This window comes from Anas platyrhynchos, chromosome 6 (assembly GCF_047663525.1).
Source record: "Anas platyrhynchos isolate ZD024472 breed Pekin duck chromosome 6, IASCAAS_PekinDuck_T2T, whole genome shotgun sequence".
NCBI lineage: Eukaryota > Metazoa > Chordata > Aves > Anseriformes > Anatidae > Anas > Anas platyrhynchos.
The window spans coordinates 32,497,419-32,621,257 of record NC_092592.1 but is presented as its reverse complement, the minus strand read 5'-3'; the positions used below and the strand labels follow the sequence as shown (position 1 = coordinate 32,621,257).

General features: G+C 40.5%; 2 protein-coding genes and 1 long non-coding RNA gene across 6 annotated transcripts; 1 reads left to right on the top strand and 2 right to left on the bottom strand.

Moving 5' to 3' along the window:
• The first annotated feature begins 3,000 nt into the window (after window positions 1-3,000).
• Window positions 3,001-52,245, top strand: NRAP (nebulin related anchoring protein). 3 transcript variants are annotated; one of them, XM_005014451.6, is made up of 42 exons: window positions 3,002-3,272; window positions 3,534-3,628; window positions 4,332-4,419; window positions 7,561-7,665; window positions 8,206-8,310; window positions 8,960-9,067; window positions 9,864-9,968; window positions 10,588-10,695; window positions 11,761-11,865; window positions 14,205-14,309; window positions 15,344-15,460; window positions 17,198-17,302; window positions 18,309-18,416; window positions 19,121-19,225; window positions 21,107-21,205; window positions 21,706-21,810; window positions 23,264-23,371; window positions 24,298-24,399; window positions 24,902-25,099; window positions 25,306-25,410; window positions 27,639-27,737; window positions 29,300-29,404; window positions 29,554-29,661; window positions 30,304-30,615; window positions 31,811-31,915; window positions 34,063-34,161; window positions 35,962-36,066; window positions 36,441-36,548; window positions 37,354-37,467; window positions 38,338-38,535; window positions 39,862-39,966; window positions 41,025-41,123; window positions 41,913-42,017; window positions 42,364-42,471; window positions 44,110-44,421; window positions 46,771-46,875; window positions 47,560-47,658; window positions 47,769-47,873; window positions 49,143-49,250; window positions 49,911-50,222; window positions 50,469-50,621; window positions 51,827-52,245. In XM_005014451.6, the coding sequence occupies exons 1-42, from the start codon at window positions 3,201-3,203 to the stop codon at window positions 51,923-51,925; spliced, it is 5,211 nt and encodes a 1,736-aa protein (XP_005014508.1). In that variant the 5' UTR covers window positions 3,002-3,200; the 3' UTR covers window positions 51,926-52,245. The 3 variants fall into 3 exon arrangements, with proteins under 3 accessions (XP_012950143.1, XP_021124488.1, XP_005014508.1); XM_013094689.5 differs by lacking the exon at window positions 34,063-34,161 and having other exon boundaries at window positions 3,001-3,272; XM_021268813.4 differs by lacking the exon at window positions 49,911-50,222 and having other exon boundaries at window positions 3,001-3,272.
• HABP2 (hyaluronan binding protein 2) lies at window positions 51,309-72,032 on the bottom strand. 2 transcript variants are annotated; one of them, XR_003497902.3, is made up of 15 exons: window positions 71,871-72,032; window positions 64,804-64,837; window positions 60,836-60,967; window positions 59,727-59,837; window positions 59,136-59,252; window positions 58,708-58,827; window positions 57,908-58,079; window positions 57,389-57,483; window positions 57,009-57,255; window positions 55,921-56,063; window positions 55,413-55,547; window positions 53,893-54,038; window positions 52,801-52,989; window positions 52,278-52,319; window positions 51,309-51,886 (listed from the first exon to the last, which is right to left on the bottom strand). XR_003497902.3 is itself a non-coding variant. In XM_005014450.6 (14 exons), the coding sequence occupies exons 1-13, from the start codon at window positions 71,937-71,939 to the stop codon at window positions 52,813-52,815; spliced, it is 1,698 nt and encodes a 565-aa protein (XP_005014507.4). In that variant the 5' UTR covers window positions 71,940-72,032; the 3' UTR covers window positions 51,309-51,886; window positions 52,801-52,812. The 2 variants fall into 2 exon arrangements, 1 of the variants encoding a protein (XP_005014507.4); XM_005014450.6 differs by lacking the exon at window positions 52,278-52,319.
• Window positions 72,033-98,038: 26,006 nt separating this feature from the next.
• Window positions 98,039-123,309, bottom strand: LOC106015377 (uncharacterized). Its single transcript, XR_011810381.1, has 3 exons — window positions 123,199-123,309; window positions 103,292-103,481; window positions 98,039-100,731 (listed from the first exon to the last, which is right to left on the bottom strand). It is a non-coding gene; the product is annotated as an uncharacterized lncRNA (long non-coding RNA).
• Between the last annotated feature and the right edge of the window lie 530 nt (window positions 123,310-123,839).

Here is a 123,839-nt window from a genome sequence, read left to right as displayed (position 1 = left end):
AGTAGTTTTTCTTCAAGTCTTGGGAGGTCCTGGCACTGATAAATATTTGCCAACTTTCTTATGATGTGTTTGCAAGCTGGGTTTGCTACTATGCTAAATTTGATTAGCATGAACAGACTGTATGAGCCCACGTACCTAATTAGCTGCATGGTTCAGAGAAGGTTACGATGAGGTTGGGCTGGTGTTTGAACTTCTTCAGGCAGCTTTTTAACGGGATAACACCACCCCCAGTTTGTGTGGTGAAGCACAACCTTTTTTTATATATGAATATATATATATATATTATTTTTTTTATGGTTGCCATGAATTCATGGATTGTGGTGCCTGGCTTCCTGCTATTCATGTGGCTGGAAGGGCACAGCTGCTGTTCAGGAATGACAGAGAAGGCGGCCCTGACTTGAATGTCTGTTAAGAGGTTACTTTGTGTAACTGGAGTATGCTTTTAGATTCAGATTCATGATTCAGACATGCTCTAAGTTTTCTATGCAGTTAATTCAATGAGAGTAAGGTGGTTGGAGAGGTAACAATGTTTCTTCCTACTAATTTGCACTTTCAAGGTACTGTCTCCTTGTACTTTATACATAACTGCAGTACTTTTAAATTGCATTGATTAAGGTTCTACTGTTAAGTAAAGCCTTTTATGATTTTCATTGATATCAAAAAGCCTTTATGGGGCCTTACTAAAGGAGGAAAAAAGCCACAATGAGCTTTTAACTGAAGAGAAAATGTCTTGCTAAGATTTGTCAAGATAACAAACTTGCACTGGTTTTGTGATTTAATTCCTTGCATGATCAAAATGGAGTGTATGCTTTGTAATGACACCAGACAATGCTTGTTTTTTTCAATAAACTCTTTTATTCTGTTAGCAACTCTGATTTTATTCCAGAGTGGTGAAGAACAGACCATGCAACAGGACAGTTTTGAGGTGCTCAGAAATAAGAAAAACCTTCAATAGACTCCAGCAGAACTGGTGCACAATGGATGCAAGGGAAATAGTGAGGCTTGGAAAGAAAGTAACTGTATGGGATGTTGTTGCCTACCATGCTTGTTTTTTGGAACATGCTGTAACCTCGGAGAAGCAGGAGAACCTGGAAAATCTTTGCTGACTTTCAGCCAAGATGGTAATCTGTGTTTCTGCGAAAAGAAACAAACATGCTCTGTGTATCTTGAATAGGTTCTCTCTGTGCAATAAAGAACTTTTAGTTGTCTGACAAGGCTCTTGGAAGGAACACATGGTGCACCGCACATCCTAGAGTCCTGTCCAGATCTTCAGCCTTCAAGGGGCTCCTGGATCAATGATTTGTTTCATGGTTATCAAGCCTGTTGAGGGATCTATTATTTTCAGTACCTCCCAGTACTTGTTTCAGGAGTGCCTTAAGCAATGTATTTTCCATGCTGGGACAAAAGCCTTTTTTCTTGCCACAGTGTTAGAAGAGGGCTGTAACATGGATGCAGAAAGGATCAAGACAACTTGGACTACTTAGAAAATAAATGATATGTTGACGCTTGGCGTAGATGAACACAAAGAGGCTGCAGCTGGTAGTATGCCCGACGCTAAGTAAGGAGAGGACAGCCTGGCAACCCTGACCATGGGTCACTTGTATAAACATAATGGCTGTTTGGGACAACATGAAAAGCTATGTGAGAAGGGAACTGGAAGAACACCAAATTATTTTGGTTCACAGGTGTAAGCATGATAAATATCATTGTGATGTAACTTAGTCAACATAAACTTGCTCCAGATCCCAAAAGGAACAGCATGAGGTAACTCCACAGTAATTTTAATACAAGATTTTGTGTTCTGTGACTGTATTTTTTAAAGATAATACAACTGTTTGTATATTCCTACTAATCACCTATTTTAAATCGCTGTAAACATTTGCAGGGTTTTGTGCTGAACCCAATGCTCTTCAGATTAGAGACGCTATTTTCAGCACACCAGTTGCTGATGGTGCGTTGTGCCAGTACATTGTCAGCATTCAGTAAAAGGAGTTAGAAGGGAAGCAGAACTGTGTCTCTCCATCTCTTGAATAGGAGGCTCTCTAAACACACTGAAGGTTTGGGTAGAAGTGATTGTGATAATTCTTTGTAGTCTACGCAGAAGGAAGGTCCTTAGCAATATGCTGTGGATACGGGAAGTGCTGTGGATGCATGGACAACTGAGTAAACTTTTATTTAGGTAGGGAGCACTCTTAGCTATGTCCCAGGTTTGTTGAGCCCTGTAGCTGGAGGTGTTATGATTAGGTGAGATGTAAATCTCAAATCCTGACCATTTGTAGTGAGTAAAATTCAATAACTTCTTTTGTTTGGAGCGGACTTGACAACTGTAATAATTTGGTTGAGCCCTAACATCAAGAAGAATGATTCTCGAATAGTGTTATTTGGCTAAGGAACTTTCGTATTCTAATCCGTGCCAGCCTACTCCTTGCAAACACTCTTGAATAGCTGCTTTGTTCATTCTTTAAAACAAAAAAGTAGTTCATTTCTGATGACTTTTCTATGGGGGATAAATGTTTGGATTTGAACCCCCCAAATTTAGAACTCTTTGAGATGCCCATGTCACTGCGTGTCCTACGGCTGGACACGGAGCGGCAGGTTGATGAGATGGAGAACTGAGGAATGGGCGCATCTCTGCTGGGTGTAGCAAAGGGCCAGGATGCTCCAAACCCATCCCTGGCCTGCTCCTGTGGTGGTACCTCCTTCTCACCCAACGCTGTTCCTAAACACAGAGCAGTCCTACGTGGAGCCATTTGCTGTGTATCAGGTGAGGAGCTACTGATGCGTTGCTGCTGTGTATGCTTTGATCTTCACCCTGGACTACTGAGAGCTGGCTTTACAGCAAAACTGAAATACTAAATGACCAGATTCTGATGTTCACATGGACATGATTTGTTTCTGTGAGTTCATTCTTCTATTTCGAGAACGATATTGCTACCCTCCCTTACGCGCTGACACAGTTGCCAAAATAACCCTCTTACTAACTGGCAGCTTTAAAAGCCAGCCTGCAGCTGACTTTGAAACAGAAGGTCAGGAAACGGAGCAACAGACTTCAATTCAGAGCTTTAATGGGAGCCATTGACCACAGCAAAAGGCCCTGACTGGAGCGTCTAGAGTGTGCTTTGCACAGGCCAAAAAGTCACTTTCACACTCTTTGAACCCTTTGTATAAACCTATATATTTTTCACTCTGTGGATTTCAAGATGAATGTGCAGCCGTGTGCTAGATGTGGCTATGGGGTTTACCCTGCTGAGAAGATTAACTGTATAGATCAGGTCAGTTCTCTTTCTTTATTATTTTGGACTATAATAAATGTATAGATTTGCACTTTTAACACAGTGCAAATCTCTTGGTTCCAGAAGTTCTTTGCTCAGAACTGGGATCAGAACTGAAATGAGTTAATAATAGGCACGTATTTGAAGAAGAATTCTTCAGATTTGTGAAATGGATGGAAGGGGTCAATGCTGAATTTTAAAACTCGATAATAATGCAATACAAATAATGCGTGCTTGGTTTCTCTTTTGTGGTGTTTCCAGACATGGCATAAAGCCTGTTTTCACTGTGAAGTGTGCAAGATGATGTTAACAGTAAACAACTTTGTTAGCCACGAGAAAAAGCCTTACTGTCAAGTGTAAGTCTGTTTCCTTTTTTCTTTTTCCTTTTTCTTTTTAAATACTGTTTAAAACATCAAGTAATCCTAATAGAACAAAAGATCACAATTTGGACTCAGCCTGGTCCTGTGTGATGACATTATGTATTGTTAGTGCCTGAGTGCATAGCTTTGCACATACGTGAATCAACAATGATGGGAAACTCTTACTGCCATAGATAAAGCTTCCTTGTTTGTCTGGTATGTTAAAAGTTACCAAATTAACTTCCATTTCGGTATTTTGGGAAGAAAATAAACCCAACCATAAAATTCAGTGCTTTCAAAATCAGCAGTTAAGAGTTAACAAGAGTTAATCATCAGGAAAATGCATAAAATGCAGATTTTGGAGTTGGTTTCTTCTAGGAAGTTTTTATTCTATAATGATCAGTTCCTGTCAAATTTGTCAGCAGTAAAAGGAGAGATGACAGTTGTTTTTTATTCTATTATTCTCTTTTGTTATTAGAAACACAGCATTGATATGATGATCATTAAAATTAATTTTGCTCTAGGCACCCTACTCCATGCAATTATAACTGGAATGTAATCTGAGACCTGTGTCTGAGTGGGGGGGAAAGTTACGTATAGAGAGGTGGAGGCTGATCTTGTGTTTTCGAGGGCTCAAAGAGAACCTTTCTCGTGGGCTGTCTGGCACATTCCTAATATCCTTTTATGCTTCCTTTTTTAGGCATAATCCCAAAAACAATGCATTCACAAGCGTATTTGAGACACCAATAAACATAAATGCAAAAAAACTATCGGAAGTAGTAAGTGAGGTAAGAAGTTTGGCGGCCAAATATGTTTGTCTCTGATTTAAATTGTTATACAATATTGGGGTCTTGTTTTAAAAATATAAATACCTTTTCTTTATTTACACTTGTGCATACTTTTAGAGCAGTAAAATCTCAGCCCAGGTTTGAGTCATAATTTTTAAAATTGTTTCCTAAGACACCAAACAGGAAGGTTAGGTCTGAAATTGTTTACACTTTCAAAAAGAGAAATGGCTAGCAGATTTTTATCTGGCAATCAACACGGAAGAATTGTTCAGGTAAACTGCAAGAGATACTGCCCAGAGCTATGGAAAATTAGTAACTAAATCAGGTGGGGTTACATAGCCTTTTGAAAGAGGAATGACCTCCTTGCTTTATGATCTCATCTGAAACCGATACTAAATGCTATGACACAAAACAAACAAAATTATCTTTTTATTAGATCTAGTAAGACCTAGGAAAAAGTTCACATAAACGCTTTGTCAAGCGTTTCTGAAAAACCTGAGCCGATATTTCCCTTCTGTGAGCAAGCACCAAGTCCAGGGAACTTCGCATGGTGCTGCTGAAAATGTTTCGCTGGGACGTTAGGGATGGGGCAGCTTCCTATGGCCATTGAACTGCATCCGCACTCCAAAAGGCTGCTGTGCACCGCTACACCTCTAGGGGTGCTCAAAGTCTTCTTTCTTGCCGAATGCCATTCTGTTCTGCCTTGCATTGTTTTCCTCCAGATACATTTGTTTCAAACTTGCATGTCTGAACTTTCAGACAATGAGAAACACAAACCCAGCCCATAGCTGACTGCGAGCTCACTTCTGTGTGTAGCACTGCTTTCTTGAGTGTCCTGTCTTTCCGTGCTCTAAAATAGCACTGTTCATTGCATAGCTATATTTAGTAAACAAACGAGTGTGTTTAAACATGAGTAGACATTATTAAGATTTAAAAAAGTGAATTGTATTACTTAGACTATAGCATACTGCATCAGTCTTTTTTTTTTTCTATATTAGCTGTACAAAGTTGATGTACATTTAATAACCCTTATCAGGCATGGAATCTTTATCATTCTCATACGTTACTACTATGCATCAGGTCTTGCAATATCAGAGGCAGTAACTATTTCAGCAGTGACCATCACACTTACTTTAAGCTGTGTCTGACAGAAGTGGTCAGGAATGAGTTTGGGATTACTGCAGGTTCTATTTCGGGGTTTAGGCAGTGATATGACACCGATACTTCCAGTGCATATGAATATAAACACCAGACAAATTATAGCTCAAAGATCACTTTCCCTTGTGTTTTTTTCTTTTTTCTTTTTCTTTCTTTTTTTTTTCTTTCTTTTTTTTTTTTTTTTTTCTTCACCTCAAGCACCTTCTGTCCTTTTCAATCACATAATGAGGTTCTGCTCCAGAGAGAAAATTGCTAAGGGTACTAAAGAAGCTGATTCTGCAGTACTTACTTAAAGGGAGTACTTCTATAGAAATTTTGGGTGTAGGAAAACTCTTTCATTGGTAGATGTATAAAGTGGTGCTAACTTGTTCCAATTGCTACTGTAATTTGTTCTTTTTTTTTAGTTAATAATATTTCCTGAGCAGAAAACATTTCTTCGAGCCTAACGTAATGTTCTCACATAAGTTTTATGTTGAGACACCAAGTAGAATGCAGAGATAAAATTCAGCTCCCTCATCTACACAGAATTTCTGTGTGGACAAATCATTCAACTCTGTGTACCTCTGTACTTAAATTATACAATGAGGATAACGGTAATCATGCTCGGTGACTTTTTGACCAGTTTAGATTTTGCACTCTTCAGTACAGTGACTGTTTTTTTTTGTTTGTTTGTTTTTGCATCTGTAGAATATGTTATAGAGTAGAGGTATGATTTCAGTTTAATTTCTGGTATGCTGTCATGCTAAAGGCAGCAGGAGGAAAACAATGATTCAGAACTAAATATAGTACCCACTTGCACTTACACAGTTATGAAACTTTATGGACACTGTGTAGGGAAATAGGAGAGCAGAATATTGCCCAGCAGGTATTAGTTCGTTCATCTAATTCTGCATTGGAATGTTCTGCTTAATATTTCTTCAGGATTTCAGTCTTCATAGATATTTCCCCAATTAGTATTATCTAAAGACCAAAGTATTCCTGCAGAACTTCATGTTAGATTTCAGGTCTAATATGCTGTTCCTTGTGCAGCTCTAGAAATAGAGCCCGTGAATAGAAGCTGGCTGTGTGGATTAGAGAGTAGAGCTTTGACCTTAAGGCTAAACCCAATCTTCTCTTCCACAGAGATTCCTTTGCCAAGAATGGGTGGCAAGGAGGAAGTAGTTATGTAGTCTTTGCATGGCATAGAGCTGAAGGCCATGTTGCTTTTTTGGACTTAAGCTGGCTGTAAATGGTGTTGGTCAAAAGCATGAGAAGGAGGAAAAGACGGAGAGTTTTGCAGACTGTCAGGTATTTTCTTGTGGACTGCAGAGATTTGGTGGATCGAGTTTTCTTGTCCTAGTCCCTAGGTTTCTGCATTTGTATCATATAGAGATGGGTCTTCAGGGTGAAATTGTGAGTTGGCACTGAAAACTAGGCAGGTCTGTAGCATTTGGAGACACGGATAAACAGTGACCAGAGTAAATTGTCTTAAACTGAGTCAGGTTGATGCTGTCACCCAGAGAATTTGTTCTGTGCAGTCACACTGTTCCTCTGCCTCTCTTGTGTTGGCACTGATGATTCTTACAGTGAGACAGGTGAAGGAACAGGCATGGTTGAAAACTAAAACAGCAAAAACCTGCAGACCAGTTCCCTCATCCAGTTTGGCCTGATGGATGTCTGTCTGATGGTGTCAATGTGTAACAGAGCACAAAAAAAGGTTGCCCAATATGGCCAAGGGTGATTTTAGGCTTCCTTTAGACTGGTGTAAGGTGCAGCCCAAACTAGTAGGCTCTGAAGTGGATTTGTTATGGTGGGAATTGCACTGTTTTTGTTGTAATTTACATTATTCTTCTTTGGTTGCTACAGTTCACGCAGACTCCATATCGCTGTGGACTCTGTTCACCTTGTTTGTCTTCCTTCTTGCTTTCCTCCTGAGAGTGGTGTGCTTTAGTTTGTGCCAACAAGCTACTAATACCGAGTCATTTTTTTATTTCTTTTTTGTAGATAAAATATCGAGAACAGGGTGAACAGTTCAGGTCTGCCTTTCAATGGGATATGAGGTCTACAGACATTGAAGCTGCATATAAAGCCCAACAACTGGCCAGCCAGGTAAGAAATATCCCTGAAATCTCCAAGCCTTTAGCCTGCAGGAGAGCAAGGACTTGGCTGTTGTGTTTGTTAGGGTTCACAGGATTCCAATGATAACAAAGACATTACTTCTCATTTGGCTAAACTATTTATGGCAATGTAGCTTGGTTGTAGCTTAGGGCACCAGAATCAGAAGATGGGAAAGGAATAGCATACCTATACAGCTAGCAATTTAGACTGCTGCATGTACAGACATACTCAACATGTCTCCTCTCTGCTGACACTGAAGCTTCACAACAAGTGGTCTGATTCCCAGGGAGAATTATTTGAGTCTTACTCCAGGATCCCAGATCCTGACGTCTTTATGTCAGTTCTTGGAATACAAGCTCAGCCCTGGCATTCTGAAAGTATGTGGAGTGTAGGCCTTGTGCTGTATGTCATCAGAGGGTAAATTTATTCTTCCACGACACTGTGTGTGTTTCCATTTCTTTGTGTCAGACCAGCTGTTTGCTTTTTGAAGCAAGGATACAGATTGGTAGTTATTTAATTTTTGTTTTGTAGAATGCCTACTATGCTGCCTATGAGGGGGGAACTTCATGGTACTCAGGAAGCATCCCAGATCCTCAGATGGTGAGGGTAACTCAAGCACAGAAGACGATGAATGATGTAAGTGCATGTTTGAAATACCTTTATTTTCATGGGATATCATAATCTGAAGATTTAAGAGTGCATCAAACCCAAATCTTTAGTAAAATGTTACCAAAGCAGATACTGATATATCTACTTCCATCATTAACACTACTTAACCATGTGTGCAGTTAGTCACATAACAAAGCTATTGCCTACCCTGGAGATCCTACATTTCTGTGTGAATGTAATTGAGATGCACTTCAGCTATTGACCAATGGTATCAGAGCTGACCTTGATTATGTCCCTATCTAGCATGCAGTGCTGTTTCCTTCAGTAGTGCAGAACTCATGATGAAAACATGTCTTATTTTCCACAGTCTAGACCTTTCATTGACTGTCTTTCCCTTACCAGTGAAAATCAATTCTGAATTATGACTGTCTCTGTCCATACAATAAGTTAGTGACCTAATCAACATAGCAAATTAACACTGAATAATAAATATAAATGGGGAATATTTTCTTTTTTATGTAGGAAATATTTCTACCTAACAAACTTATATGGTATATGCTCTTTAATTCATCTCCTTTTAAAAAAAGTGATGCATATCTTTGGGAAACAGAGGAATCACATTAAACTACAGTGGGTTCTTTTGTAACAACAAAACCCAGAAATGTTATTTTTCCAGTTCCAATATACAGAAGAATATGAGCCACGGAGAGGCAAAGGCAGCTTTCCTGCTATGATCACTCCAGGTTACCAGGTTGCTAAGAGAGCTACTCAACTAAGCAGTAATGTAAGTGTTATATTTTTTAATTGTATATTAGACATCCTGAAGGTGGAGAATTCTGGGTTTAGGCAATTCCCTTTAGACAGTAGGTACTATGATGAACCTCCAAAGTGAGAAAACTGGAACATGATGCAAGAAGCACAATTAGCAAACTACTTGTTTTGAAACACAATCATATAGGATAAATGACAATAGTCATTTTCTGAAAGATGAAACAACTATATTACAACCTGAATAAGATCATGAACCACTCTATAGTGTTTACTTCGTTACTTTAATTTTCATTTGATGGCTTAATTAGTCTTTTTTTAATTTATATATATATATATATATATATTATTTTTTACATCTTCTGATCTCTCCCACTCTCTTGATTATATGAAATTAAATAGCAGTAACATTAAACTTAATTAATTTGCAAGCTACTTTAAACCATATATGCACACAAAATTGTCTCTCTATAAAAATAACAGTTCAACTGAACAAGATCAAGTAAAAATTAGTCCTGTACAAATGGCTTTAAAATATCACCTTTTTTTTTCTACAACACTGTCTGCATTGTTGCTTCAGTATGATCTTAGTACTTTGGGCTGTTGGAATATTTTAATCAAATGCATGGCTCACATAAATCTCCTGCATTCACTTTAAGGAAATTGAGACTTAAGTATGCCAATAGCTTCAGCCAACAGTGGGGAATGTCATGTCTGCTGTTGCTCATTTTTTCTTGAAGCTTTCTTAGAAAAAACAGATATTTGCTACTTATTGTTTGTAATATGTATTTTACATATGTTTTCTCCCCCAGGTAGAATATAAGCGGGGACATGAAGAGAGAGTTTCAAAGTTCACGTCTGTTGTAGATACTCCAGATATACTTCATGCAAAAGTTGCAGGACAGCTTTCAAGTGATGTAAGTGAAACAACAGAAAATAGGTTGACCCTTTTTTTGTCTGTGAAAGTGAAATTTTGGACATCTATACATCACTGGCAAATATAAACATAAGCAAAATTTAGTACTAGAAATGTACTTATCTTAAAATATGCTCGATACATTTCACCATTAAGTGTTTAGTGAAGATATAGAAGATGTAAAGACCATGTTCATTTCTAGGCTGTTACAGGACTAGCTGGCTGTCAGAGCTGACGGCAGAGAACCAGTCTGCTCTATATCCAGCAACTGGGTGCCATGCAAGTTGAAGAAGGAAACTGTCTGACTAATATAAATAGAGCAGGCATCTCGCAGACAATTTTAGTGTTTTCCTTAAACAACTGTGATCCGTCCTACACACTGAATGAGACACAGAGGTTCTGCAGAAGATATATGATCACATAGTTAAAGACTACCTTGTAAAACATGCACACAAAGGGGTTAGATCCAGATTGTGTGGTTCATCTTCCTTTTGGCAGATGACAGACATTGAATGCCTGACTTTGCAACTTTAAGGATTGATTATGTGTGCAATCAAGATACATTTGTCTGATCTAATTGCTTCTGAGCTGTCTTGTTTCTTTTCTTGTTCTTTTTACAGCTGAAATACACTGAAGACTTTGAAGAACGGAGAGGGAAAGGCAGCTTTCCTGCTATGATCACTCCAGCTTATCAAATTGCCAAGAGAGCAAATGAATTAGCCAGTGATGTAAGTGTCCAAAGCAAAGTCTCTTTTTGGAAAGAAGAAAATAAATTCTCTCACAAATTTTGGATTAGAATGTTTACTGGCAGAATTTTCATTATCCCGGTGGAGTTACAGCAGCAGTGCATGTTATAAACAGATTTTCAAGTGATTTTCCATTGAAGGAAGACAGTTGATTTTTGGGCAGAAAGAGATAACTTGGCATTCTATTTGTGAATAAACACTGTGGATTTTTGTGACTAAAATTAATTGTGTTTTCTTACTGGAGAGTGAAAGTAAAGCTCTTTTAACTGGAGAAAATAACATATTGTGATAACTCAGTGGAAGTGAATTTAAAACATTATTAAGAGTCACCAAGGAGAATCAGAAGAGATCTACAATTTTGAAGGCAAAAGCAATTTAATTTACTAAGGAACTTATTTTAAAATATTTAAATGCTTTTGTTTGCTTTTGATCTGTGCAAGACCCTTTTTTTTTTTTTTTTTTTTTTTTTTTTCAAAGACATACATTGATTAAAATATGATATCAGATTATAGGTAGTACTTCAGCAATAGTGCTGCAACTCTTGGTCCAAATTTTGAGATTGATTTCGTTCAATTTCCTTGATCACTGGTGAGATCACTATATATCAGAAACATGTCACTTTATTAATGGCATGCATACCATGAATTTATATTACGATGATTTCTTTTTTTTTTTTTTTTAACCTGCTGCAACATCAGGGATTAGCCACTGACAATCAGAGGTTACTGAATACACTGAACTAATGGTATGGGTTAAAATGGCAATTTCCACTTTGCTAGCATATTAAAAGTATACCACTATTTTTGTTTTTATATCTTCAAATAGCATATTTGACTTCTGTAGATTGGTGGCAATGGGACTTTTAACAATATTTTATCAACATGTGTGTGCCATTTGTTTGTTTGTTTGTTTGTTTGTTTGTTTTTGGCTTGTTGTTGTTGTCTGCATTTACTGTTGTTTTTTTATCTGCATTTTTGTTGTTGTTGTTATCAGCATCTGTGTACCAGACTAAACTCATCCAGATGATTCTTTTCATTTTCTTTTTAGGTGAAGTATCATCAACAATATGAAAATGAGATCAAGGGAAAAGCAAGCCATACAGCTGGAACAGATGTTAATTTAGCAAGAGAAAACGTAGATCAATATAGCCAGGTATGCATCATCCAGGAGATTCCATGCTGATGTTGATCATTACTATGGCCGATTGCTCAAGACTTTAGAAATGGCAGTGGGACCCTTTTTCCCTTTGCTTTCCTGTATAAGAAAGCAAGGTCTCAAAGGAAAAGATGATTTCAGTAACATCATGCTATGAATGTGCAATATATTTGGCAATGACTTAAAATATGGGACTGCAAGGTGCATGGTCCGTAAGGTATTGGGTTATGGTAGGGTAAGGTAAGACTTGCTGTGGCAAATTTTATCTGTGTCCATGTATGCACTGGACATTTCTATCATGATGTTTTTATGTATCACACTGAAATATGTTTACATGTGGAAACATTCCCATGCTGTTAGAAAGTAAATGAAAGAAAATGTAAAATCATCTAGGAGAAAATGTGAAAGTGTCATGAAGTGATAGAAGATTAGGAGGTAGTTAAGCATGTTTTCCCTGCCAGTATTTTGAGAAATCTTTGAGATAAGCTTTGCAGTTCTGAATATGCGCAAGTGGCACCAAAGGTCATACAAGTGCTTAGTTTTTGGCTCTTCCACAAAAGTGGTACTGTAAGCCTGACAAATTGTAGTTCTGTATATGTGGAATTAAATAGGCTTTATTTCTGTTTTGGTCTGTGGCATTCTTCTTGGTTTTGTTTCATTTTTTAAGGGAATATAATTATTTTTGTGGTCTCCCAAAAATCATCCAAAGTTCTATCCCAGTTAAGTTAGGCTTGTTCCAGGGAAATGGTACAGCTAAAATAGAAATGAATAGGAAAAGGAATTTGAAAAGAATTGAATAGTGTTTTTGTATAAACAAAACAATGTGGTTAGTTTAGGTTTGTCACCATAATTCCTCATGAAACCCATATCCTTTGGAGAAATTAAGGAACAAGAAATGTATTGTTCTAAGACATTTGGGAGTTTATTCACTGCCTCTATCCAAACCTACATCTTGTGTGAAAAGCAAACCATACTTAAAGAATACGAGTTTAGAATATGTAGCAATCGAGCCTTCAATTAGTTTCTATCTTTTGAGCTACTACAAGTTTTAGCAAGAATAAACAAATAAAATGAGTTTGAAAAAGTGCTAATTGCATCTTCAAGCATTGGAATGCTTCTATCTTTAGAATTAATTTAAGTCTTTTTTCTTTGAAAGTATCTTTGAAACTTCAGTCACAGACTTCAAATTTAATTTGAGTTTTAATCTTCGTAGGTTGGATTCTGATATTTTTATTCAAATAAAAGAGAGCCACTGAAATTAATGGATCTTTCCGAATGAAGTGTGATTTAATATGGGTACAGGGATTAGAATTCTAGCTTTCAAGATCATGAGAGTATATTTTATATATATATATATATATGTATGTTTTTATCTGTATATATTTTGTATTATTTTGTATTGGGAAATCACAAGAGAGATCCCTAAATACTTATAGTAATTTCTATCTATGCTGTACTCTCCATGACATTTTTGACATATCACACTGTATTTTTCACTTAAGTTGGCTATTTGCTACAAAAGAATTGCAAAATATTACAGAGAAGATACAGTACATTATACCTTACTTGTTGTATATTTGCCATATTCTTCCCAGATCTGAAAAACTTTGGGGTCGTTATTGTGTATTACCATACTAAAAAAGCTCCAGTATTTCGTTATTAAATCTTCAAAAGGCTTTTCAAATGGGCAAACTTATTTATAGTTTTAATAGTATTCAGTCCAGAATATACATATTTTAACAATTTGAATTTTGTTAGTAGCTTGTTTCCTAAGGAATTTACCACCATAATATCAAGGTGTTTGTGCTTCGTTAATGAATCCCTCTTGAAAATATATTACTACATTAGAAATACATTATGTTTTGGTCAGTTATGATGTGAGGAATGGCCATGATGCGGTCAAGAGACATCTATCAGATCCCCACCCTAAATTTGAAAAGCTTAAGCAAATCTTCTGGCTACCCAAGCCATTTGATATTCTTTTAGTTTTTTAGGCAAGCATATATTTACAAAGACAGGGGCTAGCAGATATCATCTCTATAAGAGTTAGGGTAAAATTAGAAGAATGCGTGTCATTGTACACTTGAATGCCGTATTGAACCTTAGATAATTGCTACTTTTTTTTTTTTTTTTAGTACACCACAGTTAATTTTACAGGCACAGTTGATTTAAAAGGTGATTTTATTCTTAAAGTTGGTCATTTTATTCTCTTTTTTGTCTAAAAGAAAAAAAAAAGTAATGAACTTTTCTGCTAACAAGGACTATCATGTTTTGTCAAATAACTCATGACCCCACCTGCTCATGCATGATGAGTAAACACCTTGAATTTTCTTCAGGATTATATGGATGAATATGAAGAACGCAGAGGGAAAGGAAGCTTTCCTGCTATGATCACTCCAGCTTATCAAAATGCCAAGAAAGCAAATGAATTGGCAAGTGATGTAAGTGTGAAACCTGAATCAATACAATTCATAAACAATTAAAAACATCAGTTTGTTAGAGCAGTGCCTAGAAGGAAAATGCTAAAATTACACTTGAGAAGTAAACAACAATGACATTTCACTGCATTGCTGGGAACTGGGTGGCTCGGGGGATTAATAATATCCATTAATAGAAGGGGACACAGCTCCAGCTTGCATGAGGGAGGAGGTGGATGTAGCAACTAATGGGGATCCCTACTGTTAGGTTAACCCTCCTGGCAAATCTGCACCTGTATTATTAATGAAACCTTCAACTGCCTTAATCATCCTCTGGACTACTGTGGTATTCCCAGTAGTGAATAAATGGGGGATGAATGAGCTGAACTGGTTTTGATATTTTGATGTGTATCATGCCTCTAGCGCAAAGCAAGTCATACGGAGGGAAAGAAACTTTAGAGTGTGACATTGTCACCTCATAAGACTGAGCTGATTTCTAGGCTGGTGATTTTTAGTTTTGGGTGGTGGTAAGCTGAAGAGTTGGCAAAAAAGGTGGTGATGTGTGATTCTTGCCATGCAGGCCATTGATTAAAGAGCTTCAGTCCTGCTTAAGGAGGCTATTTGTAGCAGTGACAAAAATGAGGTCACTACCCTGTGGCTGATGTGAAAAGTTCCTGTTAGTGACAAACTTTGTAGTGTGGACACCTGTCCCCTCTGGGTCTATCTGAGCTGATGGGCTCAATCTGTTTTTTGAGGAGTTAACTGGCAGTTGAGTCTTTCAGCTTGCGCTAGAATGGACCAGACACTAGCAGTAAACTAAAGTGAAAGAATGTTACTTGAGTTTATGATTGAGAGAATATAAAAACCCTGATACCTTCTGTGACCAGATCCCCTATGAAGATACCCAGATACCCTATGTTAATTTTCATAACTTCATAAATTCTATTTTATTATCAGAGCAGAAATAAGACAAGTGTTATCCCAGATAATAAAGTCTGTCTAAGTAGCAATGGTGAAAATGTAGACATCTATTTTATCATTTTTCTTACTTTTTTCAGATAAAATACAAGAAAGATCTTTCCAAGATGAAAGGTGCAGCACACTTCCACTCTTTAACAGCTGAAGACAACCTAGTCCTTAAACAAGCCCAAAGTGCTAACAAGCTTGTCAGTGAGGTAAGGAGTTGAATTGATCTATGAACTGGTGTGAGACATAGCTCACAGCATACAAACACTTGTGTCTGATGGATAAGGACTACAAGTGTAAAAAGCTGCTGGTTTTATTGTCTCTTATTTAACAAAAATGGTCTGTGTTTAGCACAGTAGCTGCAGAATAAGGTGCAAGAACAGATCTCCAAGTGCTGTTACCTGGCCCTGCCCACGATGGTGAATTATACCAGGAGATCACTTCTAATTCTGCTCACGTGGAGAATAGAAATCTAAGAAAACTCTGGACAGTGCTCTTAATGTGCTGTGAGGTTATAGACATAAATGCTTAAGGATCACTTGGCAGTATATATTACAGTATTTCAAAGAAGGTTCTAATGATAATTAAAAAATAATACCAACAGAGCCAAAATTTGTACCCTTCTGTTAATGCAGATTTCTGTTTTCTTCCATGATGTAAAAGACTGACTTACTCATAATACATTCTTCTTCTACTTGGCAAAGGAAGATTGCTAGGGAACTCTCAGTAGATCCTGAATTGTTAATTTATTTATATTGTCATATCAGCTATAAAGCTATTAATAAATGTGAGTTTCTAGAGCTTCCCCATGGCAGTTTAAAAACTTATACTCTTGAGATGTCAAAGAATAAAACCTTCAATAATGAAAAACCCCTGGAAGTAGAACTGGAAGGGGCCTCCTGGGCCAGTGATTCCTGACTTCTGCTGTTTTGGCACAGTATTGTATAATCCTCTTCTTTTAATTTCTAGTCTGCCTTTCTATTCCTGTCCGTTTTATTACTGTTGTGTTTTGTGCCAACATTGCCCTTTAGTTCAAAAAGTTCATCCCCCTGCATGATTACCTTGCTGAGATGTTTACAGACAGATATTTTCTTTCTGCCTTTCTCTTCCCAGACTAAGCACAACAAATTCTTCTCTCATAGTCTTTCACTGCAGCTGTTACAGGCTGAGCGCACGTTCCTTAAACAGGAATGACTGTAAGAGTACGTAAGTTCCTGATGAGGTCTTGCTGGAACATGGTACATAGCACACGCACATCCCAGTGCCTGCTGAAAAATCTCTCCTTGCTCCTGCCTTGGGCTTTTTAATGGCTGAATTACTTTGGCATCTTGCCATTTTCCTGTGATCAGCCTACATTTGAACAGTTTTCTCATTCTCAGCCTTTCCAGGTGATGAGTTCTTATAGTTGATTTCTTTTCTGTGGCTAGTCCATATGTATGTTAACCACTGCACTGCTGAATTTAGTCCCATTTCTATTGCTCCAGTTTTTAAGTCCTTTTAATATGCTGCTGAACATCCCTACTTTGGAGCAAATTAACTTAATGAAAATATTAATCCAGTTATCTTTAAAATCACTGAAGTAAATGCTAGTAAATTTCCTCTTGTTCAGTCCTTCCTGTTGAAAACCACACACTGGTTTTTTTTGCTTTCATTTGGTTCACACCCATCTTAAAATCCCATCAGATACCTGTTTTTGCTGATGTTTTTCCACATGGCACAGTCTCATAAGCTTTGCTGAGGTTCAAGTGAATAAAAGTGTTTGCTTTTCTTTTGCCTATAGAATGAGAACTGAGTTACATGAAATTCATCTTCAGAATAATTTTCATTGTATGTCATCTGATAAGAGACGTATCAAAATGTCTGAACAGTGGGCCTGGCTAATAAAGGGTGTGGAGGAACTTGATAGAGCAAGTTAACATGTTAACTTGTGTGTTTTTGTCACCAAGGTGGAGTATAAGAAGGGTCTTGGAAACAACAGTGGCTACAGCATTAACTACTGTGATACTCCCCAATTCAAGAGTGTGAGCAAGATCTCAAAATACACCAGTGATGTAAGTTTTCAGTGCCTCTTGTGGTCTGTTTAAAGCTTACCCTGGTAGCTGCTAGAATTGCAAGTCATCTATGTATGTGTTTCAGATAAGTGTGCTCTAGGAATGATTATAGCTGATTTGTCTCTTAGGCTAAATAATGCCAGCTTCCTCAGCCTCTCTTCAATGGGGAGGTGTTACCTCTGATCATCTTCATGGCTCTCCCCTGGACCTGATCTAACAGGTCCATGTCCTGCTTGCACTGGGAGCCCCAGAGGTGAACGCAGCACTCCAGGCTCACAGGAGCAGAGTAGAGGGGGAGAATCTCCCCCCTCAGTCTGCTGGCCAGGCATCCTTTTAATGCAGCCCAGGATATTTTCCAGGCTCCAAGCGCACGTTGCTGGCTCATGTTGAGTTTTTCATTTTCCATTTCTTGACAGGAAAGGTAGGCAGAAGTTATTTTACCAGAGTTAACGTCAGAGAGGAACACGTTTCATGTGTGAAAGTAATCAATATCAATAGTAATACTGCTTGTATCTCATTATACTGAAATATAACTTTGCTTTAAACTGCTTACTCCCATTGTCTGAAATCCTGGGGAAGTAAATCTTATGTCGTACAGATGAGATGGTAAAGTAGTTAATTTATCTTGTGGAATTCCCAGCTTTGGACTTGGTGAAAGCTGCACCCAAACAGACCACTTTTGGTAGATGATTCATTTGTTAATGTGCAAGCCATGCTTCCTTGCAACTTTATTCTATTTCTGATGAAATAACATGCAGCAATGGAGTGTTAAAATATCCCTTTTATGTGTCATCAAGGTGGTCTGAAGAATATATGAATAACATCTTTTAAATTAGGAAATTCACAGTGTTCTAAGCTTTATTTTTTTAAAGTACTGATGTTGTTTGTGAACTTGTGGGTTTTTGTAGTAGTTCAACACTAGTATACTACAGCTGTAATAATTTGTTTTTGAGTATTTATGGTTTTTTTTTTTTTTTTTTTTTTTTTTGTGTGTGTGTGTGTACAGCTTAAATACAGAGAAACCTACCAGAACCAAGTGAAAGGTCATTATATAGGTATTGGTATGGACAAGCGAATGTTACACGCCATGAAAGTTGGCAACTTGGCAAGCAACGTAAGTCTTTTTTAATCATACTTGTAGAGTTGTTACTTTATTAGTATTTTTTCCATAATTAAACTGACAGAAAACTTTAGATCATATTGTACTGAGGATCTGAAGCCTAGATATGCTGGGAAGAGAGGAAATTCTGGAAACCCTTTTACACTGATTTGTACCTCACTGTGTGGGAGAGGCTAAAATAAGCAAATTCAGTGATGTGGCAACATACTGAGCTCCTTCAGTTTTCTTTGACATCAGTAGGATGCTGAAGGTTGCTTGCTACCCTCCCTCAGGGTCAGACCTTTGGTGGAAAAAAAAGCAGTCTTTAATGAAGATTTCTGGATTCCAATTTAATTTACTGGGTTAGTCAAGAAGCTATTTCATTACATACTATTCCTTCAAGTACATTATTTACAAATCTGTAAGAAGCTTGAGAACTAAGTAGAAAGATAAAAGAGATGTGTCATAGGTGGAAGTTAAGTTAATGCTCCCACTGTTGGCACTGGATTAATTGAGGAGCTGAAAAAGAATCAATTAGTGGTTAAACTATGCAAATAATTTCATTTTCTTTGTCACTCACGACATTGAAATTACTTTGTTTCCTGCATTTAATATTAATATTATTGTTTCTCCTTTCCTCTTGACTGATAATTATTCAAACAAATGACAGCCTAAAAAAAAAAGAATGATTTTTTTTTTTTGTTCTCCCTGTGTTTCAGATAGCCTATAAATCTGATTACAAACATGACGGCGTTGACTACAATTACCCAGCTACTCTCACTCCTTCATATCAGACAACAAGGAAGTTGGTCCCTTTGAAAGATGTAAATAATTTTATGTTTTTCTTTTTCCATGCCTTGCATGGCTCATCGTCTCTCTGTAGGAGAGATTGTGATGGATTACATGTGTCAAATGATGATTTAATCATGGAAGTAAACAGCTAGTGATTAAAAAAAAAAAAAAAGTTAAAGCAAAAAGTGCAAGGGGTTAATAGGGCTTGGAGGAATAGAAAGTGCTGCCACCTCCTGCCATTGGAATCAGTTGAGCACAGTAGGGTAAAATGAATTAGTGCTCCCCATCCCTAGTCTGTTAACTTCTCACCATCCTGGACAGTGTCAACAGCAGCATCAAACACTGAAAGGACGGGGAGACTTAACTAGACTTCTCCCCTTTTTGTGAATTTCCCCAAGACAGGTGTTTGTCTCTGAAGGGGAACTAACTGGCCACAAAACCTTCATTATGCCTCTGAGAGAGGTACGCACTGTGCTTGGGTTTGAGATTCTGGTGGAACAATGTGAAGAAATTTGTGTACTGCTGTGGCTCTGCAGATAAATGGAGGAGATCAGACTTTAGAGGATACCATACTTTCACCCCACAAGCAGTAAAGTCTTGATTTGTTTTATATAGCATTAGGAACCTAACCTGTGTCTTACTTAGGACCACAGTCACCAGGCATTACTCATGAAAATTGTCAGGAAGAGAGCAACACCTCTACAGGGCATTTCAGACTGGTTAAGGCATATATAACCATTGAAAACACAAGAAACCAAGGGCAAGATGTCTTACAGATGCCATCAACATTATATGAGATGTATCTGGGCCTCAATATTTCTTCCAAGAAAAGGACGATAGCACGAAGACATAGAATTAAGAGCCCTGACATCTTTGAGGAAGTATTTGATAAACTTCAAATATAAGATGTGAAATTGCCTCTTGAGCAATAATTCCAGCTTTCTCTTTGAAAAGGTTTTAAAAAATTAGAGTTCATTGTTTGATTACTTAGTGTGTGAGAGAGTTGTATTCTTTTAGACTTCAAAGTAAGCATGTTAGTCATCAATAAGCAGAGAAGCCCTGGAACTGTTTCAAATTTGCCCAGAGAAGTTTTGGACGCCTCATCCCTGGAAGTGTACAAGGCCAAGCTAATCGGGCTTTGAGCAGCCTGGTCAGGTGGAAGGTGTCCCTGCACATGGCAGGGGGGTTGGAATTGGATGTTCTTTAAGGTCCCTTCCAACCCAAACCATTCAATGATTTTATGATTCCATGATTCTATAGAATGGTTTAGTGTAGCACTAAAGCCTTAGGCAGCAACAGGCTTGAAAGAAAGCTTCTCCATGATGTGTTATCTTCCATAATTTGGGGCTTCAATATGTTTCTTTTTATAGCCTATTATTGCTGCTACCATGTTAATGTATTAGGAATTTTGTGGGCTCCAATCTACAAACCTCTTACCACATATGGAACTTCTGTGATTACTGAGTTTTAATCTAAAGATTAAATACAATGCATAAGAGAGTTTATTTGCTCTGTACAGAGTTGCACTGGACAGACCTCTTTATAAAGGAAAATTATAACTGTCAATTAGGATAGTCTGATAAAGATAAAAATTGTCTGAATGAGGGTTGGAGATGTCAGTTTTATAGAAATGCTTTGAGGAACCAGCTGAAACTGCACCTTTTTTATGAATTTGTGGTTTTGAGGGAAAGAGCTTATAAGTTAAGTTCATTTTCAAAGTGGAATAAAAATTGTGAAGTTTTCAGATCCTGAAGTACAGATCTCATCCAAGAGATCCTGACATTTGTCCTCGTCTCAACTTATTATGGTTTAAGTTATAAAAACTAGCTAACAAAATTTTGTCTACTTAATCTCTCATTTTCCAGTCTGAAAACTTCTTCCTTTATTAATTTTATTTATTTATTTTAATTTAGGTAAACTACAGGCAAAGCATAGACAAGCTGAAGTACAGCTCTGTTGCCAGTACTCCGCAAATTGCTCAAGCCAAAATAAATGCGCAGCAGCTCAGTGATGTAAGTTCTGTCAATGTTGGCCAAGTTTTTTATTAGAATTATAAGATAACTTTATCTCACAGAGTTTGTAGCACTTAAGTGTTTTATTTTTGACAGACAACCAGCAGATTTACAAATAAAACAAGAATACAAAATGAATGAAATTACTTCAAAAAATGTAGCAAACAATACCAGTAAATACAGTATTGTCTTCCATTTTTAACAATTGTATTAGTGTGCTTTGTTAGGGATTTATCTTATGTGCATTTTTTAAATCAGATATTTGCTGCTTATAAAAAATCAATAATGATTGTATTTATAGAATAACTATTCTAATTCCTACTACCCAGATGAAAGTCATAATTTGCTTTTCATCCCCAATATATTTGTCAGCCATAACTTTCGCTATCCTATGGCACCAATAACCTAAAATTCATCAGTAGTCAATCAGTGTAACAGGCATATCATTTAGTAAGTTGAAAATAACTGAGTTTGGTTTTGATTTTTTCAATTTATGACAGTTGAACTACCGAGCCCAGTATGAGAAGACAAAAACAAATTACACTCTACCTCAGGATGTACCTCAGCTAGTCAAGGCGAAAGCCAATGCTGAGTTATACAGTGAGGTAAGTCAAATGATGTGGAAATACTTGTATTCATGATGTCATTAAAAGGGAGAAACGAACGTAAAGATGATGACACTGTTTCTGGAAACATTTAGCATTTACAGTCTATCTTTACTAAACAGCATGAGATATAGGAAACAGAAGAGAGAGGGATGCAATTTCAAGTACATTGAAACTGACAGACTTTTTTTTTTTTTTTCCAATGATTTGAATTTGTTTAATAAATCGGTGATCACTTCACAAAATTAGCTGCTTCTGGGGTGGTATTCATATGAAAAAAACTATATTTATTTCAGTTCTAATAACTCAAAGGAAGTTTTTACAATGGAAATGAAGTCCATGCAATGAGTCACGGTGACTTCATTGAACTTCAGTCAAGCCCACTGTTGCTACCATTCTTAATTCACTACAATATATAGAGATTTACTTAGTGACCTGGATGTTAAAATAAAACATTTACAGGAAGGTCTTAACCTCTATTTAAATTGTTAACTAATTATCAGACCTGCATTGTAGATAATTTTGTGGGGGAAAAAGCCCAACAGATGACCAAATACAAAAATAGAAAGAAAAAAATAGAAAACAAGAACAACAAAAATCTCCAAATATATTACTGGTGTGACTTATCTTTGAGCCAGCTTAATAATTTTTTGTGGTTTTGAGTTGGCATTGCTGCAAGTTTTTCATGCCATATTCGTATATTTTATTCTACGCCTAAGTTATATTTGAGTTGCATTTGTGCTGTGGAGAAACACTCTTTGTGTCTATAATGTGTTGGGATGGATGCTCAGCATTAGATATGATCAAAAATGTGAAAAACAAACAACCAAACAAAAAAACCAACAACCAAACAAACAGCTACATCCAGAAATCGGGGGTTCATGGATGTAGGTGTATGCATGCAAGCATACTTGATCCTGATCTAATGGAATTTAAAGTGGAACCTTGAAAAAGAGTTTAAACAACTAGTGCTTTAGGTTCCATTAACTTTCAGAAGTTAAACATGATTTTCACATCACTAGCTCTAGTTTGGCAGTATGATGGGGGAAGAAAAATCCTGAAACGTGTAGTGTGATGTCTGAAACCTGTAGTGTGAACAGCACCAGCTGTTCTTCCCTAGAGATCAGCTGCTATTAATCTACAGTATTTGCATATTTAGACAAAACCACGGACACTTTTGGAAACCTTTCCCTCCTCCATGCCAAGAAAAAAAGAGCTATGCATGCAAACCTGTTGCAAGTTCTGGGATTTAAAATGACTCTAAACTGCAAGAATAAAACTCTTGATTCAATCCTAGCCAATTAATTAACAGAAAATGATAACAAACTGTGATTTAATAATGTTCTAGTTCGTGGGCAGAGAGTATTTGTACTTGTGTTTTGCTCTTAGTCATTCTCATGCTCATTTGAAGATTTTGTGTGTTAGTAACATGTTGCTGTCTTTCCTTTCTCAGGTTAAGTACAAAGAAGGCTGGGAGAAGAGTAAGGGCCAGGGCTTTGAAATGAAACTTGATTCTCTGCCTTTACTTGCTGCAAAAGCTTCAAGGGATCTTGCCAGTGATGTAGGTTACATTTAATTACCTAGGAATTATTCTTTACATAAGTTGCTGTAGCACAGGGAAATAAAGCTTAGCTCACTTCATCTGGATGTTTAAGCCCTGCATTCGTCTGTCATGCATTCATCTTTCTTAAAGGCAGATGAACAGCTGGAAACTTTCTCAGACTGCTATGAAAAATCACTCTCTGAAATTATTATTATTTTTTTAAATACGTGTGTGAATGGAAGCAAAGTTTGCAGAAAGACAATGGCTCAATCCTCCCATAGTAAAATTCAGTGTTTTGAATTATTTTTATCTTCAAAATTGCTGTTATCGTCCACTGCAAAGGGACTGTATGTTTCTTTAGTCAGTTTCTTTAACACAAACTCATGCATAGTAAAAATACATATATCCAAACTAACTGTTTTTAAACAACTTATCTCACAATTCTTAACCTCTGGAGAGGTAGAAAAAGAAGAAACTTTGCCTGTAGTTGGAAAGTGTTCAGCAATGAAGATGATTCAGAAATCTCTTAAGAATGGGATAGAATACAAGAGTTCTTTTCTCACTCAGCTGCTCTCCCACCTCATTAAGAAAATCAAGTCTTGGATTTCTTGCTTTTATATGATTGATTTTTTTTTTTTAATTTCTATTTTTTTTACAATTTGGTTGAAGAACCAGATAATTTAGCTATTCAGAAGACTTAGCCTGTAACCATATATATCTCAGAGGAGTAAGCCTTAAAGAATAAGGTTAAAGACAACATAAGTAATACCAATCTTGTGCTTTTGGGGATTTCTGAGAAAGTCTGGGAAATGTGAAGTGACAAGATGCAAATCAGACTAAACTCTTCTAAATTTTGACCACCCAAATTGTCAGTGAAAAACATATTGCTGATCTCTGGGGTAAGTGAAAAATGTTCTTTGACTTAAACTATTTTTTTTTCACAGATTAAGTATAAAGAAGAATATGAAAAAACAAAAGGAAAAGCAATTGGAACCAAAGATTCAAGACTTTTGCACTCTCTGCAGGTGGCCAAGATGAGTAGTGAGGTAAATTATTTATTTTCCTTACTCAAAAGGTGTTTTTCTTAATTATGAATCTTTCAGCAACCAATACCTGACCTACCACTGCTACTGATGTTTAACTATAAGAAATGGAAGCCTTTGACAGAAACTGTTTTTATTCCTCAGTCTGTTAATCTACAATGATTGCACAATATTTTTGTTCCCCTTGGGAGTTTTGCATTGATGATGTCCTAATTTCAGAGCAGGAAAATAACATCATCCTATTAAAACCTCAGTATAACCACTTCTACACAGAACTTTCAAGCAGATAAAAATATAGTGTAAAGTAAGATCTACTGTAATAGAGAGTGTGTCTCTAGAGACTGCAAAATTAATTCTGCCAGCTGTTTTATGGATTCCTCATAGGACCTGATTTTAACTTTTTTTCCCCCCTAATCTGAAAACAAACAAGACTGGGCATTTAAGATAGGCTTGGGTTTTCAATGCAGTGATACAGACAACTTATTTTCATTCCTTCTGTTTCTAGATTGCCTACAAAAAAGATTTTGAGGAGAGTAAGACCCATTTCCATCTGCCTATGGATATGGTAAACTTGAGGCATGCTAAAAAGGCCCAGGCACTTGCTAGTGACTTGGATTATAGGAAGAGACTCCATGAATATACAGTGGTTCCAGAAGATATGAAGACAAAATGGGCCAAGAAGGCCTATGGGCTACAGAGTGATGTAAGTTGATATGCACTCTGCTTATGTATTACAAAACTTTTTTTCAGAATTTGACATTCTTATTTCACATGGACACTCCTTGATTTGCGCTAGATGTTTTAAAATGTCTTCAAAATGTTTTTTGAAACTGGCAAGTGTGCACATGTTCACATGCAAACATTGTACCTGTGTCCCCCATGCTAATAAATGTCCTTTTCCCTCAACAGCTTCAATATAGGTCAGACTTGATGTGGATGAAAGGAGTTGGGTGTATCACAGAAGGAAGTCTTAATATACAACATGCCAAAAATGTAGGAGATTTGGTCAGTGAGGTAAGCAGAATGCTCAGCCTTCTGTCTATTGTTTGTTTAGAGGCTTATGTATGCTTATTCCACTGCATCATGTCGAATAGATAAGGAACTCCTATTTCAAAAGAAGATAATTTAGATATTCTACAGTTTAGGAGATCCTGGAATCAAGGTTAAAAAACAATTTTTCCATTATATGATTATTGATTTCTGTCAAGGTTGTGAAAAAAAAAAAGTCTCCATAATTGTGCTTTCATCTCTTTTCATTCATGTACCCATTTTGCAGAGCAGCATGGAGGGGAATCAGAATTTCCTACATGATGTGCTACATGTAGTGTGTAGAATTCTAAGGAACAGTGCTGAAAAATTAGATATTTGACAGCCGTGTTTGAAAATTTTCTTGCTCTTCAGCAAATAGGGGCTGTGATTTTGCTGACAGTTTCAACTTTTGCTACTTTTCATCACTTTCCCTTGACTAATTCATGGTTCTACACTGCCATTAACCTTATGGAAGTTCACTTCCTCAGCTGCTTAGCTATGGTTGAGTTGTTTCACTAGTGCTGGGGAAACTAGAGGATAGAAGGACGAATAAATTAGGGGAAGTTTGACAAGAAGGTTAAAATCCCACTTAGTGCTGGAGGAAGGAACGGAAGCCAGTTAGTTACTGGAGATCACACTCTGATACCTTGGGTCTCTGACATCTTCTCACTGCTACTGTAAAGGGAAAAAAATACATCTTAGAAACAAAAGAAGAGCAGCAACTCTCAGATCCAGTGTCTTGCTAGAGATAGACTGACATCTGCTGCTGTGGTGTGCTGTAGTAATAATCACTTCCACAAATACTTAATCCATAATGATCTGCTTTTTCATTTCAGTGCTGTGTAAGGCCAAGAGATGGCTGGCAGTCATTTAAACTGGAGACTGGTGGATATTTTTTAGAGATCTCTTACCTGGCATTTTGTCATTTCTTTGCAGAATGTCACTACATTGTGTTCCATGATACATGACAAAACATGCTGGTTTTAATCTGCCTCCCTCCCTTCCAGGTTCCTAAAACAAAGTGATGAACACCTCTTTGAAGTTCTGCATGCTTTTTTAACTTCTGTTTTGTGTTCCCCTAGAAAAGTCACTGCATAAACTGATCTGTTCACCCATCAGTTCAAACAGAAGGATTTCTCTCCTGAAATGCCAGATAATGAAAAAATGCAATTAAACCTCCCCTAGGTGGAAGCCCCACCTCGTTGTGGAATTGTTAGTATAGGAATTTGACTAAAGTATGCCAGAAGTGTTTGTCTGGTCTCCCCTCTTATTCTGTGGTCTTGAAATGACATGCTGAATTTCCATGCACTGTCTCGAAGATAGATAGAAGTGCTTAGCTTGCTCTGAAATGAGTGACGCAGAAGACTTGAGCAGAGGCATGGACAAAAACAGGCCTGATCCAAGGGCTGATGAAGTTAACGGAGGTTTTCCTCTTTCTTTAGTGTGTTTCAGATGTAAAATAAAATTAAATGGGATAGAAGTAAGGGAAGTCTTATTTAGCAAGCTAGAAATATTAGTCTGTATGCAAATTTGTCTATGCAAGTAGATTTCATTTAAGTACTGGTACCAGAGGATGAATGGAGCAGGATGTTTCTTGCCATATCCAAGACCAGAGCCTTGTGGTGGGCTCTCATGGTGGGCTCTCAGCTGATGGTGGGGAAGATTTTGAATTACAATTAATTTCAAGACACTAAAATTTCCCATTCTAATTTAAATAATAAATTACAAATGTATTGATAACTGAAAAATAGCTCATATGTTCTGTGATTTGAACACCGCATGCCTATGTTTGAGAAGTCTCATGTAAGAAAATAAGATAGTAATATTGACTGTGTAGCTCACAGGCTCTCATGGGCCCTGACTTCAGACAGCCAGTTTGTGAAGAGCACTTTTCAGTCTGATTGCAGCCAAGATCTTGTAAGATATGTGGCAAATATCTCTGCCACCAAAGATTATCTATGCTTGTAGTGTCAGCAGCAGTGCATTTGGCATGCTCTCACACTAACCTCCTTGCCACTGTGGTCTTCTTAGCAGGAGATGCTAAAAGAATATGTTTTTTGGAAGCTTTTTTTGATGATACTTATGCTAAAAATGCCTTGGGAATTGACAGCAGACTTCTGGTTCTCTTGGTCATATGCTTTTTGAAAACACCGAATTTTGTGGGAGGTAAATGCTACAGCAACTTTTGTGTAACCTGCTTTAATTTGATCTAGAAAAAATACAGACAGAAGGTTGATGCGCTGAAGTTCACCAGTGTGGCGGACAGTTCTCAGATCAAACATGCCAAGAAAAGCCAGGAACTGCAAAGTGATGTAAGTCCTTGACTGAAATCTTTTCTTTGCAAGTAGTTTTCTCCTAATGTGGTCATTCCTATGTATATACACTGAGATATATACACTATATACACCTTGTCATGAAAGCTTTCAATCTATGAAAGTTCTTGAGATTTATTTTTAAGTGTTTTATTTGTTGATTTCATGAATTCTCTCATTAAATTCTCTGAACTAAAACAACAATAGTCCCCCAAAAAACAAGAGGAAGAGAAATTTGCAAGCCAGGCTTCTCATAAATTTTGTCAGTGGTCAGAGGAAGAGAGGAGATACCTCTACAAGACAGCTTTGTCAACAAAGTTGTGGGTGGTGCAGGCAGGATTCAAGTATGGCTGAAATGTGTTCATGAGTGGTTGCCTTAATATTCCTGGGTTATTAATGTCATCTGCACAGAAATTGGCTATCCATGAGGAAGTAAAAGGCAGGAAGTATTCCCAGTTGATCCTCAGGCAGTGCTTCAAAACTAAGTAGACATCAGCACAGAGACTGAGGTACATCCATCCCACGTTCTGTTGCATTTTAATGTGCTCTTCCTTGAACTGAAGATACAGTCGGCTCCATCTACAGTCAGAACTGAAAATACAGGTGTTACATGAACAAAGCATTATTGCATTATTGCCTCATGATTATTTTTTTTTCCTCTGGCAACAACCTTGTTTCCTTTTTTTGTTCCTTTGCATCAAGAAAAACCTGGTACTTACTTGGGTAAGGGCTGTGTGTCTCAAAGATAACACCAGTGTGAATCAGAGGAGAGTGCTGGTCTCCTGACTGCTATTATTTATCTTCTATGTACTGGATAATGCTACCTTTCTGAATATGTGTTGAAGGTGAAATAGTAATGCTGAATTTAGGACTTTATACTAGGACAATCTTTTTTTTTTTTTTTTTTTTTTTGGTACATCTTTTCATAGCTTTTCAATAGCTCTGCCAACAGCTTTATGGGGTTCTGAGACAGAGTAGCCAACTTCTCTGTTGAAGTTGCTCTGGGATATAAAATAGAGATGTTTGCTACTTGGATCATAAAAAGACCTTTATATTTTCATTTAAATGCTGGAGTATTATGTCAGCAATTATATTTAGGTCACACGTTTTCTCTGCAGATTGAACTGCTTAGAGTTCATCATTTTGTATCTAAAATTCACTATTTTTATGTCCTATTAAACTCTCATTCCACCTAAGAAGTAACTGCAGTTTAATATTGGATGTAATATATTCTTGCAGACATTTTGTATGGGCTGTGAATTAATCTCGGCTTTATGCCAGTTAAGTAACTAACTTTAGGAAGAAGAATTGAAGTATCCTGATATGCATGTTGTTCCGCTGCTTCCCTGAAACTTAACCATAAATAATTAGGTCAACGTGGCTCTGTGGGTTAGCTTTTAAATTCAGATTTGACCAAAAAAAAAAAAAAGCCATGAAGTTGAAGACTAACCAAATAAATTAACCCTAACAAATCCTTGAATATTTGGAGTGTTTCAATCAGTATTTCTTCAAAATTAAACACGGGCCATTGTTTGCTAACCACACCTTCTTTCTGTGGACAGGTTGCCTACAGGTCAGGAAAAGAGCAGTTTCTTCATCAGTACACCATTACAAAAGATGATCCTTTCTTCATCCTCGCCAAAGCAAATGCTGCCAATATCAGTGAGGTATGATCAAGATCAGATCTTTACACATTTGGTCAATCATCATGAAGCATATGATAGTCTGATATTACTTTGCAACTTCCACTCTGACTATAAACCAAATAGAATAGATTGATAGTAATAAAAACACAGTGTTATTGTCATCTCTTCAGAAACTGTACAGAAGTAGCTGGGAGAAGCAGAAGAAAGAAGGATTTGTGCTTCGTCTGGATGCTTTGTCATTCTTGACAGCTAAAGCAAAGAGGGATCTGGCAAGTGATGTGAGTATGGACTCCATCAGGGTTCTTTATCCATAGGACTGCTGACAGTCCAGGCTGCTACCAGAGTGTTAGGGATGTGTCACATTCATCTCAGTGCCCTGAGCTACCCTCCTTGATTCATGCTAAAGAGCAATGGAGGGGTCGTCTGGGTGAATGGTATTCCATAATAATTCAGAAAGCTTGCTCTGAGCAATTCAGAGTTATTCCCTACATGCTGACTATATTTTCCTATTTTCATTTTGACTAGAGGGTGAATTATAGAACTCAAAGTGGGGTTCTCATATGGAACATAGTAACTTAATACATCTATGGGTGGCCAGAAAATTCCTGAAGGATCCTTTGGACATCAATGTTTAAAGAATATTGTTTTTTTGTTTGTTTGTTTTTGTTTTGTTTTCCTAAGATAACCAAAAAGAAAAGATTTCTTAGAGCTTTTTAAGAGCATATAACTATTGAGATAGGGTTTATTCTTGGTAGACAATTACAAATTTCTAATGTGTTCCAGTTCTATTTTTGCAAATGGACTCCTTGTGTTGGGGACCCAGGATACCAAAACAGTGATACACCATTGTTTTACTACTAGCAAAGGTGTCAGTTTCACAACTTAGATCATTTACTCATGGTCTGTTTTCTTTTTCACAGATTAAATATAAGGAAGATTATGAGAAGATGAAGGGTAAGCTGATTGGAGTAAAAGCTGCAGAGGAAGATTCAAAAATGGCTCATTCCCTTCAAATGTCAAAGTTACAGAGTGATTTGGAGTACAAGAGGGCATTTGAGGACACAAAGAATAAGTTCCACGTCTCTATGGATATGGTTAACCTTGTCCATGCCAAAAAGGCTCAGAATTTGGCTACAGACAAAGGATATAAGACAGCCCTCCATCACTACACTGCATTGCCTACTGACATGAAAGTGGCGTGGGCCAAGTGGGCCTATGGATTGCAAAGTGATGTAAGTCCAGAACTTCTTGTATTTCAACACTTTCATGCAACCACTTCAGATCACAGAATCACAGAATTGTCTAGGTTGGAAGAGACCTCAAGATCATCGAGTCCAACCTCTGACCTAACACTAACAAGTCCTCCACTAAACCATACCCCTAAGCTCTACATCTAAACGTCTGATACTTAGGGCTGAGTTTCTTTGTATGTTTATGCTTTTTAATGGCATGACATATTTATGCACTTAATTTTTCAACCATTAAATAGCTAATATTAAGAGCAATTAACAACCACTTCTTTGCTCAAGAGACATATTTAAGGTGTTCAGTGTTTTTGAGAGGAGTTATGATCCTATTTATGATCATAGCTTCTTCAAAGCCTACATTAATAAAACCTTATTAATCACATATGATGTACATTTATTTATTTTACCTAATGTATAGGAAGGTTAAATAACTTTATATAAAATGCTGATAAAAGTCCATGTGGAGCCCATGTGCTCAGCTGTAACCATCAGATACACTGTCTGACAGTGTATGTTGTTAATCTAAGTCAGTCTGCCATCCTGAGGTTTTAACTCAGAACTTCTAAAGGAAACTAAGATGGATATGTGTACAGGTCTTGTTGAGGTGCAGGCGCTGAAATGCTTCTGGCTGCTTTCAGAAACCTAGCTGTTGAGCTTGTATAAGCTTTTGGAATTTAGTAGACTGTTGGTAGGAGAGATTTTGTGAGGAAACAGAAGCACATCTGTACCCTTGCTCTTTAAAGACACATGGAAAACAAACAAACAAACAACAAAATGCTTTCCCTCCAGTGCAGCAAAATGTTGGGGGTTAGGAAATGCTAGTTGCCATTTTCATATCATTGCAAATCATTAATAATCTTCTAAACAGTGCACATCAGATGCTATCTACAGTGAGACTGAATGTTTTTGCGAAATTAGAGTAAAAATTACAAGTGACAGTAAGGTATAGGCCACTTCTACAAATTGCCTTGCAAAGTACATTGCACAAGTGCTGGTGAGTCCTGATACTGCTATCTCATTCTGTAATTTATTTTGCTTTCCGTGCAACTGCTCAATAGCAAATGAAACACAAGCGGGAACTAATTTGACTTGGCTGTTGTTCCTGAGATTTCTGAATCCTTTAATGCCATTTTAAGTGTATGAACACCAACAATAGGATGATTTTTTTTTTCTTTGTCAGAACCGATACAGAGCAGATTTGAACTGGATGAAAGGAGCTGGATGGATAGCCACTGGGTCATTAAATGTGGAGCAGGCTAAGAAGGCAGGAGAACTCATTAGTGAGGTGAGATTTCATGACAGCATGCAACAGAATTTGCTGCATAATGTGTGCAAAATGTCTGTATAAAATTAAAATAATTTCCACTCAAAGGGGAAAGAAAAAGGCATACCACATGAAAGCCCTCAAAACCAGGGATAGAACTGGTAATTAGAGGGAAACCAGATACCAAACACACACCAGTAGGAGTCCATATAGCCTTTGCAAAAACAAAGTAGGTGACAAATGATATTATGAATAATAATGGCAATCAAACAGTGCTCAATTGCTACCCACTAGCCTACCTTTTTAATGAAGCAAAACAGGAGAGATGATGAAAAGATGCAGTCATTGGACCAAGAACCTTCTTTTGTAACAGATACACATTCCTTCTTGCTCCTTTCTTGGATATGCTCACGTTAGTTATTGAAATTCACATAAATATCTCTGTATGCAGCTACATATATATGTCTGAGTAGTTTTCATCCTTATTTCTCCCTGTAGCCAGTGCTACTTACAGGAGAGGCAAACTCTAGAAACATTTGTGCCAGTCCCATGAGGCCTTCAAAGGAGGCACTGGTGGAAATGGTTAAAAGGTTCATCGTATTCTGTCTCTGTTATTTCAGAAGGAGTCCTATTGGCTAAATCTGCAGCACTAGGAGACTGATTTTCGTGATTTTATTTTAGATAACCACTGGTGATATAGGAATCATCTGTCCATTTGCTCAATGAGAATAAAAGTATAACCACTGGTGTAGCGTTGTGGTTATTCTTTCATATCTGCCTGATTCCTAACACTACTTTTTTTTTCCTGTATAGTTATCTGCAATGAAGAAGGATGTTTTTTTTTTCTTAGATACAACAAACTAGATCCTCAGCTGGTATAAAGCAGGGTAGCTTCATAAAAGGTAGTATGGCAATGCCAGCTGGGATAATAACTGTAAGCCTATATAAGTATACCATTTTGATGTACAGTAGTGGCAAGTTAGCCATGTAGAAATTTGACCTGATAGGTTGTTTATGTCAGTCTTTTTTGCGAGTACTAAATTTTCGATGGCTATGAGCCTCCTCCCTTTTTACATACAAACCATGAATTACTTGTATTACTGCTAAAAAGCAGTATTATTCTCAGATTTTTTGTAGAGATATTCTGGTCAACTCATATTTGTCTTTACATCTGAACAGAATAAAGAGTCCCTACTCTTGTCCTCATTTAAACTCAGTAAGATTGCTCATTGTTGAGGGTTTTCTCTCTGAAACCAAAACATTGCTTATAAGCTTGTGATATCTTAAAAGATTTAATGTGTCTTACATAGTCATTTGGAGTCTCCAGAGAATCAAAATGTTGTCTGAAGATTCTGCAGATCATAGCTCAAACTAAAGGAGGATGATGTGCCTTTAAACTTGAACACTGAGATATAAAGTTTCCAAAAGAGCCATGAATATGTTTATTGACTTGAGAGTTCATCACAGGCATCAGAAAAATTTAGTATGTGCTATTTGGACAAGAGATAAGAGTTATGATGGGTATAGGACAACTCATGCAGGAAGGGAAGATTTTGACACTTTTTCCATATGGTCCCGTTTCTAGTTTCCCATCAAACAGTCTTCATTTTAATTATGTATATATATATATATATAACAAGTTTTCTGATAAGCTTCTATGGATCCTTTCAAACAAGCTGAATCACATACGTAACAAATAGGCACAAAGTTAATGACTGCACATATTTGCTATTTGTAAGCTAGGAGGAAAGCTAAGCCTTGAAACAGTAAGGTTAACTGCTGCCATTATTAACATACCACAATTGTATATCATTTCTTGCTTAAAGGAACTATAAATAAAAAATGCAATCAGTCATACTGTATTTGAAGCCATCTGAAAAAGATTTTAAAATCCTGAGTCCTGGAGTATTTTAGTAGGCAGAACCTGATTTTGAAATATTTTCTTTATATTTACAGAGAAATACTTTAATATTAATTGGGAAAAGGTTATTGTTAAATTGAAACAAATATTAATCTGAAAGTACCTAGGACATAAAGATGAGGAAAGAGGAATAATAATTATGTTCACAAATTCACTCTAATCTCCAGCAACCTATGATTTTTCTCTTTCAAATAGCATGAAAGAGCAGCACAAAATTCACAGCTTTGATCTTTTTTCTGCTCAACAGAAGAAGTACCGTCAGCATCCATATGCTTTGAAGTTTACCAGTATTAAAGACACTCCTGAGATGATCCAGGCTAGAATTAGTTATAACCAGGCTGTGGATGTAAGTTATAATGTATATACATTATGATTATAAGAGTGGTATCCTCTTTGAACGACCTGATTGAAGCACTGGCTTTCTCTCTCTTTCTTTCTCTGAGATTATCTTTGGGAACCATGAAACTTCTGTGTTCTGGTGTGGTGCATCTCACAAAGAGCATGTTTCTAACTTGGAATGGGAAGTCATAGCAATCCCACTGAAGTGAATGGGAATTTCACGTAAAAAGGGCTTTCAGTCCTTTTTTTTTTTTTTTTTTTTTTTTTTTTTCCAGAAGTAAAATTCAAGACTAACACTGACCTTTGACCTTTAGAGGCTGTTGGCCTTTTGAGATTCATTGAGGAAGAACACATATGGGGTTCTTTCTCCTTTTCAAACAGATCTTTCAAATTTCAATTTCTGCATGTTCTTTGGAAAGAAAATGTGAGGCAGCATGACAAGGAAGAAAAAATAAATTATTTCAAGCTGTCATCCTCTTGAGAGAGAAATCCAGAAGGGGAAACCTTAAAGGGAAGGATTGAGGCTGTTTAGTGTTTAAACATGTTTATTTTTAATAGAAGAGCGATTTAAAACCATTGTAGACTTAACTGGGATAATACTGAAGTAAATAATAATCAAAAGTCACTCAAAAAAGACAAGTTTCAAACATGAGAGGATGTTTCATTGTGAAAATAGATATTTTTAAAGTGAAAAAGAAGATGAAAGACTTTGTGTAAAACACATGCTATTGTAATACTTATAGTGTCTATGCCTTTGGTTTAATTAATAAGATTCAAAAGGCTTACATCTCAGGCAGGATAAATAAAAGTCATTTTGTTCCACTGAGCCACAGTCAAAATCAGTCTGCTGCTCTACTTCTTCACACGTGGAGTTCTCATTAATTTTCCTCTCATGGAGCTGCATTACAAGTGGGTCTAGTTGCTAAAGAAAGTGGCAGCAGGGCGAAACAGTGAGACGTTCATTCTGATCTAGAGGGTCTCAAACCCATCATGCCTGGGAAAGGCAAACTGGGTTGTCAAGACATGGGCCAAAGTCCACAAAAAAGTGGCTATCTGTACTGGGCTGAAAACTACCGTGTTAATGTAAGAATAAACTAAGAGAGGAAAGAAAAGTAATTTCAAGGAGGTGATCTGCTTAGCCATGGTAGGTGAAGTTCCGGTTAACCTCATAGAATACCTCTTATCTATCTGTAGACATCCCAAAGTCCTGAGCCAATCCTATATTCTTCCTCCAAAGACTGATACGAGTAGCCCACGTAGACAATTTAAGATGAGATCAGTCACCTTCTGAGTTTTTTGTTTCTTGCCGTTATCTATTGAGCAATCCCCTTGCAAATAGCTCTGGACATAAAATTGGAGTAATAGCACAGATAATTGTCATAGTATTCATCTACCAAAAATGAACAAATTTGGGAAGATGTGTTTGGGGAACTTTAACTCCCCAGATTCCTGTGGAGTTTCAGAAGTGCTGGTGGGCCTCTCAAGGCTGCATACCCATAATAAATACTGTTTATTCTCCCTTTCCTTATTCACATATGTTGGAAGTCTTATCAAATTAATATTCAGATAAATGAATTTTCATAGTAATTGATTTATATGCTCATAACTTCTCACATACTCTAGCTGATGGTTGCATCAAACACTAAGTTTGAGTACTTTTTGACTGGTACAGTTGCCTGTGTTTAATGCTGTTGTAATTTTTCCATAGTCCTTGCATTCCATAAACCTATTTGAAAATACTTTTTGTCTGAATTAGGTGATGAATGGGTAGTCAATACTTGTTACTGAAACTCATTTCTGTTTGCAGAGACTGTACAAGGAACATGGAGAGAGTGTAAAGCATCAGTATACACCAATAACAGATTTTCCTGAACTCCTTCTGGCCAAGTTAAATTCCATGAATATCAGTGAGGTATAAATCTTCCCTTTAATACTTTAAAGGAAAATGGAAAAAGTTGATAGTGCTTTCCCGTTTATCCCACACCAGAAATCATACTAATATTGTTCCTTTCACCAGTGTTTGATCTATGGTCTAGGTGTTTCTGAAGTAAAATCAGAAATCATATTTCTTACCAAACTTCTAAACAAACTTCTCTTAAATTAGAAAGATAAGAACGAACACGTGATCTGATTATTCATGTTGTGTATTGATATTTTCATTTACGTTAGCAGTTTGTGCTAGAATAGAATGAAACAACTTTGATAACATTGCTAGGATAACAGCAATGCTGCAGTGTCAACCCTCTGAACAGCCTCTCTGCTTCTCTCCTGTTCCATATTTCTTAGATTCGCTATAAGGAGACCTGGGGAAAGATGAAAGACGGTGGATATCAAATGAAACTAGATGCCATTCCTTTCCAGGCCGCAAAGGCTTCGGGTGAAATCATAAGCGACGTAGGTGAACTTACTGCTGATACAGTCCAGTAGGAGATGTCAGTCACTCCAGAGTGTTTCTGCTCTGCTGAGTGACTCTTGATGGAAACAGCATGTCCAGTGAACTCTGCAGCTGGGAGACATCCGGCCTCAGTCCAGTTAGTTATTGTGCTTTTGGAGGTGTGGACATAATCAAGTTAACCATCAAAGGAAGCTTTCCTAAGGCAAAGCTGACCAACCTCCTTAATGTATTGACCTGGATACAGTCACTAACAGTGACAGGGATTGTTCAGGAGATATCAGCCACTGTCAGCTAGCCAACCTTTGGAGAAGAGAGCTTAGTCAGGAAGTTCTACCCTTCAGTGTTTGTCTTGGGTGCCCTTTGCAGGTTGTAGAGATATATAGTTTAATTTAAAGCATAGGAGACTAGTTTTTCTGAATTTGCTAGAGAGCTAATGGAGAAAGGTTCCTCAGGTTTATTCTGATCACTTGCACCAGGTTCTTGTCTTCCATCACCTGTGTAATAGCAGGTAACTGACTCAAACTACTTTAAGTGTTCATTGTTTTTGGCTTATATATATATTTTTGTGTGTGTATGACTTTCCCTAAATAGGATAAAATATTTAAATGTTTCTGCAGATGAAGTCTCCCAAGCATCCACAGAAGATTTATTCAAATTTGATATCGTATTAAATATAGCCAGAAATTATTGTCCATAGCAGCTCTCCTTCTGTAATAAGAAAACCCTTTTATTCAGATTTTAACAGTTCTAATACTTCTCTTCAGTCCTATTCATATGTTTGTTTATTTCCTATTTCTTTTTCAGCATAAGTATAAGGAGGCATTTGAGAAAATGAAAGGACAGATGGTTGGTTCCTGTGGACTGGATGGTGATATTCACATTGCTCACTCAGTTCATGCATCATCGCTGCAGAGTGATGTAAGTACAAGAAAGAAGATGTGGACATTTTGGAATTGATTTCTTAACAGTGCCTAGTTCCTCATGGACAGCATATTTAGCTTTGGACTAGCTTCTTATCATACTGTTCGGTTTCAGTGGGCTTACACTAGGATTCTTTTCTTGTGTAATGATATGTGTAGATTGAGATAGGTAAAACAACTGTCTGAATAAATCAGTCATTTGTGAGGTTATTTTAAATCAGTTTGATGACCATCAATAGATCTGGATGTTTCTCAATTTTTGCATAATCTGATTAGGAAATTTCATATGAAAAAAAATCTTTAAATATTTCTCCAGCTTTCTTTTCCTGGAACAAGAAGTGAAAACAAAAATCAGAAACACCTCCCCCCCTCCCCCTCTCCCCCCCCAGTAATGTTAAATCTTTTGAAATTAAGATGGCCAAATCAGTATACAATGACAAATATTTTGAGAAGGGATTTTTACTAATTCTAATACATATGTGGCCATTTGTGTTTTATGTCCAGGCAGTAGCTTCAACTTTTTGTTGTGCATTCTAGAAATGCAGTAAATTAAGAATTCTTTTATCAGATTGATAATTTGTAGCTTTAATGTGTCCAATTCTTTAACAAAAATGAAAATAAATAATATTTCAGCTTAATTAAATATAATATAGATGGCTACTATTTTGATGCAGAGTAGGCTGCCACATAGTATAATTGCACATAATGATTATTCATGGTATAGTTAAACAGATTAAGAAAAACATTTTTAAAAATAATAATTTATGCTGGAAAATTGAAGAAATATGGATAAAGTGTCTTCTGATCAAAATTTGAATTCTGATTACCATGCTCTGATTATAAATGTGTTCTGTTTTTAATTTGATAGGTGAAGTATAAGCAAGGTTTTGAGGATACAAAGGCTCACTTCCATCTGCCACTAGACATGATAAACTTGGTACATGCCAGGAAAGCCCAATCTCTGGTCAGTGAACAAGAATACAGACAGCTGCTACACCAGTACACTTCTTTGACTGATGATCTGAGATTGCAGTGTGCCAAGAATGCATATAAACTACAGAGTGAGGTAATTGCAAAACATCCCAGTGATATTTCCCTGTTGTGTCTGCTGCAAGATAGTTCTGTTCCAAATCATGGCAGCTGATGGTATATATTTGCACGGCAACTGAAGGATAAACAATTACTGTTTTCCCTTGATTACATTCAGGAATGAGACATTTATCTTGTTGGGCATTTGTACAATGTGTGTGAGCACACCATGGTAAGAGATAAAGTAAGGTAGTCTTTGATGATGGGGCAGAGAAGTGTTTGCAAGTGGGGATGAGTGCCCTGTTAGTGAATTACTCTTTTTAAGGCCTTACTAACCATGAAAACTCTTCACCCATATGTATTTTGAGTTGATTTGCACCTGGGTGGGAGTAATGTGCACTTCCACAAGAAAAATGCCTGTTGTTAAAGATCTGATTTGTAAGAGAGCTGTACACTGTGGCCCAAGATATAACCTCTGCAATTCTCATAAGGATGAGTTTATCTCACTACATGATCTTGAGTAGAATTACCTAGATAATGCCTTACAAATTCAAGGGTAGGCAGAGTCAGTTAGCACTAAGGTCCAAGTAAAGGGCTTTCAAGAAATTAGGTTGCCTCAGGAGTCCTCAGGAAGAACTGTATCTTAAAAACAAGTCCATCCTAATTCTTTTGAAGCAGAAAATAAGACAACCCTCCTTCTCATCATCACTCATCTCATCATCAGATGAAATAAGATTTATTGTAAAGTATCTACTTGTAATCTAGTGGTCACATTTGAAAAAGTAACATTTACAATGAGTCTCTGCTGTGTTTGGTGGTCTAGAAAATATTTTAACAAAATCTGCAGGCTGTCTCAGTGGTATTTTTCTGTAGTGTTCTCTATTTATGTTATGACCATGCAAAATTGTTTGAAAGTAACCATATTTTGTCTGCTAGCCTAGTTTGTAAGAAGTTACTACCTTTTTTTTTTCTTTTTTAATATTTCATGCATTTTTCTAAATTGCTGTTATTTTATGTAAATTTATAAATAAATACTCTGTAGATTTGATTTATATATTATATGCAAATGAAATTTATATATCTGGCAAAAGTATGTGCAAGGTTTCAAATGGAAGTGAGGAGCCCAAATATCATTCAGTGTTCATGGGACTTAGTACTCTTTAGAATCTTGCATCTGTACAGTAGATCTATCAGTGCTGTATGCACAGAAACACAAGAGCCTAGGGTAAAGTAGCTTAACCTTCTGTAGTAGGTACTAATTTTAGTGGATTTATTTGAATAACCTTATTGTGTATTTCTGGATGAATAAATATAGGGCATCTCAAATGCAAACTTGTAATTACTTCTGCTTGGTTTTCCTTAGAATTTATACCGGTCTGACATGAACTTTATGCGAGGAGTTGGATGTATTACTCCAGGGGCCCTGGAGATTGAAGGAAAGAAGAAAGCTTCTGAACTCATCAGTGAGGTAACAAAAGAGGTTTTTGATTTCTCCCCTACAAACAAGAGTTTGCCAGATGTCTTTCCATTAAACTGGGCTGGCAAAGTGACTCACTGGATAATGCTAGGCTCCCTCCCCTTGTGTTTGATCACTCCAAACATGTTCTAACTGCAGATGGGTGAACCTGATGGAATTCAAGGTTTTGCAGGCTTTGCTAACCGTTTTCACAAGTCTTTTCAGACCTAGGAGGTTGTTAGTTTATGTGATTTACTTTAGTTTTAAAATGTTGTGTTTTTTTTCCTTTCTGTTTTTCAACTAAAAATAAGGTTGTGACTATCTCTCTTAAGTACCTTGTACTGTTTCTCCAAAATTAGACTGCAGAGTGCCCAGTACATTACACTGTCCTCAGCTTGACTTCTGCTTTGCAGTCTTAGATTGTTTTTCACTTGCTGCCTTCATGTGCTATTTTTTAAACACTGCTTTAACAGGATTTTTCTCTCCTTTGTTTTGCTGTCTTCTTAGAGTCTCTACTAGTTTCAAATCGTGGATTTTTTGCCCATATTCATATAGATGTGAAATTAAGAAAAAAATGTATATTTTTTTCATAGTGGCATTCTAGTGAGTGGATCCCTTCTTGCAGTGATCTTACAGTTATTTTTGTTCACAATTCTGACATAACACCACAGGTTGGATGGAACCTTATCTTTCCCACCAAAAAAAAGATCATTTGGCTTATGCAGAACCTTTTTGTAGGATTGGATTTACTTTTACTGTAATTCCACTAGTCAGGGTTAATGACACCAAGGGGTAAAACAACCTCATTACTATATTCAACATAACAGCACTTTGTTTGCTTGTTTTTTGTTTTACACCTTATTCCTTACTTTTCCCCTGTGAGACTTCAGTTCATCAGATTCAGAGAAGCAAGGGTAAATTAGTCTAATGGTTAATAGCTAACATATCCTTTGCAAGGTATGGTTATAAACACACTTCTAGTGTGTTTTAAGTACTAGTGTTGGAAAATGTACCTTATCTGACAAGACAATTTAGTTATTCTGTTCATTTTTCTTTGTGTATGAACTCAGAGTAAATATCGTCAGCAGCCACATTCCTTCAAGTACACATCGGTGACAGACTCTCCTGGTCTCCTTCATGCAAAATTCAGCAATATGATTGCTAATGAGGTAGGCTCTCCTAACGTGAATCAGAAAATATGCTTTTCAAAATGCAGAGAGAGAGGGATGGAGGAATGGGAAAGAGACAACCCTGTTCTGAAAGAAAATGTATCAAAAAGAAAGCAAGCATCACTGAATTCTGCTTTTACACAGTTTTTATTATTTCCAGACAAGCATTTAATCCCATTCTTCAATTCAGTCTCTTTTTTAAAAGCTTGAATAGTGCCCATACATCCATATGTCCTGTTATCAGGTGTTTTTACATGAAACAAAGCCTCAAAAGATCATTTCTGGGGGGTGTTCTTGAGGGAGCTCATTTGCATAACATGGTCCACTTTTGAGGCCTCCAGAAAAAGAATCCTTTTTCTAATTTTCAAAAAACAAGAGAAAACCCACAGGTAAATTACCAAAATTGTCTGTAATAAAAAAATCCAAGCTAAAAAAATATGACTAGTCTTACAGAAATGCCAGCCCTTTTAAATAACACACTTTTAAGGTGCCCTTAACGTTCTCGGATCAACTTTTGGCCTCCTGGGAACGTACAAATGCAAGGCTAACAGCACAGTGGGTAGGCTTCATGATATATGCATAAAAATTGATTTTAAAGTTGCTTTTTTTTATGCCCAGGAAAAAAAAACAAAAAACAAAAAAACATGCAATAGCATTGTTATATTCTCAGCGTTTTTTTGCAGTGGCTGATTAAAATTGTCATAATCATAAACAACTTAAGCACTGCTATTACATTATTGAAACATTTGGAAAAATAATTGCAGTCGTCTTTTTTGATCTCTTTTCTAGCGTCTTTATAAAGCAGCAGGAGAGGACAGTCAGCATCACTACACACCAACACTGGGTCTGCCTGAGTTTACACGGGCAAGAATAAATGCAGCCAATCTCAGTGATGTAAGAAGTTTTTATATTTCTTATACGGGTTGGAGGATGAGTTGTGCAATGTCAAGAAAGATGGATAAGCAGAGGACTTTTTAGATCTGTTCTATTTATGATTCCCTGGTTTGATTATATTTATCTCCATTAGCATACATACAGTTGTAAATTAAATCTACATAAAGAATAAGACTTGTTGTATCTAAGTTTGTAGGATTTCCTCAAGATAATTAAAAAAAATAATCCTTTGATTATGAGGAATGAGACTGTAACTCAGAATAACAAATGAAAGAGGGTTCCTTTGTTTGTTCCTTTGTGCATTTAAAAGTGAAAGAGCAATCTACATGTGCCTTTCCTACTTTAGGCAAAATACAGGGAATCTTGGCATAATCTACGTGCTCAAGGCTACAAGCTGACAACGGAAGCACTCCCTTTCCAGACTGCGAGGGCCTCCAGAGAAATTGCCAGTGATGTGAGTTGAATGATTCAACCTTCCATCTTGCCTAATTTCTGTTAACTTCATGTAAAACAATGTCTCAAGCAGATTTTACTGAATTAAAGCAACTCCGTAACCATGTGAGACAAGTGTGAGACAGAATATATTACTTATGAATGAGATTCTTTGTGTGACTTTAAAAAAAAAAAAAAAAAGGAAAGAAAAAAAAAAGAGGAAGAATCACTGCTAATCGAGAACCAAGCTCAGTTAAACATCTTCCAGTGGGAAATAGCTGGTGAATTAAAGTATTTGCAGACAGATAAATCAGAGAGATTCTGCTCCTCTCCAGGCTTTTAGCTTCTCATATTATAAAGTGCCCACTAATTCTGTCCACCCTGCTTTGAACTGACTTTTGGAAGTGCTTGGGGCTCCTGAATTGAAATGAAGTCAGAAGTATTCTTTGAATCTCTGTAAATCAGGAGCTGACTGTCTGGTTATGAAGTGAAAATTAGTGAATTCTCCTGTATACGTGTTTTCTTAGCCTCTGAAATAGGGGAAAAAATCTTCTTACCTCTAAAAATATACTCTTACTTAGGTTGTTGTTTGGAAAACACTCAGACATGATGGTATCCATTTCTCAGAAAGCCCAAGTTCATCTCAGGAAATTTAACAAGAAAAAACTGACAATTAAGCTAAAATTAAGTAAAGAAAGTATTTTGTTTGTGTAGTATTTACTTGCATATTTTATCTCTAATATGATAAAATATGAATCTATTTCATGTGCATTTGTTTTATGAAGCAACTATATCTAGCTGTAATGTATACTTAACTATATTTTGCAGAGTGCTTTTGGTTACAGCTTCAGATCTGCTCTAAAGGGTACAAATCCATAATAGAATTACATCCACTTACAACAGATCTGAATTTGGCCCTTCATCTTTGAAGCACTTTATAAACATTAGCTACTGTAATTTAATCCCTACAACTCTCTTGTGTGGTAGATAAGTGTTATTATCCCATTTCAACTACATTATGAACTCTTCAGGGCCCAGGCCTTCCCTTTAAAGTTCCAAGCACCCTGTTGATGCTGTATAAATAATCATTATCATCATCATCACTATTTCACAGAGAGGATAAATGCAAGATCATAGGGAGAGTTATAGTCCCAGCTAAGATGAGAATGAGGGGTTGCTGGTGCTTATTCTTGTGTTCAGGCCACCATCTTAGGTTTCTCAACATAGTTATTGATCCGGGAAGACTGAATTTACTCTTTAAAATAGCTGGGTGGCATTTGCAAATCTGAAGGCTACAAAGTGCATATGTTTCTCTGTATAGATTTTTTTCTTTTTTTGTTTGTTTCTCTTACATTCTCATTCCTAATGATGGGATCATAACTATGAGAGATAATGAAAGTCCATGATCTGAGGTTAAACATGACAAATGCTTAGAGGATATTCAAAGCGTGTACTGAATTGTGCTTAACTTAAATGTTGCAACTACAGTGATATTTAAATTTGAGAGCAACAAGAGATGCAAAAATTACTTCATAGCGCTGCATAGTCTGGCTGTTTTTACAGTCAGCATAGATATTTCCGTGTTTTATCCTGAGTTATTTAGCCAGAGCAAGCAGCTTAAATTTGGCACATTTTCACTTTTACCCTTTTTTATTTTTAGTACCAGTATAAATACAACTTTGTGATGGAGAGAGGAAAGCACATTGGTGCCAGAAGTGTTCTGGATGATACCAGGTTGCTGCACTGCTTGCACGCTGCCAAATTACAGAGTGAACAGGAATATAAGAAAGGATCCCAAGGAGTGTGGTCTCAGTACCATCTGCCAATGGACATGGTGAATCTTGTCCATGCAAGGAAAGCCCAGGCCTTAGCAAGTGATCAAGACTACAGAAAGAGACTCCATGAATTTACAGCGCTCCCAGAAGATATGAAGATGAAATGGGCCAAAAAAGCCCACATGCTACAGAGTGAGGTAAAGACTTTCCTTCTGTTAATAGTAAACTGAAGTTAACAATAACTAAGCTTTGAGTGACTGGAACAAATTGTAAGCTGACATTGGGCAGTGGTTTTAGACAGATTGTAGACTTGCGTACGTGTAGCAGCAAGATACCTGATTGCTCTGCACATATGGACTATACGTGAATCAGGGGTTCTCATGTTTTGAACCTGACAGAAAATCATTGTGGTCACTTACCTGAGGGATGTAAAACAGATCTCTTGACATTTTGGATCACAGCCAGCCAGAGGTTCGACAGCCATTGCCGTACGTGCAGAATTCTTTGTGCAGGAAATTAAATGCTCAGAGGTTGCTTTGAGGTATGATGTTAGAAGGTCACTTTGCAGACAGGGCTGGGAATATCAAACAAACAGTTCCCCAGATGCGTTCGCAGAAACTGCTCTCACAATCGTAAGTTCAGACAAACTTTGACAGAAATGATGGAATCTCAGGGTGGGCAACATCCAATGTCACTTTTTCATAGCATGTTTACCTTTGTTCAGGGACAGGCTATTGGTTTCTTTCAAACACAAGTAAATATTGAGTTCATGTATAAGGCTGCACAGATGCAGGTAGCTGTGTTTTAATGATTTTGGTTCTGGAGTCACCTTTCCTTAGGTGCTTTGTACCAGAAAGCTGTATTTGGGTGGGTTTTGTTGTGTTAGAAAAGAGACTGAATGATCCAGCAAGGAAGTGCAAAAGGTTGTTCAGGAAGTTGTTCTAACTCTATAGGTTTTCAGAGAGCTGATCACTTACTGAACTCAGCATTTTATTGAGAGACAAAGTGGTGGGATGTCAGATATTTACAGATAGTCAAGCTATGAAAGTCAAAGCATTGTAGAGCTTGTAACCTTCTTTCTTACTCAGTGTACTTGCTATCTAGTATTCCAGATATACTAGATATAATAGTATACGTATTATAGAGTATATAAATAAAATCTTTGTTGCCAGAAAAAGACATCTTCAAAGAACCCTCCTTATCTTCTCTCTTTAAATGGGAGCAAATAATCCAATTGAAGGATCCCAGTTGGATTTTATTATTATGGTATACAATTGTCTTTTTTCATTTGTCTAGATAAAGTGTTACCCTGGGAAACAGAGGTATCCCAATGGAGGGCAGCAAAAACAAGGATTAGGAATGAGTGAGAGAATTTTGGCTGTAGTTTCACATCAGCACAACAGACGCTAGAGACCCCAGTTTATTACTCAGTAGAGCCCACCAGTTGCTGCCTCCTGGCTGATAACTAGACCTCACAGCTACACTGCTGGTAGTAGACAAAGCTCTTAGCTGTCAAAGTATGCTAGCTGTCTCAGGGAGCAGTGACTAAGCAACTACATTCACTAAGCAACTTTTTGGAGATAGATAGTCTCAGGATGGTGTGGAAGCTGTTGCTAGGTGGAATTCTTTGCCTTTCCAAATGCCATTCCTGCCTTCTTCTGTAAAGGGTAACTGATGACATTGAGGTTAGTTAGATCCAGGTAGGCAGGATATTTTGCTGTTTACTGATCTGTGATGGTGGTTTATATTATAGGAAAGTGTAATTTCCAAGGACTTAGTCCTAACAGCATGTAGTTTAGAGCTTGCCTAACAAGTGTCAAGACAGGAGATGAATAAGGACCTCAGGACTTAGCTCTTTGCCTATAGACACATCAGAGAAATGATCAAGGTGTTTTTGTCTGATCCCCTCACTGTCTAGTAAAGATAATGTACAGCACCCATTTGAGCTAGCTGGTTGCTGCCCCCTTTTGTGTATAGGAGAAAAAAATACTGAAAAATGGATGATTAGAGTCAAGCAGTGACTATCATGCCACTGAAGGGGCCACTATCATACTGAAGCAGAAGTCAGAATTGTTGGTACTGAGAGTACTTTACTGGTTCTGACTTTTTATTGGGTCTGTCTCATTTTCCTTTCTGGATCAGGAGGTAGAGAAAGCCTTTAATGTGAGTAAAGAATCTTAAGTCTCCTCTTAGAAATGGGGTTAATGAGGAAGCCTGCACCAGATAAAATAATTAGTATTCCTGACTTGAACTCACCTCAGAAAATTATTTCAAAAGGGTTTCTTTTACGCCCAGTACAAACAGGTTATTACTTACTGCTTTGAGTCATACTAATTCACTTGTGGGGCCTTCCCTTGTAACTTGCATATGATACATTATTTAATTCCTGGTGGAATGAACAAATGCAAACAGTTTGGCTTTACGATCTGATATGTGCCTGGCAAATGAAAAACCTCAAAATGTTAATATGAATCAGGGAGTCTTTTTAAAAAACCTTAATAGCTGTGGATACAAAACTGATAGCTAACGATTTTCATTTTTAACAGCATCGCTATAAATCAGACTTGAACTTCATGAAAGGAGTTGGTTGGATGGCTCTGAGATCTCCGCAGATAGAAAGTGTAAAGAAGGCTGGAGAGCTCATCAGTGAGGTAACTGATAAATCTTTCATGGGATAGCACGTCTGTAGGAATTGTTTACCATCAAGGCTCCTCGTTACATGACACTTACGAATGTAGCTTATCATTTCCTTTTGATGTGGGAGCCTGTTTATACAAGGTGTAAGTTACCAAGAAGCAGTACGGGAGATGCAAGTCCACTGTGTGACACCTGCTGAATATTTTCCATTCTGAATGAAACACAAGAGTATAAACAAAACGTGTAGCAATAAATAAATGCAGTAAATTCTATTATGAAATTCTAAGCAGGTGCTTATGGAAATGTTATAGAAAGGTACAGCATTGACAGTCATGCTGAGGGGGCACTAGCCTGCTCAGTGTTATGTATTAATGGAGAAGAATTATGAGCTGTCAAAAGTGTAGTGTTCAAAAGATTTTGCATGTGAATATACAGTGCAAAGTCCTTCTTACAAAACAACAACAACAAAGTTTGGTGCCTGGACGTTACAGCAACGAGACAGTGGCATCCTTTATAATTAGCTGAAAGAGCAACTGAGACTAAAGCAGAAGGGTATGTTTTTATTACTATGGCTTCAGGAAGGTGATATTTGTATCATATTTGCCCTAGTTATCACACACCCAGAATCATGATATATCAGTGTCTAACAGAAACATCCTGTGTTTTTTGTTGTTGTTTGGTTTTGTTGCCTCCTCCAGACAAAGTACCGTCAGAAGCCAGAAAGTCTGAAGTTCACTTCTGTAGTTGACTCTCCAGATTTGATTCATGCTAAAAATAGCTACCTCCAGTGCAGTGATGTAAGTTTCATTTTATTATAAAGGATCATAACTTCCATTGTGCTATAATGTATTATAGAGTTGACCTCAATTCCAGTATCAGTTAAATTCAATGACTTTTGACTCCTTAGAGGCTGTACAAGGCTGGAGACTCTGAAGCCATGCACAAGTATACCCTGCCTCCTGATCATCCAGACTTTATCCGAGCCCGACAGAATGCACTTCACATCAGTGATGTAAGTAATAGAGGCTTTTACTTTGAGGAATTGACTTGGTAATGGTCATTAAAGAAAACAAATTTGCTTGGGAATGAAAAACTTTCATGAATATGTAGAAGCCAGGTTCTTTGAGCCTGACATGAACTCAAAAAGCCATAGCTTGTGGACAGCTTACCCCAGGCAGAGGCACTCAATTTATCCCTAATATACCAGTCTGTAATTAAACCGTTGCCATCATTAGCTGCAGGGTCAGATTCACCTTAGTTTGAAAAAGGCTTTGAGTTTCTTGGTTAGTGGTAAGTCCTCTATAGGTAAAAGAAAGAAATAGGATTTACATTCTTTGAAGTGACAGAGGAAAAAAGTAACATGGCAAAGAGATGATTGCACACAAACAAAAGGTCAGCCCTAGACCTATTAACAAAGCACACAGTAAAGTTTGTATCAGTTCTACCCAGGCTGCCTTCTGATTCTTGCAGGACTGCTGACTTCCAAGTTTACCTTTGGACTAAGCACCACCTAGCACTAAATCCATCAATGAAACATAAAAATATCTTTTGAAATATGAAGTGGATTTTGTGCTGGTTTTCATATAGTCACAAACCCCAGAAAAGATGAATCAAAGTCTTACAGAAAGAAAATCAATAAAATCAGAAAGGGACAGCCAGAAGTGTCTGCTAAGGTAGCAGCTGGGCAGCAGGATGCACAGACTGGAGGCTGGTGTAAGGATGCTTCTAAGGGAGGAAGAACCAAATCTAGAGAAATTTTTCTCTTCAGGATGTAAATGTATTTCACATCCACAAAGTCACATTAAATATGTTAGAACTGGCTGTTATTCCAGATGAGTTAATGAAGCCACATGTGGCTGTGGAATAGAGACAGGGATCATTAGAAAAGCTTGAAATAACTGGCATTGAAATTATGATGCCATGAAACCCAAGACACTGCAAGTGGATGCATCAAAAGAGAGAATAAGGGCAATATCAATGCAATATTGATGTGACTGATGCATCACAGTTTCTAATAGAAATTAAATCAAATCAAAAACAACCACATTCAAGTACAAAAGGAAACCCTGGTGGCATTTTTCAGATGAGACATTTTATCATTATGGGGAATAGAAAAGAAGTTGAAGTGCTATAGAACTGGATCAAAACCTTGGAGATGGTACTGATGACTCTTGATACAAATAAGCCCAGTAGGATAAAACATTTATTATTGCAGTTATGGGACTACGTTTAAGACACTGCGGGGGGAAATGACTGTTTTGTTCTTTTCTTCTCAACACAGAAAGTGTATAAAACATCTTGGGAACAGACAAGGGCATCTGGCTATGATTTTAGGATTGACGCCATTCCGTTCCAGACAGCAAAGGCGTCAAGAGAGATTGCGAGTGATGTAAGAATTGTTCTGTTTTGTTCTGTTTCAAACGCTTCCCAACCCTATTCCCATGCCACCCCCACCCTGTAAAAATGGTGAATTCTGACTTAAGAGAACATTATTCTGTTTTGCAAAAATGGGTGACCAGTGAAAACAAATGCCAGTTAAGTGCAAAGGTTTCCAGCTAAAGGCTCCCATAATAATGTCCAATACCAAGCTGCTCTTCATTTCAAGGAGCTGTACTTGGGGAGGAAGTAAGTGTATTATATTTTATATATATATTATATTATAGGTAAATAAGCTAGATATCAGGCTAGGGATAGCCAACCCTGGGCTAGAATAAAGTGTGTCACCTTTGAGCAGAGAAGACATCATCAAGAAAGCTGAAGATGGAAGAGCTTTATTGCTTATCGGGTTCACAATAAGACCTTTGGTTGCTTTTGAGAGAATTACTTTGGGCTCCCTAAGCCATTCCACTCCCTTAAAAAATTAGCACAAAGGTCATTCTCCTAGAGTGTCACGTTAAATTAGCAGATACAGCTTGATATCAAACAAACCCTTGGTCACTGTGCACTACAAGAAGCATTATGGATAGCTGGGGAGGATAAGTTGCTTCATAACGGAATTTGAAGGTGATATAAATATGAAAGTGAGAATTTTCCTTTACATCTCCTGCAGTACAAATACAGAGAAACCTTCTTGAGAGGCAGAGGCCAGCAGATTGGATTCCTCAGTGCAAATGATGATCCCAAAATCAGACATGTCCTCAGAGTGGGGAAACTCCAGAGTGACAACCAATACAGGAGTGGATATGCCCAAAACAGGGCGCAGTTCCACAGCCACCTTAACCAGCCTGGGTTCCTGCATGCTAAGAGAAGCCAGCAGCTCGCCAGCAATGTTAACTACAAGCAGCCCTTGCATGAATATACTTGTGATCCTGAGCAGCTAAATGTGAAGCATGCAAAGCAGGCCTATAAGCTGCAGAGCGATGTAAGTACAGCTGAGTGGCACTGTCGTGTCAGGTGCTAGGTGCTGGCTGTGGCAATGTGCTTCACAGAGCTTGTCTATCAAGAAAATAATTCTTAAAAGAACTATGCTTTGTTTGTGGAGAGCAAACACTTTGTTTATTATTGACCCTGTTGCTCTTTATATGCTCTCTCTTGAAAACCCAGGGCATGTGGTTTGGTTAATGTTAACCAAATTAAATACACATTAGTGTATGTTTCATTCTCTTAGGTAAAATACAAGTCTGACTTGAACTGGCTCAGAGGCATTGGCTGGACTCCCCCAGGTTCTTACAAAGTTGAAATGGCAAGAAGAGCTGCTGAGCTGGCATATCTTCGGGACATGGCAATGCAAGCTGCTTCTGCTCAGTATGGACCTCAAGCTGTAAGTAGATCATTCTTCTCACAAACTGCAAGAGCTCTGCTCTGTAGAAGGCAGGCAGGCACACATCCTGTTTAATGCTTTTGGTTGCTCCCTGGACATTGCAGTTCTCGCAATTATTTAAACAGAATATATATACTTCCATCATCAAGCTTTGTGTACACCTCAGCTTGAAGCAACCTCTCAAGGGAATTCAGCTATGTCAGGGTTGAATAATTCCTTTAGGGATCAGGAAATGCCACAGGACAGGATTTTACTTACATTACAGGATGCGTTTCCCTTAACTTTGGGTGTTGGCAGATCTCAAAGTGTCCTGCTATATCCACAGAGAGCAAAATTGCAGTTGGAAAGGACTCCCTGTGCAACTCCCTTTCTCTTTTCCTAGTTTCGGCAAGACACATCCTTGTTACCCTGTAATCTCCACTGACAGCTGTATTGACAAGCTCACTGTAGATTCCTAAGAACATAAAGTGTACTGTGGGAAGCTTTTTGCTCCAGCTTCCTCCACCCCTGTCCATCCCAAGCTGCAAGAAATTACAAACTTGTTTTTTCCCCAGGTTTTCCTTCTCCCTCACCTCCATAGCATGGCTCCCAGCCTGCAATTTCCCAGCATAATAGAACAAAAGTCCATACAGGGATCTTGTAACCCCTGCAGTTAGGAAGCATTAAGTTACAGTAAAAGAGAAGCTCTGCACTTTAAATACTTGTTTCATTTAAGTTTTAACTTTGGCAACAAGTCAAACAATAAGCCAACACAAAAGAAACAGGACATACCCATGACTTACATTCCCATCTGAAAAGCTACTCAGGAAATAAATTATAACTATGGTTGAGCAATGCAGGCAGTGGGGACTGCAGGCAGTGTCATCTTAAGCCCTATGTGTGGTAATGATCTGATGGTCCCAGGAAAATCTACAGGTGTGCAATTCACTTGGAACTTGCTAGGTTGCTCGCTATTTAAGGCTCAATTTAGAAGTTAGGCCTTGAGCAAGTTCTGTCCTTGGATATGCGTGTCATTTAACTTACATGAATGGGTCAGGTATGCGCTTTTCCATGGCAGAGATGTCCTCAGTTCAGAGCAGTAATTCAGATTTTGTCCAGTTGTTTCTGGTAATTTTTAATTTGTAAATATATTTACAGAATAATAGTTAAAGCTTTCTCCTGTCTATTGGCTGTTCTCACAATTTAGTTGTCTGATCTTATTACAGGACCAATTGGGGGCAGAAGGATCTCAGCAGGTCACAGTCAATCCTGATGCTTCAGAAATTCTGCAAGTCAAGAGAAGGAAAATGCAGCTGTACAAGTAAACAGAAACATGACACGATACAAATAGATTTTCATCTTATCCTGCAAATCTTGTAGCTTTTCCATTTTTTCTGGAAAGCACAATAGATGGCATCTAAGATTTTTTTGTTGTTGTTTTAAAAAGCAAGCTAGACATTGCAATTTATAATTGATCTTTCTAATTTTTGCATGGATACTTTGTGATTTATCATTGTATGAATTACAGAGGCTGATATTTATTTAAAGCTGTAAATGAAATTAATACTAGATGACTGGCAGGCTCAGCTTTGTACTACAGATGAATGAACTGGATTGGTAGAATATAAAATCATTTGTATTGGAACCAGATTTGTCAGACTTATTCATACTTCTAACCTTTGGAGTTTTTCACATTACTGGATTGTTGGCACCATTGACCTAAGAGAATACAAAAGCATGATTTTGGTGGCTTAACAGATGAACAAGACAAGGGCCAGTGGAAGCAAAGTTATTGACTAACCAATGGCCTGTCATTTAGCAAACAGAGAATTTGTTCTTGAGCAACAGGATGTATTCGGATCACTTCAGTTATTCAATCTATTTCAAATCTTTCAAAACAAAATATCAAGATTAGCTCATTAGAAACTAGGAAAGGTTGCTATAGATAGATTAGGTAGCTGCTTAGAGAAGGTTGTAAACCCTGGAATTCAGATGAGAGAGATTACTATTTAAAGGAATTGAATCTTTGCTTGCAGATCTCTACTTTTTATATCCTGATTTAATACCAATCCCATTTTCCAAATTTCTGTATATGGTTACAGAATCATTGGACAAAAAATGTATAATTCTACTTGTAAAACTTGCAAAAAAAATCAATAATTATCCAATAGATACATTTTTTTTCAACAGGATTTAATACCTTTTGCCATTCCTACTGAAATGATCTTGACTCTGACCGAATTTTGGATTTAATCCAACTGAGAAATGTTGGCACTTGAGTATAAACTCCTGGCTTGTTTTTTAATCCACACTGATCACCCCAGCTCACAATGCCATACACATAGTAGGAGCCGTTTTCTACACAAGTTAGAGGGCCTCCAGAGTCTCCCTAATAAGAAAAAGCATACAAAATTAGTTCAAAATGTGAAGCAAAACATTGACCAATATAAGAATTCCCTTCTCTCATCAAAAGACCTTGAAACTGGAATGATGTATCAGCAGGTGCTGCTCAGTTCCTGAGTAGGCTTGCAGTTCTAGATCCAGGTAATACAACACTAGACTTTTTTGGATGTAAATTTCTGTTTAAGTCTGTGACATCTATCTGACAAAGTCAAATGAAATTTCCCAGGCATGAAAGTACCGGGCATTCAGAATTTGAACCCAGAAAGACAAAGATGTGATACTTAGCATAAAAGAACACACTTGATCTTCCCCACACCATCATCCCTTTACCATTGATCCCCTCAGATAACAATAACAAAAATAATTATTCTGAGCTGGTTGGCAGTTTTCAGTTTTTGTTTTCAGTGATTTCTGTTGCTAAGTATCCTTGCAGTGCTTGTTTTCACCCCAGGAGCCATTGTCCAATCTCCTCCCCAGATTTACAACAATATAAATATGAACTGGCTTCATGTTTGCCCTAGCTGACTTGCCCTGTAAGTATTAGCTCTGATAGTGAAGATCAGATTAGAACTGTTCCTCATGGTAGTGGCTGTAATAGAATTGAGAGAAAAAAAAGGCAAATTTTCAAGTTATTAAGACAAAATGCCTCAGAAGCCAAACTTCCCAGGCTAGTCTCTAGATCCCATAGATCTGCCTGTGGCTGACAGTGAAGACATTAGCTCTAGGGGCATATGTCTCAGACTGTACTGAAGAAAGATGATGGCTGTTGAAATAATACACTTGATGGGAGAAACAGATACATATTCAGTACCCTGCCAAAGCTATTACTCTGCACAGCCTGACTATTTACACGAAAAATTAGTGTTCAAATACAGAAAAAGCAACAGACCTGACAAGAATCAGCTCTGGGTCTCCGAAGATTTCCTGCACAAAACATGCTTTCATCCAGTAGCTGATCATATGCGCTAGGCGCATTGCATTGCTTCTGTGAAATCAGCTTGACGTTGGCATCTAGCAGCTGATGGGATATATCATCTGCAGGATGTACACCAAAAAAAAAAAAGAGTCACCTTCCTCCCAGTCCTGTTACATGTTGACTTTGTTCAAAATACGAGCTTGCTTGCCATTTCTATGGGAAAGGGTAAGAGCAGGGAGGGGTGCATGGTCTAGAAAAGAAGCATGTCTGCATTGATAAGGGTTAGAGTTTAAGCCTGGAGGCTTCACTCAGGACACTGAGCTGTTGCCTGAACAAAAGCAAAGTCAGGTATTCAGCATTTGGCTCAGATCAGCTCTACACCTGTCAGAGGTATCCTGCTTTTCAAAGGTGCTGGTGGTCTGCAGCTCCCACTGGTCCCAGCGGGACTTCGAGCTGCTCAGCACTTCTCAGACTAGTGCCATTAGATGTTGTAACACATAGGCTAATGAAACAGATGAAAACTGAAAGTCATGCAATATTTAAAGGCAATGATTAATTACAGGGAATCTAAAGACATAACTTGACATCTAAAGGCAATAGCCAAAGTTTCAAAGCACTACATCTGTAGATAATTAAAGGTGGTTTATAAGTTTGGTTCTGCCTGAGATTCAGGAAATATTCTATTTCTGCAGTGATTTCCTGAAATGCTAATAATAGCTCTGCTCAAAGAAGGAGCCATCTAGTTTGAGCACATACAGGATACTTGATATTCTTTGTAGGGAAAAAATAATAATAAAATTCCCCCTTCACTTTTTAAGAGAGACTTTTTATTTGGAACTTTTAAAAAATGTCCATTAAATTCTGTTGGTGCATTCTGATCAAATGTATGTGCTTGTCTCTTGTGGACTTCAATGAGAGTTACATCAGAAGGGAGAATTTGGTCCTGTGTATCATATCAGGCTGTATCAGTCACAAAGCACTAGGACACCTACTGCAGCCTCAGTGACACATCTTCCTTCTGCTGCTTTACAGCAACACATCAATCAGAACATGAGAAAATGCATTTTTCAGAAAATTGGCATTATCTTTTATTTAAGCATAGTAATTTCTCCCCTCAGGATTTACTATGGGCAAGAAAGGTTTTGGATAGAGCTGGTTCAACTTGAAAAGCCTTAGTGTTTTTTTTTTATATTATTTTCCAGCACATCTGAAGATCCAGATGCTGCTTCTAAAAAGCTTTATCTGACCCAATGGGCTGGAAAACCATGTGAAAGTTCCAGCCTGTCTTAGTCTTGTCTTGAAACTCGCAAAGTGTACAATAGTCTCTCTCAATACCTTCATACTTCTATAGCTGGCTCCAGATGAAACCATGCTATGGTGTCTCAGGTGGCAAACAAAAAAAACAAACCAAGGCAAACAAAAATAAAGGGGTGAGGGAGATTTTTTTCAGAACTCTCTGAAAAAACGCAGCCAGCCCTCACAGGCTCACGTACCTGTCTCCGTTGCGCCCCATCCTGAAATGAAGCAGTCAGTCCCAACGGGAAAGTAGAAGTTAGGCAGACACACAGTTTTCACATACTTTGATTCCACGGCACAGTGACCATCAACTGGCTTCAACTTCAGTAATGCTGGAGACAAGATAAAAGTATTTGTAACTTGTATTTTGATTTTAATCCTTAGCTATCATTATCAGTCTGTGCCACAACCCCATGGCATAGGGGCTTGTGCTGACATACAGTTCATGCTATGTGCTGGATCTGTCCTTATTTTTTTTAGTCCCCACACACGGGGGTTTCTCCCTGCCCAACACAATTCACATCCCAAAGTTTCACATGGGTATAATTCATAATTTATAGCAAGACAACACTTTGGGTGTTTTATTTGACCTAATAATTTACAAAATACATTCTAGGAGTGGAATTTTATACTGACTTCAGTTGTAGAGAGGCACTTCAGGCAACTGATTTTAGAGTTGAGACATATTTAATAAAAGGGTCTTACCAATATCGTTGTATGGGACATCGCCCTTCTCTCTGTATTTGTGATGTACGATGATCTTCTCCACATCAAATATTTGCTCTTGATGTTCCCTCTTCCTGAGGTTTTGCTTTCCAAGGGCCACTTGGAATTTTTCTGCTAGCTCTCTGCAAAAAAGAGTAAAGTAAATAACATTAGCTATTGTGGTGGTGCAGATGTTACAGACCTTATATATCAGTGGTGAAAACCTGAAGCTGTAGTATCTGGAAGTCAAGACATTGCTTCCTGTCGTAGAGCATGACCAGAAGATTAAGATTGTTATAACGGGACTTGGTCAAGAGAATTCTAGCATTGGATAATACATGTGCTCTTAACTTGTTGCAGTCATTAAATAAAATGAGCTAAAGCTGCATGAACATGCATTTTAATTTTTTATTATTGTTTTTTAATTTAATATTTTTCTTCTTTTTATTTTGGATCAGACTAGCAGTGTACAAATAGTCTATTTCCATGGCTGTGATGTTGAGTAGTAGCTCAGAGCCATGGGATTACAATCCTTTGCCATTGTCTAAACATACTTAAAATCATCTGTGCTGGAATGATCTCTGGAGTGTAATTTACCAGTTTCCAAGGCTAGTGGCTTCCAACCTCTTAAAAAAAAATGCTCAAGGAAATGTCATTTTCTGAGCTAGCTGACACATAAACAATTGGAAGGACAAAGCACGTTTGTGTTCTTCTGGAGATCTTAACTATGATGCCATTTGTGATGTTGATCACGGTATCCCAATATTCCCTGAGGTTTTCATGGATCCCTTCTTTCAAATACTGTAAAACCTTTTCATAATCCTCCTGTTTTCCTCTCGTACACTTATTTTGGCTCATTTTAGATGAGTGAGGTGTAAGTTTAATTTGTAATTCCAGTAAACACCATTTTTTCATATATATTTATATATATTTCATGTGCATGTTCTTTCTTTTTGTATGTTTTCCTTTCAGCTTGATTCCCAGAAATAATTTGGATTGTAAATCATTAGAATTCCAAGCTGTCTATAACTGCCATCCTATTTTTTTTTAATATGTTTATCTACCCTAGGCATAGGACAAGCACCTACGTAAGGCAGTGTCCAGCAGTAAGAACCCAGCATGATTTAATTAGCACTCCACCACAGATATGTATGCTGCCTCTTGAAGTCTTTCTCTGCAGAGACACCATCCAGGGATGTTTGCCAGCTGTAGTCTTAACTCCAGCATAGATCCTCTTGAGTGCCCTCTGACCTTCTGGTTGTCCACATGTTTTGAATACTGAATTTGTTTCGCTTGGGTCTTCTAGGCTGTCTGTGGTCCATTGGCTCTCCTGAGCTGTGTTGGAAGAGGCAGAAGATGGGTAATCCAGAGATAATATCACACAGGAGGAGTTAAGCAACAGGTGGTGACCTGCTCATCCAGACACCTACACACTGCCAAACAACTCACTTCTAATTCGTTACTCTACCTGTTCCTGAGCAGGGTGAAATGTCACAGAAGTCCCACTCCACTTTGTTATTTCTTCTGATGTAGCACCAGGGTTTTTCATCCTCATCAGGATTCCTGAAGGGAACAGCTGAGCATCAGCCAGAGTGGGGAAATCTCCACAAAACTGTGCAAAGGAGCTAAGGATGCTTAAGGGAGTAGCCTCACGCTCCCGTAAGAGAGCCAGGCTTTGAGAGCTACTCTTTCATAAGATTTGACAAAGAAGATACTTAAGAAAAAAGAGTGCCGCTTCTGCCATTTTACTGTCCCCTTATCTATCTTAATCCTATAAAAAACAAGGGAAATTGAGAGCTGCTTCTGGAAGCCTCACTTCAGTGCAGTGACAGGGAATGCAGCCCTAACGTCCTCGTGTTTTATAAACAGGCACTGTCTAGAAATATGCGAGATTTTAACACCCTCAGTTTGCCAAATTCCTGGGAGCAGTTTGTACTCAGGGATCCCTTTGACACTGGCCTCTACAGCTGCTTCTTCAAAATATTACCTGCAGAAGTTATGTTCTCCGATGCCGTAAGAGTCAGCACCCTCCATAAATGCATTAATAGGGTAGTCCAAGAGCAAATGGGAATTCCAGTGCAGGCAGGTCTTGCCATTCTCGGCTTGGTTCACTCTTCCTCTGTACCCAAGGGAGTCCTCTTCATAACAGTCATCCAATCCTGTAAGAAGACAACGTTGATATGAAAAAGTCTTTATAAAAAGTTGTTCCTTGCCTGAAGTGGCTCCTCTTTCTTCCCTTCCTTGCTTTACGTTAACTTGATGGGGGATTAGAAGGACCCACTGAGTCACATAGTGATACCTCTTGTTCTAGACAGGCCAGAAGCAAGAGTTATATCCCAACATCTGTCCAGCTTGAAGCTTGACTGGCTTCAAACACCTGAAACCTTGTTGCATGGCAAGGACCACCCAACCATATATCAGCAGCTGTCCTCAGCCTGGGGAGGCACAGGCAACTGGCTGTGAACCTTCCCTACCTCATCTTTCTGGTGTTTAAGGAAAACCCGATGTTCCTTCCCCACGGGTCACATAGAAGCCTTGGAGAGCATGTGCTCACTCATGCTCTACCAGTGAGAGCCTGCTGAAGCACAGCTCAGAAAACATCAGTATGGGAATAGCTTTGATCCCCTTGGCTGATGGAGGCCGCAGAGCTCAGCCTGTTCCCCTGACACCTTCCTCAAGGAGGCTGGTGGTCAGGCTCTTGGTGAGGAAGGCCTCGGTCAGCTTGGCTGCAGGGTGAAGGTGGCCCATGGAGGGTTAGCTCCAGCCTCCCTGGGGACCGTGACGTACCGATCTCACAGAACCTCCCTCTGAATGGCTCCGGGCACTTGCAGGTGAACTTTGATCTGATTTTGTGCCTTATGCAGGTCCCTCCATTCTTGCATGGGTTTGGCCTGCATTGTGAAGATGCTGTCAAGGTGGAAAACAGAGAACGCCTTGTGACTCTTCCGGATGCTCCACAGGCACTCACACACCTCCATGAAAATCCAGGAAAGCCCCTGTTTAGCCTCAAATCGAAGTTCTTATCAGCTCTTGCAAAATGTCTATCACCATGGGGCATTTTGCTAGTGACTGAACCGTGCTGTACACATGGTGAGAACCATCCCATCCCCCTACAGCCATCTCAGCCTGGGCAGGGCTGAAACGTCTCCCAGTCCCACCACCACCCACACAGCACCCCACAAAGTGGGAACCCCTTCTGCTGGGGCTGTGCTCACCGCGGTGGCAGTCCGGTAACTTGTAGGGATGACTGCAGCTGCACTGAGAGTAAGGTGGGGTTAGCGTAACAAGGCAGTCTCCTCTGACGCAGCTGTTCTCCACACACATGTCCTTCACTGTGCAAAACAGATAAACACTTTGCTTCAACAGCATTTGTGCACACAGAGCTGTGCCCCTGCAGGGTGGTGGGAAGCCGTGCTTTCTCCTGACACCCCAGGAGCTGGTCACCCGGCTGTCACACCATACTACATAGCAGCGTGGATTGGGCTTTTCCTTCTTGTTCAAGCACCTACAGCAAAAAAGGCTGCAAGACCAATGAGCAGCTCACCAGTGTCCACATTGGCTGGGAGGGGACAGAGGTGCACTTTCTGCACACCAGAAGATTGTTACTGGTAACTTCTTTAGACAGACTTGGGTTTGGACCATGAGCTAACTACAAGACATATTGATGCGACTGCAGCGGGCTTCTAAAACCCTCACCTCAGTGAACAGTGGGTTTATAAAGCTCTGGTGCTTGCTTCTGTTGGCAGAGCCGTGGCAGTAACATCAGCTGTGAGAACAAGGAGCGTCAGCCAGCAAGGATTGATTACCTTTCTCGCAGGTAGTCCCAGTGTATGGCTTGGGGCAGATGCAGCTGAAGCTGCTTCCTCTCTTCTCACATTGCCCGTTGTTCTTGCAGGGATCAGAGGAGCACGGGTCATCTAGGGTAAGAACGGAGGGGTTTTAGTTTGCCTTTCAGCTTCTCTACCTCCTCACCTGTTTGTTCTCCCCCTGCACCCCCCTTTTTTAACGGGCACATTAAAATGGACAGGCTGGGCACAGCATCCAGTGTAACACACACCATGCTTATGCATCGGTTCAGCAGCCACAGGAGCAGCTACAAATTGCTGCAGAGCTTACTGTAAGCTCTAAGAGCTCGTGGCTTTGGGTCTGGAGCTCCCAAGCTCCCTTTACAAGCCTGTGGTGGAGCAGATTTGCCTCTGCAGCAGTGAGAGCAGAAGATGTGTTCAGGACCAGAGCTGGCCCTGGGCATCTGCCTCCGTGTACTTAGTGCAGTGGTATCTGGATCTGGCATTGCCCTGGCTGCAGCATGGCACTCGAGCTCCCCTGGAAAAGCTGTCCATTGCTGTTATGCTATGTAATGTTCCTAGGGTATAAATACCACTGTGCTGAAGCAGCCAGTGTTGGGGTGAGCAGGGCCAGCCTTGTGCCAGCTCTGCTTCCCTTGTACCAGGGGATGAGAAGGGACATTGCAGGCAGCCTTCTGCCTCTCCTCTTGCGTTCCCTGAGCAGTCCACAGGACCTTTTCCTTCTCTCCTGAAGTTTGGCAAAACAGAAATAGGAAAAAAAAAATAAAAGGAAACCTGCTCTACATTTGGTTCCCAGCATAAATACAGAACATATATCCCATGAAAACAGCAATTACGTCTTGCAGTGTCTATAGACAAATAAGCCTGTGTTTTTTTGTAGTAGCAATCAGAAATGTTCTGCCTGATCAGAATCCATTCTGTGAAACCCAGAGATAAAACACAGGCTCCTTACAAGAGAAACACAAAGGAGAACACAGCAAACAATCCTCCTAACTCATCCCTTTGATGCAGGCGTTTCACCAGCAGGCTGGCAGCCGAGGCCTGCCGCACTCTGTGAGCGCAGGGCTGGGATTTCACCCGTCCTTGCCTCCCTGCCCACCCTGGAGCACCTTGCTGGGTGTCGCTGTAGCCAAAGAACTCCTCAAACCAGTCGGGGTCCTCCGAGATCTGCGTCTGGTGGAAGAGGTCCTCCTCGGCCTGCGTGTTGTCGTCGTAGTACTCGTAGTCATCAGCAGCCTCGTCTGTGGGGAGGAGAAGGGAATGGACGCATGGAGGAGTTACAGCTGCTACAAGGCCACCTCTGTGTGTGGCTGTCCCCAGCCATGGCCTTGCCACCGCTGCTGGAGGTGCTGGCTCCTGCCAGGATGCTCAGGGTGTGGGGACACAGGAGCTTTGCCCTTTGGTGGCGGGGGGCCCTGCAGGCATGGATATGAGGCACGGGTGGCTGCCACCCACAGTGGTTGAGGCCGTGTGAGCAGAAGAGGTTTCCTTTGTCTCACTGCTTTGATCCCCAGCACCTCAGCTGCTGGCAGGGGGAGAGCAGCAAGTCTCTGAGCCCACAGAGCCCCTCTGAGGATACAATGTCCCCGCGATACCATGGGACATGTGGCACAGAGCATCCCCCGGCGCTTCACCAGCCCGTGTTCGGGGCGGCTGAATTGCGTGGGCATGCAGAAGCCCCGCCGGCGTGTCGGAGACGAGCTATGGTAATGAGCACTGCTAAACTGCGAGCAGAGATTTTAAAAAGCTCTCCCCTAGGGCCGGACTGATGGCCCCACGGATAATGTTCTGCCTTGAACTGATTATCGACTACATTATCTTAGTTTTCTCTCCTCATTCATTCTCTTGCAGCCTTTATCTTTATTCTTTCTTTGCTTCTGAAAAAAAAAAATCCACTTTTGTACAATGGGTGTTTTATATTTCATATTAAAATAGAACCGTCTTTTTTTCGTCTTTTTTTTTTTTTTCCTTCCTACATGCCAACTCTCATTTCTCACCAAAAAAAAAAAAAAAAAAAAAAGAGAGGAAAGTTTCACCTCATTTATTGCTATGTCAAGTCAAGACTCCTTTTCCTCAGCTCATTATTTCCACAGGAGCTAAGTCTCGACAGTGTGCAAGTGTTGCAGAAGTGTGTGCCGTGCTGAGGAACAGAAGGATCTCGCTGGAAGATAAGGACATTGTCTACGGTGAACAAAATTAAATTTAATGTGATGTAGTTAAGAAAGGAAAACAAAAAGAGGGTTTTGCCTGAAATGCAGCCTGTGAGCTCACTTTGTCTGAGGGGAGATTTTGCAGGCGGACTTGAGTTGGAGGGAATATTGTGAAGGAGCCTGATTTTGTTTCCCTGTTTATTTTCAAAATCTTAGCAGGGAGTGTTGGCTTTTGTTCCACAGGTGCTTTAAGGAACTATTCAGAGAGACAGGGTAGCCTTTTTTCTATAAAAGACATACCTGGTAAAAGTTGTGAAGGATGAACAGGGGAGTTACGCCTGCTCAGAGCACGCTGCAGACATGCCCAGCATGCTTTACAGGGGCGAGAGAGGACTTTGCTGAGCTGGTAGCTGAAAAAAACAAGTGCTCCCAACAAGCACAAATAGTGAAGCTGTTTTAGAAACATCTACTGACTACCCAGTGTAAGGATGGTGTCAAGAAATGATGATAGTGTCACTTCATTTTGTTACATTAGTGTCAGTCCTTAGTGGTGGATCAATCATTTATTAAGCACCAGAAAAGAAAGAACAGAAACCCCTGACTTGGGTACATCAAACTGAAAGATGTCTTCCTGTTTATCATTGCTTCAACACTAAATAACTATTTGGCTTCCACGTCTCTTACTTAAGAAGTGTTTCCATTCCATTTTTTAAATTATTCATAACAAGCCATAGGTTTAGTAAAGCAAAAAGCATTTTTTTTTTTTTTTAATCTGAGCATTTTTTTAGCATTTTTTTTTTTTTTTTTTTAATCTGAGCACATAATTAACGCAGCCTGATACTCTGGTTGATTTAAACATATTATTAAATCAGAGTGCTCATTCTTTATAAGTGCTGGAAAACCTTAACATGCTTAAAAAAGCAGTGATCTGACATTTGTCACTGAAATGTGACTATTACATGAAATTAAATTAGACATCCTGCATGCAAATTTTCAAAGAATAACTTTCCTCTGTGTAGTACAAAAAAAATCCCCCCATAATTGATAGGCAGAGATTGACTTTTAAAGCTTCAAATCAGCTTTGAGGTCTGGGTGATCTTTTAAACTGCTCAAGCTTTCATCTGCACTTTTTCACGTCGCCAAGAGCTGTCAATCAAGTAATGGATTTCTGATCAATATCCTCTTGTTCATTAGCTTACATGGACTCTCTCTTGCGGGGAGAACAGATATCCCAATGCCGGCAGTCACACTGTTTTCAAAACCTTGCCTGGATCAAGTCATGACTAATGTTCCGAGCGGAAAGTGATGCATTAGGATGCCATCGAGTGACCTGAATGGCAAGGTAACTTTGTTGGACTGCAGTTGTCGAGATGAGTGATGTGCAAAGTTAAAGCCTATTGCCAACACAGAAAGCGCCCGGCATTTATTCAAGCTCTCTGAACCTCCAGGGATAGACTGAAATCTGCCCTAATTTAAGGAGGATGAGTTTTCCTGCCACATCTCTAAATACTTTTTGTCTGCAGGTCTGTGAATAATGTAAAGTTATTTTTATGAGGCTGAAATCCTGATGGTATTTCAAAAAACAATAAGTCTCCCATTTACTCCTGCACAGACCTCTCGGTATTTCCTCCCTTCCACATGGGTTTTGGCTGGGAGCATCTGCAGCTTCAGAAAGAAATTGCAGAAGGGATAGGAGCAGCTAACAGCCAAGCCCTCACTCCTTCCAAACAATTTGGGGCTGTTACACAAGAGCAGTTTTGCAGCACTTACCCTTTGGAGGGCATTGTCTGCTGATGGCTGCTGAAGGAGTACGAGTACTTGCAGAAGCTAAGCACTGATCTGGGAAAGTGTTTGCCACACGCCTCCTATGAGGAGAGCAACACTGGTCTGGGGAAGGAACCAGTGCTGCATGGGGACAGGGCAGCTGGACTCGCAGGCTGGACCAAAATGCCAGCAGAATGAAGAGGCATGTAGTTGGACAAGGAGTGCATAGTGAGAGGCACACTTTTTTGTGTGGGAAAAATAATTTAATAGTTTACTAGTAAATTAATTTACACATAATTAGCTTAATAATTTATAAGATCAAATATAAGAGCCACTAAATTCAAGAAAAAAAATGAATGGGACTTACCCACAAGATTACTAAACTTAGCAATAAAACCACAATCCTCTCATAGATTAAACAGGCTGCAAAAGCAGGTACAAGTCCTCACAAGTTACCTACAGCCCCCACCCCCTAAGATTCATCACAGCATTTCTCTTACCCACATCATAACATTACATCACTTTCAATGATTTTTTTACTCACAGGAGATATTGAATACTTTCTGAACCTGCTTGCATAAGTTCCAGAATAAGTCCCGCAGTTAGTTGCGTGCAGCAAGGGAAAGCTATCCATCCTTTATCTGACCTTCAGTTTTCATGCACAGCTGGCACTGAGCTGCACCAGACTCTTCCCTTACCCTCCTGTGTGCTCTGCAGCCCAGCACCATGACCTCTGCTCGGTGGCCCACGTGCTAGACCCAGCTCATCAGCAGGTCCCCAAACCTGCATCAAGCACATGAGGCCATGGAGCAGCAGAGAACTCCTGGCTTTGAACAGCACAGCAAGCTGCCGGTGCCCTCTTGGTATCCCCCATTACCATTGCTGCAGCCCTGCTTTGTGCCCCGTTTTGCCAGGACCCGCTGCAGAGATGTTTTCTGCACCAACACAGAGCACGTGGGAAGGCCTGGAAGTGCTGACTGTGTCACTTGTCCAGAGCCCAACAGACCTTCTCAGGATCTCCAGCCTTATTTTAACCATTACAAAGCCACGCACGAAGTTAACAAAACTCAGTGCTAGGCACCAGCCAAGGATCTTGACAGATCAGGTTGCCAACAGCGAGGCCTGCGTGCAGAGCTTCAATGGAAGAAATCAAATCCACTTACCATTCAGCAAGTTGGCCAGGAGGAACCAGGAGGTCTGCAGGGGATAAAGAAGGGCAGAGTCAGTTTCTGAAAACAAAAACCAGCCTGGAGCACAGTTACAGCACAACTTGTGGCAGATTTCTCTTTGCCCCAGTTCTGGACATCCAGATAAGCTCATTACCCAATTCAGGGTCACCCAGGCTGCACTTTTAAGGTCTCTTTTCACAGATCATCAAAATGGCCCCAAAACCTATGCTGCTCCCAACAACCTGGGGGGAGCTCCAGCTTTTCTGACCATCTAGCACAATTCGCAGCATGCTTATGAAAAACTTGTCCCAAACAAGTTAATTGCCTTTATTTATTAAGTGGCCACACACTGAGCATTTACCTAATGGCACTACAGCCAGGTGCCAGAGTAAAGGGCTGCGAGATGCTGGGCAGGATGGAGCAGAGAGCAACCCAGATGTAGGGAGCCAACCCTCCAAGCTGGAAGGTGATCAGCAGCCTTTGGACAGAGGAGAACATTTCTGGTGCTTCCTGCAAGGAAATGCCATGCGTTCACCCTCTGACACAGGGCTCCAGCCTTTCCTATTTGGCTTGTGATCAAGGGCAAACAACAAAAGGGAGCAGAAGGAGGAGGAAAACAACACTCAGCCTTTGAAGACTGAGTGAGGCAGAAAGGAAATGTACTGCTGCCACATCAGGACTCGTCCCCTCTTGCTGTAAGTCACAGCTGCAGATGGGCTACCTGGCTGTGACGAGAGCACATACTAACAGCGGGTGTGAAGGAGGAGATCTGGAGCTGCACTGCTTCATCCCGCACGTGATTTGTCAGAAGAAAACACATTTCCAGACAATTCAATGTGTATAATGAAGACAGTATAGACACACAGTTATTACACACACCTAGGTATTGCTACAGATGTAATCAATTATAAAAACACACTTCTTACTTGGGCATTGTATTAAGTATTCTGTACAGAAGAGAGGCACTCTCAGCTAACACCAGACTGTGGCTAGGAATGAATAAGCAGCTGTGAATAAGAAGCTGCCCCCAATAACCCAGAACAGCCCCCATCTGTGGCTGCCACCTGGAGCTCACACCTGAGTGTCCCCCTGCAGCTGGAGGCAGGGAGCTGCTCCCTGGGTGCCTGCACCTCAGTGCCCTCCTCAGCACTGCCCCTTCCTGCCCTGAGCTTAATGGTCTTGGAGAGAGTTTCAGGGCAGCAGCTTTTGTCTTCAAGGAGGTTGCTAAAATTTCCTTGCACGCAGGGCAGCCATTTGCCCTGCATGGGAAGGGCAAAGAGTGCCAGCCCGAGCTGTGTGAGGTGTGGAGGTGATTGCATTGTGCTCTTCCGTGCCTCAGTTTCCCCCAGCTGCAGAGCACAGTTGGGAGTCTCCCAGTGTCCAAGGGAAAGACTGAAATACCAAGAACAGAAGAAATAAGGGAGCCTGATTATGTCACTATACCAGTTGTCCTGGCTACCCTTCCAACCCTTCCCCCATGGGCAGAGCTACTCATAAGAGAGCAGGCTCCCTAAACCTCTTGCAATGACCTGGTGCCCTGGAAAATGTCCAGGTTTCCCTCAGTGCAGACAGTGCCCTGTGCTCTAGGGTGGCTGAGCCCTAGATTTGGGTTCCCAGCTTTGGATGAAGGCCACTATCCACTGCCACAACACAAATGTTTGGAACAAATGTTCCTGGAGTACCCAACACAGAGAGTGCCACCTTACAAGTCCAGGAGATCAACCTGATCTTTATCACAAACCTGGTGTGCCACATTATCCCTTTGCCCTTCATGTGCCTGATATAGATTTGTAGGGGACAAAGCCCCAGGCAGACCTGGCCTTCCAAGGTCCACCAGACCACACTGCTTCAGACTCATTTCCACCTCCACTAGCCAGCACAGGGCCAAATTCAATCTTTTGGCTCCCTGCATGAAGCTTTCCATGGCGTTTCGTGGCAGAAGCTGGAGAAGCACCCATCTCCTTCCCTCCTGTGTGGGCTTGCCCCTTCCTGGGCATGGAAACTTGTCCCACTGGCATGTGGGATGTGGGATGGGGGACGTGGGATGAGGGAGGTGGGATGCGGGAGATGGGATGTGGGAGATGCGATAGGGGATGTGGGGTGTGATAAGGGGATGTGGGATGTAGGATGCTGCAGGAAGGGGGCCCAGGAGGGGCTGCAGGCAGGCAGGGCAGCACGGCGATGTGGCCGGGCCCTTCGCCCGCTGTGCCGTATTGCTCACGGCCAGCAGAGGAGGATCTTGTCCTTCCGACGAGGTGCAATACTGCGCCCAGCCGGGAGCAGGATGCAAACAAAAGGAGGAGAAGGAGGGAGGGGGAGAGAAAAGAAACGAGACTGTGGGGCTTGTTTCACCAAACAGTCTCCTTTCTGCAGCCCGACACTGATACTTTGTGCGTTCTCTCAAGAGGGAATAAAATCGCTGGATCCTGCTCGCGGCGGGTCCGCAGGGACGGGGGACAAAGCTGGAAGAACTGGCGGAGAGCAATTTTAAATTTTATGACTTTAGGCTCGTAAAAAAAAAAAAAAAGAAAAAGAAACCCTGCAAAAACAAAATCCAGGAGAGACATTTTATGTGGGTACTGGCTCGTTGCTGAGTGTGGAGCCGATTTCATTTATAGGGCTCCTAAAAAAAAAAAGGTGGAAAAATGGCTGAAATTCAAAATGTAATTTCACCTGACTTTTGTTGTCATTATCATTGTCATAGTTAGGACTTCACTAAAGCTTCATTTCTCCATAGAACTACCAAACTTTGCTAATTAGGCTTTGTGCAAAGGTTAAACACTGCAGACATAGGATACTCTCCATTTTTCTATTTCAATCCCTCAAGAAAGGAAGACTATTGAAATATAATAGATTTCAAACAGCAGTGCCAGAACCAGGAGCTTTCTTGGTTTGAGGACAGAATCCTGCAGCTCCAACTCTGACAAAAATGTCCAGTTAATCTCTGGCAATTCTTTCCAAATAAAGCTGGGAAGATTTGACCCTAAATTCAAGGGAAATTATTTACAGCTGCCAAGGGCATTCTGCAGTTGAACTGTTGATTGTGTCTCGGGTACATTTGCTACCCCTTATTACAATCAAAATGAATAATTAAAACACAAATGCAGGTGGAGAAACAGGCAGCACAAAGGCGACAACCCAGGGTTAGGCTGTGGATTTGCATGTGTGCAAACCAGAAGTAATTCCAGAGCAAATAATGTACTTATTTGAGCTGGTGTGGCAGACTAGCAGAGGGACAAAACCTGCCCCTGTACACGCACATAATTCCCAACAAAAGCTCGACAGGAGTTTGAAAATTCAGCTACCTTGCTATGAATTGGCCTGCATGCTTAATTGCACCGCTTCGTGGCAATTCTCCTGCAACTTGCCACGGAGCGGCCTCCACAGCAGCAGCACAAACGTCGCCCCTCTCCCCTGCGCCGGCACGGCTCTGCAGCCGAGGAGGCGGTGGCACGGGGCTGCGCAGGAGGACGAGGACGGCTATTTGATCAACTTCCATCCACAACTGACATCCGGCACGAAGGAGCCACGAGGGCAGGCACAACTACTGCCTTTTCCTCGTGAACCCCTTGATCCTGCTGACAGCTCTCAGTGGGAACCTTTGTCTGGGCTGCTCGCCAAAGGAGGAGGGAATCGACGGTTCTGATGCTCTTACAATCGGCCAGATTTTTGCCTGCAACCATCTTGGATAGTGACAGTCTTTGAACTTCAAGGGAAAGTGGCTTTTCCAGCAATGACATTATATTTCTCAGCCAAGGCGATGGCTGAAGCATAATGAAAGCAGGGCACATTATCATCTGGAGCACACATGCAGCACATGTTGTATTTTTAGCCTGGGAAACCATTCCCTTAAAGGATTCCACCAAAACCTCTGAGCTCTTCACCTCTCTGCTAGCAAGCCTTCTCCTGCCTCCTGCTGAACTGCAGCGTTTGCCTCAGAGTAGGTGGCATGCTCCTTATTGACCTGTCCCGGGACACCCAGGGAAGTTCACATGCAATGTCTTTATTTCTCTGATTATTCGGTTGCGAACCTTTCCTGGGGCAGCACCTGACACAGTAACCACTGAGACCCAGCACAAGAGCAGCCGTACGGCCCTCGCAGGTGCTGCAGCAACCGGCCCGGTTCCCCGCACAGGCGCGACCTGCTCCTGCTTTCCAAGAGATCAAAGTTTCCAAGTTAATCTTTGCACTGAGGGAGAGGGCTTGCTAGCAGCTGGCTGGTTTTAAAGTTGCTCATTCGTGGGCGAGGTGTGCGTGGGCTCCCTGGTGGAAAACAGAGCCGGCATCGGATGCCAGAGCAAGGGGAAGCTCCAAGAGCTGTTCCAAGGGGGCTGCACGAGACAGAAATGTCGCACTGACGCATGCGCCGTGTTATCAAACACTTTGGCAGTCGGTGCCAGGATCGCAGGTTATGCTGCTAGACTTAAAGCTTATGCAAAGTCATTAAGTCCCTTTAGTTCCAGGGGATATCAACCTGCATGCTTCAGGGCATAAGCTGATTGCCTTGGGGGGCCAGGGAGGCGTGCGTCCCTCCCGGAGCGTGTGGTGCACAATTAGCTGGGGGCGCTCCCAGGGCTTCCTCGCTTTTTGCTGCATCAGGAAAATTTAGGCGAGCGCTGCAGAAGGGCATTGCACCTGATGGGGTGAAAATGGAGAGGGGATTGTCAGCTCTCACTCCTCTCTGCAGTGATTTGGTCATGGTGCAAGGGAGCATAAGGCCCTCAAAGGAGAGGTGCAGCGATGGGGAGAGGGTGAGAGGAGTAGAAATGGGAGTTTGCTACAGGGATGGATCCATGAGTGGGTAGAAACAGCACCATAAGAAGATGTCAGAGAGACACTTGGGGTCTTTTCACCCTAAAATATGGTTTTCCAAGCACTGGAGACATAGAAAGAACTGTGCTGCTGATAACAGCTTCACATGAGTTGTGGGCCAGCTAAGAGATAGGCAGCGATGAAAATTTTCTTTGCAGTTATTAATATATTAGCATTAATCTTAATCTTAACTTTAATCTTTCCCATTCTGTTACTATGTGCACTCAGTTATTGACCTGGACATGGCTGCTGACTTCAAAACCTCCATCACTACTAAGCAGGCATCAATTTTCCAAAGTTCCAAAATATTCAGTGAATGACCACTTCTGTCGCTCCAAGTCCTGCCCTTCTCAACAAAAACTGGGAAGACCTGTCACATCTCAAGGCAATCTTTTATACAGTTGCATCATAAATGTTAAAGTAAAGGAGCAAGTTTTGCTTTTGCTTGCATTCGTGATGCATTTTCATGTGTCATGGAAATACTTTGGATTCATGGAGGTGAAATCAGTTTCTCTTCAGAATATGAAAGACCAGATGGACATTGCCGCCTTGCATCCCTCCTCCAAACCCTCTGGATCCATAAATATCCCAGCTCTTTTCTGTCCTATTTTAACCAACTTCGTATGAGCTACTGTCTAAATCTGTATTTGACTTCTTCTATACTACACCAATAACACTTATTAATAGGAGTGTTACAATAGGAGTGTTACTTATAAAAACTCCTAAAACCATATTTGAATAAAAATGAGAATGGTGAAAAGAGATAATATGGGAAAGAAGGACAGAAACAGGAATGGGAGGAGGGTCCACAATTCAATCAATGTGCAAACTCTTTTACTTTTTCATTCAAAGTATTTTACTGTAAATTCTTCTTTGGAACAAATCATTAAGGCAAAATGTCCTCTCAAAACATGTTTGTCATGCAATGGTCACGTCACAGAGACTCATTCCCCTCTTTTTTTTTTTCTTTTTTTTTTTTTTCTGGGATTCATGCCAAGTGCTAAGCCAGAAAACCTTGTTATATTAATTATGAAGAAAAAACATGTTTTATTAAAAACTAGCCTGCTGAATATTCTGTCGTGCTGCTTTTCAGTGACAGCAGAATTGCTTTTGCATTTTAGCAATGTTAATGAATTTTCAGGACTGGGGGAGACATGCACTGCATTTTCTACAGCAATATGTAGACCAGAGTCAGAAAAGGCTTGTCAAAGCAAATGAATTAATCTAACACTTAGAGCTAGTCAGGAAAATCCGTGCAAGGCTTCATGTTGTCGAAGACTGCACCTACACCTGCCTTGCTGAGTGTGAATTAACAAAAATTCATCGTGGGCTAGTTTATATCAGACTGGGTTCCCACAATATCTGAGGACTGACACTGAGCTGCTCTAGAACTGATCCTCCCATAAGCTGTCATGTGTCAGTGGATCAAGTATGCCACATCCACGGCTGCCAGTGGATGGATAGTCCTGATGATACACTAATTAATAAAAACCCTAGCGTGTTGCAAAAATAACGGCTTATAAACTCACCAAGCTCTTCAAAAGGATTCATCACCTATTAAAGCCCCTCACTACATATTTTTCCCAAAGGACTCAATTTAAACAAGTCAACATCTAAAATTTTGAAATTAGTTTCAGTAAATACGAAATCATCGTACATAGGAATTGGCATTATAAAGTGGGAGTTTGAGGGTACCTGGAAGTCTTTCATGAGGAAATCTACTTGATTGCGGTGCTTGGAGAAACAAAAGAAATGTTGTGTTTTTTTTTTAAAGTAACTTGCAACTTTTCTTTGGTACAATCCATTCTTTCGTTCTCCTCTAAAAATAAGCTGAAGAGACTGGGGGTAATACGTCCAGCTCTGCCCATGCAGGGCTCTGCCTTGCTTTGCCAGATGTTTTGTTTTTAACACACCTCCAGAGTTAACAGCAATGACCACTCAGCCATCTGAAATGTATGGTTGGGATAAATTTTACCTTCAACCAAAGAGCTTGCAAAACCTCCCAGCCTGAGCACAGTCCAAGCCCGAGCTTTTCAACTTGTGAGCCCATCCTCACGGCAGTCGTGGTGGCTGCATTAGCACATGAGGCACCGCACCATGAGCACCTGTGCTCAGCCCAGAACCATCCCCATGCCCTACCTGGAGACAAGGTAGGTGGGCAGTCCCTGCTCCTTACCCTCTCCAGCTGCCCAGGAAGGGTTCAGAAAGGTACAGGGCTGGCGTGCAGCAAGAAATAAAAACATACTCACGCACAAATGTGTGTTCCCTAGGAGAAGGATCAGTGGGAGAACCTGAAGGGACAAAGCGCCGTTAACCATCCTTGCACTGCTCTATTTGTCCTGAAATTAGTTTTTTCTTGTTGCCTATGTTTTTTCAGATGAGGCACAATCATTTGAGGATGAGCTAATTCAGCACAAATAATTAACTGTGCTTCAAATATTGTTTAATGTTCAACAGATTGCCCTGATCAAATAAGTGCATCCTGTCCAGATAATCACCTCATTGGCTGCCGGTAAATGTTCCAAACCAGTAACTATCAAACCTGGAAACAGTATAAACTAATGGCAAAATAAAGTATTTTGCTTGTATTAGAAATATTTTTATTTTGTTACTGTGATTTTAAATAGGTAGGAGTCAGAGTTATTTCTCTCCCCTCCACCTGAAAAAATAGTGAAATCCAGTTAAAATTATAAGATTTTTAGAAACATGAAAACATGCTTTTTATTATTTTCTAGGTTTCAAACATCAAGCCTCATGCTCTCAAGCATTTTTTCCACAGATGTGAGAACTTGAGATCCATTTTTTTGATAAAAACTGAAATTCTTGAGTAACTCCCAGTGTCTAGAAGCTGAAACATTTACAGTGGTGGCAACCGAGGAAATCACAATACAAGAACAAACAACCCCCTATTACAGAAATGCCAACCTTTTTTTTTAACTGATCAGATCTTGTTTGTGCTATGTACTAAGAGAGCAAGTGAAAAGCTAGACTCTTCTCCCAAATAGTTTAGAGGCCAAGTAGGAAGAAGGATGAGGATGAAATCCAGTAGAAATAGAGTGCTTCAAGATCACAGCCCACATTCACAGTCCCTGTTTTCTCCATGTTTATAAAGCTGAGCACATTCTACACCACCAGGAGGAAAAGAATATGGTTGCCTGTTGGGAGGACTTGAATAGTGTACAATAAATAAAACTGGCAAGGAGAGGGCATCCACACGTTGAATATGAGGAAGAAAACAGTGAAATCACAAGGGGCTCAATCTTTCCCACCCTGAACGGTATTTCTCCTGGTGAAAAAAAGGTAAGATGTGAGCACTCGATTACAGACTCTGTGGCAAGTGCTGAAATTTGGATGCCAGGGAACCCTCTTTCTGATGTTTGCTCACTTTGGAGCCTGAGCATCATGAGGTGGTTTTCATACATCAGGAAATAAACAAAGAATTTAAGTATGATAATTATGCCACACGTGCATAATTTAAGCAGGTGCCTACAAGCAAAACGTGTTTGAGATTTAGTATGTTGGTGGCCACACATTCAGGTTTGAGGGATTCCAGATTCTTTAACTAGTTAGAAAGACAGCAAGATGAAAGGAGTTAGATAATGCACAACTTTATGTAATGTGTCCTTGAGTAAGCTGATTTGCACTGAATTTTAATAGAGCCCTGATTCATCAAATCTCAAACAGAATTAAGGTATGGACTGGATCCTAATAACATCGTGCTTTATATCCATGAAAGATAAATTAAAGGATGCAAAACTGCTATTGACAAACATTGATTATATGTACTTTGATGGACTTTGAAGTTGTGCCAGATGCGTCTTGTCAGCCTCCAAAGTTTTCTTTTAAATCTCATTGCATAAGGCTTTTACTTTTTAATTATTTTTTTCCCTCAGCCTCTTTGATCAAGAAAAAATGTAGATCATATTTGCGTGATGCTATTTCCTATGCATTTTATTTAGATATGCCCTAGTGCACAGCTCATGATATGTAAAAAACATTACATGCACCTAGTAATCTAAACTTGTTATCCTGGGTGCTTTTTAACACTTAATTGACCTTCTCAAGCTGCTGAGTGAAACCTGTCCATGTGCAGAGGGTTAGCACAATGCTTGCTTATATCCTTTTGTGCCACATAAACCTCCAGAGTAAGACACAAGTGACAGAGATGCCACTGGCTCTTTGTTCCTGGGAGATTTTTGCCCAGTGCAGAAATCTTACCCATCCTTTTCATTCTGTCACTGTTGGAAAAGGGGTCCTCATGCCAGACCCCATGCAAAGGCAAACCTGGTCATAACGTCTACCAATTTCAGAAGATGGATTAAAGTTTAAATGAGTGAAACTCCTTTCTTTTTCCTACGTGTGGTAATGTCTTCTCACTAGGAAGCTTTAAGAAACTTAAAAGCAGCTTTGGAGACATTTTGATTCTTAAAGTTTTTAACCTGCTTATACCCCCTTGCTTTCCTTGTCCGCAAGGATATGGCCAATCTTTTCAGGGCATGGCAGGTACATAAAGTATGTTGCTCTGCACAGTAGGAGGCTTCAAAGGCAGTGAAGGGTTTGGGTCCAGTTCTTTTTCTTGGAGTAGACCCTTTCCCACATCCCCAAACCCATTTGAGTGATGCTGTCTTGCTCATCAGACATGAAGTGCTTCTCTGTGACAGCTTAGGTGGCTTCGAACTAAAGATACGGAGAAAAATGTAGAGAGGAACTGACCAATCCTTATAAATTGAAAATGAATAGGTGGAAACTGCTTAAAATGCTGGAAGAGAAGTGTGGTGGACTGGAGGGTTTCTGCAGTCCTCTATACTACCTCAAACAAATCATGTACTCTCAGTATTCCTTTGCTTCCCACCTGAAGAGTGTGGGTGGCAACACCTTCTCTTTTCCCTATGAGTTACCTGTTTAGACAACAAACTCTTCTGGTTTATTTTTTTTTCCTATGTTAATGAACAGCTCCAGGCACAAGAGGTGCCTTTTCTTGGCTGTGGTGTCTAGTATAAAAGTAAGAAAAGAGTAACCTAAAGGACTATACTCTCAGTGATTTATTTGGAATTACTACTGAGTAGTATGCTCTATAATGGTTGAATAATTCTGTTGCCAAAATAAATACCAGAAACAGGACTTCGTCAATCTTTTTTTTTTTTTTTTTTTTTTTTTTTTTTTCCCTCACTAAAATAAGAATTTCCAGTGTAAAGATATTTACTTGGACATTTTTTTGCCACCATGCATAGCCATCAAATTCTGACTTTGGAAAGCATTTCCAACCTTTCCTGGCTAATAGCTCTTCATCTTGCAACATAAAGCAGAAGAGAATGAATGAACAACATGCTGTGCTGGATATGCATGTGTGTGCGGATTATTATGGCATTAGGTATGGTTACTGCAAATACAGCTATTAACACTTGAAGGAACAAATCACTGCAGTTGTCACTGGAGAGTGAAAATTCCTAAGGTAAAGGAAAAATAAAAACATTTAATAATCAACTTCAATACAAACAGTGGTTCTAGAAATACTTGCCTGCATCAGGCACCAACACAGTGCCCACAGGAGCATGACCAAGTCTCTAGGAGGGTCAGCTAAGAAGGACTTTCTTTAGACCCAGCAGCAATGCTGTGGAGTATGCAAATCAATGCTTTGGCTTTGGCCTTTCCACTGCTACCATTTCGTGGCTTTCTTCAATTAACCTAATAACTCAAAATCTGTATATATGTTCATGCTACCTTTTTAGTGTTCCCTCCACTTCCCTTAAACAAAAGCCTTTTTCAAACTGCAAATGAAAATAAGAAAGCAGGAGCCCTATTATTCCTCTTTATACAGAAGAACCAGAGCTAAGCAAGAGTATCGGGAACTGACTTTTAATATCAACTCTGGGAAGGGGAGGAGGGGTATTCTCTTTGTGAAACTCATCTTGGTGCAGAAAGCCAGCATGAGGTCTAGACACCACTTAAATCAACATTTAAAGTGTTGCGGTTGCATTTTGTTTCATAATTCTCTCTAGCAGCAAATTCCCAGTGATGGTTTCAATTCTTGGGCTCAGATCAAAAGCAGAGTAAAAATTTAAAGACAAGCAAACAAACAAAAACCAGAATAAGTGCAGGCAGCAGAAAGTTCTGTTGGACGTGAAAGAAGACACTTCCCTTGTCCCTGCTGCTATAACCCACCCCTAATACTTCAAAGGCTTTACACAAACTCAAACACAGAGCAAGGCTTGGCAAGTTAGGAGGAGAGGCAATCTGGCTCCAGAGGTGCACACCGTGCCCCACAACTTCTCTGACACTGATGTGGCACTAAGACCTTGAAGAACAACCTGCCACACAGGAACTTTATTCCTGCCCCCAGCCTAAGACTGGGTATGCCCTGGCCATGAGGTTTTCTGTCCCTTTCTGCCTCTTGGGTGTTCTTTTAAATCTTTCCTGTAACAGCTCCGGATATTCTTGTTAGCTGCACAGCTCTGTGAGCCTATTTTTGTGTCTTGAAGCTGCCTGCTAAAAGCATTAAAACTGTAAAGCGGTGGACGAAGAAAGGCAGTTTTGCTTTCAAGCTGAAAAACATGCATCAAAGCTCCTGCCATAAATTTATGGAGTATTAAAAACAAACAAAATGTGACCGTAGGGTAACATCATTTTAGGAAAGATGCGATGGCCTACCTCAAAGTCTGCATTTAATGTGCGCAGCTCTCACTTTAACCTGCCTAGGCTATGAATCCCAAGGGCCAAATTCTGTTCAACCACCCTAAAACAGATTATTTTCACTCTGGAAAGGTAGAGCTAATATAGTTACTGTGCTCCGGTTACAAATGCTGCCTTCACAGGCTCCACGGGTCCTTCAGGGGATGCCAGTCCGAGGGAATTTGGACAAGCCATGCCCCTGTAAGGGGATCTCTGACAGGGAGATGGATGCAGTGTCAGGCCTGGTCCATGCTGTGGGAGCTGAGGAGAGCTGGCACGAGCCAACAACATCACCCTGGTGTTCTGGGGGGAAGGAGAGGTTTTCTGAAAGGTGCAGCCTTTGGGTTTTTGAGCCCAAAACACCTCAGATACTAGCAAGCAAATCAGCTGAAGGTAGGAAACTCTGCCACCTCCTCACACGGTATTCCTGTGGCACATACCAGCTGCTGTGGGCAGGGCACAACAGCTGAGGTGGTCCTTGGCCATAGCCTGCATGGAAAGGGCAAGAAACAAAGTAAGCAGAGGTGCATGGACCTCCAGGGACTCTCCATGTCCTGTCTGTACTGAGAAAGGCACCGATTTGCCCAGGCACCCAAGGTTGTAAAGCCATCGGGCCACGCATAGCAGCAAGCTCTGGCATACATCTTGGTGCCACTTCAGCCAGCAACCACATCTTTTCTCCTCTCGTCATCTCATGATGACACCAGCCACAGTACTAATTTATTTCTACAATCCCACAACAACAAGATAAATATAATGAACATTATGGCAAATACTTTTTTCTTGCTGAAGAAGCAAAAACCTAATGAGAGCTGACCTCCATACTATTTTTCATGCATTTAGAGGCAAGCACAAACTAAGCAACACCTGGTTAAAAAAAAAAAGCCTCCAAAAGACATGCCTTAAAATAATTACTTTAACTTTTTGACATATTTTTTTCTTCTTTATTCACTGCAGTGCTGCTGCTTTAAACAGGAGTCAGGCATGTTCAATGGGACAGTGGGATATCATCTGTTTCCTGTTGGGAATCCAACGGGAGGTCATGGAATAATATACATCCTAAATATTTGGGAACTCTTTGGCAGAATAATTTAGCATACTATGTTATTAATTGTCTAAATGATAGATAAAATAACAGAGACAAATCATTTCAGGTGCAACTGTGCACAGCTGTTATGAGCACTGCTTTGCAGTTCTGAGAGAGTCAACAAATCTTGCTTGAGTAAGAGCCATCCATCTACATTATTATTCTTAGGTGTTTACATTTCCTTGTGCAGAACTCTGAATAAGAATATCCTTTTTTTTTTTTTTTTTTCCCCTCCTAGTTTTAATTTAATTACGAATGCTTAATACTACACATAAGAGTTAGCCATCTGAGCGGATGCACAGCTGAAGCAGCGCACAGTTGGAGCCCCTGCCTTACCTCCTTGGTCCTCATACCTCATGTAGGTGGTGATGAAATACCTAGCAGCTCTAATACTTATGTCATGTTTATCTTGGCTTCATGTTTAACTTGGCTGGCCTAGCATGATGAGCAGGGCCAATTTGGTTGGATCTTGATTTCTTTTCAATCCCAGCTTCCCCAGGCTGCAATTCCTCTTTTTGATCCATCATCCCAGATCTGCTTTATCCCTGGATTTTCTTTCTGAGAAACAATTTTTCTATGGACACTGATCCACACGTCAAGATCATTTTTTACATAGTTGAAGTTAAACAAGGCTTTTTTTTTTTTTTTTTTTTTTTTTTTTTTTTTTAATTTTAAGTCTCCCAAGCTTATAAAAGAAGCAGCACAGCACTGCTTGCATTTTTCACCGTGTAGCAATGGCAACTGGAAATAAAATTGATCATGGTTTTTATAAGACTGTCAAGGATAAGAAAACTGTCTCTTGAGAAGCAATGCTAAATGTTAGTTCCAGACTGATAACTGTGGGACAAATAGGTTATAAATTAGTCACTGGAATTGTAAGCAAGTCCTAAGGGATTTCCTGTCCCTGAGCCAGACCAGTGAAAGCCACAGGAGTGAGATGCTCTGGTCGCTGGAAAGGCTATGTGGTTTTTCTGCTTCAGAGTCTAAACAAAACGAAACATTTTTAAGGTTGGAAAGCTTTGGTATGAGTCAGCCATCACAGTGGTTCGTGGCAGCAGCAAAGTTCTTCCTCTCCTAATGTTACATTGCTGGTAACATGGAGTTCCTGGTTGGCACTTCTCTTGTGGTGTCTCGTGGTCTCCTGAAGAGCTGAACTAGGAGTCACCACCACATATCTATGAGATACCTTGCAAGCAGGCTATTCATTAATCAAAAAGAACTTCTTTGTGAAGAAGTTAACATTTTGTGTGGGAAGCAGCACTTTGCATAGAGTATTTTTAGACAGGCCCCTAAATATTCACTGCAAATGTTGAACGTTGAGGTGCAGGTATAGGTGTCAGCATGTATCAGTGTTTACCTTAAAGGTAATTACAGTGATGTTATAACCATCCCTAAGCTAAGCGTTGCAAAACTGAACAATTTATCATTAAAGTCAATTCAAATGTGCTCCAAGGTAGGATTCCTGTGCAGTCTGGACTTGGATCTCTAATGACATCTCAAAGTAAGTGCAGGAACACGGTTACATTATTTTAGAGTTTGTGGTCTGTGCTTACAGTGTACTAATTTTTAAAGGAGTATTTATTTCCTTTTTTTTTTTTTTTTTTTTTCTTTCCTCTCCCATGGTGCTTCCCCTAATCACAAAGGTTCCTCCACACCAACACCCATCCCCAGACATATTCCCAGCTTAATCCTCACACTCGGCTCACAGCCCACTTTGCTCTGCCTGTCTCTGTGACCATCCTTCAACCCAGTCCTAAAATACCCCACAGGGAACATCAGTTTTGGTGAGAGGAAAAAGTATGTCTGAAGCTAGCTCTTCCCTGTCTGCCCTGGCCCTTGCCTCCCTAGGCAGATGCATGCTCCGTGGCCCACACTTGCAAACTTTCTGCTTCTTTGAGCGATTACCATGGTCGGAAACAGCATCATTGAATTTTGCTTAGTTAAGGGAAGATGGCTCATGTCAGAAGATGTTTGCTAGATTGGGTCTCATTTTGTAACATTTCCCCTCAAAGGATCATTCAATGATGCATCTTAGAATCAGATTCCAGAGAGGGAACTAAAAGAAACATCAATAAAAAAAGAAACTGTGAGGAAACTAAATATAGAACAGGCCAATATGAATTAAACAACATCCTAGAAATCTTCACACAATAATTGATTTGCTCATTTGTACTTCTTTCTATTCTTTAATCTTTCAGCAGGGCTTCAATCCTCCCCCCATTGCTTTTTTAATATTCTCTGTTCATCTGTTGTCTACAATATTGTTTCTGATCTCTCTCATCCCATCAATCATCTATAAAAAGAGACTAGTCCACACACTCTGGTCTCCAATCCTAATGACTGTAAAGAACTAATCACCTAAACTGAGTGATGTTCATTGTTGTAAGTGTCGCTTTGATTTATTAAACATCTCTGTATAAATTCCTGCATGTTTTGCAAGTTGTTTCCCAGAACCTGTATGAAGGCACTTTGAAATCCTAAAACTGTCTGCTTATGGGGTTTTTGGTTCGCCTAATAAATGGATTCATGTCATGAAAAAGAGCTTTTACTTAACTGGGAGGACCACTCAATTCCAAATTCAGGTCAGATCCTCAGTTTGAGCTTTCCCTGAACACACAGCAAACTTACAAAGGCCACTCATACACACTTTGTATTAATCTGAAAATACTGCGTGCATTGCTTCAGCAAGTCTGCCTGCTGATGGAGACCCATAGACACTACAGAAACGTTCCTAATGATGGCATTTTCCCTAGCTGTCACTTTCACATGCTGTTGCAAGCTCTTCAGTTGAGCAAGGACTTTTCCAGTTTGATTAAATAAAGTTAAAAAACTGAATATGTTCACACCCTGCCCTAGTCGAAGTGACACATTCAGCACCATGTCATCTCTGTCCCTCATGGTGATGAGGTCTGATGGGAGCAATGAATTCAGCCTGCCTGACCTTGGTGAGGCCACCAATGATCACCAAGTCCCCTTGAAAGGATATGGGTGTCACCAGACTTAGGCCTTCATTTGTCCTGCTCTCACCTGAATGAAAAAGAGACACTCAAGAGAAAGCAGAATTCAACTTGAAGAAGGTGTGTCTGAAGATGACTATTCCAAAGGAGCACAACATAATATTCTCATCAAAAAACTGTGGAAATGGGAACTAGACAAAATGCTGTCCACCTTTGGGTTTGCCTTAGGACTCGTGGTATTGATGTTGTTATTTTTTTATCAGCACCTTAGGGTGCAAGACTAGAAAAAAAGGTGTGAGATGTTTGAATGACACCATTCTGGGATTGTTGATTGTTTATGAGGAGTTTATAAGTTCCATTCCCTTTTCCCATGCTGAATTTGCACACGATATTGAGGGCCAGCTAAAAATAAATGCATATTCCTTAATGCTCACCACAGTCTGTACAGCAGTCCCTGCTAATGAACCAGTTACTGTTACAGGCGGTTGAGTTTTATGCATTGATTGCTTTAGTGCCTCATACTAAGAAAAAGAGACATTAATAATCTTATTATTACTGAAACATCATGGAAACTCATAAATATAGATTCAACAGTTAAGATCACAAATCTGTGAAAAACCTTTTTTTCAGCACAGTATGGGCGTAGTTATGCTGGCAGGCAAAAGAAGTGGGGAAAAAATATGTTTAATTTATTCTATGGATTTGCCTACTTTTTCTGTTTACAAAATGTACATTAACACCTTACAGCTTTAGTGTTCTGTAACCATTATCAAAACAGTCTCAAAACAACCCACTGGTAAGGGTGGTTTAAGATGGGCTGGTAAATCTTGGTTTGGTGTATAGCTTGTATGGCTTTCCTTTTCTCTGCCTCATTAGCAGATTGTCTAGTTTTCTCTTGATTTTGTTTCATTACGTTGACTTTAGCATTCAAAGATTTTATTTTATTTTATTTTATTTTATTTTATTTTATTTTATTTTATTTTATTTTATTTATTTTTTGGTAAAAAGCTGAGGATTTCATGCAAACATCATTGGTTTTGTGATTACAGTCATCAGCGGAAGAAACCACAGAAAGTGATTAGGTTCCCCACAAATGCATGCACTCAGAAAAGGCCTCAACATAAAAATGCAGCAGATTTTTTTTTTTTTAATGTGACAATAGTGTTTGGCAAAAACAAACAAACAAAAAAGCTGGAAAAAAAAAAAGCAAATAACAGAAAGACAAATACAGAGAAAGCAGACTTAGATCTCTCAAACAAATATTAATAGAACTGATTTGTGAAGTTTAAAATGTCCCCATCATCTGTACTCATATATATAATGTTGCTGTAAAAAATATTTCTATTATCATCAGGTGAGAGAACTCTATTACCCAGTCATAGGAACATAAATAAATAATAACCATCTGTATCACTGGTGTCAGCAACTTTATCATAGATGCTGATTTGGGCTAGATGATTTCCAAACTCCCAGGAAGGCAAGACTCATTTCTATTCTGAGAAGCTTCTGCTCACAACACCATCATGCAAATGGACATGATTATGAACAACCAACAATTTCTACATATGTGAAGTCACTGCACTACAAAAAAGATTGCACAGAGAAGTATTTTTAAAGAGCTTAAGAAGTAAAGTGCAGGCAGTACAGAAGCTCTACATTGTGAGAGAAAAGGCATGAACAAACACAAAGAATTTAACCCCCAAGCAAGTCTAATTAAAACATCTGTTTAGAGTTGTGTCACCCCATTCTGTGGTTGGATCACCTATATTAACATTATATACTTAAAATACCTGCTGATGCTGAAGTCAGTCTACAAATTTGGTATCAATGGTTTCACTGGGAAATAGCTGTGACTTTTTCTGTGCATAACACTGACAATTTAAATTCTATTATCTCATAGTCTAGCTTGGGTTTAAAATCAAGTTTTTTCTCTTTTCTGAGACAAATATTTCCCCAAATTCTATGGGATAAATATGGTGATGATTTAACTTCTTTTACAATATATTTAGCTTTTAACATGTTAACTCATCTAAGAAAGGGTATTATGAATTGTACAGCTCTGGTTCAGGAGAAAATCCTACAGCTTGGAGAAATGAAACAAAGGATTTCCTTATCTGAGTGGTGTGGGGGGTTTGGTTGGTTCTGCTTTGTTTTATTTTGTTTTCCCAGAAAGAAGGCTGCTGCTTAAGAGGCACTGAGCAGTAAAGAAGGCTGGAAGTAGTTAGTCTTGGTGGAGGCGAGCATTACGGTTAGAGGGCAGAAAAAGAGGTCAGAGGTATATATGATCAATACAATATTGCACAGGAATTGCCACAGCGGACACCTCATACCTACTTTGTGTGTGCACTTATAAATACCTGTCCGTATCGCCAATCCCTGGCTCAGCTGAAAAAAGTTCTGTATCTTTGACGCAAGGCAAGAAGATCTCCATCCCCGCAGTTCTACTGAGATTACTCAGCTGTGAACAGATAACTCGATACAAAGACGAGGAAGAAAAAGCAAGGAAAAAAGTAGAAGCAGACAATTTCATAGAGCCCAAACCAGACAAGACTCTCTCTGATGACCAAGGGAAAAGCTTTGATAAACGGTAGGGCAGCTCCTCAAATCCAGGTCTCTGAAAGTGGGGGTGGAACACTGCAGGAAATAATGTGAGAGTCCCTGCTGTGGGAGTCAAGGGAGACAGGGAAAATAGTTCAAGTAATAAAAAAAATGTTAATATTACAAGAGTGGAATGCATCTGAGTATAATTCCAGACTTTTAAGTTCAGTTTTCAAATCTTGGAGAAAGAAAGAGACAGCCCGCTGCCATCTCACTAGTTTGTCACATTGGGTTTAAGGTGTGGAATAAATCAAAACTTTCTTTTTTGGAACATGGTACAAAGAAACGCATTAATAATACATGAAAAATGTTCATCACGTTGGTGTGCATCAGTGGAAACACTATTTTAAAGAAGCTATGAGGAACACATGAAAAGACTTGACCCAGGTTTCACTTCTGATGTGTCGGGGTGGGGGCAAGGCAAGCGTTTCTCTTACCCACTGATCTGCTCTACCTGTGACTTCCTGGCCGGAAGAGAGGTTGGGTTCCTAAGTCAAGGATGATTGTTTTTTTTTAGATTTTTTTTTTTTACCACAAGGAAGTTTGAATCCTCTGAGCCATCTCCTCTAAGCGCAAACATGAGGAGCAGAGAGAGAAATAAAGCAAAACCTCCCAGCTAACTGGTAGCTGCCATGCCTTTTCTTCCCCTGCATGCTGAATGTTTAAATGTCTAAAGACTCTGATGTTTGCCAAGAAGAGCAGTCATTTTTGTGCTCAGATCTGCACACTGTACTACAGAGGACAGGTACACATGCACATGCCTACATCCTGTGCCTTTCTAAATGATTTTACTCTCCTTCCCTTTAGCTTCCAGATATACAGTTGTATTAAAAAAAAAAAAAAAAAAAAAAAGTTGTTCTGATTAAAAGTATAAAATCGCTATTTATGGAAGCGTGTAGCTGCAATAAATCTTTGTTTCTAAGCTTGCTGAATATATCAGCAACAAGAGTGTGGAAAAGATCAAAGGGAAAGGGAGATAAACACAAATCTGACGTTTGTGATTCGGCTTGTGGTAGTGCCCAAATGCTCCACACAAAAATGAGGCCTCTTACAGTAGATGCTGTACAAGCAAATCATGGAATTTTCTTGTCTTCTTTCACTTGACAGAGAGAGGGGGGGAAGTGGTCACTGACCTGGCTGTGGAAACCCACACTCATGTCTCTGTCATGTTCCCTCACCTTCCCTTCACTCTGAGGCAGGTGTAGCTGGTGTCGGAGCTTGTCATAGGCCGTACACCAAGATGTGGCCATGGGGCTTCTTTGCAGGGACCTGCTGGTGACCGTCACCTCCCTGTGGAAGCAGCAGAGCAGCTCTCAGTAAATTCATGCTTCTGAGGGAGGAGTAGCTCAGCACCCAGAAATGACCTGGTCTTTCCCTGCCAGACCCTGATTTTCAGGTGGGGGATATGGGAAAGAGGGAATTCACCACTCCAGCAGACAGCCATCAAGCTCCTTAAACAGGCCTTAGGCCTGTTATCACCTTCTTCATTTGTAGTTTTGTGAAACACTTTTACCTTATTTAACACACTTTTACATTAGGAAAAAAAGACCCTAAGGAAAGAGAAGAAAAAAATGTTACTTTGCTAAGACCTTGCCTGGCAAGTTTCAGCTCAGAAACCCCAGAGAATGCAGAAGAGATTAATGAAAATGCTGAGAATCACCATAATAATTCTAACGACCCGCGCCAGTGTCAGCAGGCTCAGCAGGGCCTGTCATTAGAAAGCCCCCTTTTAAAACGGGTGTCCCTCCTATTAGTTAAATTATCTAGACTGTGGCGAAGAATATTCCAAGGTGACAGAAATCGGAACAGTACAGACTTGCTAAAAATGAAAATCAGATAATTGCTCATAAATTACTTCTGGGGTCTTTCAAGATCTTTCAGTCTTGCTGACTGAAAGGCAAGTCATTTGGAATGCAATAATTAAAATAAAAGCTGCAACATACAGGAAATGTAGTTGGAAGGAAGATATTAAGAGATATATTGTACCTGCATAAATTATCTTCTGGTTTTCAACAGCATCCTAATTTTGCTCTTATTCTCCTTAAAAAGTAACCATGGATGATAGTTTAGGCATCAAGACCGACCCTGCTTATGGTCCCCTAGAGTGCCCTGCCCTGGGAATGAGCATGCTGAGGGGTACAAAAGTTTATGTGGCCAGTGCGACACGGGGCACGTGGAAGGTGCTGTGTCTGGTTAACAACCAGTGACATCCAGCCCCTGGGATGGGAGACCAGCACATCACCAAGGGTGGCACAGCCACACACAGCCCTCACATCCTCTCGTGGCTTCAGCCCCTCCGGAGTGGGAACATTGTCACCTCACCTGGGACAAGCCAAATTTCCTCCCTCAGGATGGGAACGTGGGCTTCATAATGAAAATATTTTCAAGAGAAGGCCTTTTCTCCCAAATTGCCACACCAATGGGTAAAATTAATGCCACTTGGTGTTGAGCAAAGTCATCTCCATATTAGTTTTTTTTCAGTAGTTTTAAATGAAAGCTGCTAGGAGACTGAAGGGGTGATCTGGTGAGCTGAGGGTCAAAATAATTCACCTCCTCAACAATATTCTCTCTCTTTTTTTTTTTCTGGTCATCCCACACACCAACCAACCATTCGGAGGACAGCAATCTAACTCCAGAAAATGTCTGTTAAAAATCTCTTTGACACTCTTTTACTGCTGACCACGTTTGGTCTAAAAACAATAAGAAATTATTTCACCCCTCTTGGCATTTATTGGACTACATGGAGATGTTTTTTCAGACTTTTATTTTTTTTTTAAAGTCAGACTGTATTATGTTAGTTGCCCAGAGGATTTCATGCATGGGCTACTCTATAAATAAGACTTATTATTCCCCAGTGATGAATGTGGTTTCTTTCTGAGAAGTTGCATAATAGCTCAAGTGGGATAAATAGGAATAGTCTGATGGTGTTAAGTTTCGCAATTAAACAGGGGGACAGTTCCTACTACAAGCAGGATGGCTAACTGCTTTTTATACAACCTTTTCATTTGGCACTGAAGCCAGCAGCAAACCCTCTGCCCGTGAGCTACAGCTGGGCAGCGAGAAGGGAGGTGATGTGAGCCACCAAAGCACGATTCCCTATGGTTCCCCAGAGATGCATTGGGTTCTGCCAACCAAATTTATAGCTAGGAGGACGTAAATGAGCCTGTAGTGTCTGTCACTGCACCAGCACTTCGTGCAGTTCTCAGCAAGGACAGAGCACCAGCTAAGTGCTGAAACACCCAGTGCCACTGAAGGGGAGGCAGGAGGCAAGTCTGTAGGACAGGGAACCTGCAGCTTGAGCAACACAGCCCGCTTCTGGGAAGGTAAATGGAGGGTTTTGGTCTTTGGGGCTGCTTCTCTGACACATTTTGCCAAAGCTAAATTAAGCCCACAAACATGGAACAAACGCACATATGTTATAGGGCTTCTGTCATTAATAAAGGATGCCAGATCATCTAACCTCCATCCCAATTAGCAGCACAGGAAGGGAGACAGGAGAACTAGTTTGAACTTAACAGTAGGGAGCAGAAAGAGGTTTACCCAGCCCATGTTCTCTTGCAGGTGAATTATCCCAAAACTCAAGCCATCAGAAACCAGCAAAGAACCAAATTCACACCATCTTCAGCAATCCATGCCCTGCCCTAGCATGGCCAGAGACTCCTCTAACCATCTCTCATGGGCCTCGGACAGCACAGTCACTGCAGTTCCCCAGCACCGCCCCTTCTAGCACCTTGGTGCAAAGCAAGGGTCAGGGAGGATTTCTCCAGCTACAAAATAATTTCCCCACAGATTAAGTTTTTCCCCAGTCCCATAACCTAAAACTCGCTTAACACCTGGTGGTTTAGTACATGTCCAAAATTTCCACTACGGTGAGTCTTTACCAACCATCCTTCTGGCTCTTTAGGCTTAGGAAATACTGTGCATAGGATTCCGGGCATGCAGGTGAGAGCGTTCTTGCAGGCTGACCTTTCTATAATCTGTAATTCTCAGTGGTCATGGTTTCACCTTTATCTGGAAATTTATAAGAAAATTTATCATCAGAAAAATGAGAAAAAGTATAATAAAATAACTACTGAGCAGCTTCTGGAACTGCAAGAGGAAGGGAGGTTACCCTTCAGTGAATGCCCAAAATTGGCAGTCAGGAACAACTACAGAGCTCATACTCCTATTTTGTAATTAGATCTCAGTGTCACATTGAACTGAAGCCAGCTATATCGAGTGGTACCCTTCAGTGACACCTCTCTGAGGAGCAGTGCTCCTGAAAGACACATCTGGGCAAAATTCTCTGCTTCTACCTCAAATTGGGAAAAATTTCTACAATTTTTTTTCTAGCATTCTATGCCAGGCTTGTGAGCAAAGTCTCATTCCTTAACAGTGTGTAACCATCTACCCTGTCCTTCATTACTGCCTGAGGGAGAGATACCTTGCATCTTCATATAGATGCCATGGTCTCTATTCAGTTGAATTATTTCCCCCTGTGGCTTTAAGCTAGGGTAGTTTCTCTTAAGCATAATTACTTTCCTCTGCAGCCTGCATGGCACATTCTTCCAGTGAAGGGATGACTGGTGAATGAATACCTGGCTGCTAATCAAGGGCAGCTTTTTCTAAGCAAAGACATAAACATCTTTGTAAAATTTCTGAGTGCAAAGAGACTATACCACATGTTTTAGCCCAGTAAGGAATCAGTACAGCAAAAGACATTCTCCCAACTTTTTCCACAGTGGGAAGATCAGAACATCAACATCAGCGACACACGTTGGAGAAGGGATGTATGTATTGGTGGGGTAGGACTGCAGAGTTATCTGTGTGCTCTGATTTACACCAGCACACTCCCCAAAAGGCAAGCTGGAACTGGCTTTGCCAGCATGGCCCTCTGTGAACGTAACGTGAGTCCTTTCCATCTAGCCCTGTGTTTGACCACAAAGGGCACCACCAGTCTGATGCTCGGAGGCACAGCTGAGATGTGTCTCCAGCATGTGCACCTACTCATAGGTATGTTTAGGGTGACGAGGTTGCTGGCTAAATCCATCGAGATAGACTTCACATTGTCCTTACACGTGAAGTATGAGTGTGCAGCCCAAATTCATTCGTATGCAGTGGAACTTTGATTTTTTTCAGTGCAGAAACCCACTAGACAACAGGAGACCAGGCTGCAGAGCTGACATTTTATGGCAGGTCCAGCACCATCAGTCTCACATCCTCTTAAATTTTCCTGCTCCTTTACCACACTCTTTCTATGTATTTTCTATTGAAAAATATTTAAATGAAAAATGCTCGAAAGGGAGAGAGGTTAACAAAACTGTCATCTGGGGTAAAAAATTAAGCAGATCATTTCCAGACTCCACGAACAAAATACATTTCTAGCACTGTGTACCCAGGACTTCTAGCAGGCTGCTGGACTCCCAGGAGGATGCGTTCTTAGCTTATTTCACATATCAGCTTCATGTAGAATAGTTGTTTGTTTCTACTTGTGAAGGACACATATTTTCTGATGGAGATTGCCTACCTCAAGGGCAAACTAAATTTAGATCTTCAGCCTGGAGAACAATAACTTTTTTTTTTTGGTGCAATTTAGCTAGAAAATGGAAAAAAGTGACTACTCTTGACAACTTTTGTCAGGCAGGAGCAGAGACATCCTCAGACAAGTCTGTGAATATATATTGACATTGAATCTGAACTCAAAGCTGAGTTCCTGAACATCTATTATGTCCAGGTCTAAGCACTTCATTCTTATGCATTTTTTGAGAGAGAGACCTTTACATTCATCTCTCCGGTCAGAAATGTCTTCTTTTTCCCCCACCTATGGCGGGAGCTCCTCCCTTTCAGATAAGAAACCAGCCAACTAAAACACTGCATCATGACTGATCAGGGCTCATCCCTGCACCAAAATGAACAGAAACTGGGCCACATTTTTGCTGAAGAAATGATGAAGACAGAAGGTCGGCTGTCCCGCTGTGCTGGCTGGAGGAGAAGGAACAGAGGGAAAAGGGAGGGGGCGAAGCTGCCCCACACAGCCGCAGTGTGTGACACCAGCACAGACAGCAGAGGGGGACAAGTACTCGTGGGATGGAGCAAATTATGCAGTTCGTGTACTCTGCAGTGATGAAACGGAAAGGTCAGTTTCTGTACACGCTGGCTTATAGGCTGGCATATATGATTCATATATACGTATTTTAAGTCTTCTATATCTCTCCAGCTCAGGCTGCCATCCGCTTCTAGCCTTCTAACAAGCAGGCTTTTGAACAGCATTCACGCTCACTTTTTAAGTTTTGAAAGAAGTGTCTCTTGCCGTAGAGGCTGCTGCTAATGAGAGATGAGGCAGAGCGAGGAGACATCGCTGCTCGAGGTAGGCTCTGCGCTGTGCCGTCCTGCACCACGCGAGCAGATGACAGCAGCACTCTCGGCTGCACCGCGTGGGTCAGAGTCTGTGTTAGCACACACGTAACCATTAACCTGGCCTTTGCCGTCAGCTTCCAAACACTTTTCTGAGCATTCACCTCTCGTTCTGCAAATAACAGTTACATTCAGGGAAAGGTCAGTTCGCAGCACGGTGCGGCTGGCTAGAATAGGAGCCACAGAAAAGCAAGGTCACGGTAACACAGACTTCTCTGCAATCTCTGCAAATAAAGAACCTCTCTCGCCCGCTCGATCTGTGTGTGGTGAGCTGCGCGGGGACTGGCAGAGCGACGGTGCTTCTGCAGGTCAGCATCCAGCCACGGCAGTGGGCTGAAGCCACAAAGCACCTCTGCTGTTCCCACCATGGGGCACACACTTGACTGCTGAGTAGCACGACCTGCAGTTTGCCTGGCTGCCCCGGTAAGAGCTAGTGAAAGGGGTGCACAGTGTCTCTCGGCATTTGGTCCGCCGGGATTTTATTCACAAGGCAGAGGAGTGAATCCTCTCTCCATCCACATCCATTTCAACACTGGAGGTATTTGAAACACTGAGGTCTGAAAAGGAGGTGTCCTACTAGATACTTGAAAGGAAGGCTCCCCCTCTTTTATGAGTCACAAAACACAGGATGGAGAACTCTGTGTGTGCAGTGCCGGTATGAATGGATGCAACAAAGCAGGCTGGCCAGTCTCGTTGGGCAGTCCTGTTAGAAGTTTGCCTGCTCCTGTGGCACCAGCTCCTCTTCACCCTCTTCAAAAAGGTGAAAACTATTGATTCCTTCTGGGTGAAAACCTGGCCCATGCAGACCCAGCAAAGTTCCAGTGTAGGAATCCCTAGCTGATGACCAGCGGTGTAACCACTGAGCCTGACACACGCTCACCTGGACTTGCCCTGACCTCAGTGAGCATCGCAGAAGAGCAGAGGTGGGTAGGGTCGTAAAGACAGCACTGAAGACCTCTCCCTCAATCCCCCTCTGAGGAATGGGGTTTTCCCTCGGGACAGCAGACAGCTACCTGCAAGTCACTGCTGCAGCCATGGTACCACCTCAGGACACCTCCAGGGGATGCCATCCTGCCCTACCTTAGATCCTTGGATACTTTATCAACCCTGGCCTGTAAGAAACAGATCAGGCATGGAGAATCCCAGTACATCTATCTCCACCTCTTCCCAAAACCACTTTTGTAAGAAACCTTCCTACACCAGACACATCAGCTCAGCCTCAGCAGAAGATAAAGCCAGTGATACCAGCATCATCTTACCAATGAAATTCCCACGTTTGTGGAGGGCAGCAGCAAGAGAGAAAAAACTACCCAGACCTGGTCTGGCTTTGATTTGCTGTGTCCCTCAGAATGAAAAGCGATGTCTGTATAGTCTCCCTGAGACCCAAAAAACAGAGGAAGTAAGGTGTGTTCTTGCTCAGTTAAATGTTTCTAAAACCCAACAAGTGTTTTCCACCTGCTATCTCTGTCTCAGCACAATGGGAAATGGTTATACTAAACACTGAACAAAAGTCCTTCTCATTTACAACTCTCCCACCTTCAGCAGCATTCAGCAGCCTCCTCTGCAGTACAGAGCTGTACAATTTATGTACCCTCCTCTGTCTTAAAATCCCCAAGCTGTGCTGTACAAGCAAGGAAGCTATAAAAGACACTTTGCACAGACAAGACTTACAACTTGCACTCCGTTCCGACATTGTAAAAAAAAAGCCTAGCTGAAATAAAGATCTGAGTTTTGCATGATTTATTTAACTTTCAAATATCATATCCTGGGTTTTACAGTGATGGGCACTACAGAAAGCATGATGGGAAATAGATGGGTAATTATTGTGGCGGGTTTGACTGTTACCGTCATCTAATACTGCAGTAAAGTCAGAAGATACAGGTTTATGCTTCTTGAGATATGTGTTTAAATCCAGCTCATGTCATAAGTGGTCTGAAAGTAATGGTCACAGCTTGACTCCTTGCCAGGCGTGGATGAGTGACTTCGCACAGAATTAGTGGGATTTCCATGTCAGAGCATGGGCACCACATGCTTGGGTACAAACCAGCACGGCTGGCAGGAGGTTTGGGGACAAGGAGGGAACTCAATCTCCAAAAATAATGCTGTAGGCAGCACTGGGTGTGGGATGCTCCCCGGCAGCAGCCCAAAATGTGCCAGTCTCTCAGCCTCCAGCCCCTCTCACCTGCTCTGGACACTGCAGCTTGTGTGAGGCACTTCTTGGATCGGGAAGGAAGGAAGGGGCGGATGAAAAAACATTAGACGAGAAAACCAGAGAAGCTGTTTTATCAGCATGTACCTACAGCTAGATCACAGGGGAACTGTGAAACGCAGGATTCAGTATTGATGTGGCCGCTGTACAGACCGTAACCCCTGGCTGTTACAGGAGCCCCAGGCAGGGAGCTACGCTCGGCTGCAGCATCCTTTGAAGCCCAGCTACAGGACAAGAGCGTGAGCCACTCTACGGCCAGGGGCAGACGGGATGGACCAGACCCTGTCCAGAAATGGGGTCCGGCCACAACTGTGACCCACAGACCATGACAGCACCCCGTGCTCTCTCCTGGGGCAGGCGACAAGGCAATTTGTCCCCCCAGGGTGTGACCCTGGGCACGGAGACCCACAGGACGTCCCTGCTCTGAGGTGGCAGTGCCCACCAATTCCCCACCGGGTGCATCGCATCCCACTTGGGGCTCTCTGTCCCCCGTGTCCCCGTGTTGTGCGAGCCACGAGAGGGCACTGAAACATAACTGAAGCGCCGAAACGCTCAGCCTCCTGCGCCAAAGGGGGGTCTCCCATCTGATGCCACCGCTTTCCCCGTAATTATATCTTTAGATAAAATTCCAGAACAAAGAACCGATACAAGGGTAGAGTCATGGCTCTGTGTTTCAACTGTCCATTATGAGGTCTGAGACAAAAACAGGGTTCATAAATACCGCACAATGCAATGCTTTATGCGTCGGGAGCTTGTGCTATGAAATATGACTTTCTGTTGTAGTTGGTTGTCAGGCTAAAACAATAATTGTATTGAAATTCATTTTTAATTAAACAGTTTGCTGTGCTCTGGGAATCTGCATTGGCATTTATATAGTGTCCATCATTGCTGTATCAGTGTGCTTTATCTGCACAATCAGTTAAGCTTAGTATATTTTAATTGAAATTCTTTCTGTCTTTCAGCTGTTACTTCCCCCTTCAGATTATCATTCACATTATAGCAGCATTTTATGCTTATCCTATACGGAGTGATTACAAGAATAATTCTGCCATTATTTTTAATTCTTCCATACTTCCCCTTCACTTCCACAAACCCTTTTCACAATAAACTCTTGCTATTATGAGGGAATTTGGTGCAAATCAGTTCACACATTTTTTTAAAACTATAAACCAGATGTAAGAAACCCCAATATTAAAAACATTCAGCAGTGAAAGACTCATTCTTCAGAGCTGAAAATATGCCACTAAGATATGAAATATTTTAAAATGTAACTGGAATATGTAAGATATAAATACTGAAATGATTTTAATAAAATATACCCTTAAAATTTCCAAGAGACAACCCCATCACAGAAAAGGAATGAAAAGAGTTCCTGTTACTGCCTTTTTCTAAGCAACACATTTTCTTTTACTTTATATAAATGAAGTTTCTTATTTATTTATATATTTATTTTTTGCTTAGTGTTCTTAACTTTTTTCTTTTTTTTTAAAAAAAAAAAAAAAGGAAAAAGAAACCAGAAGGCTCATAGATTTCTTGCATAAATAATTTGAAAAGAGGTTTTGATTCACATTTGTCCAATAATGTCAATATACTACTTAGTAAAAAATTAGTTCTGCGGGGAGTTATACTAATTAATACTTTCCTAGGAGTGCATTTTTTTACAGAACACCCTGAAATATATATATTTAAATGTCTATATGAAATTCATCACCTCGTATCTCACTGGTGTGGCACTATTTATAGTTTGTTAGGTACAACAGTCTTAGCACTGCAAAGCCCCCAAACAGCCTGCATTCCTATCCTCCGCAATCAAGGGAGGAGAAACAAAAGAGACAGGGTGTAGAGGGAGGCTCAGAGGAAGGGATAGCACAAGAGTTCATTTTTACTTCAGTGGGAAGCATCTCATAAGAAAGAACAATTTGTATTAACAAGGTTTTTGCACAGCCACAATCTGCATCTGATGCTAGCAAGGGGGAAGACTTAGCCTGGTGTTATTTCTGTGCCTTGATAACACAAGCCTAAGTAACATCCACCACCTTCAGCCTGAACGAGGCATTTATTTGAACGACCGAGAGCCAAATTCCTCCCTATACTAAAAGCATCCTTCTGGCACTCGGCGTGGATCCGCAGCTTCTGTTTGCATCCGAGTGCCCTGGGAGCGGAGCCGCACCGAATAACCCATGGACACCCACTCTGCAGGACTGCGGGGAATTTTGCCATTGTTTGTCAAACCGTTAGACCTCAGGATTTTTCATACATCTAAATCCAGATCACTTATGTCAGTGTGTGTGCGCTGACATGATGGGGAAAAAGAAAACCTTCTATAAAAACCTGTGTTGCTTGATGGCGTTTTCTTAGGGAAAAAGAAATAGCTTTTGCCCTACTTTGCACCGTGTTTTGGAAAGCTTATAGCAAGGTAAAAATGCAGCAGGGACACCTCTTTGTGGGTTCAGCCTAAGCTGTGGACAATTTTTTCTTGTGTTTCCAAACAGCTGCAGTGTATCTCAAAATACGTAAGAAATACATAAACGCACAGGCACAATACTTGCGCACATCAGAGCTGTGTATATTATGCATCATTCTATTATATAGCCACACACACACAATCAGTATGCAAATTCTGTCTACCACAGAGGGGGGAACAAATCACTGGAAATGCATCCGAGTTTAATCTGGTACATTCCTGGTTACATTGATTAAGGAGAGTGGAGATTTGTCTGGCTCCTGGGTAGATGACCAGTCTGTAGCACTCGGTATTTTCCAGCTTTAAATCCCCCATGGCCCATAAAAACCTTTGCAAGTATTCCTTATTGTTAAGCACGGTACCTCATGATGCAGGTAGATCTGATCTCCTGAACACTTCCCTCCCCCTGAAGCACCCAGCTAAGCAAACCTGACACCAGCACACCCCTCTACACAAGCTTCGCTTTTGCACCACGGGGAAACACAAGGAGCAATGCTCTGCCTGCCAGGAGCAAACCCCAGCACAGCAGTGCTCAAGATACATTCTCCTTTGGGATAGGGGCGGGCGGGAAGATGACGACTTCAAATTCTCTCAGAAGATTTGACTTCCTCCCTACTTTTTTTTTTCCCCCCTTCTTTTAAATGTCAGGCTCCTACATGGTTTCTTTGAGAGTTTGAACAGTTAGTTAGATCAGTCTGGAAGCAAAACAAACCACAACACATTTCACCTTTTGCAGAACTTTCTAAGAGACGGCATGCATTGCAGAGCGGTGACGATTCAGCATTCAGCTCTCTGGGGCTGGGGTGTAGACCTAAAATTCAAAACATTTTTTTTGTACATCTGTGTTGAATCAGGGCTTATTTCTGATTAAGGTGGCTGAATTTTTAATATTAAATTCTTTTAAAAATTGATCACTGTTGTATTTAGGGACATCACAGATGGGAACGGAGAGCTCTGCTGTAAAACTGCGCACTCTGCTTAGGATCCAAGTTAACTGAGTTGGAAGGGTTCTGCTTTTCCCTTCATCTGCGTTTTGCCTGAGGTAGAGCCTCTGACAACAGAGCCCAGACTTTGACCTACTCGTGGCATTTTCTTTCAATGTGCACACTGGGAGAGGCTCATGCTGCTGCGCTTTCCCTTTCCCTGATGCTCACTGGGAGGTTCTCCTCCTCCACGTCTCCCTGCTCGGGAGAGGTGCTGGAGCATCCCAGGCTGATGGCACATAGGACACAGCTGATATAAGGGTTCTTGGGCAATAAAGTGCTGTGGGAGACACTGGTCTGGTTTTGAACTCTGAGCTGTGGTTGGAGCTGCTTCTGCCTTCTGCTTGCTATGAGATCTAAAGCAGAGCAACCATCTCAGCATCTCAGGACTGGGAGGAGCACGGGATGCTACCATCACCAGCAGTCACTCTGGGGATCTATACGCACAAAATCCCACACAAACACAGGGTAGGGAGAAGGCAGGATGGATGGGAGAAACAAGATTGAGTCCCGAGTGCATAAGATAGCAAGAGGTGCCTGTATTTCCCTGTCCTCTGCCATTCCCGGAGCAACATCAAGCAGGAGGCTCAGCTGCCCAAATTACAGGCTGGCTGAGGCTGGCAGGGACCTCTGGTCACAACTGTGACCCCTCATTCCCCTGGGGCAAAGCTGCCACAGCAGCTGCCTGCCAAAGGCAGGACAGGGAGCCAGGAGCACCCTGCCCTCCTGTCTGACCTCCGCAGCCAGGGCTGGTCGGTGGTTGGAGTTCATGGCACAAATTTAGACATGCCAGGTTAATTGTGTTCACATGAGGTTTAACCAGCTGAGCTTGAGGTTAAGGAGATGAGGGCACTGACAGAGACTGGCAGCAGGTAGGCAGTGGGTTGGGGAGCAAAACTGCCCTCTGGCAGAGCTGCTGGGCTTGCTGGCATGGAGAGACTGGGGTGGAAAAGGTATTTATACAACACCGGTGAGCACAACTGTACCACGAGTCATCCCTGGCAGCACTACTGGCCTGGACCCACCTCCCAGTATTGTCAGACTGCTCCGTATCTGCTCTTTGCATATGCTGAGATAATGAAGAATTACAGTACTGTTATTATTATTATTTATTTTAAGGAATGCCTGATAAGCCTCAACAACCCAGAAAATATTGTGATTTATCTTTCTGCAGTCACCGGATTTGCCCACCCCATGTCAAACTTTGTTTTTCCCCATCATCATCCATCATACAAGAGGAATGGCCAAGGACACCCTCTTCTTAGCCCCCGAGCCTAATTCCGTGACAGCCTAACATTTTGCCTTAACTCTTAGCTGTCCAGACGGAACCCCCTCAGCTCTGAATTAAAGAGGTGATGACAGAGGCACTAAAAAGAAGGGTCCTTCCATAACAACTCTGACTTCAGAATAAGTGTTCTCTTCTTCTCAGTATTAGCAACACAGAAACACTCTCGCTACCAAGCTCAACCCTGTGTACAGTCTGTGTATAACCTTTTAAACAGCTTTTGCTGTAAAACACAAGTCTGTTTGCTGTAACAGAAGCGTTTCATTCCTCACAGTAGAATAAAAGAGTTCGCTGAAAGAGAAAGGGCATTGCAAGTCCCTGCTTTGTGCTCTGAATTCTTTTCCAGCATCTTCCTTTTAATACATCGCAAAAGGGGGGAAGAGAAGAAAAAAACACATTAAAAAAGTGGTTTAGAGTGTTTTCCCAAGAAATATCACACACTGAATTGAAACACCTTATCTACAAGGAGGTCCTGGTGGCAAGTGCAGAAGCAACACAGGAAAAAAATCAATACAGCCTGCAGAGATTAAAAACGTACTGGAAAAACATAAGAAAAATGCAACAATTAATGCCAGTTGTACATATAATATGTGAAAACAAAGCAGAGAGGCATTAGTGTCTACACGCAGATCTATGGGATAGGTAATGCTTTTATCTCAACTTGAAAATGGAAGCTTTATTAGACTGCTTCCCATCAGGAGGCATCATACCAAGAACAGAGTAAAGCTCTAACTAGCTAAAAGCCTCTTCCCCCCACACCTTCCATCCCAGTCACTTTGCATACGGGTGAAATTCAAATGGCTCAACCTCAGAGTGAGCTGGTGGCAAGCGGCGGTTCAGATTTGCCAGCTTGGATGAAACCACACGCTCCCCCTCCAGCAGAAGATGTGAACTAGCCAAAAAAAAGGTCCTTCTGATGGGTGGGAACATTTCATCTGTGATTCAAAAAGCCCCTCCATAAAGTTAGAACTAGAGATCTTCTTAAATGTCAGATCTGTGGCATGCTATATTGTCTATTTTTGTATGTCTGACTTGAATTAAGTGCCTTGCACGGGTTTTACCTGTGGAGGGTTTCGTAATGAAATAAAGATGCTCATGCACCAAAATTAAGCAAATATTTAAGGTGCAGCTCCGTGGAATGATTTCTCTAAATTCCCTCCAGCAGCTTTGCATCCATGCATTAAGTAGACCAAATTTTCCCAATTTACATAGTATGTTGAGTGTAAAGCTCAGGAAAAGGCATCATATCTAATAGCTCTTTCTTGCTCCACCACCTAATTTTAAAGTACATTATGAAGCCTAAGCAGAATATTTGCTCCTCATTTCAGTGAATCAGCAAAAGAAAAAGGAATATCTCCCCTTCTCATAGACATGCACCATCAACACTGTTTTGATACACAACACTCACAGCAGGGCTAGGTACGGCCACACATCAGCTAGCTTGGCAGTACTGGAAGAACAGCACTTTAACCTTCCTTCTGCTACAATCCCGTCAAAATAAATCAATGCTAGAACCTTTCTTTTAAACCCCAGAAATCTGACTTATGGCTTGCTCATGCCTGCTGACACTGGTGAGTAGAGGCAGGTACAGGGGCACATGTGTGCCTGTTGCTCAGATGCTTGGTGCTACTCCAAGGCAGTAAAACAGCTAAGCTGACCAAATCATCTCAGTCCTCTGCGGGCAGGGACTATAAGGAATAAGAGACAATAAAATATCCAGGCCTCTAAGCAATGCTTGGAAAAATTTATATCCAAATACAACCACCGTACTCTTAGAATTGCACAGACATCGCCAAAATAGCACCATCTTCGATGTAAGTTTATATGAGACAGACAAATATGAGCGATACACATGGTTACATACAGTATATATGGTTATATACCACAGTGGAGGCAGCAATTTCATGGAGTTAGCTGTGTTTTGCACGGATTTCATGAACGCCTCTCGGAGCTCAGCCTGTATTTTGTCCTTGCTTTTTGTGGCAGGGGCACCTCATGCTTTGGCCAGGCTCCCGTTTTAGCATCATATAAATCCAAATGGATAAAGAACATACTCGGGCACTAGTGCTCCCACTACGGACAGGCCGCTTGCCAGCACGGATAAACAAAAGTACTTCTCTTTTATTAGTTACTAGATTTCATTCAAACTCCCAGAGTGCTGATTCTTTCACTTTGGACTACATCCCGTGCTTCTGCTGGAGCCAGTTGTAAGATTCTCCTGACCACATTGAGAGCAGATTCATTTGAAATGCATTTTAAAGGCTCAGCTCTGCAGTTCTTACATGAGAAGGTGCAAAGTGACTTCAACAGGTAATTCCCGAGGATGACTTTACACGAGCCAAATTTGCAAGATTTTAATGAGCCTTCAGTAAGACCTCTAGCTTTTTTTTTTTTCCAGTAACACTGTCCACTCTCAGCAATGAGTAATAAGCATTCACAACACCCCATGAGGCAAGAAGTCATAGCTGGGCCTACTTTAAGATGCATAAACTGTGGAAAAGCTATTAAGGCTTCACAGCGAGCCAAGACTGGAGCCAGCACGCCGAGCGCAGGCAGTGCTGGCTCTTAAAGCACATATGAACCTGTTAGTGCTAAGGTTCAACTTTGTCCTGTCAGGCGTCCTGACTATATACTAAATCCAGATGGCCTGAGGAAATAAATGAGATTAAAAAGAGTCTGTTTCATTCTCACACTTCCCAAAGTCCTCTACAAAGTATTGAGTTACTGCAGATAACGCGTGTATGTGTGGGCAATAGTCCTTGTGAACATGCTGAGGACTTCATTACCTTGTCCTCAGCAAAGCTTAAAAGCCTTAAACACTCCACTCCCTTAAAAAGGAACATGATATTCTGCTTTCTTATTTTTTGAGAAATGCCACCTAATTTCAGCATTTGGAAAACATTTTCACTGGTATCTCCAAGAACCCATGCATGGTAGCATTTTCCAAATGGGAAGGATAGGGGAATCCTTCATTCCAAGGGGAAAAGGAGGGCATGGGAAGGACAAGAGAAGGAGAGATGTGGGAAGTGGAAGTGCTTGAGCTCATAGGGCCCCAGCTCAAGCACTGGATACACCAGCACACACAGGTGGGCTGGAACTGGCCAGAGGTAGAAAAAACATGGGCTTACTAGCACGAAAGAAAAAGGCAGAGAGGGCAAAATCTTCCAAATATGAAAAGCTATCACAAAAGAGTGATAACTAACAGTCCTCTGTGTTCCCCAGAGAGAGAAAGACTGATGCAGTCAGGTCAGCAGGCCCCTGGAGCAGCAGGAAGCTGGGGGATGCCTTTCACAGAGCTTTCAGGAAAGAGCTCAGAAACAGGTCCATTGGGAACAGCCTGGGAAAGTTCAGTCCTCCCGAGGTATCTGCCACAGAACAACATGCAGGAATGAAATCAGCCCAGCTACCCCACGTACAGGTAGCAGAAAGAGAGATGGAGGACATGCAAGGCACAGAGGTATGGGGCACATAACTGCCAGGAAAGCACTCAAGGCACTGGAAAAGTGAGGAGGATTATGCAGGCAACTTGCTCATCTCCAGTTCACCTCCTGCATGGTGTTTGTGGGAACAGGGTGGACAAGGAGTTCATCTTTGAAGCAAAGGTGGTTAAAATCTTGCTTTTTCACTTTCAGTAGCTACGCTCTGCTTGTAAGCCCTTCTCAGAACTCCTTCCCTCTGACTCTTCCTTCTTCATTTTAATATGATGAAACGTTTTTCTTTTTATAATAAAAAGGCATCAGGTGGAGAGCTCCATTTAGAATGAGAGGAGGGAAACCTGCTTGGGGTAAGGGGTTGCAACTCGGGGAAGCCCAGATCACTGCTACCAGAGATGTGGACAGATCTCCTGCTCACTCCCCACTTCAGCTCACTGTATAGGAGTCACAGATAACAGACTTCTTTTCTTCCAGCTTTTTATCTGTGAAGATTTGGGGTTACTGTACATCCAGCAAGAGGTGGCCTGGGCCTCAGCGGAGGTGCCTGTGCTTTGCCATTGTACAAACAATAGCACCTCTGAGGAGCAAACCTTTGCTTTGTATATTTACTTCGTTTCTTGTTCAAGCTTTGTTAGGGAAGCAAGGCACTTAGGCTGGTTACTAAAATAAAGAAGTGCTATAAAAAGAAAGATCAGCTCTTACAAGGAAATCCAAGCTGTAGAAACATGAACAAAGATCCATTGAAAGGCAGGGTTAAATAAATACAAATTAATTTTGCCTAGTTCCAAAGTCCTTTGGTCAATACACGCCTGTTCTCATTATTATTCAATAACATTTAGCTAATATATTTGGATTTGCAAGCCCAACATTTTCAAACGTTTTTCTAAATTAGCACAAATCTTCTGCTTCGTCTTTTCTTCGTCTACTGTCAGCAGAGCAAATAATCAGAGAACAAATAGATACGTACTCCGCTTATAAATTCTTCTTGCCAAAGACTCGACCTCTAGAGACTTGACTTCACATTTGCTTTCCTGTAGAATTTAACAAAATTAGTCAAGTGCGATTTGTTACGTGTTTGTTTCTTTTCAAACAACGGCAAAGCTCAGAAATGTCTAGCTCTGGTGATTAAAGGAAAAAGGGAGATTTTATTAATAATGCTTAAGTGGAAGGATATTAGAATGTCAGAAATACTTGTTAACACCCTTCACCTGTATGTAAAAGCTTATAAAATTTCTTCTCCTCTGCAAGACTGAGGTCATATCCCACTTATTAACACAAAGTCAAAAAACGAGGGACCAATCTGATACCACTGAACTTTCCTGGCTGCACTATCAGTAGGATAGGCCCAATATTAAATTTCATAACAGAATCATGTGCAAGATGTGCAAAGCACCTGCACAACTTGGCCCTACCCTGAGGCACAGGCAACCTGAGATGATTATGTATCATCAAAAGCGCGTCCTTTCCCCTCTTTCTCATTAGAGCCAGAGGAAGGGACTCTGCCTGAACTATTCCGTGCAAGAACAAGGCATCTGCATTTCAATAGGATGCTTGTCAAGGTTGACAGCAACTGGAGAGCTACTTGTTATAAAGCTGTGTACTACAGTTGATACAGCCCTACTGTATGTCTCTGGTTACTGCAAACATGCTCACTAGTCATTTGGAGGCCTCTAAGGCATGTGGCAACAAGGGGCTGAAACACCACAGAAAGCGATGTGGCCAGCTTCATTTTAACATGCTTGTGCCTTGCCTTCATTTTCATGAATCAGCCTTTCTGGTCTTGAGTTATAATAAATGGAGGGTTTGGAGATCAAAGGTAATTTTGTTTCTAAAAGAAAACTATAGTAGACGTACTACCTGGGTACTTTTCAAGTCAGCAACATCAGGGAAATTACTCAGTTACTGCACTGATGCTTTCCCTGAAAAACATGTCAGAAACTGGCAGACCTGCTCTGTTCAGTTAGGAGGGGCTCTCCAAGTCATCCCACAGTGGCCAAAGCCAGCAGAGCAACAAAGAGAACTTTTGGAAAGACTCCCTGCTGTCAGCATCTGGCAACAAATGGAAGAGACTCACCCAAGTGATAAAAAATTATTTGGTTTAACAGAACAGAAATACTGTAGAGAGAACTCATATCTGTTACAAATCTGGCTTTCTCTGCTCTGTGTTCATGGTTCTATGCAAGTACTAAGTAAAATAAAGAAACACTATTCCCCGCTTTAACTCATCAAACAAGTTGACATTTGCAACCATGCCAAATCTAACTTGCCAAAAATCAAGCAGGATTCAGCCAGTATTTTGATACTTCCAAAAGAGGGATACCCAGGAATGGGAGTAGGAGGCTCTCTGCTTGCCAGCCTCTGACTTGGTACTAAAAGGAGGATAGCATGATGGCACCCTAGAGGAGTGAGCCCTCTTAATTTGACTTGAGCCAGAGCCACATCCTATGATGGAAAACACTCCCATTCACTGTCAGATTAGAGCTCAGTGGGATCACATACCATTTTTGCTCTATGAAATTGTAAAGAAGCCCTTCATTGCCACCAAACCAGCATTAACACTTGAGTTGGGTGAAACCAGTCTCCAAAACCAGTGTCCAAGCCACTAGCTGCAGTCAGTTGCTCTCTGCACATATGAAACAGAATTGAAATAACACCATTCCCTCTAGAATCACTTCCTAGTACCAATGTCTCTGCACTTAGTGCCAACTCTCTGGCTATTTTCACCTTCATTTCTTCCATCTTTCCACCTGCCCATTTCTTAATCTTATGCCCTGCCTTTCCCCCATCTTTTTTTTTTTTTTTTTTTTTTTTGTTACTTTCCCAACACTACCTTTTAGCAGTTAGCTTATTCATTTCTAATTCAACTCAGGGAAAAATAATTCACGAACAACATGCCTATTAGGGTGCTTCAAGTATTGCTTATCTCAAGTGGTCCATTCACACCTGAGCCATTAAGTAATACCTTTATAAAAACAAGTTCATGCTCTGAAAAACATTTGAGGATGGGATACAAATTCAGCCCACTTACCACTCATCCATGAGCAACAAACTCAACAGGGAAGGGTTCCTTTCCTGCACAGCATCTGCTGTGCTTTTTGCACTATTTTCCTTCTCATAGCTTACTAAAGAGAACTCCTTGGACTGCATAGCTTTCCCACATTGTATCTATAGATACAATGTGGACCATTGCTCCATTTGCCATCAGCTCTAATTTCTTTATAGATGAGTTCATCATTTCCCAAAATTTTAGAAAAAAAGAACTCCTTCCCTTCTCAAAACAAAGGGAAGAAAAGAGATTTCTTGTTCTCTTCACTAGCCTAACAGCATCAAGCTCCGGAAGTGGCAAACAATTGGGATTAGCATTAGCCAGATGGTAACAAGGAAGTTGGCAATAAAACATCTTTTTACACTTCGACCAAGACAAACACCTTGTTTGAATGGACTTGTGCATTCCGGAGTCACATTATTGGAGCACCTGCTCTTGTGCTGTTTGGAGAAGTACAGACCTAGATAATCACATATTGTAGCCAGTTCACTAAAGCAGTCAATAAGTTGAAGACTTTTGTAAGACAGAACAAAAGACTCACTCACGCAGGGAAATGACTCTTCTTGAGAGCAGTCCAGGAACCAAGATGTGTCAGTTGTTACTTTTCACACTTGCGGCCCAGCTCTCTCCAAACATGAGAGTGCTTGCTGCAGTGGAGATGACCTCCCAGGTACAGGGATTTGTCAGCACCATGACCTTCAGAATCCTAGTGTGCTGGGCCACCCAGGAACACTGCTGGAAGTAGGAAAGCAAGTGTGGGGTTGATGAGAGCTCAGCAATTGTTAGTGATCATCTTTGACACTGTGAAAATTTCTAAAAAGCATTTATGTGCCCAGCTTTGTTGATCCTGACTAGAAGGTCTGGGATTCAGAAGGTCTGAGATTCTGGGCTGAAATGTTTTCAGATGTTAGCCTGCCTTTTGCTGGGTTAAAACCTAAGTAACTGAGCTCCTGAGCAAACTCAGTGGCTTTTGGAGTCACAACCTTTCCATACCCCTCAAAAGAAAGCTGCAGCCCAGCATAGCATGCCACCTCTGGGCCCAGGCTTTCTATCACTTCTGATGGCAGCAACAAGCCACCGCAAAATTCAACAGAAGGAAGTGCCCGATACCTCTGGGCAAAAGAGGACAGGAACATCAATAAAATATTCAAAAACATGTCAACAATGTCCTGCAGCTGGTGTTTTAGGTATATTTAGAAGATGCTGGTTCTACTCAAAACCAAAACAAACCTTTGAAAACAGGGCCTACTTCCACCAGGCTTGGCAGGCCTTGGATCAGGCTGACATATTTATGTTTGAAATCATGCATTTTATAGCCTGTATTAAGGAAGTCTGCTCAGAACATTAGCCCAGTTGCATGTTTATATGGAATTACTGGGCTTTTGTTACTTTTCTGAATACCAATTTATGATCAAAATAGCCATTTCTTGATTCAAGCTGTCTGATTCCTTGTAGCACACAAAGATGTCCCTCAAAGGGACAACTGTAAATTGCTCAGAAAAGATTGAACTATTTCAATTATTTATTTATTTTTTAAGACTGAAAAATCACTTTATAGAAAACACACACACAAATGTTCATATTTATTTATTTGTGTGATTGGGCTTCTTTATTCTTGCGAAGAAAGTTTTAGAAATAAAAGTCAATATCCTGCTGTAAACTTCATCACCAAGTATGAAAACTCCAGAGGCTCATTCAGTTGCTCACAAGGAGTTAAACCCGCTGGGGAAAAACTGCTAAGCACCTTCCAAAATAAATAAATAAAAGTAATAAAAATAAACAAATAAAGTTTGTCTGTCTTAATCTTGTGTTATCACTGTGTTTGCCCAGAAAGCTTCTGTAATTTTAATAATGTGAAAAATAATTTCTTTGTCCTTATGGACAAAAAGCCTTTTTCAGCTCATTGTACACTGGAAAAATCTCAACTGTAAGGTGCTTTGTAATTTAGTTCTGATATACACCTTGGCTTACAGGTGTAATTAAAAACCCATTATAATCATCCAATGCGCAAATCAGAGCAGTCCCGAGAGGAGCTGAGCTGTGAGAGCCTCTATTTATAAAATCATATTTAATGTAGTCTTATCTCTACACTGAAAAAAACATCTGTTTAACATACTGTAAACAAAAATATTAAGGTTTCCTGGCCTTTTTGTCAAAGTGACTTATGACATGATCTGCAACATATGCAATTAAGGTGTAGTGGAAAAACTGCCTAATTTCTATGGAAACCACTATTAAAAAAATTGTACACTTGCTCCTGGTTGATACTTTCAGCTCAGGAGTGAGAAAACAAGGACTGATGTGTGTGTGAGGGTAGCGGGGGGGGGGGGATCTGAAGGGAGTTTGGTCAACAATTTGCAGCCTCTTATTTTTGTACATTTCAGCTCAAACAAAGTAGAGGTGGCAACATTTTTTTTTTTCCTGTGATTTTGTCTTGAAACCGCAGGGGAAAAAAACATGTTGCCTCAAGTGTTAATGAGCTCAAATTAAAAAAGACATAAACCAACAACTACCAGCGCCGTAACAGAGTAATAAGCATATTTGCATAATCCAGTCTCCCATGCATTTATAGATAACCATGTCTTATATCCAGAAGATGAGATGTGGTTTATGCTACCATGAGGATAAAAATTGGGATATAAGCACTTTGTGATTTAAGAAGCTAGACTAAAATAAGACCAATAGAAATTGGTCATCAGTTGGCGTCAAAGTGTCATTCTAGGAAAGTCAAGCATGAAGCTAAAATCTTCTTTTCCACTGCCCCTGTGAAATCATGTCCCCTGCTAATATAACAAATTTAATGTTGCTGGACAGACACCAAGCCACGTGCCGGGATCAGGACGGACATTGATGAGCAGTGGTGGGTTCAAATTCTGCTCTCCCTGGGAGCAGGGCAGATCTGAACAACATTACTGCATAGCAAAAATCAGTCTTCTGCTTGTCCCTCTTCTTGCTTCAGTTTTATCCCTTTGTAAGTTCAAAGAGTCCCATTTTCTTTAAGATAAAACTCCACTTCTCTAGTTTGTTGTGGCCGGTCTTTTATGGGGCAAACATTAAATGCAGTAAAAAATATATTGTTGAACGAGCAGGTAATTGCCTATGATTACATGTTGATAAAGCATGAAATACAGATGAGCACCATCCCTAGAACCTGAAGAAATTCAGTTTACTCTCCAGCAAGGATGCTGTTAAAGACAGAGGAAGGAACAGAGACATCCTATGCTGCCTGGTTCCTTTACATTCACTTCCCACGTGGAGACAATATTGAGTTGTTTGTAGGGCTTCTTTTTTCTGGAGATGCTTCTTTTTGGTATGTTAAAATGCCAGCCTACTGCTGGCAGAAAGAACAAAATCCAGAACCAAACATTCAGATGGCACTTCAAATCTCTTCAGAAATACCTGAATATTGTAAGTGTGCAAGGCACACAATTGCTTGCCTGTGCAAAAAGGTGCCCTCAGGCCCTAGCTTTCAAGACCATGAAATCCTGTATTAAATGAAAAGAACAGGGAGCCAAAACCAGCACAGGATAAGGCAACGGCATATACCAGTTCACTGGGAAAACGTCTGAATATCATCTAAGCAGTAGGATTCACAAAACCTAAAGGCAGTAGGCATGCCATGTTATTGAAGCTCTTCATACACAATCCCTTGCTAAGCATGCTCAAAGCTCTGGCTGAAATGCTGGGGCTACTGAAGCCCATGAAAAATTTCTGACAGTTGTAATGGCAACAGGAACATGCCCTGTGCTATGTATTGGTGTTTAGGGTCCTCGTTGTGAGGCTGTGCAGTCTGCTTCCAGCAGTTGCTGCTATGGGAGGCTGGTGCAGAGAGCATCTCGATTCAAACAGAAGCAATTGATGCTCATCAGCTCTGCAGGTCTTGTGGCTTGAATTACATGCTATGTGTTTGTTTCCAAAGGGACAAGTCGGCACACAGTTGATATGTGGTTTACTTGCGATTGTCTGACTACGGTTAACAGCAAAATATACCTGGTTAAGAGAAAACACAGGATGATCCAGTTTACAAGTACCATTTTTCCTTTGAAATCACTCCTAACCGTCTCTTGCTGCACAACTGAGCCACTTCCCTGCTCTTCTCAATAGCACAGTTGAGTGAAAAAGATTTCCTCTGATGTTCGCTTGAGCCAAAAAAACAAAACAACCTCAGAGCTGAATTTACCACCTTTTTGCAACCACCAAGTATCAGAAGGGACCTTCTGAGATCACAACCAACACACAAAGAAATTAATTTGGTGTTGACACTTCGCAGTGCTTTGAGACTGTAAATCAGAGGCTGCTTGGCAGGTAACGAACACCACCTCCCTTAAACACAGGAACACAGCAGCTGAGGAGACCTTTCTGAGTCATCAAGCACAATCCCCCACTATCATGGATTGCAGCATCTAATATCCCTGCTTCCTTAATAGCCCTCATTATCACAGCAGCTAAGCATCTGGCAAAGTACACAACACTGGCACTGCCCTCCCACGATGATCTGAGCCTGTGTGAGTGCTAAGAGGAAAGATGGATGTTTGCTTGTACATTTTGATATACCTGTGAACTTCTGAAAACAGACAATAGTCACTTATAGGCCAGTGGAAACCTGGCAGAAAAGACCTTTGAAATATTTCTCAGCCAGTTGAGAAAGGCAGAAATAAAGCAAATTATTCTATCCCTCTCCTGTACCTGGAAGGATTAGAGTGTATTTATGCAACACATTCCTGCCATGCAAAAATCTAGTCCCAGACATTAAAAAGAACAAATAAATCTTTCTAGCCTTAAAAAGCCTGTGTTCTCAGCTCAGACCGACACATGGCAGTGTCAAGTGGAACATGCATTCCCTGTGATAATAAATCTCATAACAGCAATCAAAGCCAAGTTGAACTGCACATTAGGCATTAAATGTCCCAAACTGCTCATCTCACTAAACCTTCATAATAAAATAACATTATAGTCTATAATTACATGGTGTAATGATGCCACAGGAGTAAAACGCAGGAAAGGCTTCATTTTCCTGGCTTTGCAACAAGTGTGAATTGGTCCGAGGCTTAAAAGGCATTCACAGCCTAGATCCAAATCTAGGTGCAAATAGGACTAACATAAAGCAGACAAACTGTACGAGGTCATGCTCAGAGCTGCTAAGCAAGCCCTGGGAAGGGAAGTTCTCCAAAGCCAGGCACATCTACAGCTTGTTACATCTGCAGTGTTTTGTTTTTTTTTTTTCTGACAAATGTGAACAGAGGGACCTGGAAGGGCTGGGAGACTTTGCATTATTGCTTCTGCAACTGAGAAATTACAGCAGTTAAGGCCAGGAAGTGCAAGAGAAACAAAGAAATATTTCAGAAGTACACATTTTAAAGAGATTTTTTGTTGTTTTTAAAATCTCTAAATACTACCATACATACATATATATATTTATATATTTACATATATATAAAGGCAGGTCCTTCCTTCAGTTTAAAAGAGCCTCAATCCATGTTTGACCCATGCTGATCTGGTACTCAGGCACAGAAATGCATTGAGTTACCTGTGGTTAGCTCATGGTGGCAGTTATGTCCCCAGCAGCCTGTAGACCTGAGGACTGTTCATCATCAGTGCTGCAGTGCAGAAGCCAGAGCCACCACAGGTACTGCACTACAGAACTTCAGCACCTCAGCTATCTCTCAGACAATACATCTCACAGCAGGGATTCATCTCCCCCTTTTTCTTGCCGAGCAAATAATCACCTAAAGTTTTCAAGTGTCAACTGAGATTCTCAAAAAAATTAACTGAATGTTAGTTTTAAATCTTGATGTTAAAATATCATTAAAAATTACCTCACTGAGAAAAGAAACGTGATTTTGTTTAAAGAGTGTTTTATATCTATCTGCAGAAAGTCTAAACATTAAGACAGATGTGTTACCTCTCACTAAAGTAGCAATGCCAAGGGCAGGAGCCCATTTTGGCAACGCAGACAAACTGCTGAAATGAAGTATAAGGGCCGAGTTTGCTTAGTAAAACTACAAGGACGTGCTCAAACATCACAGAAGAATTTAAGTTCGAAAGGACCTCTGAAAGTCTCTAGTCCAACCTCCTGGTCAAACCTTCAACAGATCAGATTCACCAGGCAAAGCCATGAGCAAAGTCTTCAAGGGTGGAAATTTCCCAGCCTGTGCCAATGCAAGAAGAGCTTTCCTTCTATCCAATCCCAAACCTCCCACTTCTCCTACGGCAGGGCTTGCTCCTTGTCAGTTTGTGCAAGCTCTCCAGACTCAGCTAGCATTAGTACCTCTCTTTGCAATCAATGAAGATGGAGATGGTCATCCCATGGAGAAAGGTGCCTGTGCTCAATGGCTGTAGCACAGGGAGGACCATCTGCAAGTACCTCTTTTGGCAGTGCCTCCAGAGGGGTCCTGTCTGGGTGGGACATTTAACTTTTAGTTGGCTAAAATTTGGTTCAATCAACCCTTTTGCTCAGCTGTTCCTTTACCTCCTCTTGGAACCTCTAACCCATGTTACTTGTATATTCCACCATTGTAAAACCAATATAATATGCTGAAATACCAAATAGCTCATGGAGCAAATTGTTTGAGAACAAACACAGCCAGAATTAGTAAGATGTTTAATTTCAATGTGACTAAAAACATATTTTGGAGATTATGACAACATTTATTTTTTTTTCTTCTTGCACTGGCCCAAAATATTTTATTTTTTAATCAAGACATACCAAAAGCAAACAAACAAACACACAAACAAAATTAGATCAGTATTGTACTAACCTGAAATACAATATCTTAGTTAGACTTTTCTGAGAGAAGACCAGCATTTCTGGAAGGAAAGCAAATCTTTTCTAATCATGTTAATTCTGTAATAGAATCACTTTCACATGAAATCTAGCCTCAGGATGCTGCACCAAGATCTATGGCTGTGATACTAAAGTTTTAGACACCTAATTCACAGATATAATAAAAGTAAAAATCTTGAGAATTTAACCCTGAAGTCTCACTTGAACTGAAGGAGCTGCTAGTATTGCAGTATTCTACCTCAACCCCCGAAGTGGTGGTGCTTTTTTTTAAAATAAAAATAAAAATTCCCTTTCCTATTTTTATTTTTTTTTTTAAACCAGACTTAACTTGTTAGAAAAATCCTGTTACAAATACAGGTTACAATATACAGAGCTAAAAGATAGTAAGACCAGGTTTAAGTAGTTAGCTCTTACCTATCTATAGCTCATGAGTGCAGGAATTACACATAGAACAGGTCTCATTTTCCATTTGGATGCTTTCTATGTATTTTGCACCATTTCTCTATCTCAGTTTTCTACTAGAGGAATAGGTACAGAATAAGCAGCAGATCCAAAAGATGGCTGAGATCCATGTTGCAGATCTGAAGAGATAACCTGAGCCTGCATCAGCAAGCATGATGGAAAGACACTGCAGCAAATAACAGAGCATCAGACCTGAAGGTTTGTGGTTTGAAATCAGGCTTGCAGGGTTGGAGGGACTGTGCCTGCCTTTCCCTGCAGCAAGAAGGGCAGTATTACCAGCCTGCCTCCCTCAATCTATTGGAGAGTTGTACCAGCACAAGAAACAAGTGACATTTTTTTAAGTTCAGGCAATCTGCAAGTTAAAGTTGATAATTTCTCTTTCAGAAAAAAATAATAATAAAAAAAAAAACAGCTCTAGTTTCATTAATTGCTTTTAGCAAGTACAGTGAAAGCTCTGTCTTGTATGTATTGACAGATACATTATTCAGCACCTTTGTAAGGCTTGATGCTTTACATGTTAATCACACAAATGCTGAAGACCTTAGTTATGACTCATTTTAAGATGCAGACAAGGAGTGCACAAATATGTATTATATATAAATACGTATGTGGCTGTGTTTAGGAGCCACTAGATTCACCATTCCTCAATTCCCCTACACCGGTTGCTATTTTTCTGTACCTTTCTGTACCAAGCTGGAGGATCTCTTGCTGGATTGGGGTCATAGCACTCACCTTGGTTCCTTGCTCTGCCCAATAATGACTAAAGGCACAGGCGGACAAAATCCTGACCTTAAAAACGTCCATTATAAAAACATCCATTGATTTCAAAAGGACCAGGATTTCACCTCTTTCTTTCCCGTGGTGCTCAGGTATTGCTGCAAGCTCCCCCAGACATATCCAGGGACCTAGGTCTCTTGAGTACTTGTATTTTATTTACAGACATGTAAGACCCACAGGGGTCGCAGAACTAGCAATAGGGGAGTGAAGAGGTCATGGCTCTCCTACAAAACCTCTATCCATTACTGGGCACATAGCGATAGGTCAATCGTGGGGTCCCCAGAGCCACGTGGGAGATGTGTCTACACATCTGTGCAGCTTCCTCACACACTCTGGCTGTGTTGGAATAACTACCCGTTACAACACCTCGATAAATGCTTTTGTATAATAGCGTGGCTATGTGAAGTAAGTCTCCCTACAGACTTCTCTGACATGCTCTTCTCTTACCCACTCTTCGGATGCTTTTGACAAACATGAGTGAAAACAGACTCTTGAGGTGTGGGGTTAATTGTTCTCCCTTTTCTGTTTACATAAGTACTCCGCAGCCTGAGAATTGCTATTTCCAGAAATATATCAATCAATTAAAAGTTTCATATCCCCACCTCATGGATAATTTCAGAGCCTGAATCATCTGTTTTGCAGCAATTAAAACAAAGGACACTTGTTTGAACGCATTGTTTTCACACTAGAAAGCCCTGTCTGCCTTCAGCTGTCTTTACCAACTAGGAATTCAAGAAGAAAGAAGCTATTAAAGTTTCCTCTACCCAGTTTAAATGTGGCACAACACACATTCCCAGCCAACTTTTCAGACTAAACATCTTAGTAAATTCTTCCTGACAATAGTTAGTGACAAGCATGTCAAAAACAACAAACTCAGTCACATATAAGGCTTATCAATAATTTAGTCTTTTCCCCCCACGAGAGACTGTGTGTTTTGCAATAATGAAATATATGATTTTAAAAATAAATAATAGGCTGTTGTCAGGCCGATTGTAGCTAGAAGTTATGAATTTGATTGATTGATTGAACATTTGACTTCATTCTCTCTAGCAAGATCAAAGCGAAACTCTTCCATTTGCCCAAGGCCACTTGCAATTTATTTAGAGATTGTGTTCATATCCCAGCAGGTAGCAATATTGGACTGAGGTACACAGAAAATCAGCTCTTTGAGGTTTTTTCTGAGTCCAAGGGATGCAACAAATGAGATTTTTTTAGTTCATTAAATCATTAACCACTTAATCACTAAAAGCCACAGCATTAGTTATATTTTCCATTAGCTAGGGGTAACAAGGAAGCAGTCTTGGTGCTGAAAACTTCTGTTATAACATCCATGCCTTTGTCAAATATGACAAGTCCATATTTTTTATTTATATGGCTATTTGTCCCCCTCCCCCTTTTTTGGTTTAATTAGCATGGCAGGAGGCAGTGACACCCAAAAGCGACAGGCATATGAATTGCAATGAGAAACCCTTCTAAGAGAAATATGGAGAAGAGAAATATGTGCATGAAAGCACACCAATGATGTTTGTGTAGCAAATATTGCAAACACCCTAATGTAAAAAAGCCCCACAGAAGTCAGGCTAATGTGAAACCTTCAGCCACCATGAAACGAAGCCAGTATCAGCTGTTCCCCCCCAAATGGCACTCACATGCCGACCACAGATATTTGCAAGGCTTAAAAAAAAAAAAAAAAAAAAAAAAAAAGGTTTGGGGATTAGCAGTGTTACAAGAAACAAAACCCAAATCCAACCCGGAAGGGTCAGTGCAGGCAGCAGCTTGTTGGCAGCGATGCAGACACATGCAAATCAGCAGCGGTTGCACGTGGGACCTCAGCAGGGGCTGCCAGCAACAAAGAACCTGCAGCCCTAGAAAGCCTGTTCAGGCACAGAGATAAGGATAAATGAGCAGGGAAGGAGAACTTCCAGGAGTCAGGTGAGCCCACCTCAGGACAAGGGAGCAGGTTGGTAGCAACATGAATGATCCCATAGCAGTCCAACTGCCGATACCATGCTCTTTTCCTGATAGCAGCCTGCTAGCCAAGGGAAAGAGTGCCACAGCCAGCAAGTCCAGACTAACAGCCCAGCCAGAGCTTTCTTCCTTACCTACTACAGGCTCCATAGAAGGAATAAATGTTTCAGAAACCTTCAGTTCTCTTTTTTTTTGTACCACAGGTTGTTCTATAAATCTAAGATGGTGCGATATCAATGGATGTTGGAAGGGACTTCCCGCAGTCCTTGCTTTTCAGTACTGTTTTCTAGCCATACAATCTACACTATCCACCACTTAAACTACTGCTGCTTGTTCTTTCACTGTCTCTAGTGGATCCCAACCTGTGACAATACTTTGCCTCACATCAAGCTCAGGTGAGCGTCTCTGGTACTTTCTCTGCTGCAAAGCATTACCAAAAGCTGTTTTTCTGCATATTATACGTACTGGCCTCTAATTCCCAGTCTCCACAGACTTCTACACCTGACACACCCTGCAGTAACATATCTAAGTGTGCTTCAGTCACCCAAGCCACAGCCTGTGCTCCCAAGAAACTGGTTGTGATGGGAATGACAACACAGATGGACAGTAAGCAAAGATTTCCATGCCGAGCTCCCAAATAGATGCAGGACAAGAAGTGCTAAACAAATACACAAAACAACAACAGCAGCTATGCTGACAGACCTCTAAATATTTTTCCTCTAGATGAAGGTCATGCTGTTTGTGAGCCTAGAATATTGATGATATTTTTAATTACTTATATTTTTTTAAATGGGGTTTGTTCCTTACATAGCATGGTGGTGCCATGGCAGACTACAGCTTGGCCCCAAAGCTTGTCTCCTCTCCTGCACATCCCCTTTGTTCTCTTTCACATTTCCTGTGATCACTTTCCCTTCAAACCAATAAACAGCACAGCCCTTCCATCTGATACATAACAATCCAAGCCATTACAATTATATTTACAGCTCCAGTCCTAGCCTTTTCACTGGAATACATGGGTACAGAGGTTAACAGTTGTTTGGCTACTGAGAAATTTCCATAGGAAAACCAGTACACAAGAATTTGCTCTAGCTGGGCGTAATGGCAGATGCCTATATTTCAGCATTAATATTGGGAATATTTGCTGCTTGCCCTGTAAAAGGTCTCTGTTTACTAATTTTATTAAACCTCAGAGAAAATGCTGATTGAAAAAGTATCCTGAAGTGTCTTGAGCACTCCCCATTGGGAATTAAAGGAGACAAACAGGAGGAACTTGTATTCCTCTGACATTTATGTCTGTCCCATCATCACCGTCCCAGCAAATGTCTTTCTGGTTGGAGCCACCTAATTTGTTGCTTGCCAGCGCATAACTACCACACCAAAATACAGAAGCCAAGTGTCTGAACGCTCAGATCCAGCAAGCAGATCTCTCTTCAACAAGTGGAGAAGAAACAGGTTAAAAGATATACCTGTCATCTAGGAATACTTCTCTTACAGCCCTTTCCAGCTACTTCTTGGCTCTAGCTTTCAAAAATCTAGAAGATCATTTGATCTTCTTTTCCAAGACTTCAAAAGCTCCTCCTCAGTATTTTGGCAGAAGGATCTAGTGCCTGGTCCAAGACCCTTGTAATAGCTCCTGGGGGTTCATGGGACAAGATTGCTCAACCATGGCTAATAGGAGCAGAAACACAGAATTAGTGATCCAAGTAGCTTTTCTATTATTTATTTATTTTAATAAAAGCTCTACTTGTAAAAGTGATTTCACAGTGAGAGCTGGAAATGCAACCATGCATTCCCAATCCTCCCCTTCCCATTTCTCCCAGTCATTAGGGAGAGCAAAGCTATTCCAGCTGTGGAGAAATACAATTAGATCAACTAATCAATGTTGGGTACAAATTGACTACTCCAGATTGGAGGAAAGGAAAAGGAAAAAGCTTAACAAAGCAGTGGCAGAGTGCTTTCTCACATATAGTAGCTTTCATGTAGTATGGAGCTGAAAAGTACAAATAGTGAATGTTTTCACAAAAAGCATACATTAATAAAGTGTCCCATTAATAAATGTGTCATACATTAATAACAGTTCAGTACCATAAGGGGGCAAAGGTTCAGCTAAGTAACTCTTCAACAGCCATATAAGATGCATACCAAAGAATACATGAGCTCTACACAAAATACAGCTTCTTACAGTGATCACCAGTCACTAGAGGGCATTTATGTCCATGAAGCTGTCAGACCCAATTTTTCCACTGAAGGTATGATTAGTTAACGAGGCTTGACAGTTCCTAGAGATCAGCAGCTGAACATAATCATGCGGAAGCAAACACGTAAGCACAATTAGCAGAGTTTTTCATAGACTTTCACTCTGAAACGTTGTCTGAGTTACAAGAACAAGCCTGGCTAGTTTTCTATGTGGCACAGCCTGAAGGCGAGGAAAACCAAAAGGCTTCAGGGCCCCACTACAGAATTAGTGAAGATTTAACTCCCCCAGGATGAAGGGATTAAGGGCACAGATTCAATTTGCTTAGAAAAATGACCTGAAGGGACACCCAGACCCTGGTTCAGAAAGAGGAGAGTAAAGTGAAGATTGAAAATAGTATTTTGGACTGTGACAGGTATGAAATGATCCGTCTGGGCACCTGACCAGGTAGAAAGGTCATCTGGAGCTTGAATGCATGTTCCACAACGCAATGACTTGGATATAAATGCTTCTTGTAAGAATCATTATATTTAATAAACTGGAGGACAAAACAGCACATGAACAAAATAAACAGCTAAGAACTGGACAAAAAACGCCTTGAATAATTTGAAGGAGGCATAAGAGAATAATGTCAAAGTTATTACCTCTAAAAATTGTATTTCCACTCCATCTGATTTGCAAGACTAACTTTTTTGATGTCAATGCCCAGGTGATTAAATGAAGAAAAGGAATTAGACTAGACTACAGACACCCTTCAGGACATGAAGAAATGACATGTGTTTAGAATAATTGATGGAGAGCTAGATAACAACAGTTTGCCATCATAAAAACTCTCTCAACACTGTCTTCCCACCATTAAAATAAACCATGGTTTGGTTCTGAGCTCTTTGCTGTGATTTCAGTGACAGATTGTAAAAAGGAACAGATTACAGGTGTTAAACACGGGTCGATCTTCTGCACCAACACACTATTGTAAGTCAGTCTAAGTCACAGAACTGCAGGGATTAATTCAGAAAGAGCCTTCCAGTAGTAAGCAGGGCAGATCCAACTTTTGAAAGAAAACTCTTAATTTAGCCTCACAGAAAGTGGAGTGATTGAGCAGGTTTCTGTGGAAGATTCCAGCCCTTTTCCCATTCATGCTGCAAATGCAGTTGCTTAGGTTAACAAAAACATTAAATAAAATGTTCTGAATACACCAGACTTGAATCAGTGTTTTAAATGAACTATCCCTTTTCTCAGACTTGCTCATCCACCATTTGTTTAAATGTGAATAAATATTCTGAGTAGGAAGAAAGAAATCAACCACTGAATCACAGAGCAAATCTGAGCAAAAGCCATGTGGCCTTCAAAGTCACCCCTTACTTAATGAACAAAGTAATTAGGTCTTGCTAATGACAAAGTATTAGAGTCATTTTAGTCCTGCTGGACAAGGACCACAAGAAAGAGAGTGGCAGTCAGGAAGTTATATTGTATCAAGCAATTTTGCCTCTCCATAGAGATCTTGCTTATACACTTCAGCAGTTATGGCTACAGCATGGAAGGTAAAACTCACCATTGAAAGGGCAACTACCAAACATGAGACAGATTAAGCAGCAACATCTGCTCTCTAACTGGTTTGCTCAAATGCATTGGTTATTGCCATACACTGTGCCTCATGAACAACACGTCATCTTCCTCAGGTGGGTTGTTTTGACCCTTTTCATTCCAGCTTTCTGCATAGGTATCTTGTGGCCAAAGGAAAGAAAATCTGGAATTCTGGATTCCCTGCCTGGCTCTGAAGCTCTCTATCAATGCCAAAAAATAAAGAAAATCCAGTCCAGAGAAGAGAAAGTTTTACAGCTGAAACTACACAAAGGCTATTCAACATTCAGTGTCCAAGAACAAACATGCAAGTGGAAAGCATAGCTTAAATCAAGGAGATACAATTTCCATAAAAAAAAAAAAAAAAGAAAAAACCCATAGACTTAAGGTCTGACAAAATTCCTAAGTAAAAGGATAATTTGAAGTTTCACAACTGATAAAAAAAAAAAGAAGAAAAGTCTCAGTGCACATCAGTGATGTGGAAGGAAGCTCTGGTTATCTATGTTGGCAGAGAAATGGTAATTAATGAAAGTCACTCACATTCTCTGCCTACTGCCAGCAACAGTTGACAAGCTAAAATTGGCAGATAGTGATATGCCAAAAAAATGCTGCATGTATTGGCAGCTCTTACTTTTCCTCCTGGTAGCCCCCAGTAGATGAATTTATTTTTAGTTTTAGAGATTTTGGATTTCCCTGACAGTCTCCTGTTGTTGCTTTGGCACTATGGCATGGTGGGGTCCTAGCACAGGTTCCCAGGCATTTAAAAATGAATAGAATAATACAGCTGTAACTCTACTGGGAGTGCAAATCCAGGGCAGCTCTTCATGTTTATCCTGTGGCAACAGCTGCACTTGTTTAAGCAGTCATCCTAAGCAGGTAAGGCAACTCAGAGCTAGCTCCATACAGATCAAGTCTTATAGCTGCAACTTCAACACTCTTAACCATCCAATGAAGGACATAGCCCAGAGTTAAACCTGTAGGGAATACTACCCATCTGAAAGCATGAACCACAAAACTCAGGTCTGTGATAACCAGGCAGTGGGAAGTGCTAAGGAAAGTTATAGGAACCCTACATAAAACTGATGAGGTGTGGTGAGTGTTTCAGAAGAGTACTTCAACCTTATTCAACTGCTGAAGCAGGAACTTCTTGTCAGGCTTGCTTACCCTTCCTATTCACAGCATCTTCCCTGTTTCTCACCCTACATGTCTGTATAATGATGCTTTCCATGTCACAGCTGCTGAAGGCTCCTCCTCTGAAGAGGATTTGCTGATGTGAGAATACAAAACTTCATTAATTGGTTCAAATCAGAGCCACAAATACAGCTTATTGAAGGAAGCTGTGTTTGTGTAACAGAGCCAAAATTGCCCCTTAACATCCGTAAAATGCCCTGGAACCCTCAGATAAAAGGTTTTGTAGAAGTTGACAGAGTGATAATTAAAGCTGACTGCTCTGATTTCAGCCAAAGACATCCTGACCTCTAAGTTCAGGCAAGGAAAAGCCAGTAGTCAAAGCAGACCCAGATAGGTGCTGTGTTAACTGTGAAGTTACAGCAACGTATTACAGCAGCAGAGCCCACGGTGGAATTCAAAGGTCTCTGCTTCCCCCACATTGTGCAACATAAACCATGTGGGGCTACAGCTGTGAGGATGGAAAACCAGCCACTGTGCTTGTGCTGAAGACCGGAGAGGTCAGCAACAAATCACCACATAGGATACACTGCCAGTCTTTCCCCTTTTGTTTTGTTTTCCAGAGCACACGGAAAAGAAATCAGTGAACCTACAAATGTGCTGATACGACCTCTTACATTGTTCCCTTGGGCTCAGACACCAGTGCTGCTATGAAGTAGCTCTGCGCTGGCATAACATTGTTGTATTGACATGCAAATGAGCAAAAAACAGTGGAATATCTTCCAGTGCTTATTAATGCCCATTTTTTTTTATTATTATTTGTATATATACTTTCTTTTTCTTTTTTTTTTTTTTTTTTAAATATGTGTGCTGTATTTACTTTTGGATGTTTTCTTAGTCCCCCAGAATAACTTAGATGTATTCCTGCTTCAACTGCTACCATTTTTCCCCAGCTGATTTACAGCCTTAGTGTTTGTTTGTTTATATATACATATAGATGTGTGTAAATTCAGCTTACTTTAGGAACAGGAATATTTTAAGCAATTCAACCACAAGAAAAAGCATATGATTCTTTGAAATTCCTTAGTGTAAAACAACTGCAGCTGCCCCTGTCTGGCTTTAAAACAGTCAGAAAATCTGAGACCTAACACCCAGCAGTGATTATTCAGGTCCTGTGAACTGACAGTCTGTGTGCCATTCAGGAAGAAAAAAACATACAGCATTTCCCCCTACTTTTGTCTCATCAGGGATGAGCTAAAAAACCCTCAATAACTTAAACCTCAGCTGAAACAGACTGCAAAAACTGTTCTAGAAATGCCTTTTTATGCATAGTTTTTAATTGTCCGGGTTTAGATTCCCCTTGAGTCTAAAACAACTCCCAAGTCCTTTCTAGCAGACATCTAAAAGAAAAACACTGAAATCTTCAGTGACCTTAAGTTACAATGAAGTGCAGGGTTTCCCCAGTCCTCCTAATACCAAAATCTTGATTATGTCTGAGGAGACGCTGAAGTTCAGGGAACGTTTTACCTTGGAGAAGCACAGTGTATAACTGTGTCTTTTACATACAGGCTACAGGAGAATCACAAACACATTCATCTAATATGGTAGAGCTGAAAAACTTTCCCCTCTTGCATTATAACAGCAGACATTGGAAGCAGTGAAATGCGATAGAAATGCTCTTCAATTGAAAAAAATGGTTCATATTTAGGTGCCAATAAGTACGTAGGTAGGAGGTGGTGAATGCCATGAGGTGCTGTCTCAGTGACATTTCCACTCTCCCTGTTGCTTGCTGAGCACCATTTCTACTTTCTTCCACCTGTTCCCACCAAAAAGGTAACTTTTCTACATTTGTGTCAATTATCAAAAGGGAAACATGACAAGCATTGCAATAAGCTCTGGGTCAGGTTTTTCACATGATCTATTACTTCATGCAAAGCTAAGAAAACGTTTTTAGAATTTGGCCAGCAAAAGGACCTCATGACTAAGACATGTATTTAAAGGCTTCTCCATTTTTATTTGTTTTATATGTATATAGCACTAGATATTAAAACACTCAGAATAGCTGAAAATTCTATAATTACCAAATAATAGCACTTATTTTAACATCCTTGGATATATATAGGATCTTGAGGTTCACATCCAGAGAGAGTTTATTTTGTTTAAACCACAAATGTGGTGCAGTGGTCCAGACAGTCCGAATTTATTTAGCTTAGGGAAGAAGAAAAAAAAAAAAACTGTTTTCATCTCCCAACATCTTCAATAAACCCATGATTTATTGCTAATACCTGACCTCCATGAATCTCATCCCCAGGCCCAACAGAGTCATTGATTACCCTGAGGTTTTCAAGAAGCTGGCAGCCAACGATTCCTCCAGAGGATGAGAGCAGATAAAAATACATGTAAGGTGGGTGGGGTAAAGAGGAAGTGGATGTTTCAATTCAGAGGATGCTCTGCTCAGCACAAATTGGCTTGAAAGAATGAGAACATAAACACGCCACCCTTGGCAATGAGCAAGTTAGTAAACAAAAATACCCCAGGACGTTTTGCACCAGAGCCTGATAAATATCAGAACAGCCCTAGATTTCATTTAATGTTAGAACTCAAGTTGGATCTGAAAACAAAGGATAAACATATTTCTTTTGACATTTAATGTTGTCTGATGACATACAACTTCATTGCTTTTTCTTTATGATGTAATTTTTGTAAGTGATACCAGTTGTCATCAAACGTCATAAAAGCCAGACTTGCCTCAAGTCATCAATATTTATTGTTCTGTTACAGCAGAGCCTGTTTTGAGTTTGGTGCGCATGGCTTTAATTGTTTAATGGAAGAGTTAAGCCCAGCCTTCCCCTAGTATAAAATATCAGTCTGAGATGGATCTGTTGACATGATGCAATTGAGATATTCTGGCAGCTGGTGCAGCAAATGCCCTTTAAGAAAAAAAAAAAAAAAAAAAAAAAAAAGAGGGGAAGAGATGGGGATCTGGCTGGATGAGGGGATTAGTAACAGGATACCAACTGAGCCTTTTGCCTTTGGGTCACTCATTCAAATTCTCCCTGGGTCATGAGTGCCCACAAGCCCCCTGCCACTGTGGGGTCACTTGGCCCTGCAGGCCAGGCCAGCAGGTGTCCCCAGCATTACATGTGGCATTAATTCACAACACAGTTAGCGGGTGAAGCCAGGAGAGACCAGAGGGAAACAAACCTGCCCTGTAGGGGTGAGTCTGTTGAGATCTGAGACCAGTCTGAGCAACCGCTATGCCCATGACGGTCAAAGACACATCCAGCAGCTCCTGGAAGGAGCAGGCCCTCCAAGCAGGCCTCTGCCTCTTCAGGGGCTATTTGTAACATCAAAATCCTTTATTTGATGAGGTAATGGGGAAAAAAAAAAAAAAAAGAAAAAAGAAAAACAACCCCCAAACGCTTTCTTCTCCATTCCTTGTTCTTCCACAGTTGTCCAAACCCTAACCATTGTAGAAAATTGTGCCCTGTCCCCTAGAGACACTGACGGGGCACCAAAGGGACTGGATGCTGGCTAGAAGGACATCACATCCCGTTATGTATCATCAGCCCCATGCAGACCCTTTCTTTCAGTTTCCTGTCTCCTCTCAGTCGCTCTCTAAATCTTTGTGCCCCCTTTCCTTTTATTGAAGGGAAGTGGTTTAACTTCACTATTGTTTCAGAGCTGACTGGAAGAAAAACCGTTGGCTATATGCAGTCACTAAAGCACACACACATACAGAAGAAAAACATTTGAAAGAAATGGGGACTAGAGCAGCGGAGGTTTGACAGGGCGAGGAATGTAACTGAGAGAGCAAACACGACATTTTTGGAAAGAACTCTCTGAGCTTGCGAGTCTCTGGAGAGCTGCATAAAATTCAGCGGAACAGCTGAAAGCAAGGAATAAAATTCACCTGACTTGTCGAGAGAACATTGTTCACAAAACTCTGCTAATTTGGCTCTTAAAGCACACAGACTAACTCACACATGCACAGGTTCAGACAGAGACACTTCTGCTCGCCTGCCACATCCAGTTTAGCTGGGTGGGTTTTGTTTTATTTATTTCTTTATTTATTGCCCACACAGCTGGTAGAGGGAGCCTGTAGCAGCTTCAGCTCGCATTTGTCTTTGTGAATATTTTATGCTGCCACCCAGGATACCAGTGCTAGATCACCAAACCACACTGAAGCACAGGTGCTGTACACTTCAGATGTGCCTAGGATTGCATATCCTAAAATCCTCTGCTCAAGATAAATAAATAAAAATAAATTTCAAGATTTTGCTTGCAGTTTTAATTGGCTCTCCAAGTCTCCTCACACATGGCATGAGGCAGATTGCATTTTGCTCACAGGCCTGCAACATAGGGACGTTTGGTCAGGATCTATTAAAACTTGTTCTCATCACATACTCAACTTTCTTTAGGAGCACTCTGAGGCTACACAGTTGTATTCATTTGTTATTTTGCATCTCTCCAGCCTGGGTCCTCCATGCACATTCATTAAGAAGATCTCATAGCTTCTCTGTGAAGTGTCACTGCAGTTCATACACAGGTAAACCAAGACAAACAACAGCTTTGGGTGCTTGGGGAGATATCCAGCAGCTGAACAGCATGCCTCCAAGTGAGAGGCCACTCAGAGGCCAAGACCAGGACACAGTGAGGAGTCCAGCTCCTTGGAGGAGGCTTTTGGGAGAACAGTGAAGCTCTGACAGTCACCCAGGTGCACAGTTATGAAGGTGGCTCGAGGCACTTTCATGCCCACAGGAAGGAATTAAGTCTGTTTCATTTATAGTTATCTCTTCTTCTGTAGCACTCTACTGGGGGTGTGACAGAGCAAGTCTTCGTGTTGAACTGAAGTGGGGACCACAGATGGGTACACCTCACAACAGCAGCCTCTGGGAAGGATGCAGCACCAAGCCAGGATGTTAGCATTAATGGGGTACAGGTTAGATACTGCTCAAATCAGACATAATCAGCCTGTTGATTTAAGTCAGGGCAGATGCATAGAGAACAACAAGGAGGACAATGTTCCCTACCATGCTTTCATGCCACTCCATTAGTTACTAGATAAATGCTGCTTGACACAACAGCCAACCTTCACACTAAGAGGAATGAAAAATGAGGCTGTAAGAGATTTCAGTAGAACATTTTTAGAAGAAAATTGGATTTTGTTCTTCAAATAAGCAGTTCTGGGTCTTAGGGACTGGATTTAAAGTTTAACATATTATCTATGTGCAGAAAAAACATTCTAGACCTCAGTTTACCGCAGTCAGTGGTAACACTGTCTTCATCTAAACCCTCCGGCTGCTATGTCTTTGTTCTTTGTTGGTCGAGTAGCCTGTAGCCCTTCTCACCTGGCTTGCCAAGCAAGACTTTAGTTTACAAACCCCTTGTTGGTTAGAACAACCTCACAGGGGCTACCAGCTCAGGGCAGAGAATACCATAGACCCTCTCCTGAAAGACTCTTAACAAATCTTCCCTGAATAATAAGAAAACAGAGCAACAGAGTCCAACAGGAGAAAGGAAATAATGCTCTTCATTAGACCTTTGTTAGTACTTACCAGTTGATCTGTGGCATTTCACTTCCTCATCAGGTTAGGGGCAAGGTGTCAGTAATCAGTCCTCCCTGCACCTTCCAAGCTGAGATGCATGTCTCATTCTGGCTCTCAACTGACTCTCAATAGGCATTGACCTATTTCAGGGAAGGTTGAACTGATATCATTGCAAGGGCCCAGAGAGCCCCTACACCCCACTGCCTTGCAGGCTGCAAAAGCATCTACCTGCCTACAGCAAGAAATTTCAAATGTTCCTGAGGTAGACATGCACTTCACAAGGCCTGGTGTGCTGGATTTGCAGGTGCTTTTCCAGCTGGGCATTATAGACTAAGACCTTCATATAGTTGCACAGAATATTATGCTCACTGTCACCTTTCTTTTTGCTTACAAAAGAGAGCAGCCGTCCATATCTGCGTAGAAAACAGCCCCAACAAATATAGGAACGAGCTCTTTCCCCTGTTATTTGAGGGAAACAGACAACAGCTGATAGCCTATAAGAGTTTGGAGGGACTAACTTTAGAAAGAACACATGGGGATTCCTCAGTTTGCTCTCGTAAGGCCACCCGCTTGACATTCAACCTAGCATGATTTTAGCAAGGTTGTATCAGAGCGTCCCAACCCCTTGCATCCTTGAGTCCAAACCTCTT

Bases quoted from the DNA above. Each gene is read 5' to 3' on its own strand.
- NRAP (XM_005014451.6), top strand. From the start codon at position 3,201: ATGAATGTGCAGCCGTGTGCTAGATGTGGCTATGGGGTTTACCCTGCT. The intron at 3,273-3,533 runs GTCAGTTCTCTT...TGGTGTTTCCAG, and splicing joins AGATTAACTGTATAGATCAG to ACATGGCATAAAGCCTGTTT. The intron at 39,967-41,024 runs GTAACAAAAGAG...GTATGAACTCAG, and splicing joins CTTCTGAACTCATCAGTGAG to AGTAAATATCGTCAGCAGCC.
- HABP2 (XM_005014450.6), bottom strand. From the start codon at position 71,939: ATGGTTAACGGCGCTTTGTCCCTTCAGGTTCTCCCACTGATCCTTCTC. The intron at 58,828-59,135 runs GTGAGCACAGCC...CCACCTTGACAG, and splicing joins GTTACCGGACTGCCACCGCG to CATCTTCACAATGCAGGCCA. The intron at 52,990-53,892 runs GTCTGTTGCTTT...TTTTCTTATTAG, and splicing joins CCAGAGCTGATTCTTGTCAG to GGAGACTCTGGAGGCCCTCT.